The sequence below is a fragment of the Acinonyx jubatus genome, chromosome B1 (assembly GCF_027475565.1).
Source record: "Acinonyx jubatus isolate Ajub_Pintada_27869175 chromosome B1, VMU_Ajub_asm_v1.0, whole genome shotgun sequence".
Lineage (NCBI taxonomy): Eukaryota > Metazoa > Chordata > Mammalia > Carnivora > Felidae > Acinonyx > Acinonyx jubatus.
The window spans coordinates 134,671,571-134,815,749 of record NC_069382.1 but is presented as its reverse complement, the minus strand read 5'-3'; the positions used below and the strand labels follow the sequence as shown (position 1 = coordinate 134,815,749).

The 144,179-nt window shown below is 40.6% G+C and overlaps 2 protein-coding genes, 1 long non-coding RNA gene and 2 other non-coding genes across 45 annotated transcripts in view; all 5 read right to left on the bottom strand.

The window, feature by feature from the left end:
* Positions 1–51,401, bottom strand: part of SCD5 (stearoyl-CoA desaturase 5) — a 153,261-nt gene extending 101,860 nt beyond the window's left edge. Inside the window, exon 1 of the mRNA XM_027059458.2 lies at positions 50,941–51,401. Coding sequence (XP_026915259.1) covers positions 50,941–51,172 — 232 coding nt within the window. The 5' untranslated portion in view covers positions 51,173–51,401. The remainder of the gene's footprint in view (positions 1–50,940) is intronic.
* Positions 51,402–68,218: 16,817 nt separating this feature from the next.
* SEC31A (SEC31 homolog A, COPII coat complex component) lies at positions 68,219–139,452 on the bottom strand. 41 transcript variants are annotated; one of them, XM_015068082.3, is made up of 29 exons: positions 139,296–139,451; positions 127,599–127,681; positions 126,817–126,940; positions 124,752–124,950; positions 122,493–122,588; positions 121,422–121,562; positions 119,928–120,070; positions 116,047–116,146; positions 112,867–113,028; positions 112,524–112,676; positions 106,453–106,689; positions 105,372–105,446; positions 103,491–103,529; positions 102,906–102,983; positions 100,465–100,540; positions 99,664–99,842; positions 98,639–98,765; positions 97,538–97,683; positions 96,085–96,258; positions 93,342–93,515; positions 90,541–90,633; positions 89,738–89,864; positions 87,828–88,169; positions 81,246–81,284; positions 79,558–79,616; positions 78,041–78,304; positions 75,396–75,515; positions 69,871–69,942; positions 68,219–68,807 (listed from the first exon to the last, which is right to left on the bottom strand). In XM_015068082.3, the coding sequence occupies exons 2-29, from the start codon at positions 127,675–127,677 to the stop codon at positions 68,628–68,630; spliced, it is 3,798 nt and encodes a 1,265-aa protein (XP_014923568.1). In that variant the 5' UTR covers positions 127,678–127,681; positions 139,296–139,451; the 3' UTR covers positions 68,219–68,627. The 41 variants fall into 41 exon arrangements, with proteins under 41 accessions (XP_014923568.1, XP_014923577.1, XP_014923569.1 ...); XM_015068091.3 differs by having other exon boundaries at positions 87,873–88,169; XM_015068083.3 differs by having other exon boundaries at positions 127,599–127,678; positions 139,296–139,444.
* Positions 71,720–71,826, bottom strand: LOC113600863 (U6 spliceosomal RNA). Its single transcript, XR_003421958.1, has one exon. It is a non-coding gene; the product is annotated as a U6 spliceosomal RNA (small nuclear RNA).
* Positions 107,048–107,154, bottom strand: LOC113601030 (U6 spliceosomal RNA). Its single transcript, XR_003422161.1, has one exon. It is a non-coding gene; the product is annotated as a U6 spliceosomal RNA (small nuclear RNA).
* LOC128314519 (uncharacterized) lies at positions 107,369–112,517 on the bottom strand. The gene is made up of 2 exons (XR_008296258.1): positions 111,126–112,517; positions 107,369–111,011 (listed from the first exon to the last, which is right to left on the bottom strand). It is a non-coding gene; the product is annotated as an uncharacterized LOC128314519 (long non-coding RNA).
* Positions 139,453–144,179: the final 4,727 nt, after the last annotated feature.

Below are 144,179 nucleotides of genomic sequence, written 5' to 3'. Positions count from 1 at the left end.
TGTCCCTCAAAAATAAATAAACATCAAAAAAATTTAAAATTGTTCATTTTAGCCTCATGCTGATTTGGGAGTTACTCATCTAAAATGACTTTAGGCTTTAGACCTTCAGCATATTTTATGTTTATTTAGGAAGGCAACAAGTAGAGTGGCTTAAGAGTAAGGACTCCGGAATCAGATTTCCTGGGTTTGAATCCCAGTTCTACACTGACTAGCTGTGTAAGTGTGGCAAGTTACTTCACTCAGCCTTGGTTTCCTCATCTGTCAGTGGAATAACAATAGGATTTGCCTCATATAGCCATAGTGAGGATTCCATAAAATAGTCCACAAGGTACACAGCTCAGAGGATGGCACACAGCCCACAGAATCTTTCCTTTCGTTGTTATTGTCAACTGAGGTGGCTGAGAGCCAGAGCTGGTGCATGATGGACCCAGAAGGGGCCAGGGCCCTGCACAACCGTGGGCTCCCACACTGATACCTCTGAGCCCCACCTCCCCATTCTCGTGTTTAAAGGCAGGTGCGTGCACAGAGACAAGGAAGAGGCATGTAATAGTCTGAGGGAGTAACACATGAGGAAATATTATATCCAATACACCTGCTTAAAAATTACTGGTTCTGGGGTGCCTGGGTGGCTCAGTCAGTTGGCTCAGAGTCCAACTCTCGATTCTGGCTCAGGTCATTTGAGATCAAGCCCCACTCTGGGCTCCATGCTAAGCACAGAGCCTGCTTAAGATTCTCTCTCTCTCCCTCTCCCTCTGCCCCTCCTCTCCCTCAAGAAAAATTACTGGTTCATATACATAAAAGATAAAAAGAAATTTGGAATTGGAAGCAAATAAGCACACTTTGAGGATTGAGAATGTGATGGGCACAATGGGTGAGAGTATTCCCTGAAGCCAATAAAATTACCTCTAGAAAAATGTTGTTAAAGATCCAGGGAAGTCATGTAGGGCCCCCTGAGTCTCAGAGAATAGCTTTATTTCCACCCGCTGCCAGAGAACTGCTTGTAGCAAAGAAGTTGTGAAATCAAAAGGCTGTTAATTAAGTCTGTTTTAAGAAAAGTATTGCAGGCCAAGAAGAGGAAGCTCTGATAAAAAGGTCTGGGGGGTGGACGTTCAGAAGCCCGTATTACACACAGTGGTGATCTCATGTGTCAGGCCCAAGTGCTATTCTTGGCCGAGGGCTCTGTGGCCCGGGTTCTTCTAAAGCTCTGCAGCAAATATCAAAGAATATGCCTTCCTCAGAGGTGCCCAGCCGTGGCAAAACATGTGCGGACAGCAGGCCCGGGGCCAGGTCCGTGCCTCTGTTCGGTGCTCTCAGCTCTGTACTCTCCTCCTTCCACTGCATGCACTCATTCATCGCTGCCACTATTGGTCTCCCATGCCAGTCTTCAGACTTCAGGATGTCTGATGCTATGTTTTCCATAGCATCTTAACTGCTTAGCTAAGAGCTATGTAAGCATACCATAAAGCATATAATAAGCCTGCAACAAATACCTGCGGAATTAACGTATAAGCAGATGAGCAAATGTGTGAGCGAGAACAGTAGCTTGAGGACTGAACACCTGCATTCTGCTCTTTATGGGAATGTTTACAGGGCACCTGGGTGGCTCAGTCCATTAAGCGTGTGACTCTGGATTTCAGCTCAGGTCACGATCTCACGGCTTGGAAGATAGAGCCCCACGTGGGGCTCCACACTAACAGCACGGAGCCTGCTTGGGATTCTCTCTCTCCCTCTCTCTCCGACCCTCCCCTGTTCTCTCTCTCTCAAATAAACTTAAAACAATATTTTATGGGGATGTTTACATTGGGCCTGATTATTGGTATTGCTTTAAGTATTTCCATTATATCTCAACTAAATCTTTGGGTCTCAGAGGACTGAAGAAAATCAGATCCTATGAGCATCAGTCAGGGAGGTAACTTCTCTATATATACAATTTTCAAGTTACAAATGTCTGCCTCAGAGCACAAGGGTTAACCAGGTAAATCTTTTGAATTTCTACTTTCTAAAAGGACACCAATTAAATTGGCCAAAAAGTATCTTTCAAAACCATTTACTAGATCAAAATGTTTTAAACAATCTCATTAGCAAATGATCACTATTTATGCTTTTTACTATAATAAGGTTTATTGCTAATGGAAAAACCATAATAAAGTATGTGTGTCTAGGGGTGCCTGGGTGGTTCAGTCGGTTACGGTTACGTGTCCGACTTCGGCTCAGGTCATGATCTCACAGCTCGTGGGTTCGGGCCCCGCGTCGGGCTCTGTGCTGACCGCTCAGAGCCTGGAGCCTGCTTCAGATTCTGTGTCTCCCTCTCTCTCTGCCCCTCCCCTGCTCATGCTCTCTACCTCTCAAAAATGAATAAACATTAAACAATTAAAAAAGTAAAGTATGTGTGTATGTATATATGTATGTATATGTACACATATACATACACACATAGACACACACATATACATGTATACATACACAAACACACATATGCAGATTTCCCATTTCCTGGGGTTAGTCCCACCCAAGAAAACCCAGCCTATTGGCACATTCAGTTATAACTAAGCACCGTAATTCACCTACTGGCAGCTACTTTTATTGCTTACATCGTGTTTTCCACAGGGATGGCAAACACACAGACCACATGACCCCATGCCCCTGCTGTAAGTCCATGTAAAACATTGCTAATCCATGATGGCACTTTCTCTCTGAGTCTAGACACTGCCTCTGAATTGTTTTCAATACAGTATCCTAGCCAGCCACTACAAATCAATTAGTGTTGGAATACAAAATGAAATAGCTTTGCCTCCTCGGCCTACAAGTATATATTCTAAAGCACTGAATAAGGCATTCACATCAAGTACACAAAGTTTCACTAAATAACACTAGCCCGTATTTGTGTGATGTATTCTGACTTTCTCTTCTCTTCTATCTCATTTTTCAAAATGCCGCTGGCAACCTACTGATTTTATAATCTATATAAGAACTTTGCTATAAAGGACTACCTCTGTGACTTCCAAATTCTAAGGTCATGGCAAACAACATGAGGAAACTGTGTTAGCTTGGACCAAGTTAGTCGGTCCAGAGTTAGTTGGACAGAGCACTGGGCTCCTGTAACCATGAGCTTCTGCCCCACTGGGCCCTGCTAACTCTGAGGTCCTGAGCCATCAGTGAATGCCTAACTCTAGACAGTCATCTCAACAGGGCCCATCCTTGGCATGGGCAGGATGGGACAGGAGGAAAATCCCTTATTCTTTTGGAACAAATAATTTAGAATACCCATCCTTCCACAGTGGGTCAGGAAACCACTCATACCACATGAAAGACAATACTACCTGGGAGAAATCTCATTATTGATTGCTTGGTTCCCATAAAAACTACCCAAACTATCTTTAGCTTGCTGAAATCACGTGTTCTCTCACTACTGTGTTCTCTCTGCCGGGCTAATTCCCACTTATTTCTCTAGATTGGAAAATTGGAAAATGTCCTCATTAGAGAAACATTCTTCTTCCCTAAACCACAAGTTGGAGGAACCACTGAAAACAGGACAATGACAAAAACCTGGACTGTGTGGATTTTAGCAAGAAATACTCCTCTGTTAGAGACTTGTTCTAAAGCAAAAGAAATCCCCATAATTATGTGGGCAAGGGAATCACCACCGCAAAGTCTAAAGTATCAAATCTTAATTAAACATAATTTTAACCCAGAGAAATTTGCTCCTGTTTGGCAATTGGTAGCTCTATAAAAATTAGGAAAAAAACACCCCGAAAACAGAATGTAGGCAACATTCTCTGAGGCTGACTTTGACTTTAAAATATATAGGTAATCGTGCAGAAGTCAGGCAGAATCTTTTTTTAATTTTTTGTTTATTAATTTTGAGAGAAAGGGGGAGGGAGAGAGAGAGGAGGAAGGGAAGGAGAGAGAGAGAGAGAGAGAGAGAGAGAGAATCCCAAGCAGGCTCTGTACTATCAGGGCAGAGCTGACACGAGGCTTGAACCCACAAACTGAACGGTGAGATCATGACCTGAGCCAAAACCAAGAGTCTGACACTCAACCGACTAAGCCTCCCAGACGCCCCTGTCAGACAGAATCTTGCAACTCCAAGATGGCGTCTATAGCTCACAGGAAGGCTGGGGGAATGGGGAGGGGAAGGAGACAGCCTTTTAAAAGCAGCCAGCTGAAATGATCTGACCAAGAAAGGCAAACTTTTATTTCTGCTCCTAGGTTCAGATGATTTGAAGCCCAGCATAAACCAAAAGCTGTCACTATAAATCAAGAATAATTGGAGCAAATGGCTGCTTAGCACAGGAAAAAGACAGGGCTGGGGAAATGGAATCTTTGGGCTTTGAGTTCTGAAAAGCAAGAGCTTTACCTTGAATCCTAGCTGAATAAAACTGCCTCTTCTCATCTCTTCACCATAACTGGACTGGGAAAAGCTCACACATTTGTCGCCCTTTGATCTTCCCAACCCCTAAGATTCATTCAAGATGGAATATTCACCCTGTGAGCACCCCTACGTCTCTCTCTCTCTCTCTCTCTCTCTCTGACACACACACACACACACACACACACACACACACACACACACACACAAGCACACTGCCATCTCTGTCTTCCTTTTCCTCCCTAAATACACCTGCTCCAGTGTTCAAAATGGATATGGTTGAACTCTACCACCAAATACTGAGTCACATGTTCCCAAAGACCATGTCATTTTGCCCCAGTGACAAAAGGGAACTCTTCCCCACTACCATCAAAATGTCTCTTTCACTTATTCCCTGCCTTTTCTATACCACACACACACACACACACAAAAGAAACCCTATAGTATCAGAGCTGCAAAAACTTGAAGGACCACCCCCCACCCCCCGCCACCTGGCCTTTACCACCAGAGGGTGGATGGATGGGGCATGAGCACCAGCTGCCTCACCCGGGAGCCTGCTGGAGGGCCATACCCTCTGGCCCCACTGGAGCCTGCAGAATCGGAGTGTGCCTGCAACAAGATCCCACGTGACTCACAAGCACACTCCAGTGGGAAAGACGCTGGTCTAGGTGGCACTTCTCAGGCCTGGCTGCACATGAGAATCACCTAGGGAGCCTCAAAAGCTACCCAGTCGGCCCCCCTCACCTGAGAGCAAATTAATCAGCAATGTCAGGAGGCTGGTGTGGTTAAAGGCTCCCAGAGGTTCTGTCATGCAGCCAGGGCTGAGTGGCACTGTTCCTGTCCAAATCTCCCATTTTGCAGATGAAGACACAGAACTGAAGAGAGGCCAAGGTGACAGAGTAAGCTAGTAGTAGGGCTGAATTCAAATCTACCAAACCATGTGCCCTAGGGTTCCTCAAGAGGCTGGACTCCCACAGTGGGAGTGTCTCCTTTCTGTGCCCTCTGGAGTCTGGCTCTTCTTGGGCTGAGTGACGTGTGAAGAAGGCTACATTCATAGAGGGTCATCCAAATTACTCTTTTGAGCCGTCCTGTACTCTCAGAGAAATCATTCACTCTGGCTTGGAGTATAGCCATAGAAAACCACATGACCATTACATTTCTGTCTGACCCACCACATGTGTGTGTGAAACAACCATATTTGCCCACCTCCCTCCTAGCTGGCTCACTCTTTTCCCCCACTCTGGCAAAGCAGCCAGTACACAACACCCTGACAAAAATCTCTGAGAAAACCCAGCTCAGGGGAATTAAAAGGCAAGACAGGGCATACTCCATTTCCTCGAAGCCCTGGGGAAAAGCTTCCATTGGAGGATGACTGGGGCCTGCCATCTTTAATTCAAAAAGCAGTGGGACTACTACCTGTAGGTGGAGGGCAAAAAAGTTGGTCATGAGATTTTGCCAGGGCACTGCAGAGATGGCATATGGAAAGCCCAAATGTCCCTGCTCCTTAGGATCCTCTCACAGAGAATGCAGTTCCTTATCAAGCACAGACCAGCCTGAAAAATGAGACCTAAGAATAGGGGCAGGCGTGAGGAAATCTATTCAAAGACTCAGACTCTCCGAGGCTGGGGGGTTTTCATGTGGAGGAAAGGCTTATCTCCCTGTTTCCTGGCAGTTAGAAGGGCAAAATGGACGAAGGCAAAAGGACTTACATGGAAAAATCAGCATAGAAGGAGGAGGAGGAGGAGGAGAGAGAACAAGAATTCAGGGGGAGAGAAATGTGTAGTTATTAAAAATAAATCACAAAGGCCCTGCTTTTCACTTTCTGAATTTCGATACCCGAGAAAAACGGCTGAACCTTCTGAGATAGCTCAAATGCAAGGACTAGGAACGATTTGGAGGCATTCCACTGGAAGGCCTGGTGACATGGCTGCGGCTCAGGAAGCCTCCTGGGTGGTCGGTCCATGGAGGGAGCGGGCTCCTCGCCGGGCTCCACTGCAGACCCACTTTCACAGAAACTGGGACTGAAGCAGCCAGCACTCCTCCCCTCACCACAGGAAGGAGACAGGCTCAGTGCTGCTACCTACGACTTCCATTCAGGCCATTGTCACATTTTGGAATGGAGTCGGCTAAAGGAGAGAATTTCAGCTCCTTGTCTATTTTCCGGTTCCCTCTTCAACGGAGGGTAGTGTCAACTAAGCTCCAAGAGGTAATTTAGAAGTGGAGGTGGTGGGAAGACAGGAACCCCCGCCAACCTACAAACCCGCAGAGCCTAGGGATGAAGCTTTTATTTTTAACACCGGGCTCCGTGAGGCTGACCTATATTTCACTTCTTATACTGACAGACATGACAAGCCTCGAAGGCCAGGACACAGATCCAAGCAGATGCCCTCTGAAGGCTTTGCACAGAGGAGCAGTAGGGGTAAGACACCAAAACTCCACCACGGACAGAGACTGGGACTAAAACAAGGATCCGGCAGGTCTGAGTAAGGGGTGCAGTCAGGTAGACTGGAGGGAAAGAACCAGATCTTAGCTTTAACTTCACAGCTTGGAAAGTAGTCCATAGCCAGCCCGAACCATGCAGCTAACAAGAAAAATGGGGGGAGGGGTGGAGTTTGCACAGATCAAATGCTCAGGAAAGGAGAAAATTAGGATGTGAAAGAGATGAAAAGGAGTGGTCAGGATGGGGATAGAGGGGTCAACTGAATTTCCAGATTTCAGGAGGAGAACCTGTCCAACACATCGTAGTCCCTTGGTTAAATAGGCAATAAAGGAGGCAATTTTTTTAAAGTTTATTTATTTATTTTGAGAGAGAGGAAGCGAGAGCAGAGGAGGGGCAGAGAGAGAGAGACAGAGAGAGAGAGAGAGAGAGAATCCCAAGCAGGCTCCACACTGTAAGCTCAGAGCCCGATGCAGGGCTCAAACTCACAAACCGAGAGATCATGACCTGAGCCAAAATCAAGAGTTGGATGCTTAACAGACTGAGCCACCCAGGTGCCCCAATAAGAGAGACAATCTTAAACAATGTGATAAAAGGACTGCTTAACACCATCAGATATGTTTTTTTAATGTGTCATCTCTACAATTAATTTATTTCATATTTTATTTCTCCTATTCATTTCTCAAAACCTAACCCTCTAAATCATATTTGTCTGGCCAGCCTTATGATGACAAGTCTTCAAATGCGTAATGCAATGTTAAATGTAATTTTATGCCTGACACACTGAAGGTTGGCACGGCTAAATCATTTTTTTGTCAAACCTTCACATTTTAATCTGCCATCCTGTCAGTAGACTGGAAACAGAGAGAAATCACATTAGATTATGAGAGATTTTAGGACCTGAAGCGCCGAATTATTTTTTTCTTATCAGCCTGTCATCTAAATGTAAAGCAGAATAACGACTTAAGCCCCATAGCTCAGTGACGAGAGCTCCTGGAGGAAGAGCCTAAGCTAGATTCCTCCATTGGGAGCTCCACAGGCACCTCACAACAGACACGCGTAGCATGGAGTCCAGTGTCTTTCTCTGCTCCCATCTGGAGTCTTTGGTCAATGGCACCACCATCCATTTGGTCATGTGGAGGCGATGGCGGTGGTGGCAGTGGCCTGTCATCCAGATGCCTTTCCCTACCCCCAGGGCTCACTCAGGAGTGCTGCAGCATGGTGATGAAGAGAGCAGGTGACAGAACCAGAATACCAACCCCAGCCCCAGTTTGTTCCTTGCTGGTCATGACAGTGCCCTCGGGCCAAGTACTGAGCCTCCTTGTATGTCATCTTCATCGTCTATAAACCCTCTAAAGTTGTAGTGGGTGTAAGTGAGTTAAAATATGTCATACATTTAGAACCATATTTTACACATACTAAACACTCGGTGGTGACTAAGACTTCCTGCTCCTCTAGCCCATATCCACTCAACATGCACGATCTGTCAAATTCAGAATCCTCCCCACCCCCACACTCTTTCCTACTTGAAACCCTTACCACCTCTCACCTGGATTCATACAACACCTTCCTCCTGGTCTCTTATCTATACTTGTCTGTACTCTTGCTCCCTCCAACCATCCTCCACAGAGCCACTTCATTGATCTTTCTACAACATGAAATCGAACACTTCACTCTTGTTCTCAAAACCCTTCAATGGCACCTCGACCTCCACATGGGGGAAATCCAAATTTCTTACACTGTCATGTTAACCACCTTCCCCATCCTGCTCCTCCCCACTTTCCCTCCCATCCCCTTGCCTTCCAAACCAGTTACACTGAACTGATTCTCAGCCCCAATCTCGACGTCTCAAGTCTTTATGCCTTAGTCTGGGTGAATCCTCTCTGGGAAAGTCCTATAGGTCCCTGTTTAGTCATCATTTCCTTCAGACAGGCTTTCCAGAACCCAACCCTGGGAAAGCTCCTCATTCTGGGTTCCCAAAGCCTGGTGCGTTTCTCCTGCAGTCCACCCACCAAGTCATACTAAAATTTTCCGGAGCGTGAGGGCAGGACTCATCCCAAGCACCCTTATGCCCCCTGCACAACCATCCAAACCCAAAGTGCTTATTTTGATGTGTGGTGGTTAAAAGCATGGGCTCTGGTGGGGCGCCTGGGTGGCTCAGTTGGTTGGGCAACCAAATTCACTCAGGTCATGATCTCACAGATCGTGAGTTCGAGCCCCGCATCGGGCTCTGTGCTGACAACTCAGAGCCTGCAGCCTGCAGCCTGCTTCGGATTCTGTGTCTCCCTCTCTCTCTGCCCCTCCGCCACTCACTTTCTATCTCTCTCTTTCAAGGGTAAATAAACATTTTTTAAAAATTAAAAAAAAAAAAAAAAAAAGCATGGACTCTGGAGCCAGAGTGCTGGGCATATATCCTGGCACCATCATGTACTGGCTAATTTGGCCGAGCCACTTACCTTGTAGAATCTCATCTACAAAATGGGGATGTGGTACTACCTCCTTCACAGAGATATTATGAAGAATGGACACAATTAACACATAGTCCTTACTTCGGTACCTTGCACATCCTAAGCACACATATTGCAAGGGTTAAATTGTAGTATAAGGCTACACTGTAGCTTGAAAAATAACAGCTTTGTTCTGACACTGAAGGTCAAGAGATAACAGCCTTGCTTTACTCTTGTAAATTACGCTTCATATTCTTGTAAATCAGGCTTCACCAATGAAGGAAACAAAGCTCAAAGAAAAGAGCATCAGAGGCAAGGTCAAGGAGATCCACTGGTTGCAACTTAGCGGCAGAAAGTCTAAAATAATCACCTCATCCGGCAACTGTTTCTAACTCATCTGGGAACTGTTTCTCTGTTCTGTTCCCAGGTGATGATAAAACGATGTGATCGGCCATAAAAACTCTGTACCCCGGCTGTTCGAGGTCGCACTCTTATCAAGAGTGTTGGTCCCGATCGGTCGGCCTTGCCTCTCATTGCAATAAACTTTGTTGTGACTGTCACTGGTGCCCGTAGCATTCTGTTTCAGGAGTTGTGTGGATGCAACAATATAAACTTCAGGGCAACAAAGTCCTGACAAATAAAAAATAGCAATAGGATACAAAAAAAAAAAAAAAAAAAAAAGGGATGGCCACCAGCTTCAAACACTTTTGCAGTGCAGAATTCTTTAACGGATAATGCCAAGAAAATCTTGGATATGATGTTCATCTGGCTGCTTCTGAGACTTCAAAAAAAAAAAAAACCCAAGAGAACATAGTAAACAAGAGAAGACAGTTGAGTCAGCAGGTAGAGTCCCATTCCCAAGAGGGTTAGTGACAGCAGTCCTGTGAGGAGCAAGTGGAGACATTCTGGAGGATTCTGGAGGATAACAGTGAATCTGGAGCAAGTTGCTCACCCGCTGCAGAAGCCAGAGAGCGGGGGGGGGGGGGGGGGGGGGGGGACACAGTCAACAGAACCCTGGACCCACCTGCCAGTCTCTACAGGAGATCAACTTGTCAGAGCCAGGCTTTGCCAAACTCTTTCAAACAACAGGTTATTGATCTGCACTTTGCCCAGAAGACCTGCTTAACTAATCTCTGTTTCCATGACTTCCCTGTACCTCAGCCTCAGCACAGACAGCTGCTGCTGATGGTAATCGGAGATGATTCTCTGCCCTTCATGCCAGGAATTTAAGTGAAAACCCTCACGGCTCACTAAACGCTATATCCCCTTGTAAATCCCATGAACCCGTACTGAATTTTTGTTTTTTTAACTGACCTCCTCACAAATCTAACACTTGTCTGGCGGAGCGTATCCTGAGGTTCTACCACTTTCAGTAATAAGAATCCTCCAAAAAGGAAAGAGCTGGGAAAGGGGGACACACAGATGTTGACCAATTCTCTGAAGGAGCTGAGGTCCAGTCAGTCACAACTAAACTTTCTGAGCGAGACTCTCAGTGACCATACTGAAAACACCGATTTCAACGACATCAGGGAAGGGACCTCACAGACTGTGACGGTGGCATGGTCAGCAGTGGGAACAGGCCCCACAGGCTCCTGGTCTGAAAGACTTCATAGTTACTGACCCTCTGTATTCATTTGCAAGGGCTGCCTTCCAAGCACCCAGACTGGGGGGGCTTCGCCAACAGAAACTTACAGTCTCAGTTCTGCAGGCCAGACACCCGAAATGAAGGCATGGACAGGACTGGTCCCACTGAGGGCGCTGAGGGAGACTGTGTGCCGTGACTCTCCCCTAGCTCCTGGTGGCTTGCCGGCAATCTGTGGTGTTCACTAGCATATACAGAAGCGTCCTCCTCCCCCTCTGCCTTCATCTTTATATCGTGTTCTCCCTGTGTGTGTGACTGTGTCCAAATTTCCTCCTTGTATAAGGACACTGATGATACTTGATGAGGGTCCACCATAATGGCTTCGTTTTAATTTGATGACCTTGTAAAGACCCACACTCCCCCCCCCCCCCCCCGCTCAAATAAAGTCACATTCTGAGGCACCGGGGGTTAAGATTTCAACATATGAATTTATGGGGAAGCAATTCAACCCATCAGACCCCCACTCTCTCTCCAGGGACCATTCCATATCACCAGTAAATATGCCTTGGGATCAGTGTGACAGGATCTAGTTTCCATCAGCATCCGAGTAAACACAGTGAGACGAACCGGCACTTCTAGAGCCCCAGGCTCCGCTGAGAGGGGTCCTGGTGGGCACAGAACACACAGGGCTGCCCATGCCTGGCTTCAGCCGCCACAGTTACAAAGATGCCCCCACTGTGAAACAGCAAGCACATCACCTCACAATCACGAGGCACACACGGATGTCTGCACTCCTTCCGCAGTCTGACCTGACCCTTGCTCCCGACCGACGACGTCTACATCTCCAACAGCTGTGTGATGAGACTGCCATTCACCTCTCCCTTCCCGACAGCACACGCCTCTCGGCGATGGCCCCAGCAGAACCCTGCTCTTTTCCTCTACACTTTCCTTGAACCTGTCTTTCACTACTTAGCCTAATTCTGCTGGCTTTTTGAGTAAGTTCTTTTTTTTATTTCTTATTTTTATTTTATTTTTTTCCAGAGAGTGCGCGAGTGAGGGAGAGGGGCAGAGGGAAAGAGAGAATCCCAAGCAGGCTCCACACGCAGTGCAGAGCCTGACTCGGGGCTCGATCCCATGACCCTGGGATCATGAGCTGAGCCGAAAATCAAGAGTCGGATGCTCATGGACTGAGCCACCCAGGTTCACCTTTTTGAGTAAGTTCTTAACAGTGAGGAGGGGGAATTTAGTCCATTCTGTTCCCTTCTGCATTTCCAGCACCCACGGTAGCACCTGGTGAGTAGAAGGGTCTCAACACATGAAATCTGAATGTTGGAATGAATGGTCTTTTTTTTTTTTTAACTTTTTAAAAATGTTTATTTATTTAAAAAATTATTTTCTGGTTAATGTTTGTTTATTTTTTAGAGAAAGAGAGACAGAGCATGAATCAGGTAGGGAGAGAGGGAGAGGGAGACACAGATACAGGCTCTGAGCTGTGAGCACAGAGCCTGAGCTGGGGCTCAAACCCATGAACCGTGAGATCCGACCTGAGCTGAAGTTGGACGCTTAACCAACCGAGCCACCCAGATGCCCCTGGAATGAACAGTTTTTTCCCCTACTAGATGAACACTTTCTCGAGACAGGGAGACAGCCTTATTCGCCTCTTTTTTCCTAGAGTTCCTGCCTTGGGGCCACCTCCTGTGGAGGTCCCTCCATAAGAAGGAATGAGTGAATGGATGCTTCCCACTTACGCGTTCTGCTTCCCCTCAAAATAAACTCTGAAGTCAAATATAATGTATACTTCTTCCTCAAACTCCCCCCACAACATTCAGCTCAAGACCCTCTCTGGTGAAGACATTCCTGTCCTTCCTCCTCCCCAGAACTAACCAGTCCTTCCTGTGAGCCCCTCAATGAACTTCGTACACACTTTTATCCTGGACCCCCTAATCACACTCATCTTTTCCAACTAGGGTGTGAGCTACTTAAGGGCAAGAATTTTCCTCTTACCTTTTTGATTAACACAGGGCTTGGTGAGCATCATTTCGTTTCAAGGTGTAAACTCCTTTCCTACTCAGACTTAAACCTCACACTCTCCTCTGCCTCCTTTGCTGCATCCTGTCAGTGAGAAGCTATTCTTTCTCAGTATCTCTGGGGTCCATCCATGCCTCCACTCATTTCTTCCATTCCCACAACCTCTATCCTAACCCCTGAAGCAGTTTCCCATCCAATCTTTCTGCCTCTTCCTTCCCTCCTTCAAACCATCCTATACAGGGCTCCCAGATTAAGAATCCTGCAACGTTACTTTGCAAAAAACAACACCCCCCTTGCTCTAAAACCTTTGACAATCCCTCACTGCCTACATGATAAAGTCTATCTGCTATCTCTGCCATGCCCCCTCAGAATCCTGACAACCTGAGCCCCCGACTCTCCCTTGTCAATTTTATTTTCACTGTCCTCACAGAAGTCTGCCGCTTTCCCTGAACAACCATCCACTTTCACTCCTGTCTCAGTACTGGGCGCTCCCACCACTGTCCTCACTCATTTGTTTTCAAGATCCTCCCTGTGACCCCAGCCCTGCCCTTCATTCCAGCCCAGATCAAGTCCCTGAGCCTGTCCCTGATCACCCCAGCCCCGGAAGAAAGGCTGCCCTTTTGAGTTCCTATGGAGCTTTTTGACTGCACCAGTGATCTGAAGCCCATGCCACCTTGCATTACCATTTATTCTTGTCATGCCAATGTTCATCCTTCCATTTGGACCACAAGCCTCCCAAAGCACAGGACCTTTGCCTGGTTTCACTCCTTTTCCTAATTTCAAAACCTAACACAGTGCTCTAAGCACAGCACACATACCACAAGAGTGTGGGTGAAAAGAAGCAAGTGGCCCTTTGGAGGATTTGAAGTATTAGCCTTTATTTGCTGCAGATCTACCCCAGGAAATGTAAGCAATCAGCATTCACTGTGGCAGGCGTGCATTTCACCAGCGTGATGGATGCTTTTGGTAGAATTCAATGCTAGGTAATCTATAAATATTTTATCAAATGAATGAATTACAGCCTCTGGTTATCAAAGCCTGGAGGCAGGAGGGGAGCTGCCATGGTCTTTCTAACCAAAGAGCTGCTGCCACGATTCCCACAAAGATCAGGAGAGCAGGTGACCGCTGAAATCCCCCCTAGTGACGTGAGGCCTGACTCTCAGGAGAATCTTCCTTAATAGCTAACCCAGATTTTGTGTTCTCCCTTCTAAGTTTAGTCCAATTTATTCTGCCCTGGGTCCCCTCCCTCCAACTGACACCAAGATTCTGTCCACACAGAGAGAACACTGTATAGTAACCGACAGAGTCAGCTGAGAGGTTGCCATGGAAACAAAATGGTGATTTCAGGAAAACCATCTGGTTTTAAATTGTTCTATAGACTTGCTCTAACTTCTTTTACAGATCATGGAGCTCAGGGCCCCTGGAGCCTTCTCTCCCACAAAAGCTTTCTGCGGCCTCTTTCCTCTCCTTCAAATTTCAAACCTCACCTAGAAACCTTGCACCTTTGGGGCTGAATTTGATGAACTAGCTCCAGTCTCCTAACATATAACGAAGTGAAGCCAGAACTATCATCTCCACACTAGCGGAGAATGAATGTTGTCATGGCAACAGGAGGCAGCCTGCCACAGATGGGAGAGTTGGTGGGCTTATGGAAGATCAGCATTTTCATTGGTTCTTCTTCTGCACATCAGAAGAAACAGTGTTTGCTTGAAGCCTTCCTTTCATTAATTGAGAAGGAGAAAATATATGGTAATCTTATCAACAACAACAACAACAAAAGTATCTCAGAGGCACAGTTTGTTGTTAGAAGGTTCAAGAGAAACGAGAGGCAGCACAAGATTTTGGGTAGACCCGACTCCCTTCCTCTTCATTTTTGCGTCCTCCGTGACTCTCTTGAGAGGTGAACCATAGCCCCACAACTTTGGCCCCTTCTCTCTTGGGTTGATTCTTGCCTCGTAGTCATCATAAGGCCAGGAGGGCACTGTCTTCTCCAGATAATTATACCACACCATGAAAGCCCAAAGATACTGTGCTTGTAAGGACATTTACGATAAGCAATGTTCTTGGCTGATATAGGCTGAATTGTGTCCCCATCCAAATAATTTATATGTTGAAGTTCTAACCCCGGTACTTTAGAATATGATCGTATTTGGAGATGGGGTCTTTAAAGTGCTGAGTAAGTTAAATGAGGTTGTTAAGGTGGGCCCTAATACAATCCATCTGATGTCCTTATAAGAGGAGGAAATTTGGACATACAGAGAGACCCCGGGGGGGCATGTACATAGAAGGTTGACCATGTGAAGAGGCAGCAAAAGAGTGGCCATCTGCAAGCTAAAGAGAGAAGCCTCAAGAGAAACCAAGCTTGCTGGCACCCAGAACTTGGACTTCTGCCTCCAGAACTGTGCGAAAATTAATTTGTCATTGAAACCACCCAGTCTGTGGTATTTTGTTATGGAAGCTCTAGAAAATTGGGGCACCTGGGTGGCTCAGTCGGTTAAGCGTCTGACCTCGGCTCAGGTCATGATCTCACAGTCTGGGTTCAAGTCCCGTGTCAGGCTCTGTGCTAACAGCTCAGAGCCTGGAGCCTGCTTCCAGTTCTGTGTCTCCCTCTCTCTCTGCCCCTTCCCCACTCATGCTCTCTCTCTGTCTCTCAAAAATAAAATAAACAGTAAAAAAAAGAAGCTCTAGCAAACTAATACATTTTTTCCTCAGCTGCTCCCACAGCAACAACATAATACTAAGGATCACTAAAATTTTTGTCTTCAGAGAGGTTATGTCTTCTTGATATCCACTATGATATTATAAATCAACCTTTATTGGTTGATGTTTGCATGATATATCTTTTTCCATCCTCTTACTTTTAAACTATTTGTCTTCATATTTTAAGGTTTCTTTTGCCAGCACATGACTGGGCTTTGCTTTTTAGCCAATCTGACAATGTCTGCCTTTTCACTGAGGTATTTAGAACTGTGCTGTCTGATAGGCCACTAACCACATGTGGATATTTTAAGTTAATTAAAATTTAATAAAATTTAAAATTCAGTTCATGAGCCATATTTTAAGTGCTCAATAGCCACGTGACCAGGTATCAGAGAGCATAGATAAAGAACATTCCATCATTACAGGAAGTTCTATTGGACAGCCCGCTTTAGACCATTCACATCTGGTGCTATTATTAATACGGCTGGTTAAATCTGCCATTTTGTTATTTATTTTCTATTTATGCAGCTGCTTTTTGTTCTCTCATTAATCTTTTTCTACCCACTTTGAATTAATTGAACATTTTTCCTGATTCCATTTTATCTTCTTTGTTAACTTATTAGTAATAACTCTTTGATTTTTTCTTTCAATGTTCATAGTATACATCTCTAGCTTATCCTCATCTACCCTTAAATAATATTAACATCACATATTATAGAAGAATCTTTAAACAGTCTATTGCATTGCCTCTTCTTGGCCTTTGTGTAATTACTTCTACATATGTTGAAAACTCCAGAAACATTGTGATTATTTTTACTTTCAAAAGTCATTATCTTTTAAAAATATTTTTGAAATAAGGGACGCCAGAATGGTTCAGTCGGTTGAGTGTCTGACTTCAGCTCAGGTCATGATCCCACGGTTCATGGTTTGAGCCCTGCATCAGGCTCTGTGCTGACAGCTCAGAGCCTGGAGCCTCCTTCAGATTCTGTGTCTCCCTCTATTTCTGCCCCTCCCCTGCTTGCACTCTTTCTCTATCAAAAATAAAAAAAACATTTAAAATTTTTTTTAAATATTTTTGAAATAAGGAAAAAGGTGGTGCTCAGTCACTTGAGCAGTCGACTCTTGATTTTGGCTCAGATCATAATCCCACAGACTGTGAGACTGAGCCCTGCATGGGGCTCTGTGTTGACAGCATGGAGCCTGCTTGGGATTCTCTCCCTCCCTCCCTCTCTCTGCCCCTCTCCTGCTTGTTCTCTCTCTCTCTCAAAATAAATAAATAAACATTAAAAAAATAAAAGAAGAAAAATGGCTTCTATATTTACCCATATATTTAGCATACCTGATATTGTATTCCTTTATATTGATCCAGATTTCACACTGGTAGATTGTTCATCTAACTGAAGAACTTCCATTAACATTTCCTGTAGTGCAGGTCTGCTGGAAATACATTCCCTAGGTTTTTATATGTCTATAAAAGTACTTTATCCTTGTGTTTGAAAGATATTTTTTTTCAGATATAGCATTCTCAATTGATAGGTTTTTTTTTTTTTCTTTCAGAACTTTAAAGACGCTCCACCATATTTGGTCTTGCATAGTTTCCAACAAGAAGTCTGCTGTCCTTCTTGTCTTTGTTCCTAGGTATGTGATACATTTTCACTGGATACCGTTAAGATTTTTGCATTGTTATGGTTTTTAAATTTTTCACTTTGATGTTTATACAGGATTTTTTTCATATTTCTTGAGCTTGTGTTAAACTTGAATCAGTGGGGTTTTCGTTTTGATCAAATTTGAAAATCTGACTAGTATTTCTTCAAATATTTTTCTTTTCCATTCCCACTTGGTGGATTCCAATTATACTCATATTAGGCCACCTGACACTGTCTCACAGCTCACTGCTGCTGTTCTTTTTTCCTTTCAGTTTATATTCTTTCAATAGTTTCTATTCTATGTTCTTAGATTCACAGATTTTCTTCTCCAGTATCTACTCTGACATAAATCCCACCTCATGTATTTTTCATCTCAGATACTGTATGTTTTATCTCTAGAAATTTGAGTCTTTTAAAAAATATCTTCCATGTCTCTACATTTCATGCTCAATCTTTCTTCTATCTTCTTTAACACATATGATGTAGTTTTAATGTTCCTGTCTAATAATTCTACCAGAAGGGTCATTTGGAGTCTGTTTCTTTTTATTATCTTTTCTCCTCATTATGGGTTTTATTTTCCTTCTTATTGTATGCCCCATAATTTTGTATTGGATGTCAGACATTTCAAATATTGCCTGTTGGACACTAGATACTTTCATGGTCCTATAAGTATTCTTGAGTTACTTGAAACAGTTTCGTCCTAGTGGGCTAGTTTCATGTGGGCTAGTTTACTTTTAATTTTAGTGAAATACACATAACATAAAACTTACCATCTTAACAACAGTTTAGTAGTTTTACATTTTTTTGACATTTATTTATATTGAGAGACAGAGAGAGACAGAGCATGAGCCTGTGGGGGAGAGCAGTGCAGAGAGAGGGGGAGACACAGAATCCAAAGCAGGCTCCAGGCTCCAAGCTGTCAGCACAGAGCCCATCGTGGGGCTCAAACTCACAAACTGTGAGATCATGACCTGAGCTGAAGTCGGTCACTTAACTGACTGAACCACCCAGGCACCCCTGGTTTAGTAGTTTTAAATATATGTACAGTGTTATGCAACCAATCTCCAGAACTCTTTTCATTTTGCAAAACTGAAACTCTATACTTGAAGTCTTACTTTTTTTTTTTTTTTGAAGCTTTGGTAGGTGGCAATACCTCTGAGCAATCTACCCAATGACCCATGATTTATGTGGCTTCCCACTGCGGCTGGTGGGAACACAAACTATTCCCAGCCCTGTGCGAGCTCTGGGGATTGTTCCTTCTGCTCCCTTTGGGGTGGTCTTTCTCTGACCTCAAGCAGTTTCCTCACATGCATGCACTAATCAGTACTTACTTAGAACATTTGGAGAAGACTTTCTAACATCTCTAGAGCTCATCTTCCCTCTGTGGAACTCTTCTCCCTGGTACTTTTCTCTGTGAACTCTGGCCACACTGGCCTCCCTGAATTCCTAGCTTCATATCCTCAGCTCAAAGAGATGGCTAGGCTAGATTCCCTACTCCCTACCCCACAGCCTGAAAATTCTCTCTAGAAGTAGGGCCCACCTCATTTGTGTATCTTTTTCAGGGACCTCTGTCCTGTGCCACCTGATGTCCAATTGCTGAAAATTGCCCTTTCATATATTTTGTCTGGTTTTGTAGTTGTTTCTGTCAGGTGGGTAAATCCAGTTCCTCTTACTCCATCTTGACTGAAAGTAGAAGTCTTACTACGTTCGTTCTCTCCAGAGATTTGCTGGGTAGAGTGTTTCTACATATTTTGGTCTTGTCTCTGGCTTCTGTCTTTTTCCCTTACTTCTCTCTGTTCTTGTGAAAATAGTCCTTGATACATTATTTTTTCCTCTTCATTCTTTGGTGGGTACTAAAAACTAATGACACGTGGATGACAGATTCACTCTGAAATCCCACAGCACAAGATAATGATGGAATTTACCAAAAGGAATGTCAGCAGCAACAATCAGTCTGTAAACTCCACATGCATGGCTAGAGAGGACCCTCTAGTTCCATCAGTTACCCACAGCATGCTGCATAAACATTCTCCCATAGGTCCACTTTTTGAAAGAAAAATAATTCTAGTATATGATATGACTCAAGTGCCAACCTTACAAAGAAAAAGAGCCCCATACTTTAAAGATTAGACTTTTCTCATTTATTTGGCTAAATGAGATTAACCAAAAATTGCTCCTATATAAAAATAATAACTAGTGAGGGGTGCCTCAGTGGCTCAGTCAGTTGAGCATCCAACTCTTGATTTCAGCGTAGGTCATGATCCCAGGGTCATGGAACTGAGCCCGGCAACAGGTTCCGTGCTGAGCATTGAGCCTGCTTGAGATTCTCTCTCTCTCTCTCTCTCTCTCTCTTTCTCTCTCTCTCTGCCCCTCTCCCTTGCTTGCACACATGCTCTCTCTCTCTCTAAAAGATAAATAAATAAATAACTAGTGAATACATATCATTACATTATAGATACTCATTACATACCATATCTGGTTATACATTATTACATTACATTACATTACATTACATTACATTACATTACATTACATATCTACATGGTAAATCTGTGAATCTGAAATCTGTTTGACACTAAGGCCCATTCTATATGGCAGTGCTGTGGCAAACTGGAAACACTATTGCTTGATGGAGGAAAATTAACATTGGCATAAAATAACTATTAGAATAACATTTCAAATAAGGAATGGTATTCTCTAGTAGATAGAAAACTCTGACCAATAATCAGGAAGAGTACAGTAATAAAAAAATAAGATGTCATCTTTTATAAAGCTATTTGGTGGAAGCTAAAGGCAAGGCTTCCAAAGGTTGGTGGTTTTGGCATTATAAATCAGAGCAGTAGTTATGTGAATTATCTGTAATGAAGTGTATTTTTTATGAAGACACTGTGATAATCTGGGAAGAGTAAGATTAGCATTCTGACTCAAGAAGCATATCATGGGATTCTTGGTAAGTGCAAGAATAAAGGTACATTTGGAAGAAGAATAAATGGTAGGGAGAGGGCTTTGGATACATGAAGTCATAGTTTGATAAGATGAATCCTTTTTTTTTTTTTAAATATTTATTTATTTTTGAGACAGAGAAAGACAGAGCGTCAGAGAGAGGGAGACACAGAATCCGAAGCAGGCTCCAGGCTCCAAGCTGTCAGCACAGAGCCCAACGCGGGGCTCAAACTCATGGAGTGTGAGATCATGACCTGAGCTGAAGTCGGATGCTTAACTGACTGAGCCACCCAGATGCCCCAAAACCTTTTTTTAAATGAGTTTTGCCCCTAGCTTCACCAAGGCAATGGTTTTGCTTTTGAAAATTAGAGGTCAAGCAAGATTAATGAGAGGAGGCTGTGTGATGTGGAGATAGAGCTGAACTTGTACTGGACAGAGGTAGAAGGCTCAGACTCTCACCCCAACTCTTAATCAACTTGCTGGGTAATAATGAGTCCATGTTTAAACTTCACTAGGCCTATGTATTTTAAGTAGTAATGTCCTTCACAGAAAATCTTATGCAGAACCTCAATGCATGAAACAGAGGAGAAATCCAGGATGTCTGATGGAAGCTGGAGGCTGAGCGCTGGGTCTCATGCTTCCTGCTTACCATACACCCTCTCGATCCTGATTGGTTCCAAAGAGCCCAATGGCTCCCCTCACTCACACTAGACTGATACTATCTGAAGGGCCTTCCGAGTCTAGAGTGAGCATTCCTGGGTTCCACTACCAACCACCATCCTAAGGCTGTCATGGCAATGTCTTTCTGGTCCCTAGTTTGATTAACTGTAAAACGGAGTCAGAAGAATATCTAAGATACCTTCCGGCTCCAACCCCGTCTCTTACTAGGAATGTGATGGTTAATAAATTAATAAAATGCCATTGCATTGCAGCAGACTATTTCGGGGAAAGGATATTAACCAAGTAGGCAATGTTTTCCAAGACCCATAAATGTTTCACTACATTATAGAAGATTACAGAGCAAGGATGAGAATAAATATGAGAATTAAGAATATTCTTTCAGGGGAAAGGTAGCTGGCATGGTCGGAGCCCCCTTGGTTCTCACTATCCACAGAGGTGCCCGTGGCTTCTTACTGCAAACTCCTCTGATTTTTGACCCGAGCACTTTTCCCAGAGCAGAAAGCAGAACGGATGTGCCGGGTATTAATGTCTGTGAAAGTAGCCCTCAGCTGAAATGGACAGAGTTTGGAGGATAAATACCCTTCACTTCTTCTCCCTTCCAAGCATGTTCTAATCTGCACAACCTCCCAGCTCTCACCCGAGAGACTGAGCCCCAGTCTCCCACAGTGACAGCCAATTTATTAACATACCTCGCATTAACTCCTTTCTTATTCCTATCTCACTTACCTCCCTTCTTGGGTTCTCTTCCCAAATAAGCTACTTGGGCTCAACTCCTTCTTTCAGGTTCTGCTTCTGGGGGAATACACTGCAAGGCAGGTGACATTTCCAGAAGGAAAGAAAAGAAACTAAGTTTCACTGAGGTATAACATAGGTATAGGTATGTGTTAGATGCTATAGCTGTTATCTCATTTGACTTTCACAACCACCCCACAAGGAAAATACAATTATCCTGTTTTTGTAGATATTGGACTAGTGGCTCAGAAAAGTAAATATCTTGTACAAGATCACACAGGTTGGGGAGGCTGAGGAGGAGTTAGCTTTCAAACCTATGCCCATCAGATTGCATGGCTCTATGACTACCTCAACATCATGGTTCCTGAAGCTCTTCATTAATTGTCAGTCCTCTACTGGCCAACTTCCCCCAAGTCCCCCAGACACAAAAAGCTTTGAGTTCACTCTTCCTGGAGTCTGAGTAAGTCAATAAAAAAACAAAACAAAACAAAACAGAGAATTCAGTTCACACATGTGTTGCATGATCACTACCACATCCTGCCACATTCTATCCTCAGGAAGCTTCCAGTCCAGGGAGGCAGAAATGCCCATAATAAACAATGGCCATCTAAGGAGCTAAGATACAAGGCACAGGTATGCACTCAGGAAGATTATTTAGCTCAACCTGGGGTTTCAGAAAAGTTTCCTAGGAATCTAAGTCCAGCCTGGGTTGTGAAGAATGCAAGAATGTCCAGGGACACAACCAAAAGATATTCTGATGGTAAAATCAGCAGAATGTAGTGGCCAAAGGTGAAAGCTGAGGAAGCGAAAGAGTCTAGGATAATTCTCAGAGTTTGTCTTGATTGTCCAGGTGGATGGTGGTACCATTAACAAAGACTGAGAATACAAGAGAAAGAGCAGATTGGAAGATGCTGAAGCCTTTTCTGTTCATGCATCACTAGAATGGACAGCGGGAGGCATCCTTTGGGCCAGCCCGGCAAGCTTTCCCACAGTCCTTCTTTGGATTCAGAGCACAGTTTCTTGGCCATTGGGGTGGGCTCTTGAGCTGCCCAACTGTAGCACCCCACACCTTTGTCAATAATGCTTGAGCAGGTACCTCACCTGTATTAGTTAGCTTTGACTGCTGAACAGACTATCCTCCCCAAAACTCAACCACTTAAAGCAACAACCATTTATCATTTCTCACAATTCTGGGGGTTGTCTGGGTGGGTCTTCTGGTCTAGGATGGTCTAGGATGGCGTCACTTGTGTCTGGGGCCTCCACTGGGATGTCTAGGTCTCTCCCCATGTGATCTCTCATATTCTGACAGGCTGGGCTATGTCTCCTCACATGGAGGCAGAAAGGTTCCCAATAGCAAAAGCCTACTTCCGATGCACAAGCACTTTTCAAGCCTCTACTTGTGTCATATTACCAATTGGCCAAAGCAAGTCACATGGCCATGCCCAGATTCAAGAGATAGAGAAATAGGGCAAGTGCAACATGTGGCCTTTTTTTTTTTTTTTTCATTTTACCACATGACCCTAAAATGGCAGTCAGAGCCCTTCCCTGGGAATGAAACATAAGTTCTGAGAAAATGATTTCTCTTTCTGCTTAGGTTAATACGCTGAGAAAGTGCAACTCGGGGCCATCCTTCCCACCCCACGGAGAGTACCTGTCTGCAGGATGAAATCAGGCAGGAACAACCAAACCTGAGAAGGGGCTTGGTGACCAGGGTCTCAAATCTTGGTTCCTGAAGTTCTTCTATCTCTCCCATGAGACCTTCCCAGCTACTTGACCTAATACTACCTTTCTCTGAAATTGATTTGTTTTGGTTTCTGTTATGCCCCATGGAAACAGACTAATTCAACCACCTTCCTTCAGCTGCTTCTGATGAAGGGAAGTATCTTCCCCAACCCTTCCTCCCAAAGGCTGTTTTCCTGAGGCAAGCCCTTCATGACACCATCTCAGGGCTCCTGGTATTCCTCTTAGAGCACTTGTCAAATGAGGCCCGGTGAAGGTAGACAGGAGGTCTAGACACAGACTTGATAAAAAAAATCACATTACAGATCTTGGCTTCAGACTGTAAAGTCGAATGATCCCATAGTTCTTGGATGGAGCAGGACATGTGAGGGGCCAGAAGGCTAATCTCTCTTCCTCCCTGATGGTAACTCCCATACCATGCCAGGCAGCCCCGTGCAGGCAAGCCACTCTGGAAGACCAGTAACACTGGGCAACATGTCCTGCTCTGAGGGCAGCCCAGCCTCTGTCATCTAAGGTGCATTTTCTGGTTTTGGAGCAGGCAGTGTCAGTGGGTGACAGCTCCTGCCATCACCAAGGCCACTTACCCCAAATTCTCTGACCTCAAGGGGATTTGTTGGGCCTCTTTTGTGAGGTTTGTTCAATTTTGCCAGCAATACCCTCAGGGCAGGATGTCTCAAAGGCACCTTCCACTTAGGTTGAAAATAACATCCTCACACTTCAAAACTCAAGTCTCCACTCCAGAGCTTTTCCTTCTCCTCCATTTCACTTCTCAGTTCATGGCACAACAATCCTCCAACTTCCTCAACCGAGAACCTCAGATCCATCCTCTTTTCTTCTATCAATTCTGCACAGGCAGAACAAACAGGACTAAAGAATGATCAGTAGAGAGATGAAGGGTGCTGGAGCCAATCTGTCATGTTGAACCCTAGGCAACTTTTGCAACCTCTCTGGGTCTCAATTTCCTTATCTGTAAAATAGGGCTGACAAATAGAAACCAACCCAAAGGCATTTTGTAAAGGTTAATGAGTTAATATGTAAAACACTTAATACAGTATCCTGTATCTGGTAGGGGTTCAGCAAAAGGAAGTTGTAATTTTCAAGTCTTTTCCTCGTCTCCACTCCCATTACTGTTACAATTCCTCCGGCTCTATTGATCTCCTACTTGGATCACTGAATCAGACTTGTCGGTCAGTCAGTGTCCAAGCAGGAAACACATGGTGCACTTAAAAGGGGTGACTAAGAAGACAAAGGTGTGGGCAGGGCCAAGAGAGCCAACAAGGGTGCTGAAGCACCATAAGGACTAGCAAGGTGGGAAGCCACTGCAGCCTAATCGTGAAAGGCATAGGCCACCGTAGCCCAGGAGAGGAGCTGCCTGCTGGGAGCTGTAGCCTTACAAGAAGGGCCCACAGCCTCGGCCATACTGCAGTACAGGAGAGTGGGAGTCATCAGAATAAATACCTGACCTCTCTCTCTTCCCTCTGTGTCTTTGAAATTGCATGGACCTAGCCAGAAGCCCACAGGCAAAGGAACCATTGCTGCAGTCCATCCAAGTCAGTCTCCAGGGCTTAAACTAGGGTGAGGAAGAATTGAGAATGGGTTTAAATGGACAAACTCCTAGCTAGTCTTCCTTCTTCCCACTTTCCATCCAATATAGTCCATCTTCCACATTACCACCATACCTATCTTTGTAAATCTGATCATATGGTTCCACTGCTTAGACTTCTTCAATGGTTCCCATTCTTCATGACATCAATGATCCCATTCTTCAGATCCAAACACTTGGGCATGATATGCTCTTCATGGTCTCGCACCTGCCTTTTTTTCTGGTTTCACTTTACACCACAAACCTTCCCTGGAACCATACCAAATCCCTCACCACTGCTTAAACACCTCCATACCTCCATACCTTTGCTCATGCCATTCCTCATATCTGGAATGCTGGTCCCTCCTTCATGAACTCATCCTTCAGGGGCTCCCTATGGCTTTCCTTCACTGTCCTAGAAATGATTTGCTCAACATGCGTCTAGAGACTGCCCACATTGGTCTTGTTCACTGCTCTGTCCTCAGGACTTAGCATAGGGGCTGATGCAAAGTAGATGTTCAATAAGTACCCATTGAATGACTTCTTGGTCTATACCATCCATGAATGTATCACTAATTCCCTCCCTGAGTTTTTTACAGTACCTTAGTAGTCACTCAACTATTGCACTTACTACCTTCTATTAGAGACATTTCTGTGTCTGTCTCTCTCCCCGGATAGTCATCTTCTCAAGGGCAAGGACCTATCTTGACTGCCTCTAGTTCCCAGGTCCTATCATGAACAAAGTTGGTTGAATTAAGAAATGAATGGATGACAAAGCTGGATGTCACTGAATATCTACTGTGTTCTAGGCACTGTTCTAGAACTCAATAGTGAACAAAAGAGAGAGGAACTCTTGCCCTCATGGAGCCTACATTCTTAGGGGTGGAGGTAGTAAGACAAGCAATAAACAAAATATGTTCACTGGTAAAAAGTATTATGGACAAAAATAAAGAAATGATGGGTGATAAGGGGTGCCAGGGTGCAGACTGGGGTACAGTTTTAAGTACTTTGGTTATAACAGTTTCCTATTGTTGCCACAAACATAGTGGTTTAAAACAACACAAATTTATTATCTTATATTTCTAGAGGTTAGAGGATCAACCTGATTTCACTGAGTTACAGTCAATGTGCTGGCAGGACTGAGTTCCTCCCAGAGGCTCTAGGGGAGAATCATTCCCTTGCCTTTTCCAGCTTCTAGAGGTTGCCCATAGTCCTTCCTCCACTTAAAAGCCAGCAGCAGTTTGAGTCCTTCTCACACGGAATCTCTTGGACTCTGACTCTCCTGTCTCTCTCTTTCACTTATAAGGACCTATGTAATCACATTGAGCCCACCCACACAACCCAGGAGAGAGAGTCTTTTCATTTCAAGATCCTCAACTTAGCCACATCTGCAAAGTCCCTTTGGCTCTGTAAGGGAATATATTCACAGGTTCCAGGGATTAGGATAGGGACTTGGTAGCAGGGGGCATTTTTCTGCCTACCTCCACGGTCTTCCAGAAAGACCTCACTGAGAAGGTGACAGGGAGTCAAGACTTCAAAGTGGGAAGCCTTGTCGCTACCTGGGAGAGGAGTGTTCCAGGCAGAGGGAACAGGGTCTAGTGGACTGTACCTAGTGTGCCTGTAATGCCTGTAAGACTGCAGCAAGCCCAGTGGGATGAGGCAGAACTGAGCTCTGAGAGGTCACAGGCAGGGAAGGGCATCGTGTAGGACTATGAGTGAGTGGGACTGAGTGAGATGGGAGGAGTAGGAGGGTTCCGAGCAGAGAAGAGACAGGATCAGAGCTACATTGTAACAGGACAACTCTAGGTGTTGTGTGGAGAATGGACTAAAAGGGTCAAGGGCAGCAGCTAGGAGACTTTGTGAGAGAATCAATCATCCAGGGGGCCTTGGACCAGGGTGGCAGCTGTAAAAGGGTTTGCTGTTATTATTCAACTCACTTTTCTATATGATGGAAATATTCATAATGATAAAAAGATGAGTGAGAAAGACCTTGATTTTTGAAAGCATATTCCACCTGCATTCCTTCAGGGAGAACCACATTGTAATGGCCTTGGGGAGGCCAGAACATTTTGTGTTTTCAAAGAGTTCCAGACAAAAGTCTATATTGCTCTGCTTTTGGCAAACTCCCAATAGGTCCTTCAGTTCTTGACTTAGACATTAATTCTTATGAGAAGTTTCCCTGACATCAGTCCCTTCCACCACTTCTCACACCCCCATTAGATGGGGTGCTCCCACTCTGTGTTCCCACCACAGCACCTGTAGGTCCCTCTTCATAGCATTTATACTGCTCGGTGCATTGTTAGAGGTTCTATGCTCCATGAGGGCAAGGACTGTGTCTATTTTATTCATTGCCTCTCATGGCACCTGCCTTTGTAAGTACTTGGTAAGTATTTGTATTATGAATGAATGATTGTAAGACTTTCCAAAGATGAATAAATGAAGTAGCCTGTTTCAATCAAAGGCATTTACCTGAGAAAGAGACTTCATAGATAGGGCAACATTTCAGAACTCACAGCACTGTGATATGTGGTGTGGGGAGCACGGATGTTTTTCATCTGGTGGGGTGGGCCCTGGCCAGTGCCCCGGAACACAGGACTTCACACTCTCTATGCCACTCCAAGAGAGACAAGAGAGGCTTTCTGAGCTGCTCCCTCCTCCTGCACTCTGCAAAGGCATGTGTTCTCCCTGCCTGGGTCTTCAGTGCCCGGAACTAGCCTTCAGGTCCCCAAAGAGCTGCGCACAATCCTCTTTTCATTGCAACAAGGAGTGCATTGTCCAGCACTGCACCACCCCCATTCCCATTCCTTCCCTCTCGGCTTCTCTTTCTGTTCTACACCTCCTCCCAAGGCATCTTGCCCTCCTTTCTCTCCTGGATGCAAGGACAGGCTCCAAGTGGCTCACATTAGTTATTTCCTACTCCAAAACAGCTTGAGTATTCAATTCCTTTTCCAAGTGAAAGACAGGATGGGTTGGGTTGGCTTTGGTTGAGCTCCAATTAAACTGAATACCTAGACCTCATTTTCCTCTGAGACTTAGATGTTCCAGCACCATATTACCAAGAATAAAAATATCTCTGTGTGTGTGTGTGTGCGTGCGTGCATGATGGAGGATTATTAAGCCATGACAAAGAAGGAAATTCTGTTGTTTGAGACAACTTGGATGGACCTCGAGGCCATGATGCTAAGTGAAGTAAGTCAGAGCTCAGAGAGACAGTAAAGTGGTAGCTACCAGGGGCTGGGGGGAGTGGTTGGGGGAGGATATTGGTCAAAGGGTACAAATTTCCAGTTATAACAGTAACAAGTTCTGGGGATCTAATGTACAGCATAGTGATTAGAGACAAAAATACTCTCAATATATTTGAAAGTTGCTAAGAGTGAATCTTCAATGTCCTCACCACACAAAAGAAATGGTAACTAGGTGACAGGATGAAGGTGTTAACTAATGCTATGGTGATAAGCATTCTGCAGTATATAAATGTATCAAATTAACACACTGTCCACCTTGAACTTATACAATATTATGTATCAATTGTAGCTCAATAAAGCTGGGAGAAAATATCCATGTGTCTAAAGCAAAGTTTCCCAATCCTGGTGCTAACTAACATTTTGGACTTGACAGTTGGAGAGGCTGTCCAATAATTGTGGTACCCCATCTCCACCCACTAGATGCTAGTGGCAACTTCCCCTCTGTCTGTGACATCCAACAATGTCTCTAGACATTGCCAAATGTCCCCTGTGAGAGAGGGGTCACCTTGGTTGAGAACTCTTGGTCTACAGCTTTAAAAATGGATCTAGAAATGTATCCTATGGAAATCTATCTAGGACTTTATTCTGAGGAAACAATTGGGGATGTACATGGAGTTTGTTAAGAGGAACAGCTTCAACAAGAGAATCACCTAAATTTCCAACAATAGGGGATAAGTACATCCAAACTCCAGAATACTGTATGCCATTTAAAATAATCTGTGATCCCCATCTGCGGACATGAAATATGTCTATGACACGTCAACAAGTGAAAGAAAGTCATGACAAAACAGGGTTATGGTATAATTGCTGAGAGTGAGACTACAGCTCTGTATAGAGAAAAAAGTCTAGAAGGATATGGCCCCAAATGTTCACATCTCTACATTGGGGAAGGGGGATACAGGCAATTTTTTTTTCTTTTGCATGCTTGTATTTTCTAGGCTGCCTCCAATGAACGTGTATTGCTTTATTTATTAGATGTAAAATAAAATGCTTCAGAAACAGGGGTCTCAGGCACTCCCTTGCTTCTCCCAGTAAATAAAAGAAATTTTATTGCCTGAGGCAACTGTTAACTAGACCCAGTCTTCGTATTCTGCTTCTCTCCTACCCTGCCTACTTCTCTATCCACTCTGTCCTCCCAGGATTCCAATTAAAAATGAGCATATCAGGGGTGCCTGGGTGGCTCAGTCACTTGAGCATCTGACCCTTGATCTCAGCTCAGGTCTTGATCTCACAGTTGTGAGTTCAAGCCCTGCATTGGGCTCCGTGCTGGGTGTGAAGCCTACTTATAAAAAAAAAAAAGAGAGAGAGGATATCAGCTTTGAGAAGAGAAGAACTTGTCAGCTTCAGAGGTGGCAAGTGGGATGGGGAGGTCACTAAAGCCATGTGCCCTGACCACCCCTGGCGCAGCCTGGCTGCCTGAACCCCCCATAGGCCAGCTCTCTGCAGCAGCCAGTATTTCCTTTGGCACATTCCAAATTCTCTAGGCCAAAGGGTTTGGACCCTTGGCTCCTTCCTTCCCTCCCACAGCCTGCCTCTTGACTGGCCATTAGCACCTCAGGCTGAGCTGGGGCAGGGCAGGCAGAAGAGATAGAGACAGAGCCATGGCGTCTGCCTCTTGTCAGTACTGCCTGGGTAACCTGACTGCTGGAAAAGGGGTGGCAAGCACTGACTGGGGTGAGTTTGTGGCCATCCCCTGAATTCACTGGACCACAGTTGCCTGTTTTTCCTCCCACATGGCTTCCCTCCCCCGTCCCCTCCTTGTCTCCCTGGGGCTGGGTTGGGAGCTGCCTGTAGGCATGGATTCTGGGTGGGCAGGTGCTTGCAAGCTCAGGCGTCTGGCTCAGCAGCTCTTGGGTCCTGCAGAGGAAAGCGCATCCACAGGTATAGGTGTGGGTATCCGTGTGCTGAGGGCACGGAAGGGAAAGCTGGGGAACCAGAGTATCTAGTTAACCATACTGAACCAGGTTGGTGCTCAGCTGCTGTGCCCTGGCTCTTCTACAGACCTCTCGACCATTAGTTCTGGCCAGAGACCTGTTTGATGAGCAGAAGTCTGGAGGGTCCTCCTTGTAACCCCTCGATGCCAGGCACAGTCCTGGAATATCTCTCAGAGCACCTTAAGCAATAAGCCTCACGATGTCACTTTGGAGTCAGGAAGGTGATCACGACTCTACAGATGAAGAACTGAGATGGGGAAGATCTAAGTTGCTGGTCCCACAGCCAGGAAAGGAAGGCTCTGGGTTCCAAGTTTCTCCTCCTCAGCCCCCTCTCCCTTCCTGCCCCTGAAACGGGAGCTCTCCCCAAAATGGAACCTTTCAAAAGCACCAAATAAATATCCAGTTCAATCAAGACAAGTTGTGTGATAAGAAAGTGAGGTCTCAGCGCCAAGGCCCATGGTCCTGGTGGTTCCCTGGGAGACAGGCTTCGGATACCATTCGTGATATCAGAGTGCCAAGGACATCCATAGGGTATGTTATTTCCTGACAGGGGCATGGCCAGTGCAAGAACACAAGGCCTCACACTTACATGGGTCTCATGCTTGGTTAAACACTTAGCTGTCACCATCTTAAAATCCTTAACAAGTGTTGCACGTGGGCCCTGTATTTTCATTTTGCACAGGGCCCTGCAAATTATGTAGCTGGTCCTGCTTCCAGGAAAGCTTCCTGGCCACTTCTCCCTATCTTCCCATATCCCCACCTCACTGCCTCATGCAGGGCCACGACTCCACAGTCACAGTGAAGGATGCTTTCCCAACAAGTGTTTGAAACCCAACGGAACCAAAACAAAAGCCTTAAATCCACGGAATTAGCCAGTAATATCTCCTCATCAAGACAAAGCCGCTCCCCCCAAGCTGATACTGCCCCCTTGAGACAGATCCCTTTTCTCTCTCAAGGTCTTACTTACTATCATTTTTATGTGACTCATGAGTAAATTACCAGGGGCTCTTTTCCCCCCTCTGTATTTTCTTGCATAATTTTGCAACTATTTCTGTTGCTATTGTCATTGCTAGTTGTTCTGTTTTCCCATCTCTATCCTCTCATGCCTGCTAACAAACTGTGCACAAAATCATAAGGGATATTCCAGGCAGGCCAAGAATGTCTCCCAAGCCCCATCCCCAATTAAAAAAAAAAAAAATGATGGTTTTAATACCCTAAGCTGGCTCCAGCCAACTTTTACTGACATATGTCACCCCAGGGACTGGTCGGAGGTGGATGGTCAAATATTAGCGTTGGCAGATGTCCTCCGGAAGGTCCCTAGGAGGGCTACATGCTCTGGGAGCTGTTTGTAGCAAGTGGGCCATAATCTGTGAGATGGCCAGGCCATCTGCAGGCCATCTGAGGATAAGGAGGGAACTTGCAACTTCAATGACCCTTTGATATGCCCATCACAAGGACGAGCTCTCCTAGGGGCGCCTGGGTGGCTCAGTTGGTTAAGTGTCTGATTTCAGCTCAGGTCATGATCTCACATTTCATGAGTTTGAGTCCTGTGTCAGGTTCTGCACTGACAGCTCAGAGCCTGGAGCCTGCATCAGATTGTGTCTCCCTCTCTCTCTGCCCCTCCCCTGCTCACAATGTGTTTCTCTTTCTCTCTCTCAAAAATAAATAAACTTTAAAATATTAAAAATAAAAACTCACCTGATTAGCAACTTTAATTCCATCTGCAACCTTACTTCCCTTTTGCTATGTAATGTAACATATTCACAGGTACCAGGGACTAGGACAGGGATATCCCTGGGGACATCTTTGGGAGGCCATTAGTCTGCCTATCACACCCAGACACCAAAGAAAACTAATCTGCATTCGTTCTTCTGGTTATTATAGGTACCACCTGGACAGAAATGTTCAGTTATATTTGACCTTCCTTTGAGGAGAGCTTGTCCTTTTTTTTAAAAAAAATTTTTTAATGTTTAATTTTGAGAGAGAGAGAGACAGAGCAAGAGTGGGGGAGAGGCAGAGGGAGAAGGAGACACAGAACCCGAAGCAGACAGCACAGAGGCCGACACAGGGCTCAAACTCATGAAATGTGAGATCATGACCTGAGCCAAGGTCAGGTGCTTAACTGACTGAGCCACCCAGACGCCCTTCCCATACAGCCTTCTGAAAGCAGCTCTGTTGACTTCTTTACCTTAGCCCAGTGAGACCTGGGTTAGACTGCTAATCGATAGAACTGTACAACAGTAAATTTGTATTGCTGTAAGTCATTAACTTTGTGATAATTTGTTACATAAAGAGTTAATGCACTGGGTCCCTAGGATTCTTATCACCAGAGTGTTTTTTTTTTATAATGTTTATTTATTTTTGAGACAGAGAGAGACAGAGCATGAACAGAGGAGGGTCAGAGAGAGAGAGAGAGACACAGAAGGTGAAACAGGCTCCAGGCTCTGAGCTGTCAGCACAGAGCCTGACATGGGGCTCGAACTCATGGACTAAGAGATCGTGACCTGAGCCAAAGTCGGATGCCTAACCAACTGAGCCACCCAGGCGCCCCATCACCAGAGTGTTTTTAACAAACAGAGCTAAGTAGAGGCAGGGAAAGGCCCTCAGGAGTACCATCGCTGCTCCCCTCACAATGAGGACACCATGGCAAAAGTGTGAATTAAGTGAAAAGATGAAAAACACCCTTTGTTCTTTGTCCTTGGGTTGTCCCACAATCCAAGTAGATCCCTCATTTGGGAGGGACTCCATTAAGACCTACCCCGTAAAGACCTACTAAAGCCAGAAGCTCCCAAGTTTTCCCTTCATCCTATCAAAGCTTAATGATTCTATGTATTAGATATAGCACGAAAGTGATTATATTGACTACAGATACAAAGAGGAATAATGGATGATAATATATAAACACATACTATTTATCCTTTTAGGAAATGCTGGCATGTTTAATGTGGCTCGCTCTAGAACCAGCAGCACTTAACCTTTTTAAAGTCACAGGCTCCGTTGGGAATCCAACATGCACAAAATCTATTTCAGCTCGTGAAGCCCCTGAAGCATCCAGCCCCAGGCCGGAACCCCCGCTCCAATTGCTAGGCCAGCTGAGGAAGGCAATCTGAGGGCCGCTTCAGGCCTGTGTCCTAAAATCACTTCTCACCATGGGCTACCTACTTCTGCCGCACATTAGGCAGACCCTGGCTCCGACCTACAAAACTCCAGAATCACTTCTAAGTACCTGTACCTCCTTCCCACTGGTCCAAGAGACCTTTAGGGTCATAGACCAGAAGCCAGTGATGGGAATAAGATGAGAGACGAATGAGGAATTGGGGAAAGGAGACATGAGAAATGAGCAGGGGGTGGCTTCTGGAGAAGGCGATAGCAGCCCTGCCGGCAGAGAGACACAAAAGCATCATGCCCTGTTATGTAGTGCCTGACTACCACCGGAGTGAGGGTGGCTGAGCCCCGGCCAAGGGGAGAGATGGAAGCCCATATCCCCGTCACTGTCACCCAGAGGACAGATCTCTGCCACCAGGCATGTGCCTGTGGGCACTGCTATCCTCACCCACCCCCGCTCCAGAGATGTGCCCACGTCCGGCGCCCAAATCTCTGCTGTGTAGGAAGTCAGTGTCTCTCAAGATAGTGTCACCTGGGGGTGCCCAGCAGGGCTCGGCAGTCAGAAGAACCTTCGCACAAGCCCTTACCACCCCTTGCCAATTCTGTGATCTTGGGCAAATGAGTCCTCCCTGCATTCTGCTTCCTCAAATCCAAAATACAGATGATACCAGGACAAGTGGACAGTCTCTTAGCAAAGCCCTAGGGTCAGACGTGCGTCAAAATTCAGAATTTTTCAGATTTTAGAAAAGTAATAGAGCACAAAGGCATATAATGAGTCTGTCATCAAACACAAGAACGTGAGTATTCAGACTACATAGTTTAGGTCACATTTTGCTACCAAATGAGTTCATTGGATCAAGTTATCCCTCCACATCAGTTGTGAGAGAACTTTGTTTTCAAAATGTTATTGTTGTTCTTCAGAACTGCAGTTAAGACATCATGGCCCTGGTGTGCCTGGGTGGCTCAGTCCATTAAGTGTCCGGCTTAGGCTTGGATCATGATTTTGTGGTTCACAAGTTCCAGCCCCACATCGGGCTCTGCGCTGACAGGGCAGAGCCTGCTTCGGATCCTCTGACCCCCCTCCCTGCTCCTCCTCCACTTGCACTCTCTCTCTCAAAAACAAATAAATTAAAAAAACAAAAACAAAAACAAAAACAACTCCCTAGGGTTCTGCTGTGTGAACTAAGAGTTACAGCACCCCCTAGTACAGCTCATCCCTGCATCCCAGCCTGTTTCCGTCCTGGCATTCATCTCTCTGAATCTTAGCTGGCCTAGGTCTTCTCCCTTTCTAGATCCCCAACATCCGTGGGTAGGAAGGACCGCTTGCTAACCTTTGTGTTCCGAGCACCTCGCCAGCCCTAGGCCCATGTCCCCACATGTGTGGGAAATGGAATTTAATTAGACATCGAAATCTCCCAGCCCACTGTCTCCAAGCAGGTGCAGAAAAGGGCATCTCAGAAGTGTTCCCGCATTGTTCCTGAACTTGAGCAAAGATAAAAACGCTAATGTACATATTTAGCATCCTCACAAGGGTGCCTGGAGAACCTCTTTTGCACTTCAAAATACATTTTTTTCAAAAACCCAATTGTTATCCACTAGGAATGGCGCTGGCCAGGGAGACTTGGGAGATCAGCCCTTCAGCTAAAATTTATTTTATTTGAGTCCAAAATCTTCCCTCCAACCTGTAGACTAAAGAAGCACCTGGCAGACCCAGGAGGTCTGGGAGGCCAGCGTGGGCCTCCACTTCCCCAGCGACCGCTGCCATACGTCAGGTGCACTCTGGGCAGAGGGCCAAGGGGAGATTTGCATTTAGTGCTTTACAGTTCTTCCCTAGGAAGACTCAGTCCTGAGAAGCCAGCCTGGCTGAGTTCGGAAGCTCCTGCCTGCCTCTTTGCGCTGGCATCACTGAATGAGAGAAACTGGTGGGGCGCTCATGGAAGGCTGAGTGAGCCCTGACATCTAAACCAGCACCGGCTTCCTGAGAAGCACTCACGCTAAAAGAAAAAGGGATTTGGAAAGCACATCTCCTTTCCAAGAGAAAGGAAGGGGAAGATCCAACAGCAGGAGGAACTGAAATATCCATTTGGATTATGGTCCTCGGTCCTCGGTGAGAAAGGTCACAGGCCCTTGCTGCCCGCCCCCCACCCCCACCCCCAGTAAGACCACCTAAGTCACGCAGCCACATTTACAGGATGTAGGTTAGGATTAACCCATCGGCCCCCCCTCAGGTGCACTGTTAACATCGAGAGCCCAGTGTCTTTCCCCCTCATTCTCATTTGTTGGTGGGTCTGAAACCTTTACCAAGGGCCTTGTATCTCAGGCAGCAGAGGAGCCTGGGTCCAGGATGTCCACTAAAACGTGTCTTGCCCCAGGACAGCTGCACCGTGTCTCCAACCGCCAAGAAGCAGGGGCATGACAGACCTGAGAAGTGTGTGCTCTTCCGGAAATGATGATGGTAAAGCTGCCGACCCTCAGAGATGAAAGGGGTCTTATTGCGGGGCTCCTGTGGCCTCTGTATGAGGAATGAACAAGCATGCTCGACCCAGACATATCTGTACAGTGGACTCACAGCCCCAACGTGCTTGTTGGTTCTGGGAGTGATGGCGGCCGGTGCCTGGGGTGGGGGTGGGGCTGCAGGGGCCCTGATGCTGGGCAGGCCGCTGCTGCACCTAATTGAGTACTCACAGGAGTCCCCACAAAAGGAGGCTTGGGGCACTCCCGGGCAGGTGAAGGTGTCTGCCTAAGGCTGTTTGGGTCTTTCTCCAGGGGTTTTCTTCACCTCTTCCAAACAGCTCTTCCCCCAGGCACCTAAGGCAGGATCCAAGCACCTGTCCTCACCCCGGCCCACAACACAAGCCTGCTCCACCCCACCAAGCCTTCCAGGTACGATATCCTCTATATCCGCCTTCCTTCCTCTCTAGGCTCCCAGTGGAGAAACCCAGCTCTCCTAGGCGGTCTGACCCATGTTACACGTGTTCTGAAAGCAATTCACAGGAACGTGTGGATTCCTAGGGGAAGCTGTCTGCAAGCTATTCACATTCCTAAAATGCTGCCTCTTATCAACCCTAAGGAATCTTGGGCTAGTGGAATTTCAAGCAATACAATAGGGAGGCCACACGACAACTCTGAGGCAGGGGGATGCGATGTTAAAGTGCGTTACCCCCAGGCCACCTGCCCCTGGGACAGCACCTCCAATCCACAGGGTGTAAGGGCTACCTGTGGTGCCTGTTAAATGCAGACCCCTGGGTCCAGCTCCCAGAGGTCCTGGTTCTGCAGGTCTGGTAAAGCCCCCAAATCTGCACATTCAGTGAGCAACTCACAGGACTCCAATGCAGACAGTCTGCAGACCACACAGAGAGTACTGAAAGGCCCATCTCCTATGCCTGTGTCTCACTTTCTACCCCTTTCTGCTTTTGAAAACAGCCTCTCAAAGCTGTCTTCCCCCAGAGAGCTGGGGCAGTAGGTAGGGGAAGAGTAGCCCCCTCGGTTTTCCATGTGGATGATGTAGTCAGAATTACCCCAACTGATACTCAATACTCTGATATTTATACATACAAGTGTCTGAAATTCGCTTCAATCTAATCCGAAGGAAAAAAGAAAGTTACAAAGAACATTACTAGGACCTAATGACATTTGTCTATCCATCGTGGGTGAGATAATGCTAAGGTTAAATTCCTCATTTTGGTAGCTGTACTGTGGTTATATTTCTTATGCGTAGGAAATACGTGCTGAGGCAGTTAGAGATAAAAGGGCATGATGCCTCCAAAGTCTTCTCAAATGGCTCCGAGAAATAACACACACATATATGTGGACACAAACACATATGGAAAATGATAAAGAAGAGACAAGACATAAATTGTTGAGTCTGGGTGGAGTATACAGAGTTCCCTGCACTGTTCTTAGAACTCTTCAGTGTGTCTGACATCACATATGAAAGCAAAAAGTTACATGGAAAAAAAAAATCCCAGGCCAGTAGGGGGTGTCAGCGAGTAGGAGAGGAGTCAATTCCCTGTACCTTGTCCCAGGTATGGCTTGAGGGGCACCAGCAGGCTAGCCTGAGAGCCCAACATTGTGGGCAGTGAGGCATGAGCTGGGAGGTGCCCCCTGGGTTTGTGGTGCCGCCCTGCATGTCTCGTCCTGCCAACCCCCAGCACTGGAAGGAAATGACTCCACAATCTGAGTTTGGCAATGTTATTTTTTTCTGATGGTACAATTAATATTTTTTAGGGGAGAAATCTTACAAAGAAGCAGTTATAAAATAAAAGAAAAATCGCCTTTCAGACACACATTGCCCTCATTACGAAAGGAGGGTTTTTTCTAATTTTTGTTTATTTTTTGAGGGGGGCGGGAGAGAATATGAGTGGGGGAGGGGCAGAGAGGGAGACACAGAATCTGAAGCAGGCTCCAGGCTCTCAGCACAGAGCCTGACATGAGGCCTGAACTCACAAACTGTGAGATCATGACCTGGGCTGAAGTCTGACGCTTAAGGGACTGAACCACCCAGGAGCCCCCGAAAGGAGTTTTTTATTAGGAAAGGTGAGTTACTTAAAACTTCAGAATTTACATTGGGCTTGAACGCCTGTCCTTACTTACATGGTTTGGGGGATATAAATTTAAACCATAGAGACAGACTGATTTTTCTAAAGTTCTCATTCAGTTAGAATAGAATTGTGAGAGGGGCGCCTGGGTGGCTCAGTCGGTTAAGCGGCCGACTTCAGCTCAGGTCACGATCTCGCGGTCCGTGAGTTCGAGCCCTGCGTCGGGCTCTGGGCTGATGGCTCAGAGCCTGGAGCCTGCTTCTGATTCTGTGTCTCCCTCTCTCTCTGCCCCTCCCCCGTTCATGCTCTGTCTCTGTCTCAAAAATAAATAAAACGTTAAAAAAAAATTTAAAAAAAAAGAATAGAATTGTGAGACAGAAGCGAGAGATTATATAGATCATGTGATCTATAACAAGAGGATGCACATGCAGAGGTAATATTGAAAATATTGGGCAGGCCACATGGCACCAACCAGCCCAACCAATCAGAACGGGCAGAGATTTTCAGCCCTGCAGCTGGGCCAGGCATTGACCCTTAAGCTCCTGGATTGTTGGGAGTTCCAGGAGTACCACAAAAGGCACCAGTACTCAGTATAGTATACACTTATTGAATACCAACTGAATACCAACTGAAGGAATTTGAGCTCTAATAACTGTGGTTTATTCCAATCTTCATGGGGGTATTCTAAATTTGGGTTCATATCCAGTCTATACTCAGAGGGTAGTGACTTAACTCTTCCCAGAGAGTCAGATGGAGTCAAGACACTGGAGTAATTGGAGTATAGCTCAAAAATGTTAAATGACTCACCCACTTCTCAAGAACTACTGAGCCCCACACAGTGGATTTGGGGGTGGGAGATAGAGAGGGGAGACATGTGGGCATTGTTCACACTTGCTAATAAACATCTTCTTTTGCTTATAGAGCCTTCAGGGCAAAACAAATGCTTTCGGGGACACTCAAGTGAGTCATAGGCTGAGAATAGGGATGAGCTATGGTGTAACCATCTGCGAAGGCTTCTCATGAACATATTTATTAGAGGAGTGAATGACAAGCTACTCCATGAAACAGTTAAATTTTAGAAATTTATTTGTAGTTTCATGCATGGGCCTTTTAAAGAAGTAACAGTATTTTCCATTATATACCCAAGCTGAGAGAACATTAAGTTGGTTACTGTACTGGGAAAAGTCACAGCTGTTCCTTTGAATTATAAAAGGTATGAGGGTAGAAACTTAGTTTTTGTTTGTTTTGGTTTGTTTTGGTTTACACAGTGCCTGGTTCAAGACCATAAGTAATTAGCCGCTTGCTTGATAAATGCTTTTTGATGATGAGGTGGAGAATGCTAAGGAGGTGACCTTCCCATCTGGGTCACAGGTCGCTTTTTTTTTTTTTCCTGTAGCAAATATTTTTACTTAATGTAAGACAGCTGTCTTTTCCTAGCAGGTGAACATAATGGCAGACCTCATGTAGTATTTACTTATTTTTCCCAGATGGGTGCCTGCGGCAGGGTGTTCAGCCCCTGTACAGGGGTTATGCCCCTCCCAGTAAGGGTTTGTGCCAGTCACAGGTCGCACTTACAAGCCATTGTCTCTTCAGGGAACCAAGCTAAAATCAACACAATCAAATTGCAAGTGTTGGATGACAGGAAGAAAATAAATTTAAACCTGAGTTCTAAAGTCTTTTCTTGTCCCATTTCATTTCCAAGTGCATTGGTATTGGATTTTTCCCCCCGCTTTAAGGGCAATCTCAGAAAACGTCCACAATCCCACAAGACCTTGATTACCACATCAGCGTCACCTACGTGTATGGAGAGTAATGACCAGCCAGCCTCTAACACAGCTTCTAAGACATCCAAAAACCACCCGCAGACCATCGATTGAGCACTTACCTTAAGTAGGCACTTCACATGCAGTGTTCGGCGGGTTTTATACAATGGCTACACTGCATCCCTGCTCTAGACATTCTCCCCAGGAGCACTTTAAAACATGGTTTTCCAAAATCTCTAGCCAAAAGCTATGGCTTTGTTTCCTTGATCCCACAGTGAGCAATTTCTCCTTAAGTGTAAGATAGTTCTTTCTAGGTTGTTTGTGCAAATACAAAGTACCTGCTGGGTGAGGTTAAGTGGACTTTTAAAGGCCCTTTTAAGTAAAATCTGAAGCAAGAGAACAGAAATCTGGACATGACTTCATCACTGAGGTTCTGTGTCACCTGAAAGATGATGAAAATAACCAACCAAGAAAACTGCTTTTCAGGGAAAAGTATGTCACCATGGAAAACCTTGGTTAAAAAACATTCTATGGGCGCCTGGGTGGCTCAGTTGGTTGAGGGTCCGACTCTTAATTTCAGCTCAGGTCAAGATCCCAGAGTCCTGGGATCAAGCCCTGCATCAGGCCCCACCTAAGATTTTTCTTTCTCTCTCCCCCTCTCTCTCCCCTGCTCATGATCTCTCTCTCTCTCTCTCTCTCTCTCTCTCTCTCTCTCTCTCTCTCTCAAATTAAAACAAACAACAAACAAAAAAACATTCTAAATCATTCATTTTCCATCTTCTTTTCAATTCAGTTCTCTCACGGGGGATTTAACAATTCCATGCCCAGAGAAAATCTCCCCAGCCCCACCTCACCCCCCATAAAAATCCAGCACAGCAACAGAGAGCTCTGCGAGTTCCTAGTGAGGTCTGGGTGACTCACTGCACGGACACACGTACAGGGGGACAGGCTGACCTCTGGGGCATTGAGAGAGGCTTCTTGCTTCACAATCCTTACCCCCAAATCACATGGAAAGTTCTCTAACAAGGGAAAAAGCATTTTTTTGAAAAGTTTGTTTATTTAGAGAACACATGTGCACACGCGCGTGTGAGCACACAAGCGGGGGAGGGGCAGAGAGGGAGGGGGTGGGGAGAGAATCCCAAGCAGGCTTCACGCTGTCAGCGCAGAGCCTGAGGCAGGGTTCAAACTCACAAACTGTGAGATCATGACCTGAGCCGAAATCAAGAGTCCGATGCTCAACTGATTGAGCCACCCAGGCGCCAAGAGGAAAAAACACGTATTTTTATTTATTTATTTTGAGAGAAAGAGAGCAGAAGCAGGGAGGGGCAGAGAGAGGGGGAGAGAGAAAATCCCAAGCAGGCTCTGCACTGTCAGCGCAGAGCCAAATGCAGGGCTCAAACCCACGAACCATGAGATCAAGACCTGAACCAAAATCAAGAGTCGGACACTTAACCGACTGAGCCACCCAGGCGCCCCTGGGGAAAAAGACATTTTTTAAGTTAAAGGATAAAACTTTATCTTCTGTTAGAAGAAAAGGCTACACAGTGCTTAAACTCCTTCATTTATTCCTTCATCCATTCACCCAACACTGATATGTGAGCAGAGGCTGTGTGCTTGGTCCTGGGGAGGCAGGGGTGTCATGGAAGAGGTCAAAGCCTCACGGAAAAGGCAGACTTTTACAAATCACTGTAATGACAGCAGGATTTGAGAAAAGTTCAGGGGGTGGGAAACAGAGGAGAGAGAAAAGGCTACCATATGAAACCAGAGCCTTTCCAGGGAATGGAGGTGACACCAAAGAGGGAAAGTCAAGACAAAAGGTGAAGGAAGTCCCTGGAGTAAAGGTGTTGGCTGTCCGAGCAGCCAAGCCATCTTCTTCCTTCGAGCAGGGCCTGGATCTTGCTTGCCTCTTAATCCCCACTCCTTCCACCCCTACCACATGTGGCTTGGTGGCCAACCTTGAGTAATCCTCTGCCAATGACTGGCTTAACAAGGGACTTGGGACACAATCCTGCAAGTGAGACTGGAGGAGACATCAGGTGTGAGGTGCCCAGGAAAGATCTCTCTGTTGAAACATCAGGAAGGGACATCCTCTTTCTTTTTCTGTAGGACATTGTAACTCCATGTGCTGCCTGGCACTCTGGCAGCCATATTGTAACCACGAGGAAAACTAAATTTGACATGGCCACCATGGCAGAAATAAAACCTGCCATTTGATGACAGGAGTGCCCTACCTCAGAAGTACCCTACCTGAGGATTTATTATCAGTTGAAATTAGAAATTTTCCTTACCATTTAAGCCACTTAAGCTTGAGTTTTGTGCTGTGGCCAAAAGCATCCTAACTGATCTGATTTACTTCATAATTTTGTGGAAGACAGCCCTCCCCTGAGGCCTCTTCACCTTTACCAGTTCATCTGTTAAATAGACAAGCTGAATCCCCAAGGGCTGTGCACAGAGCCTTCCTGTTATTTTTCCCCAGTTCTATTCATGAAAATAAAATTAATTTTCTAGCCCATGAATTAAACATTGCTTCTGCCGGCTGAAAGATTTTAGCAACAGCCTTTTGTTGGCAAGAGAAGCAGGATCCTGACATGTTCTAAAATAAGCTACAAGGAGGCAGAAGGGGAGGAGGAGAGGGTGAGGGGAGGAGGCCATTAAGAGGAAGAAGGAAGAGCTGGCAAATCCCACTCACGTCCATCCGGCTCCTCTGGACATTCAGCCTGTGGCTGCACTTAAGGGCTCACTTCTCTAACTGTAGCGTGGAGATGAATCACCTGGACATCTATTAAGAGGCAGGTCTTGGGGCACCTGAGTGGTTCAGTCAGTCCGACTTTAGCTCAGGTCATGATCTCACGGTTCATGGGTTCGAGCCCTATGTCAGGCTCTGTGCTGACAGCCGAGAGCCTGGAGCCTGCTTCCGATTCTGTGTCTCCTTCTCTCTCTGCCCCTCCCCACTTGTGTTCTCTCTCTCTCTCTCTCAAAAATAAATAAACATTAAAAAAAATTAAAAAGAAAAAGAGGCAGGTCCTGACTCAGTAGGTCCAGAATGGGGTCTGAACAGCTGTCTTTCTTTCTTTTTTTGAGAGTGAGGATATAAGTGAGTGAGGGACAGAGAGACAGAGAATGCCACGAAGGGCAGGGGGTGGTGGAGAGAAGCAGGGCTCACCCGACACAGGGCTCAGATTCACAAACCATGAGATCATGACCTGAGCCGAAGTCAGATGCTTAACCGACTGAACCATCAGGGGCCCCAAAGACTTTATTTCTAACAAGCCCCTGGTGACCCTGCTGCTGGCCCACAGAGCCCTCTAACCTATCCTAGTAAGCTGTGAAATGGGGAGCAGAATGTCGGAAAGAGGACTAACCTGAAATGAGGGCTAATGAGAACCAGCCGTTTAAACTCACCTTCAAGGGAGAAAGTGAGGCAAGGACACCGTCCCCCATCCCCATACATATGCACCTTCCAGAAACAAGGAAGAGTAGAGAACAGGGAGGGGAGTGGAGGACGGCACGCTGGGTCTGGTTTGCCTGTACTCTTGTACTCAGGCGTTTTCGTAAACGAGTCTCGGAACAGTACCTTTGAGTCTGAAATCAGATGCCCAGCCGAGATGTTATTCCTTGCCTCCCCTCAGCTCTGGACAGCCTGAGGGCCAGCCGTGCTCCACTGCCCACCTGCTCTAGGCGGCTGCCCCAGGGTCTTTCCTGGAAAACTTCAGACTCACTTATCCCACCGGCAAGTGTCTGGCCTAAAAATTTCACTCCAGACCATTCGATCATAGCAGGAATTGTTGGTGCGTGTGATGGGCTGAGAGAAGGCGAAAGTCAGGGAGAGGTTGAGGGCAGCCTCTCCACATGCCCCATCCTGCTAGTCCCCAGGAATCTTCCTTGCCCTGCATCTGGCCCCTGACCACCTCCAGCCTCACTGGACATTCAGGTCCTTGAACCGGCCTTCTCTGTCTCTCCTCACCGCCCCCCCCCCCCAATGCCATCTCACCCAAACCCCTCCACCAGCCAGCCCCAGCCTCGGGCCTCCTGCCAGGCTCAGTGCAGCCATCTCTTCCTGCGGGGAGCCTCCCCAGCTTCCCCAGGCCAGCACTCTGTAACTAATGCTGCCTTGGCATACGGTGCACCTGTCCGTCTCTCCAGTTGGCCTCTAAGTGCCATGAAGTCAGGGATAGAGCCAAAGCCTGGTAGGTAATGGGTGAGTCATAAACATTATCCAACAAGGGAATTAAATAATGGTTCTCAGCCCGGCTGTGCATCAGAAATATCCAAATGGAAAAGAAGAGAAGGGAAGGGAAGGGGAGGGGAGGGGAGGGGAGGGGAGGGGAGGGGAGGGGAGGAGAGGGGAGGGGAGGGGACGGGAGGAGAGGAAGAAGCCAGGGCATCACTCCTAGAGATTCCAATTCTGGGTGAGGGCTGAGGCTTCCAAAAATTGCAAAGGATCCCCAAGTGATTCTGACGGGCAGCCTGTTTTGACAATCACTGGAATGGAAAAAAATGAATGAATTTGTGGATGGATGAGTATGTGACTGCATGTACAACTGTGAGGACCTCTCTCGTGGCCACTGGCACACATAATGAACGAAGGATGGGCATTTCTGGGGGGGACACAGCCGGTACCTGTTGTGGGGCCACCACCCCATTGTCTGACAAAATAAAATCAGAGGCAACAGCCTTGACCCCATGACCAAGGCTTTCTGACAATGAGGGTGCAGGAACAAGGCCCAGCCTCCAAAGGATGAACTAAACAGAGGGAAGCAGATAAGGGAATGTGGACCCAGGCACAGGGATAACATTTCCTCTGTGCTGCTTGCAGGCCAAGTTCTTTTTTTCTTTTTCTTTTTCTTTTTGTTTTTTTAACTCCAGTAGTTAATATACAACGTTATATTAGTTTCAGGTATACAATATAGTGATTCAACACTTTCTTTTTTAAAAATTTTTAATGTTTATCTATTTTTGAGAGAGAGAGAGAGAGAGAGAGAGGGAGGGAGGGAGGGGCAGAGAGAGAAGGGGACAGAGGATCCAAAGCAGGCTCCAGACTCCAAGCTATCAGCTAGCGTGACATGGGGCTCAAACCCACAAACTGTGAGATCATGACAGGCACCCCTGATTCAACACTTTCACACATCACCCTGTGCTCATCACAGGTCAGGCCAAGTTCTTTACTGCATTGTTTCATTTCCCTCCAGCTGCAATACTGTTGTCCTAGTAATTAACCTCACTGCACACCTGGGGACACTAAGGTTCGGGAAGGTAGTCATCTGCCCAAGGCTGAACTTGGGAGGCTTTTTTCTTTAAGTTTATTTATTTATGTTTAGGGCTGGTAGGAGCAGAGAGAGAGAGGGAAAGAGAGAATCCCAAGCAGGCTCTGCACTGTCAGCGCAGAGCACAATGCAGGGCTTGAACCCACAAACTGTGAGATCATGAGCTGAGCACAAACTAAAAGTCAGACACTCAACCATCTGAGCCATCCAGGTGCCCCTGGGGGCTGGGTTTTGATCCCAGACCCTCACTCCAAAGCCCATACTCTTAACCTCAGGGCTAAGAAACCATACATGAGACAGCAGGGACAGGTAGACTGCATGCCAGAAACTAAAGAATGTCAAAATACACACTCATTGAGAATAATGTCACCCAAAGACATCACTGTGTTTTGCAAAATCCTAACCATGGCTATGTCATCCTTTTATAAATCGATCAATGGCTTTTCCAGGCAATTATTATAATTTTATATCATACACAAAACTAGACAAGGCAAGAACAAAAATGTTACAGCAAGGTCATGATGGAACATTTGGATTTAAAGGCTGTGCCTTGGAGCGCTTGGGTGGCTCAGTGGGTTAAGCGTCCCACTTCAGCTTAGGTCATGATCTCGCGGTTCATGGGTTTGAGCCCCGCGTTGGACTCTGTGCTAACAGCTCGGAGCCTGGAGCCTGCTTTGGAATCTATGTCTCCCTCTCTCTCTGCTCCTCCCCTCCTTGTGCTCTCTCTCTCTCTCTCAAAAATAAACATTAAAACAAATTTAAAATAAATAAATAAAGGATGTGCTTTTTACATTTGAGCCCCAAGTGCTCCAAGTCCCAGACAGACGATGAAGCCAGTGCAGATTTCATGACACTGGCCCCCATCGTGGGAGGTAATAACAGCAGGCAGCACTGAGTGTCTACTCTCTGGCAGGCACTTTCCTATGTGCCCCAGTTCTGAAAACAACTTTCAGCTCAGTATCACCGCCCCCCTTTCACAGACAAGGAAGCCGAGGCTCACAAACTGGAAGGGGACATGTATGAGGCTGAACTAGGGGCAGCACATTCATTCCAGCCCTGGTTTCTACTCTGTAGCACTCTTTCTCATTTCTAGATCACAGTACAGTCTGCAGGGACCTTGACCAGCTTTAGAAAAAACTGAGTTAATAATGTTAACCTCAAACCTATATTTATACTTGGCGGGACTATTAAGCCAGCAAAAGCAGACTCTCTTCTCTCCTGTTTTGCTGCACGCCAGCCTTGGGTAAGGCTCTTAGAGCTTGCCCATTTATTAAAAATGCAACAGTTGCAACAATGGGCTGGGAATTACAGATTTTAAAAAAGGAAGACTCTTTTTCATTTTTCGTTTTTTTAGTAGTTTAATTGAGCATTAAAGTTTTTTTTTTTTTTTTAACATGACTCAAGAAGACCGGGATGGGAGGAAAAAAAAAACACAAGTCAAAACTGAGACTTGTTAGAGATTTAGAAATGATTGGGCTGTGCTCAAAAAACCCTAAAGAAAACGCCAAAGACCAGGTGAGTTGTCAGCTAAACAAAAAGATTCTTATCTACAGAATAGTGACCTTTTGGAGGAAAATAGAAGGAAGACAGAATCAAAGAGAAGGGGATGGGGGAGGGAGGAAAGACTAGAAGGGATGTGTTCATTTCTCTTTGGGAATTTTGAGAAAGAACCTTTGTTTCCAAAGCCAAAGCACTCTTTTCCATACAAGAGAGGCAACAAAGCCAAGTTCTGTGCCAGCATTGCAGAATTCACTGTGCCGTAGGAGGACCTTTTTCCCTTCTATTAAAGAAAAAGAGCCAATATCAGGACCAATAATAATGGCAGCTAATAATTATTGAACACCAACAGCAAGGTACCATGCTATGATTTACACGCCTCTCAAATTTAGAGCAAGAGGTATTAATATACCCATTTTACAGGTGCGAAAACTGGAGTTTAGAGATGTTAATTTGTCCAAGGTCATGTAGCTGGTAAGTAGGAAAGCAAGGATTCTTGCTCAGATAGGTCTCTCTCTCCTGAGACACACTCCCCCTAGAAAATACGGAGGCAAGCCAGAAGTCTGAAGTCACACCTTCTTGGGGCTCTGTGACAACTGTAGGGACTTGATAGAAAAAGAAGCACAACCCAACAAAGACATCAAGAGGATCCCAAGTCGTGGAGTGAGTTTACTCAATGCCTGACAGAAGACAGCTCATCTTTGGGCAACTCTCGGAATTGCACAGAATTTGATTGGTGGACCAGCACTCTCCAAACCCCAGCCTCTCCCAATGCTCCCTTCGGCCCCCCCCCCAAGTGCTTTGTTAATCCCTGCCCCCTCCCAGCTTCCCCCCCATAAGCTAGCTTCCTCCCCATAGGCTAAACCCCACTTCAGAGAGTCCAGAAGCTCCAGCAAGGGCACCAGGGAATCCGGAATAGCCTCAATGGTTTGCCCCAGGACTGGATGGAGGAAGGGAGCAGGGTTACAGGGCTAATTACTGTTCACATGCCTCATACTTCCACTGAAGTTGTCCCAAGAGGACACAAAAGCTATGATGTCACCATGAAACACACTTAGGGGACTCAGTGACACTTAGAGAGAAACCAGAAAACTCCCTGACATTTCTGGAAACCAACAGCAGAATGCCCGGAGACAGGCGAAGCCAAAGCCTTCTGGAAAGGAGCCCAGGACTCTTAATACCATGACTCCTGCCACTCACTCTTCTGTCCCACTCATGTTGGGACTCAGGGCATGGACTAACTGCGCCTTTGGCCAAAAACTGTCAAAGCAGGCACTTTTGTGAGCTCAGGCCTGCAGGTGAAGATTTTTCTCCAACTCAGTTGGAGTTTGTGTTCTGTCCTTCAATCAACTTGTTAACTCATCCCTCAGGACCTGTGGCACCAAGAGCATTCTGTTCTGGTAGGCTGCCCACTTAGGAAACTGCAAGGGGAAGAAGGGAAACAACTCGCTCTGGTCCCAAGGAGAGTCATAAAAGGGTAGGGGGTTAGGCAACAGAGGAGGCTGGGCAGGATAACTGGATGGACCTTTCATGGAGGACATTCTCCCACTCCACAAATCACACTGCACACCTAACACACAGTCCCTGCTGGGTGCATTGCATCAATGCCTCTTGTTCCCAGGGCAACCTCACCTGGGATGAAGGGTGGCAAGCAATGGAAGGGCTAAGCCAATTTCCTTGACAACTTAGGTCCCTGAAGCAGATGAGCAGCCTGTTAGCGCATGAACTCAGTCCTAAAGCTGGATAGAGCCAGTAGCAGAAGTGGGTGAAACAGGGTATCCAGTGGGGGATATTTGTGGCTCAAGACCCCCGGGCTTTCACTGAAAATAACCCTATCTATCATAGTGATCAGCACAACAAATCTTAGCTCATCTCTGTCTCTCCTTCTTCTCTCACAAAATGTCCATCAGATAAGATTCATTTGTTTAGAATGTTTCTAAGTCAAAATTTTGGACTGTGAAACCACAACAGCCACCACTACATGCTCTTTTTTTCTTTTCTTTCTCTCTCCCCCCCATCCTTCTCTCTCCCTCACTCCCTCCTTCTCTCTTTCTCTCTCTGTTTCTCCCTCCCTCTCTTTTTCTTTCTTTCTTTCTTTCTTTCTTTCTTTCTTTCTTTCTTTCTTTCTTTTCTTTCTTTCTTTCTTTTTCTTTCTTTCTCTCTCTCTCTCTCTCTCTCTCTCTCTCTCTCTCTCTGTCTCTCTCTCTCTCTCTTTCTAGTGATGCAATGAAGCACAGGTAGGGAGAGAATCAAGATTCAGAGAACCGAGCTGATGAAAGGTAGCTAAGGCAGAAGACAATGCAGGAAGGTACAAGAGTGGGGTTGGCAACATCACCCACAGAGGGAAACCAGATTCCTGCAGTGTGTTGGCTTTTCTGGGGAAGCTGAAGGAGTTTGGGGCTGAGGGAGGCATCTTCCGGCCAAGGTCGTTCAGAAACAAAGATTCTGTCTTCACTACAGAGAAGAGCCTAGAAAAGGCAGAAGTGACTTGGCAAGCCTGGAGAGGAGGCCATGTCCTTGTGGCTCCTGGTGGGGTGCCAGGGTCAGCAGGCCTTGGGGGCTATAGGGGGTGGAGCCTGTGGGTCCTCCAGAGCTCCGGGTATGTAAGGAAATGTTTTAAGTGCTCACCTCTCTCTGAGCTCTCTCTGACACTGCAGCTATTAAGACTAAGCTTTAATCCCCTGGAGGCAGGTGGACTCTGAAGTCCAATGGCACAATCTGAACCCCTGGAAAGGGAGAGAGGAGCTCCACAGAGGCTCTGGGGCTGTAAGGGCTTTAAATGGCAGTGTGGGGGGGTATGTTCACGAAGCAATGGCTGAGCATCTTACAATCTAGTCACTTGGAGATAAGGGATGAAGGAGGATACAGAATTAAACCAATACATGATCACAAAGACGATGGTAGAAAGGACACAGAATTGAGGAGGTGCAGGGTGCCTGGGTGGCTCAGTTGGTTAAGCATCCAATTCTTATTTCAGCTCAGGTCATGATCTCACGGGGTTGAGATCTAACCCCCGGTCCAGCTGAGCATGGCGCCTGCTTGTGATTCCCTCTCTCCCTCTCTCTTCTGCCCTTCCCCTGCTTGCTCACTCTCTCTTGAAAGAAAGAAAGAAAGAAAGAAAGAAAGAAAGAAAGAAAGAAAGAAAGAAAGAAAGAAAGAAAAGAAAGAACTGAGGAGGTGCACTGACTGGGGAAGGCATGAGCAGGGGGTTGCCAAGGGCTTTTGCGGAACTTCAAAAGGCTTCATGGAGCATCTGGCTGGCTCAGTTGGTGGAGTAAGTGGCTCTTGACCCCTGGTAGTGAGTTTGAGGGCATGCATTGGGTGTGGAGCTTACTTAAAGGGGGGAGAAAAGGCTCCATGGATTCCCAAAGACTCCCCTCTCACCATCCCTCTCTCAGTCACACCCCCTAAGAGTTACACCATTCTAGACGCGTTCGCTTCCAACAGGGGCTATAGGGTTTCAAGGGAAGGCTTGCAACCAGAGTGGCCCTTTATCAACCTCGGCATCTGAAGCTGGCACTGTACCAAATAAGCTTTGCAGAAAGAAGTCTTCTTATTATCTTCCTTCCTTTTCCCCTCTGGAAATAAAAGCAGGTTGTGCTTCTCCTGCCCCTGATCCTTGGAGATGCCCGAAATGGGAGCTGAAAGGGCTTCTTGGATAACTTCATCAAGTTCTCAGCCTGGGATATCAATGCCTGCACCTTCTGTCCTGGCTATTGCCTCTGAGGTGATTGAAGTCAAAACCCATTACTGGGGCCAGGGGGGTTCTGCGAGGTGGTTCAGAGGCCAGCAACTTGGGTCGTGTAAGGCAGGCACTGAGTTTCAGGCGCCCAGGAGATCAAGGAGTGGGTGGGTGCCCTGGTCCACTCTTGGGCTCCCTCCCCTGCCAACAAGGACGGGGGGGGGGGGGGGTTGGCTAGGAAGAACGGCGGTGGGAGAGTCACAGATGCGGCGACAGCCCCGCACCTGCCAGAATAAGACAGGGCCTGGAGGAGGCTCTCCCCAGCCACAGATAGAGCTCTGTGCTGGCGACAGAGCGATCTCGCCAAGGTCTCGGTTTGCTCGCCAAGAAACTTCTGGGACCGTGTAAGTGCAACTGGACATAGCAGATCACGGAGGGGGCAGAGGCAGGAGCCTTGCGGGGACAGGAGGGAAACTGGTTTCATCCATCTCACGCGCGAGAATCAAGACCGTTCCTATGCCGGGTCTCTCCACCTTCCTCCACTCCCTTTCTTGTCCTTAACTCGGCCCCAAGGTCCGCGGCCCGCGGAGGACACTGAGAACCTGAAAGGCGGCAGATAGGAGGACCCCAGGGACCAGCACGGACGACACAACAATCCCGCCCGTCTTCCCTCCCCGGAAGCCTCGGCCAGCCGGCGCCCAGCACGTCCCTCGGCGCGCCTCTGCACCCAGCGGTGGACCGACCGGACTCCGGGTCCCTCCCGCTCTCCAACCAAGAGTCGGCAAATGCGCCCACTTAGCCAGACAGCGGAGAAGGGAGAAGTTGCAAAGACCTGGACTGAGATAGCAGCCCGTCCCAAGGGCCGACCACTGCAGGGCAAAGGGGCCGGGCGCGTGGGGGAAGCGAGCGGAGTGCGGACAGGGCTCCCCGCACCACCGGCAGCGGAGCGGCGGCCGGCGACTCCGCGCGCCCCGCCGTGGCCTCGCCACGGCGCCCGGGGCACAGGGGGCGCCGGCGGGACTTACCCCAGAGCAGGGTGAGCAGCTTGGCTTTGGGGATAAGGACCAGGGAGTACACGGCCCCCAAGTGGAGCAGGCTCATCAGGACGACGTTTCTCCAGACGACGATCTGCCGCTGCCCGCGTCCGCCCAGTCTCTGCGGGTCGCCGCCGCCTTCCGAGACTTCGATCCTCGCACGGATCTCCTCCTTGGCGTTGCGGAAGGGGACCTGCCTCCCGTCGGCGGCCGGGCCGGGCATGGCTGGGGAGAGGTGGGCGCCCGAGGCAGCGGCAGCAGGCAGGCGCTTGGCCGGCGCGGAGCTCTCCGGTGGGGGGCGGGGGCTTCTGCCTTTTGGGGTTGGGGAGGGGTGGTCTCTGCACTCCCGTCCCCGCCTTCCAGGCCCTTCTCTGGTTCCTGCCCTCTTCTTCGGGCGCTCAGCGGGGACTAAGGATGCCAATCTGGGCGCCCGGCATCTGTTGCTGGCGAATCACCGCGGCGGCTGCTGGGGCCAAACTCCGCTGCGAGGAAGAGGAGGCGAGCGCAGGGGGCGGGAGGGGGCGCGGAGTTGGGGGAGGGCGCGCGGAGAGGGAGCGGGAGGGAGCCCTCGGAGGGAGTCCGGGAAGGAAGACCTGCATAGCTACAGCCAATCAGGACGGCTTATGGGGCTCTTAAAGAGGAAGGCGCCCTCCTGGCCTCCGCTGCCCCGGGCTGCCTTGAGCGCGACGGGCGGGCGCGCGGGGCAGGCGCTTGGCCCCTCCGCCCGAGGGTGGGGGCATGTGGCTCCCCCGCCAGGGAGCCTGCAGCGCGGCTCACGGCACTTTTGTCGTTTTTGTGTGCTTCTCCAGTTCCAAAAAATACCTTTCCCTTTTGAAAATACCTTTTTTTTTTTTTGAAGCCACAGTTCACTGGTGTTGGCGGATTTAAAATACTTGCCTGGGGTCGCAACACAGGTTAAGGCCATATCCGAGATGAGAATCAGAAGCGCATGCGTCTGCAGGTTCAACTGGCTCCTTGGGCCAGTGGAGGGATGGAGGCAGCTGCTCAACTTTTAACAGGCAGCCGCAACCAGACACACAGTAGGTGCTCAATTAGTGCCTTTTAGATGATACGTGATTTAGTAGCCACCAGTGCCCTGTCCTCCGCGCAGCCCATCCGCGGCGGAGCTCTGCTTACGGGTAACTCTGGACTAATCAGCGCCCTTCCGGACTCCGCTGATGGAACAGTACCGTAAAGTCAGCACCGTTGTGAACGGGGCTTTAGAAAAATCACCCAGAACGTTCCAAGGAAAATTACCCCGTGAAAAACTTGTGTTTGTTCATTCCCCTCTCGCAGACAATTCAGAGCTGTTCAGAGGGAGCCCTAATTGCACAGAAATGCTGACGGGGTGAGCTGGTCGTGTTCTAAGCAGGTGAGACTGCACGTGTGGTAGCCGAAGAAAAAGCGCTCAGGACTGGAAATCAGGGGCTCTGAGTTCTAGTTCTGAGTCGTGTGACCCGTCTTGGCTTTCCAGACACAAATTTTCTTACCCGGGAAACAGAACTAATGTTTACGCTTTCTTCCAGCTTGCAATTCTATGAATGTGAGTTTGAAGGAGTACCATTATGTTGACAAATAAGGCTGATTTTTGGGTTACACATCCTTTCCAAGATTCCAGGAGAGGGGGAAAAATTACAAAGAACTGGCTGCATGAAAGGGCCATACAAGAGCATCTTACTGTTAGCAGACCTGAAACAGTCCAATCAGCCAGGTTACAATAACGTCTGATTTATGGGGCGGCTGGGTGGCTCAGTCGGTTGAGCGTCAGACTTTGGCTCAGGTCATGATCTCATCACGGTTGATGAGTTCGAGCCCCACGTTGGGCTCTGTGCTGACAGCTCAGAGCCTCGAGCCTGCTTTGGATCTGTGTCTCCTTCTCTCTGCCCCTCCCCACTCACGCTCTGTCTCTCTCTCAAAAATAAACATTAAAAAAATGCCATCTGATTTAAAACTGTATGTGGCAGTGGAATTGGGGCCCCTGAGGGGTGTTACGGTGGCGCTTCAGATGGAGCTGATACTTTAGAATGAAAGGAAATTAGCCTGGAAACTGGATAAATGTTGACATTATATAATGACTAGTGAGACAATAGAACATGAAACTAGAGGGTATAGACCTCATTATTCCTCTCAACCTGGGCTTTTTTTTTTTATTTAAAAAAAAATTTTTTTTTAACGTTTATTTATTTTTGAGACAGAGAGAGACAGAGCATGAACGGGGGGAGAGTCAGAGAGAGGGAGACACAGAATCTGAAACAGGCTCCAGGCTCTGAGGTGTCAGCACAGAGCCTGACGCGGGGCTTGAACTCACGGACCACGAGATCATGACCTGAGCTGAAGTCGGCCGCTTAATCGACTGAGCCACCCAGGTGCCCCCAACCTGGGCTTTATAATGAACCACTTTTCTTCACATGTGCCTGCTCCTCCCCACTCCCATTAGACCCATATACTCCCTGCAGGTCTCTAATTCAGACTGTCCTTTCTCTCAGGGATGGACTAGTTGCTTGCCCAAAAATCTCTGGGTTATTGTAATGACTCACCCCACACACGCTCTGACCATTCGATCATTTGTGTGGGATTTATTGGGCACCTGCTACGTGCTGGGACTAGTGGACGCTGGGGATACAAGGATGAATAAGCTGTCCCTGCTCTAAAGGAGCTCCTCATCTAGGGGGGAAGACAGAGCAAACAAATGTAACCTCTTGGCTATGACCTTCAAAGGGCAGGAAGATCCAGCCCATTATCTGGAAAAAAAGTTATTTTATATCAAGCATACACAACAAGAGTCTGGGGGGGGGGGGTAGGCAGCAAAACAGTTATTTACTTAACCCCTGGGTACATTATCTGTTAGCTAAGCTACTCTATCTTGAATCTGTCTTGAATGAACATCTTCCTCTCTTCCCTCCAAAGGTTTAGCCTGGGTTGGGCCACTCCTTTCAGCAGATTGGACTCAGGATGGAGAAGGGAATGTTTGTATGTGTTGGGGGGAGGGGCAAGTGCCCATGAGGTCTTTCAGACCTCAGAAGGATGACTGAAGAAAAATGGTTCTTCCCTATCTAATTTCAGAGTGAAACCTCTACAGATATAAGATATACTCTTGCTAATAACAACTTTCCCCTGTAGCATATTATGCTATCAGGGCTAGTGTCTCTTTTCTTAGCTTCTGGTCAAGATCCCAGACATGGATGAGTGTTCATTTCATCCCTTAATGGGGGCAAATGGGATAGTAACCTTTATCCTGTCAAACAAATAATTACCAAAAAGTGTGGTAAGAGCCCTAATAGTGGTATATATATAAGGCAAAGTGGAGGTACAAAGGAAAGAAGAGGTAGGGGGAGAGGAGAAAGGGTGGGATCTTGAGTAAGGATTTTTTTAACTTGGATTTTTAAAGTTTTTTTTTTAATTGTGGTCAAATATGCATAAATCCCAGCATTTTTAAATGTTCAGTTCAGTAGTGTTAAATATATAATAAAATAAATATATACATCTCTAGACCTTTTTCAACTTTGCAAAACTGAAAGTCTATGCACATGAAAACAATTCCCCATTTCTCCCTCTCCCTAGCCCAGCAATCATCATTGGATTTTGTGTTTCTATAAGTTTGACTACCCTAGATACCTCATATAAGTGGAATCATATAGTGTTTGACTTTTTGTGTGACTGGCTTATTTCCCTTAGCACCATGTCTTTAAGGTTCATCCATGTTGTAAAATGTGTCAGAATTCCCTTCCTTTTCAAGGCCAGATAATATACCATTGTATGTATTTACCACATTTTGCTTATCCATTCGTCTATGATGGGCACTTGGGGTTGCTTCCACCTTTTGGCTCTTGTGAATAATGCTACTACGAACATAGGTGTGCAACTATCTCTTTGAAACTCTGCTTTCAATGCTTTTGGATCTATATCCAGAAGTAGTATTGGTGGATTTAATGGTAATTTTATTTTCAATTTTGGGGGGAACTCCATACTGTTTCCCATAACAGCAGCACCATTTACATTCCCACCAACAATGTGCAAGAGTTTTCATTTCTCCCCTCTTCACTGATGCTTGTCATTTTTGTTGGGTTTCCTTTGTTTTTTGGATTTTTTTTTTTTTTTTAGATTACAGCCATTATTCTAATGGATTTGAGTTGACATATCATTGTAGTTTTGATTTGCATTTCCCTAATAGTGATGTTGAGCATCTTTTCATGGGCTTGTTGGCCATTTGTATGGCATCTTTGGAGAAACGTCTATTCTAATCCTTTGCCCATTTTTTAATCAGGTTTTTTGTTGTCGTTCAGTTACGGGAGTTCTTTTTACACTCTGGATATTAACCCCTTATTAGATAAATGGTTTGGAAATATTTTCTCCCATTCCATAGGTTGCCTTTTCACTGTCGATTGTGTCCTTTGATGCACAGAAGTTTTAAATTTTGATGTAGTCCAATGAGCCATTTTTACTTTTGTTACCTGTGCTCTTGGTATCGTATCTAAGAAATCATTGCCAAATCCAATGTCATGAAGCTTTGCCCCTGTTTTCTTCAAAGACTTTTTTAGTTACTTAATACATTTAGGTCTTTGATCCATTTGGAGTTAATTTTTGTATCTAGTATAAGATAAGGGTTCAACTTCATTCTTTTGCATGTAGATATTCAGTTTTCTAAACACCGTGTGTTAAAGGGACTCTCCTTTTCTTTCCCTGAATGGTCTTGGCACCCTTACGGAAGAACATTTGACCATACACTTGAGGGTTTATTTCTGGACTCTATTCTATTCCACTGGTCTGCATGTGTGTCTTTATGCCAGTACCACATTGTTTTGATTACTATAGCTTTATAATACATTTTGAAATCAAGAAGCATAAAACTGCCAACTTTTTTCTTCTGTTTCAAGATTCTTTTGGACATTTTGGATCTGTTAAGATTCCATATAAATTTAGGATGGATTTTTCTATTTCTGCAAAAAATTCCACTGGGATTTTCAACGTTTATTTATTTTTGGGACAGAGAGAGACAGAGCATGAACGGGGGAGGGGCAGAGAGAGAGGGAGACACAGAATCGGAAACAGGCTCCAGGCTCTGAGCCATCAGCCCAGAGCCCGACGCGGGGCTCGAACTCACGGACCGCGAGATCGGGACCCGGCTGAAGTCGGACGCTTAACCAACTGCGCCACCCAGGCGCCCCTCCACTGGGATTTTGATAGAGATTGCAATATATCTGAAGATCACTTTGGTTAGTATTGACGCCTTAACAGTATTAAGTCTCTAATCCAAAAACTTGAGATCTCTTTCTATGTGTCTTCTTTAATTTCTCTCAGCAACATTTTGTAGTTTTCAGTATATAAGTCTTTTGCCCCCTTAGTTAAATTTGCCAAGGAAGGATCTTCAAGGAGTGCTCTCTAATAGAAATATAATACACACCACAAATTCCAGCCACATGTATAAATTTAAATTTTCTAGTAGCCACATTAAAAAAGTAGAAAAAATAAATTTTAGTAGTTTGTTTAACCCAATCTATCCAAAATATTATCTTTTCATTGTGTAGTCTATATAAAATTATTAAGACTTTTATACTTTTTCCCACACTGTACCTTCAAAATCCATTGTTTATTATTATGGCAGATGTTATTATAACATGTTAATTCGGGTTACCACATATCAAGTGCTTAATAGCCATGTGTGGCTCCTGGCTACCATCTCATAGAGCACAGTTTTGAAGGATAAGTAGTTCATCAGACAAATAAATGGCAGAGGACATTCCAGGTAGAGAAAATGGTGCAAGCGAAAGCTTTTGCATTTGGCATTTAGGGACGTGTCTGAAATATCTGAGGTGAAAGTAGGAAACAGTAGGAGATGAAGTTGAAATGCCATGCAGTGGGCAGCACATGAAGGTAGGTAGGTTTCATGAATGTCATGCCAAAAGAGCTATGTGGTAGGTGAGGGGAGACATGGGAAAGCTTTATGAAGCATAATAATGTGATCAAATTTGTATTATAGAAAGACCACTCTAGAAGAGGTGTGGAGAATGACGTGATTGGAGGTAGAGAGAGGTAGGGCTGAAGGCAAGGGGACCGGTTAGGGCACTGTTTTAAGAGTCTGGTCAAGTGATGATGAGGGTCTGAAGTAAGGCAAAGGCACAGATTCTGGAGAAGAGGTTATGGAGAGGAGGGATAAATCCAAAGAAACTAAAATGGAAGAGCCAGCAGGCTTCATGCTTGATTGAACATGAAGGGGAGGAATAAAAAATACTGGATCCTTTTTGGCTCTCTGGATTTGGTATTCAAGTGAAAGACAGGGTCACTTATTGAGATATTAAATCTGTGCTTATATTTTTGTAAAATAATATACTTAATAATACTTAATACTTAATAATACTTAATAATAATACCTACTTTATAGTATTCTTGTGGCAACTAAAGGTTAGAACAGAGCCTGGCAGGTAGTAAGGAATCCATAAATATTAATCATCATCATCACCATAATCATCCTAATCATTTTTTGAGATTGGGACTGAAGAAGCAGGAGCAAGTTAAAAAAAGAAAAAAAAGGTCCTGTGTTGTCAGACATCCAAATAGAATGTTCAGTAGGTTGTTGAATACATAGGCCTGGAGCCCAGCGAAGATGTAGGCTGGAGAGAACATCTTAGTCATAACTGAATAGAGTAAAATCTAGACGTGGAAGCAGTTGCCCTGGGAAGGTAGGAAGGATTCTGGGTAGAATTCTAGTGAAGTGCTATTCATGAGAATGGCAAAGAAAAGGAAGCCTGTGGCATGGATTGAGAAGATGGAAGAGTTAGGAGAATCAGCAAAATGTGGGAGAGGATTCACAAAATCGCATGTTATAGAGAAGCTACTAAGGAGGTAGAATGAGGAGCCCACTGCATACAAAGGTCATGGCTGACCTGTGCCGAGGCCTTTTCAGCAAGTTATGGGAAAAGACCTTACACAGAAGTTTAAGGATGAGGAAGAGGAGACAAGCATAGCATATATATGGAAATCAATTTTTCAAGAAGCTTGAAGTGAAGGGTAAAGAAACGAAACTGAGTGTGTGTCTGAGTGTTCAGACAAGAGGGATTTGAGCACACTTATTGGCTAGCAGAAATATGATGAAAGGTCAAAGGTCAAAACCATGAGGAAGGGAATGCTCGATGGAGCTAGTTTCCTAGCGTTGGGGAGGGGGTTAGGCAGGATGGGATGGAGTGATCAGATGGTTGAACTTTGAGCAGAGGGACAGCTTGTTCTTGGAGACTGAAAAGAAATGAGGATGAGGGCAGATAGAGCTTTTAGAGCCAGTAAAGTGAAGGAGGGTGCCATGACAGCCTGTTTCTTCTGAAGGGAAAGGTCAGATCATCTGCTGGGTAAGCAGAGTGGGAATTTGGTAGAGAGCTGCAGAAAGGTGATGCAGGCTTACAAGAGCTATTGAGCAGAATGAAAGAGGAAGCTGACCAAGAAATGCTTAAAAGATTGTTGAGCCAAATTAAAAGGGCCCAACCAAGAATGGATGCTCTAAGCTTAAAATGGCATCATGATGTCTGCACAGTAACGGTTACACAGCCTAACTCAGCAGTCTGATGGAATATCCCAATTGAAGTAGGGATGGGGATTTAAAAAAAAATTTTTTTATGTTTATTTTTGAGAGAGAGAGTGGGGGTGGGGGAGGAGCAGAGTCCTCCCCACCCCCCCATGTGGGCTCAAACTCCAGAGTGAGATTATGACCTGAGCCCAAGTTGTACACTTAACCAATTGAACCACCCAGGTGCCCTAGGGTTGGGGTGAGGACAGGAGAGTCAGGTAACTGAGGTGCTGGTGATAGACAAGTTTGTATGGAGTCCAGGCTGGAGAAAGGAGAAGGAAATGTGATCAGAAGGAAGCTAAGAACTCATATATAGTAGAGAAATCAAAGGCACCAAGGTTTTGAAAACAGTTGAAGAGCCGATTTCTGTTGGGGAATGAGAATAAAGGGAGTCATGGGCACTGTGCTCCAAGAGTGGGATTTGGGACTTAAGACCTATAGTGGTAGAAGCGTTTCCACTGCTTTTCCAATGATCAGTTCCAAGGTGAGGCCACAGGATTATAGTGGAGGTGGCTGTCCCTGGGATGAGCAGGTCAAAGGTAGACTGGTGCTGAGGAAGTTGAGGTTTACTGGACAGGACCTTCACAGGAGTTTGAAATCACACAGAGTGGTTGTCCAGATTTAGCTGAAGAAGATTGTGAGCCAGGTGCTCAGTGGTTTGGGTCACAGGGGGCTTCCTAAACAAGGACAAGGCACAGCTCTCAATTGTCAGTGAACGCTTCCAAGATTATGTGGGTATTTCATTATTTTTTAATCACCTAGAGAGATGGACTTGATGCAGTTATGAAACCTGCCTGACCTGGAAGCCAGGGTGTGTTTGAGGGTTCCAGACTGGGTGGGTTGGAGGGATTCAGGCCTTCAAAGAACAAATTCTAGCCACACCAGGCAACTGTGAAATAAAATCACAGTTTTATTTACCACAGTATCAGAGGTAATCATGCAAGGCAACTCCCTTGGCCTAAGGAAGGGATGCACCCTGCAGCTCTTGTGGAATTAAAGGAGGGGGGGCGAGCCGCCTTTTGGATGAGAGGCATGGACAACAATTTCACATGTAAACAATCTTTGTGCACCTAGGGGTGAGGAAACCATTCCCAGGCTTTAGGTTAGAATAATTTCAGGGGAACATAAAGTTGGGAAGTTTGCCTCCAAGATGACCAGAAGAGTGGCTTTGAGATACAGCAACACCATGGGCTTAGTATAAAATTAGTCTTCTCAGCTTCCTCCAGTCACAGAAGGGTTGGCTTCCCCTTTTCTGTATTAAATGGATTGGAAATTTTTCTTATTGAGATTTTATAGCAGTGGATGAGGGGGGACCTGTTCCTAAAAAATGAATGATTCTATTGCTTTGGATATGAAGGGAATGAGGGGTTTTCTTTTAACAAAGCCCAGCCTTGTTGCTTAAGACCCTTCCCATATTTCCTGACCACTCTTAACAAAGCGCTACCGGGGCACCTGGGTGGCTCAGTCGGTTAAGTGTCCGACTTTGGCTCAGGTCGTGATCTCACGGTCTGGGAGTTTGAGCCCCACGTCGGGCTCTGTGCTGACACCTCGGAGCCTAGAGCCTGCTTCGGACTCTGTGTCTCCCTCTCTCTCTGCCCCTCCCCTGCTCATGCTCTGTCTCTCTCTGTCTCAAAAATAAATAAAAACATTAAAAGATTAAAAAAAAAAACCAACAAAGTGCTACCATTTGGCAGCAGGAACCTAGGCAGGGGAGATGGCTGGATTTGAAGGCCTTTACTTCCTAATTCTTAGAGAAGAGCATCTACTTAATGAGAAACTGGAGTACCGAAACCAACCCAAACCTGTCTCTTCTGTCGGTGATATACTGTCCTTTGCATCTTTCCAAGTTATCTTCAGTTGGAATGAAATTAACATTTTCATTCAACATCTATTTATTTGAGCCTCTTGTAGAAGCCAAGCATAAGTTCAGCTCCATGGACAGGAGTATATGGCTGTGCTCATGGAACTCAAGGTCCAGCCGGGCAGCCAGAAGGCAATCAAATCCTCACTATGAGAAGAATATACCACAAACTCTAACAAATGCTATGGAAGAATCACTAAGCATCTTTTAAGAGCCAGTGATGGCAAGTTAACATTTGTGAAAACCTACACCACACCCCGCTTTGACCAACATCTGGGTAAAACAAGGTGTACAAACCAAACCAAGCTCCTCCCCACTGTCTCTCTCTCCCTGCTCCCAAATCCCAGCTCTCTGAAATAAATGAACAATACCTATTATTGTGACAGAAGAAAGACAGTATTGAAACGTTTTCACCCACAACTCTTCCAGCTCTCCAGTTCCCCGCCCCGCCCCAATTTCTTTTAGGATAGTTATTTTGGTTTCCAAGGGCAGATAAACAAGCTTTTATTTTTCTCAGTATTAGCTGCAGTTATTGTTTCTGTTTCAATGACCTCTTTCTCTCCCTGCTGTGTCAATTACCACAGGCTGCTCTTAAAAGGCAAAGGCCCCTGCTGTTCTTTAGTGGGGAGGGGGCATTTGTAAATAGACTTCAGGAATGTCAAAAGAGTGACCCAGATTTTGCAGCACCAGAGAAAAAGCTAGTTAATTGTTGACTATCTATGTAATCAAATGTGGCCTATTCTTGATGTGGGAAACAGGTGTCTAGAAAGGTTAATTTCATGGAACTATATATCATTACAGAGGGGAACTCACCCCTAAGGACCTCAATGCCAAGCAAATATATTTATCTCAAATCCTCAAATTAGAAACTGTTTTAACGCCTGCCCACTTATTTCCAACCAAGGAAAGCCTAGCATTGATTTTTCTCCAGATTAGACATAAAATTAATTCTACAAAAGAAAGAAAGGTATCCAAATATAAATAGGCCTGAGTTGTTTGTCATTTTTCTTCAAAGCTTCGGTGCTTATCCTAATTTGTTTTCCATTCCTTTTGAAGATTTGTAGTTAATACACAAAGACGCTGTAGGAAAGGTAGGTGGATAACAGACTTCCAGAGCTGGGAAGTGAAATGAGAGTTTTCTTGTCCTACCCTCTCATTTTACAAACAGGGATCTGGAGGCAAAAAGCGGCAACATTTGACTGACAGTAAGTGGCGGAGAAGATGCCGAAATCCAGTTCCTGGACACTCGGGAGGTGCTCTTTTACACCGTCTCTCCGTGAAATTTTGCACTGGGACCACCCAGGGCTTCTCTCCAGTAGGTAAGGGATTGTTTTGGCCTACTCTTTCCCCCACTCTTCTCTAAATTGCACCCCTTCCTATGGGGAAACCATTCCATGGGCTTCTTGGTGGGGCTTACAAATCACTGTGTTCATACATAGGCACACTATGTGGGCCAGCAGATTCTAGTATCCTACTTCTCTGGGCACAGAACTCAGTTAGGGAGTGGGCACGAGACCCAAACAGAAGCAATTGGAGTTGTCTTTGTGAGCAGTATTTGGGTATTGTGAGAGGTTTCCTCTCCCCTTTGTATATCCCAAGCAGTGGAGGCGTATGCGGGTTTTGGGTTGCCAGGGGCCATCTTTCCCAGCACATAAAGAGAACCTGCCTAAAAAGAAGCCAACACATAATGCTCAGTAAGTTGATCCATTTATAATAACCATATGCCTCATTTGTGGGAAATGCCAGGTCTCTGTAGACTAAGAGGGAAAATAGCAAACTCAAAAAGCATAATGTGTTTTCGTTGTAGTAGCAGTTATTCTTACTTTGGGAAAACTGGTTTTGTGAAAGGAACATGCTCACCAGGCTGAGATCTGGGTTTGAATACAGATTTTACCGCTTTACTAGCCGCTTCGGGCAACTGAGCTAATAGCTTAGCTTCCTGGGCTGATGTGATGAGGACTGAGAGAGAGAGCTAAGTACCTCTTTCAGTGCCCAGCTCAAGGAAAGGTTAGGTCCCTTCAAGGTGTCCAAGCAGTACCTTCCAGCAGAAAACTCTTTGTGGACTTGATTTTTACCTGTTAAAACTGACTTGTTCTCTCCCAAAGATTCCTTCAAGCAAAAAAGGTGGTCAGGGAAGGTCATCGGTTATATGGAGATAGCTAGAGGGATAGGTAGTTACTTTTAGGTCACTTTTAGGAGATGGTTGCTTTCCCTCTTTACTACTGAAGCCTGTTTTTCATATTCAATTCCACCACGTACTCTAGTTCTCCTAGAGTAGCGAACTCCTTTATTGGACAAAGTACAAGAAGAAATGATGTCTCATAATTTTTTTTTTAATAGTTAGGGTCATTGATTTTTTTTATGTTTATTTTTTTGCAAGCGTGAGCAGGGGAGGAACAGAGAGGGGGACAGAGGATCTGAAGAGGGCTGTGTGCTGACAGGCTGACAGCAGCAAGCCTGCTGTGGGGCTCAAACTCACGAACCATGAGATCATGACCCGAGCCAAAGTTGGACACTTAACTGACTGAGCCACCCACGCCCCCCTGATTTCTCATCATTAGCCAACTCATACTTATTGGCTGCCTTAATGGTTCCCTTAAATTATATATTATACTCACTACTCTTTTACTTACCAGAAAAAAAGGTTTGAAACTTTCCTCTTCTAATCAAATTTGAATCCATTCTGTTCCTGTGATAGGCTCCCTCCTGGTTCATTTTACATCAACTACTGGAAACACATCTGTTTGGAAATGAAGTCTCTACTGAACTGCATGAAGCCATTTACAAATATTAATTACTGAAGTAAAGAAACCAAGTTAATAATGCTAAAATGCTATGCTCTAGACCTGAGAAGTGTAAAAGCCTCTAAAGATATAAAAGAGATAATTGTAGATGTTTGAGACACCAATTTCATTAGAATTTACCTCACATAGGCTAAAGTCCAACAAGTCTTGTATCTTTTTGAAACAGAAATGTTTCGGGGCTCCTGGGTGGTTCAGTCGGTTGGGCGTCTGACTCTTGATCTCAGCTCAGGTCATGATCTCTCGGTTTTGTGAGTTCAGGCCCCACGTTGGGCTCTGTTTTGACACTGTGGAGCCTGCCTGGGATTCTCTCTCTCCTCTCTCTGCTCCTTCCTCCCTTGTGCTGTGCCCGCCCCCCAAAGTAAGTAAACATTAAAAAAAAAAAAAGGAAATAGAAATATTTCCTCTATTTCATAAGGCTTCTGAAGCCATCTCTCCCTCCCCCCTCCCCGCTTGCACATTAACCCATTGATACATAAAAGGTGGTTTAGAAAGGTCATGGACCAGGAAATTATAAGACAGCAATAAAAGCAGGAACAGGCTTACCTGATGAACAATAACAATAGCCTTCTAAGTCTATGGAATATCAGCCAAAAATTGAATTCAAATTCTACAAGGAGTACAACTCCATTAAAATGAAGATCTTAGACATTATGGAGTAATGATGTTTGTACAAAGTCATTCTAGGTGTTTCAGACTAACAACATTAACATTGTTTGCTAAATAAATACTTTAGCAGATCTCTGGAAGCATGAATCCAGAATGCAAAGAACAGGTACCAGAGTTTTATCAAAGTCTAGTTCCCTTTGCTGGATTTTACTAGCTTTTTCTAGATCTACACCAACCACCTTAAAATCCACACATCCCATTCCTCCAAGAGGGGGTAAAAAGGCAAACAACTGGACAAAAAAATGATACAATTTGACTTCAGTCAGGCTTAGATGCGCACTATGCAACCTGGTTCATAGTTCATAAATGACTGGTTCAGTTACGACAGCACTGATGCTACAGAAATGTAGATGAAACAAGTAGTATACTGGGGAAAGTGGAAATACAGAGCTAATTTGATTGCTTTTTCTTTGTAATCTAGTTTGGTTGAAAGATTTGGGGTATTCATCCATAAGACCAAATAGTTAAGATTTTCTGTGCATACATGAAAAGATGCTCAACGTCACTCCTCATCAGGGAAATACAAATCAAAACCATACTGAGATACTACCTCACGTTGGTCAGACTGGCTACAATGAACAAATCAGGAGACTATAGTGCTAGAGGATGTGGAGAAACGGGAACCTTCTTGCACTGTTGGTGGAATGCAAACTGGGGCAGCTGCTCTGGAAAACAGTGTGGAGGTTCCTCAAAAAATTAAAAATAGACCTACCCTATGACCCAGCAATAGCACTACTAGGAACTTATCCAAGGGATACAGGAGTGCTGATGCATAGGGTCACTTGTACTCCAATGTTTATAAGCAGCACTTTCAACAATAGCCAAATTATGGAAAGAGCCTAAATATCCATCAACTGACGAATGGATAAAAAAGATGTGGTTTATATATACAATGGAATACTACTTGGCAGTGAGAAAGAATGAAATCTGGCCATTTGTAGCAATGTGGATGGAACTGGAGTGTGTTATGCTAAGTGAAATAAAGTTAGGCAGAGAAAGACAGATACCATATGTTTTCACTCATGTGGATCCCGAGAAACTTAACAGAAGACCAGGGGGGAGGGGAAGGGGGAAAAAAAAGTTACAGAGAGGGAAGGAGATAAACCATAAGAGACTCTTAAATACTGAGAACAAATTGAGGGTTGATAGGGGGGTGGGGGAGAGGGGAAAATGAGTGATGGGCATTGAGGAGGGCACCTGTCAGGATGAGCACTGGGTGTTGTATGGAAACCAATTTGACAAGAAGTTATAATTAAAAAAAAAAAGATTTTCTGTGCATAGACAGTCCCTTTTACTCATAGAGTAATTTGAGATGCTACTTGTGACATCTTTAGCATTTGATGAACACCCACAGATTTGTCAGGGTTCTATCTGGGAATGCTGCCATCACAGCAGGGGAACAAAATAAAGAGGGGAGCACACATACTTATGTACGCATGCATACACGGATGTGAACACGCTATTTGCTCAATCTTCATGACAGTTCCAAACGAAGTCTCCACCACAGCAGAAGAGTCAACAGTTGGCCTTGCAGTCGCTCTTAGGTGAACACAATTCTGGCTCAGGAGACAAGTGGTTATCAGTGTTAACCAGTCATCATCCCTCCCTTTACCTTTTAGGCAGGTGTTAATCAAGGTACATCTGGTTGCCCGGAACTCCATTGTATTTTTGTCCTCCAGAATACATAGGAGTTTTCTGAGTCCAGAGGAATATATATAGGCTCACTGGGCTCCCAACAGTCAAGCATAGAGCAAGGTGTTCCCAACTTTTCCCTGCTGCCACACTATTCAAATAAACAACTACCTCCATCAGCTATGTATGCCATTACATATAAAGATTCTCAAATGAGGCCTAAGAATACATCCACCCCACCAAGCACAAAGGGCCGTATGAAGAATGAAGAGCAGGTGCAATATTAAAAAGCACCTCCAGGGGCTCCTGGGTGGCTCAGTTGGTTGGGCCTCTGACTTTGGCTCAGGTCATGATCTCACAGCTTGTGAGTTCAGGCCCCCGCACTGGGCGCTGTGCTGACAGTTCAGAGCCTGGAGCCTGCTTCAGATTCTGTATCTCCCTCTCTCTATGCCCCTCCACTCATGCTCTGTCTCTCTCCTTCAAAAATAAATAAACATTAAACAAACAAACAAAAAAAGCACCTCCCAAGGGTGCCTGGGTGGCTCAGTTGGCTAAGCTTCCGACTTCAACTCAGGTCATCTTACAGTTTGTGAGTTCGAGCCCCGCGTCAGGCTCTGTGCTGACAGCTAGGAGCCTGGAACCTGTTCGGATTCTGTATCTCCCTCTCTCTCTTCCCTACCCCTGCTTGTGCTCTGTCTCTCAAAGATGAATAAACGTTTAAAAATTTTAAAAAAAAGGAAAGCACCTCCCAGAGGTCTGATACATCTCCTGGCCACACCCAGCCCCACCTACCAGTTTCCCTCACACCCCTTTCCTTGTTTTAAAATTAAGTAGGTTCAAAAAAATATAAAGCACACCAACAAAGGGGCAAAACTGAAGGAATTTGGTATTAGGATGAATTGATTCATCACTATACACAAAATAATCTCAAGGGTACAGCTAGAACTTTCCCAAACTAAGTAACACATCCACCACATCATCGTGTAAGAGTAACTTTATACAGAGGTGCCTGAATCGTGCAGGAATACAGGGCAGTGTCACTGGAGTTGAAAATGTTAAAAACAGGCTCATTTACAAAATCAAGTTGAAGTTTTTTTCTCTACTTTTATAAAAAGAAAACTTTTTGAAGTTGTTCTGCTTTTCTTCAAGAAAACAAAGTGTGCTCTTTCCATAATCTCCTAATATCTTCATACTTCACACAACACAGTATTTTGGGTTCAGCTCTTCTTACCACCATCCATTTATGTGAAAATTCTCCAAGGTTATAAGCCACGTGAAAAAATGCCTCCACTGTGGGAAAAAAATTATCATAATGATGTATTGAGAAAGGAGAGATAATGGCTGCTCAGATGTCAGTGGCAAATAGTTTTTTACCCTCTACTTGTAAAATCTTTGGGGTTGGCCAGGACTCCACTGCCACGTACTTTTCTTTCTCTTTTGGGAATTTATTTTTTTCTAAAATGCTGCCAATGATGCTATTATCCTATCAGGGTAAATGTGCAGCCATAACACAAATTGTAATGTAAGGGCAATAGATGAAAAAAATTACTAGAAGCCAACCTGCTGTTCCGATGGAGTCTGGGACTGACACTGCAGTTGGGGACCAGGTCCAGAAGGTCAAGCTGTGACGTCAGTGAGTCACAGAACTGACTCAGTCTACTCAACTCCCAGGAGACTGAAGGGTAGGTGCCCCAGTATATCACCCTAGTCCTGAGGCTCCAATGCTCACACATACTATCAAGGTCCTCCTTTTTAGTTATAAAACTATTCTGAGCTAAACAATGAGTGGTTAATTTTTTTTTTTAATTTTTTTTTCAACGTTTATTTATTTTTGGGACAGAGAGAGACAGAGCATGAACGGGGGAGGGGCAGAGAGAGAGGGAGACACAGAATCGGAAACAGGCTCCAGGCTCTGAGCCATCAGCCCAGAGCCTGACGTGGGGCTCGAAACTCCCGGACCGCGAGATCGTGAACTGGCTGAAGTCGGACGCTTAACCGACTGCGCCACCCAGGCGCCCCAAGTGGTTAATTTTTAAAAGAGGGGTTTAATTTGGCAAGTAGGGAATCCCAGCAAAAGAAAACGAGAGGTTCTTGCAAACTATTTCACTCAGGACATACAAAGCCTGATGAACTACTCTTACTGGAGCTACTCTTAATCCTTGAAACAGCAACTCTATCTCCATAGTAGTCACAGTATTTATTTTCTAGTTTTCCAATATACTTAGGTAAAATTACATAATGTAACAATGAAGAATTGTTAGTATTTAATTCTCAAGATTCTATGGGGACCATTATCTTTTATTAATCGCACTCTTCTTAAGACAAAATTATAATAAAATCACTTGACAGAAAAACTGGCTGATAAATGTTTTCCTTTGATTCAGGAGGCTGATAGAAATTAAAGTTTTCTTTCTAAACTTAAACCTCAGAATTCTGGGTGACTTTTAAAAAAATGGATGAACGAATTTCTAAATATAAAATGGAGATAATTCAATCTTAAAACTCAATACTGAAAACATTTATTAATAGAAGAAAGTCCAATGAATTCTACAGAATGAAAATGCTCAGTCTTTTCCAATAGATACTTAAAGCTAGTGATCCCACTTTTCATTAATATTTGCTAAAATCTATGTAACAGCTTCTAGATTTAGTTATTTGTTCAGGACTGGAATGAAGCCAAAGACACAAAAAAACAGGGATTAAACTAACCTGTGAGCAGCTGTTTTAAAAAAAAAAGACTACGCACACATAAAATAGGATTACACACTTTAATCTGATTGACATGGAGGAAGTAGGGAGGATGTGAAAGAAATTTAGTTTTAGCTCTGCTTTATGCATAACCAGATGCTTCTTTCCCAAAAAGTATACTGAGGTTTTAAAAACCACATTTGATCAGAATACTTCAGGAAAACATACTAGTGTAATCCAGGAAATACACTATTTGCAGAATAGGAAAATTGTCATGGGCAATAAAAGATTAAAACAAAAGAAAGCACCTGGGTTTTGAGCAGTTCTAAGGTGAGTATATCTGCAGGAATAGTGTAAATGCTCTTGACTGGCTGCTATGGAAACATGCTAATGAGGATTGGTCCATATCTTAACATTTTTTAAAATATGCTTCTTTGGAAGAATGGCAATATGGGCTGGGAATAAAGATGTCCTTTCAGACACCCAGCTTATTGGCCTGGGTGAGAACGACTTTGAGAACTGGCATGAAAGCTGAGGTCTCACTGAAGTTGCTGGTGCTAACTATGTGGGTGTGGATGGTCAATCCTTCTGAGTAGTTTCGAGTTTCAATGCTCCTCGCAATGTTGTGTAAACCATTGATGATCGTGGGTGAAAGCTGAAATAAAGGTAGAATCAAGAGAAAAAATTAAATTAAGGAAGAATTTCCCATAAACACTGATATTTAAAAGGAACTTAAAATAAATATTATAAAAAAGCAAATAAACCATTTAGCATTTCTAGAAATAGTTTCTTGGACCAAGCAACTCTTTAAGTTATAAAGTAGAACCATGACAAAATGATTTATGTAAGGAAACTATTATGAATTATGAACATGTATAAGCCAGGTTTTTGTTTTGTTTTTTTTTTTATAGAAATGAAGCCAGATTTCCACCCCGAGCTGAAATGCTAACATCTTCCTCCACTTAAGAGCTTTACTTCTTCAATTATTTTAGATATAGCCTCATACCTTTTAAAAATTTTCCCATGTATATGAAGGAGTTTAAAAATTCTTAATCACTGTATCTCAGAGTAAGGACCCTATTTATTCTCAAACCTTGTCTATAATAGAGATCTTGAACTTGTGGCCTACCTGCATGTGTAGGACAATAGTTCTTACCAGGTACTCAATTTATCAATTTTCAACGGTTTTTTGTAATCCTACCATCTCTTAAAACCATAAAATCTATAGTTTCTGTCCCCCATTATTTGCCCTACATGCCCATACTTTTGAGGGAAGAATTTATTTTGGATCAGTCCATGGACCACACCACTTCTACTGTTACATCAACTTCCTTTGGTTTGGTTCTTGTGAAATAAGTGATGGGACTGATGTGAGGGTAGGGAAGAGAATGCTGAAATGGAAACAATACAGGACATATATAATGAACGGAAGACCAGTTACCCCAGGGCCACTACAAGTCAGTCTGTATTTCTACTCTTTGTTACAAGAGGAGTTAAAACTATACCCCTGCCTGACAAACACATACTCTCTCTCTCCCCACTACCCTCCCATCCCCAATAAATGACATTTAAGACTCTAGCTAGAGAAAGCCCATTCTATAACTGTCACCACAATTTTATCCCCAAATACATTACATACGTGTGCTGGTGAAATGCTCATTTACTAGCTACTAAGAAAAAATGATTATCATAGATCCTTCTTTTTCCCACAAACTTACTGTCTGTTCCCTAAGTTTATCATATAGAAACTCCAAGCGTTTGCTGGCATCATCTAGCTTCCTCTTGGTTTGCTGCAGGAGAGGAAAAACAGATGATGTTATATTTGAACGTTAACTTTAATCCAAAGACTTTGCCTTAACTCATTTCACTAACCCTGACACTCATCATGCTGAACAGCTTCATTTAAAAAAAAAAATTTTTTTTTAACATTTATTCATTTTTGAGAGACAGAGAGAGACAGAGAGCAAGCAGAGGAGGGTCAGAGAGAGAGGGAGACACAGAATCCCAAGCAGGCTCCAGGCTCTGAGCTGTCAGCACAGAGCCCGATGCGGGGCTCAAACTCACAAACTGTGAGATCATGACTTGAGCCAAAGTCACACACTTAACCCACTGAGCCACTCAGGCGCCCAGCTTTATTTTACAAAGAAACAGAGGCAACTATGAACCAGAAACCTGAAAGACCATTACTGAAAGACAGAGTTCAGTAACCTATTAACGGGAGGGTCGGGGGAGAAAGGTAAAAGGATAAGGGGCTTCTTTCTGGAGTGCAAGATGGAGTAGTGGTGGATTTCACGTGGACTGCAAGCTCATCTGACAAGGTGTGTGCACGTATAACTGCACTATTCACAAAAGCAGGAAGGGCCATCTGGAGGAGCAATGCATCATTGTACACCAGAAAAGAAGATCTAAGGACAGTTATTGTAAATTATGGGTGCTAGCAGGCTTACACAGAGGTGAACTGGAATCTTATTTTGACCTTTCTACTTTAATATTACTTGTACACTTAGTCCATTTGATAGTTAATTCTGCTTCTTTCTGAGCTGTTAGAACACCAAGAAAAAAAGAAAATTATCTTCTGGTGGCTTAAGATTACTAACACGGAAGTAGTAAAATGAGTTCTTAAATTAAGGAGTCTTCCTACCTCCCAATCCACGTACTAGAAGTCCAGTGAAAGAAAACTATTCTAAAGCTAAAATTACCGGCTTCAATTACAATGTGATTAACTTAATGACCTACATTATGCAGTAACCTTAGAGGTGACACTGGTCTTCAATATATATATATATATTTATTTATTTATTTTTAATTTTTTTTTTTTAACATTTATTTATTTTTGAGACAGAGAGAGACAGAGCATGAACAGGGGAGGGGCAGAGAGAGAGGGAGACACAGAATCTGAAACAGGCTCCAGGCTCTCAGCGGTCAGCACAGAGCCCCATGCGCAGCTCGAACTCAACGGACCGCGAGATCGTGACCTGAGCCGAAGTCGGACACTTAACCGACTGAGCCACCCAGGCGCCCCTTCAATACTTATTGAGTGCCTATTATTTGCCATGCTTATGTCTCATGGAGCTCGGATTCTATTGGGTGGGGAAAAAGATACTAAATAAATAATATGTTGTACATGAGATGGTGATGAGTGCCAGGAAGGAAAGCTAACAGTGTGAAGGGCTAGAAGCGCTGGAGTGCGGGCGGTAAAGAAAGGTTGGAAAGCTACTGGGACACGGGAGCAGAAGCCTGGAGCAAGTGTGCAGTAAGCAATGCAGCCACATGGGGGCAGCATTCCAGGCAGAGGAGTGCTGACGCGCGCTGGGTATGCTGCAGGACAGTGTCAGCGTGTCACAAGAAGAGTAAGGAAAAGCTCGGAGCTTTTCCCCATCGTGTATGTTAGTTGTGGGTTTTTCATACATGGCCTTTATTATGTTGAGGTACGTTCCCTCTACATCTACTTTGTTGAGGGTTTTTATCATGAATGGATTTTGTACTTTGTCAAATGCTTTTTCTGCATCTACTAAAATGATCAGATGGTTCTTATCCTTTCTCTTGTGGATGTGATGCATCACATCAATTCATCTGTGAATATTCACGGAACTGCATGTCATCCTCAGGCAGGGGCCATGCTGATCTTCTCTGTACTGGTCCAATTTTAGTATCTGTGCTGCCGAAGCGAGCAAAGTTTTATCTATGAATACTGAACCACCTTGCATGCCAGGAATAAATTCCACTTGATTGTGCTGAATGATTTTTTTAATGTATTAAAATCCCAACAGCATTTTTCACAGAACTAAAACAAATAATCCTAAAGTTTATATGGAACCACAAAAGACCCCAAATAGACAAAGCAGTCTTGAAAAACAAAAGCAAAGCTGAAAGTATCACAATTCTGAGCAAAGCTGTAGTATGGTACTGGCACAAAAACAGACACATAGATCAATGGAACAGAAGAGAAAACCCAGAAATAAACCCACAATTGTATGGCCAATCCATCTTCGACAAAGGAGGCAAGAATATGCAACCGGAAAAAGATGGTCTCTTCAACAAATAGTGTTGGGAAAACTGTAGGGCAACATGCAAAAGAATGAAACTGGACCACTTTCTTACACCATACACAAAAATAAACTCAAAATGAATTAATTAAAGACCTAAATGTGAAACCCAAAGCTATAAAAGTCCTAAAGAGCACAGGCAGTAACTTATCTGACATCAGCCATAACATTTCTCTAGATATGTCTCCTGAAGCACAGGAAACAAAAGCAAAAATGAACTATTGGGATTACATCAAAATAAAAAGCTTTTGCACAGTGAAGGAAACGTTCAACAGTTAAAACTAAAATGCAACATACTGAATGGGAAAAGATATTTGCAAATAACCTATCTGATAAAGGGTTAGTATTCAAAATCTATAAAGAATTGATACAAACCCCAAAAACAAATAATCCAATTAAAAAATGGGCAGAAAACATGAACAGACATTTCTCCAAAGAAGGCACACAGATGGCCAACAGAAACATGAAAAGATGCTCACCACCACTCATCACCAGGAAAATGCAAATCAAAACCACAATGACATATCACCTCATACCTATCAGAAAGGCTAAAATAAAAAACACAAGAAACAACATAGTGTTGGTAAGGATGTAGGAAAAAAGGAACCTTCTTGCACTGTTAGTGGGAATGTAAACTGGTGCAGCACCTGTGGAAAACAGTATGAACGGTCCTCAAAAAGTTAAAAATAGAACTACCCTACAATCCAGTAATTGCACTAGTGGGTATTTACCCCCAAAATACAAAAACACTAATTCAAAGGGATACATGCATCCCTATGTTTATTGCAGCATTATTTATAATACCCAAATTATGGAAGCAACCCAAGTGTCCATCAATAGATGAATGGATAAAGAAGGGGTGGTATGTACATGTATATAGACATACACACACATACACAACGGAGTATTACTCAGTAATAAAAAGAATGAAATCTTTGCTATTTCCAATAACATGGATAGAGCTAGAGGGTGTTATGCTAAGTGAAATACGTCAGTCAGAGAAAGACAAATATCATATATTTCACTCAGATGTGAAATTTAAGAAACAAAACAAACTAGGGGTGCCTGGGTGGCTCAGTCGGTTAAGCGTCCAACTTTGGCTCAAGTCATGATCTCACAGCTCGTAAATTCAAACCCCATGTCAGGCTCTGTGCTCACAGCTCAGAACCTAGGGCCTGCTTCAGATTCTGGGTCACTGTCTCTCTCTGCCCCTCCCCTTCTCGCACTCTGTCTCTCTCTCTCTCTCAAAAATAAACACACACAAAAAAGAAAAAAAACAAAAAACAGAACAAACTACCAAAGGGGGGGGGAAAAAGCGAGACAAACCAAGAAACAGACTCTTCACTATAGAGAACAAACTAATGATACCAGAGGGGAGACGGGGTGGGGGGATGGGTGAAATACGTGATGGGGATTAAAGAGTACACTTATCATGAGCATTGAAAAATGTATAGAATTGTTGAATCACTATATGGTACACCTGAAACTAATTAAAAGAAAAAAAAAATAAAGAAGAGGGCAGAGGAAGAGATGAAGCTATTAAGGATAACATTAGAAACTAAGTCATGTGGCAAAATTGCTCTGTTATATGAACATAACTAAAGTGAAAATAGGAATACAACTATACTGTAAAAATGATTCCAGCTATTTGTGAGGAGGGGACCTCTTACAGTCCCTGCTCAAAGCTAGTATCATCTAGCTACCAGTAGGATCCCTGCCCCAATGTGGCGGAGTCACCTGGATGGGATAGCATATTAGGGCCTCTCCCCTAACTAGGTACAGGAATTACAGAAACAGTTTGTCTTTTGTGGTTCTCATCTGGCCCAGGCCTCCTGTGGACCCAGAACGAAGATAAGATGTTGACCTAGAGGAGTTTAAAGTCAACAAAAATTTATTGAGTTGGGCTGGGTACCATGTGCCTTCTCAACCTCTCTATACTGATTCATGCCTGAAGGAGGGCTGGAGTCTTCCTTCATTTTTAGTTTTGAATGACTGTGTTCTATTTAGAGGTATGCACAGGGGACAGCGTATACTAGGCCATCTGCTTCATCTGCTCTCTGTTCCTAGCTCAGTCTTTCCATCACTTCCAGAATGCTAGGCATGAAGATTTATGATAACCTTTCCTTGCTTCTGCTTTCCTGACACTTTTAGTACAGGGAACTGCCTTCCAAAAGACCGGAAGAAAGTTGCACATATTAATACTCAATGTTTGATGAAACAACAAATTCCAGGAGCTGTTTTTCAAGCAGACAAGTGGCCAGTGGCTAAATAAACATATTCAATGTTTGCTGGCAGAAACTGAGATTTCATCTAAAACAAGAGAGCTTTGTGGAACTTTTGTTGTTGCCAATACACAGGCATCCTCTAGGTAAACTAAGTAAAATCAGTTGCTTTAACTATGAATATGACTCTAGTATCGAAAACAACTATTTTTAAGATCTTTGCAAAGTTACATATAAGATTATCTACCTACTTTTAAAAGCTTTGAGTAAGCTCAGAAAGAAGTCTCTAACCTGAATTTTTTATATACCACCATTCTGTTCTATTTATGTGCCAAACATGAGGTCTACTGATGAAAGGCAATGCGGCACAGTGGTTGAGAGCATAAATTCTGGAGCCAGACTGGGTTTGAATTCTGACTCTGACCTTGGGTGTTACTTAACTGCTTTTTGTCTTAACTTAGTCATCTGTAAAATACAGATGACAGATCTACCTACCCTGGGGTTGTTGTAAGGATTAAATAAATTTATATATAAAAGAAATTAATTATATTTTTATATGTAAAGCAAAGTACACAAGTGCTAATTTTATTACTATTGTACAAACTTTTGCAGTATATTGTAGGACTTCATACAATTACAGAAGAGCTTTATAAATGATTATTAAAAAAAATTTTTTTAATGTTTATTTTTTTTAAGAGAGAGATACAGAGCATGAGTGGGGGAGGGGAGGGGGGAGAGGGGGAGGGAGAGAGAGGGAGAGGGAGAGAGGGAGAGAGGGAGAGAGGGAGAGACAGAGACACAGAATCCGAAGCAGGCTCCAGGCTCCAAGCTGTCAGCACAAAGCCCGATGCAGGGCTTGAACCCACAAACTGTGAGATTATGACCTGAGCTGAAGTCAGATGCCAAACCAACCAAGCCACTCAGGTGCCCTGAAGATTATTTTAATTAAGCAAAATATGAGAAAAAAATACATACAGGATCTGTGGCTGAGGAGAGGCAGCGCTGAATAAGATCCTCAAATGTGGTCTTTAGAATGAGGTGCTCATCTGGAATAGGTTTCTTGGTAATTTTTTCTGTTGGCAAAGACTGCACATGCTGGAAGAAATAATAGCACAAATGACCAGAAATGACCAAAAGCTACCTATATGCAAAGCCCTGAAACTGTGATAAAGAGAAACCAGCTAACTACCTTGTAGACAGGCTGTGGCAAATTAACATGTGAAATCCCTTGGGAGAAGTAGAAATGAAAATCAAATATTCAGTAGAAGGTACAGACACTCCTCCTACAGCTTTGATTTTGAAAAACAGAATTGGATATAAAGAGTTTGATGAACTACAGAACATATGTTGATCACTATTGTATATACCTGATGGGAAGGAGACTGTAGACCTATGCTGGTAGGAAATAAAAGGGCAGTTAAGGGCAGTTACAAAGCTGGCTACTTAGAGTGGCTGCTTGCTCTGCTTGTTGGCTCATTTTTGTTTATCTTTCCATTCTTATGTTCTTTGATTTATTCTTGGAGGTTGGTAACTGGGCTATTATCAAACTGCAAGATTAAGTCAAAAGTTAGGATAGAAGAGACCATGATGTTACTGAACGTACAGATGGAAAAACAAAGAAGGTATGTTTAAGTGTTTAGGGTTCTGATTTATTAGTACATTCATTCAAAAAATATTCGGCAATTATGTTCTAGGCACTGGCTATGTATTTGTGAGCCAATTCAGAAAAGATCTCAGCTCTCTGGCAGTTTTTAGCTAGAGGAAGGAAAAAGAAGTTTTAAAATGTCATACAAAAAGCAAGTTTACAAATACTTACATTTTAATGAAAGATGTTACTTGAACAAAAAGTAAAATAATAAAATGCCATAAATACATGTAAAATAGCAACTGCATTGCTATTTTATAGCTAATAAATTAACATTAATGGAACCAACAGGCAATATAACTGGAATTTAACTGAGGGGAAAGTTCTCTTCAGGAAATTCTATTAGAAAGACAAGTAGGAGTTAACTGGTGAAATGGGGAAGTTAGAGTGTCAGAGAAAGAATGTGTACAAAGGAAGGACCATGATACAAGAGGACTAAAAGGAGGCCAGTGTGGCTGAAGCAGAGAGACAGCAAGGAGGAATATGAAGCTGAAGGGCTTCCAGACAATGTGAAATAATTTGGTCTTTATCCTGAGAACAATGTTTTAAACAAAGAGGAGACAAGACCAGATACAATGATCAAAGTCAATGCTTGTAGACCAGTTAGAGGCTCCTGCACTGCCAGAGACTGGAAATGAAGGCAGCATGGGCCAGATTAGAAGTGTATGCGGATAAAGGATTTGAGAGAGATTTTAAAATAATATCAGCAAGATTTGGGGATAGATTTGAAAGAGGGATTAAAGGAAAAAAAGTATAAAGATGATTCCCAGGTTTTTGGCTAGATTGAATATGGATTATGATGCCATTTTACTGAAATAGGAAACACCAAAAAAAGATCAGGTTTGGGAGGAAGACTATGAATAAGGTTGTAGAAATGCTGAGTGTGAGGTGCCTTGGAGACATCTAGGTGGGCAGGTAGCTGGCTATTATGGCCTGGCTGAACATATACATCTGTGCAAGCTCTCCCTTTCGATGGTAACTGAGGTTCTGGTCTGGGTGAGTATTGCATGAGCACCTAAAGTCTAAACAAAAGTGAATGGCTGGGTAGCTTCCCAAACTAACATAGACTTGTAATCAGAAAAGAAAAGAAAAGAAAAGAAAAGAAAAGAAAAGAAAAGAAAAGAAAAGAAATTAACAATGCATCTTTGTAATTTATATTCCTATGGAAAGAAACAACTCCTCCCACCTCCATCAAAACACTGGTTTTTAGAACGCCACTTTTAATATTTAGAAGTTCCTTAGACAGAACTATCTCTTAATAGTAAAGCACACTCTTGTGATAGAGATACAACCTTTATAAATTTGACTTCAATGAACCAAAGACAAAAACAGAACCAATTTTATACTTTGTGCAGGGATTTGTTTCACCTTCACATGCTGAACTTTGACCCAAACTCTTTACTTTTCACAAACTGATCAAAATGTTCATCTTTGTATGTTTAAGTCGGTTGTATCTGACTTTTCATCGTCTAGAACCCTGTGCCAACTAGCTGTTTATATGTGAATAGCAACTACAAATTTATATCTCCAGCTGAAGATAAAGCTGTATATTAGTAGCTCTTATACATACACAAGAAATGATATAACTCATTACATTTTTATTTTAGATTTTAAAAGGAAAACCCTTTGGAAATAGCTTCTGCTTAGCAAGCTTGGCTGAAAATACAGATTCAACTAATCTTAAATTGTGGGTACTGATTAGGTCAAATGAAATATAATTGTCAAGTTAGTGTAAACATACACTAGCAATTATAAAAGCCTCTTCTAGAAAGTTTATGGCATGTAATTGAAAAATAATATCCATCCATGATCAATCTTAAAAAAGGGGGTTACTATTTTTTACTTAGGTTGTCTTAATTGAAACCAAAGTTAGATGCTCATTAATAAAGGTGTAAACATAAAAGTTAACACATTAAAAAGAAAAAATGAACTGAAATAGAGCCATCTCCTCATTCCATTAACACAGATTTGTTACCTGGATGGTATTTCCAATAGGAGCCCCTGGGGCACCTTCAATATTGGGCTTTGAGAAAGATGGTGGCATGCCTGGTTGACCAAGAGGTTGCTGTATGCCATGGAAGGTCTGGCCACCTGGAAGATGTGGCTGTGGAAATGAAGCTTGGCTTGACAGAGGTAAAGGAGCTGAAGGTTGTTGCTGCAGCATCTGTGACTGGGGGTCACCCAAAGGGTTCATGATTGGTGATGTGATGGGAACAGGAGGCATAAAGTTTTCAGGTATCTTTTAAAAGACAGAAATAAAAGACACTAAGCATAAGAAAAAAAGGTACAATTTCCTCACCTTTAAATAAGGTTTAAAAAAATTTTTTTAATAGTAGAATATTTTTTCAAATGAAATTTTATGCAGAATTCTACAGTAAAACGTAAAAGTAGAGCTAATCTGGCTCAGAGGGGTGGGGAACTCAAAACTGGACCTCTCAGTTTCCCCTTTGCCTTCCACACTTACCCTCGTATGGGGAGCCAACACCTGGTGTTTTTGAAAGAGGATCTCAAAGTCTAGAGAATTATATCTAGCAATAGTGGAATCAGATAATGTGTGTTTATATTTAATGTGACCAAGATGTAATACCCTTTTCCTAGATCACTAAATAGACATTAACTATCAATTCAATCATATTAAAAGTAGTAGATTAAATTCAATCTCTGATTATTATTAACCTAAATTTGGGGGTTTTTTTTGTTTTTTTTGTTTTTTTGCTCATTTAGTGTCTCCCAATTTTATTGTTATGACCTCTCCCTACTATATTTGAGAAAAGGACATCACGGTGAGTAAAAAAGAAAAAAAAGTAGAAATGTTTGGGGAGAAAGAAGAAGAATCTTAACTTCTGCTTTAATGGCTGTCAACAGTTACTGACATTTAAACAACGCTCAGCTACAAGGTGATTTCTTCATTCATACTATATGTGATAAACAAAAATAGTCCAAAATATAATTACCAAATTCCTGACTACTGTTGGAACCCCTAAAAGACATAAAAATCACTGGAAAATTTGTTTCCTATTCTTTGAAAGAAACCTGTTAGAAATTTACATCTTATCTTCTTTTTAATGTTTACTTATATATTTTTGAAAGAGAAAGACAGAGAGAGAGAGAGCACGAACAGGGGAGGGGCAGAGAGAGAGGGAGACACAGAATCTGAAGCAGGCGCTCCGAGCTGTCAGCGCAGAGCCTGACATGGGGCTTGAATTCACAAACTGCGAGATCATCACCTGAGCCGAGGTCAGACGTTTAAATGACTGAGCCACCCAGGCGCCCCTACATCTTCTCTTCTAAAGGAAGTTAAATTCACACCACTGTACTGTTTTTAACTTTCTTTCCTTCCCTTCATGGAGAAGATGCAAGCTGAAATGCACTTTAAACCTATCAGTCAGTAAGCTTTGCCTTCAAAAGGATCAGTGAAAGGTAGTATGTTCCAGGTGGCTACATGATTAAAGAACATCTGTAGGCAACTGGATGGACATCTTTTTCTGGTACCTTCTTCTTCTTGGGTACTCTGTTCAAAGCTGGAGGATCATTCCAACCATTCTGAGGACCTATAACAGATAATAAAGAGCATTTTCCTTTAGAATTCTGAAAAGAGGACAACTAAATTGTATCCATCGCATAGTACCTTCAAATTCTGCCTTAACTAACCTGAGGATAACCATCACAAAGGTTTTACCAGCTCAGGTGTGGGGATCACTCTGTAGCCCTGGATTCACAAACTCATTCCCTCAAATATTCACAAGGTCTTGGCTTAGGAGGCAAGATAACTTGACATTATTTCCATTGAAAGTGAAAGAGCTGTACTAAATTTAGGGATGGTGAAGTGTTTATGTCTATATTGGTATATAACTTTCAAATCAGTTAAGAATTCTCTTGTAATAAAGAAAAAATAAATCACCTGAATCTGCTAAAAAAACAAAAACCTTGATGTATTCAGCATACTAAAAAATAAAATAAAAGTAACAATCTCCTACTTCCCAAGAGAGTAATTTAATATAAGCAATTGAACATAAGCAAACTATCCACATGGTAGAAACAGTGTCAAAAAAAAAAAAAAAAAAAAACCAAACTGGGTCCCAATTACACAACACCAGCAATTTCATCATCCTTCCCTTAAGAGTTACTTATAAAGTATAAAAAAGCATTCAGGTATCTGTGATAAGATTTTTTTTAATGCCACACAAAAAAAATTCCAGATTGGCAGCAAATATAAAATTAAACTACTGTCAACGTTAGTAAATTTCCTCTACACGCACCCCCTGCCCCCAAATCTTCATCTCAAAGTGAAAAACAGACATCAGTAGCAGAATTCATTAAGTATCTTAATGCCAGTATGTTTAAAGAAAACGTGCCAGAAATAAAGATAATTTCAAAATCAAAATATAATCATTTTACATTTCATTGAATTTTGTGTATGTTGTATATTTAAAGACCAAAAATTACTCCTCTTTTAACAAATTAAACATTCTTTCAGTATTTTACCTTTTACTTATTCTACTGATATCCATGATATGAAATCACAACAAAATTGCTTAGACAAAAGAACCTGTGATCCATACATAATGTCATAGAAACTTTTTAAAAAATAAGATCTTCTAACCAGCATGTACTCATTTCCCTTGATTTTTTAAAAAGTTTATTTATTTTTAAAATTTGTTTTACCCAATGTGTGGCTCAAACTCACGACCCCTGAGCCAGCCAGCCAGGCATCCCTCATTTGCCTTGATTCTAAAAATGGAATTAATTTTCTACAAGTTTACCAGGAAACAGAATTCCAAAAGAGCCTCAAAACATTGAAGAGCTAATTACAAAACATTAAACTACATGCTGCTATCTGCTTAACAAATTCTTAAAGTTCTGGGCTTGCACAGAGAATCATTCAAATCTCTCTCATCACCTTCTAATCTTACTCATAGCTAAGACAATCTTGATATGGTCATGGTCTTTATGATTATATAAAATAGACGACTTTAATGATTTAAAGCTACTGGTGTCACCATGTTAATTCAATCAACTCTAAGATTTGATTTGATTAAGAACCCAAATTAAAAAATGATACTGATCACATTCCGAACATCATCAACTTTGAGGTTCACATGCATTATTGTGAATGTCCATTCATTAACTATATTAAATGATTGAAAAATTTCCAGAGGTATATTTTATAACTAATTCACCTTCCAACATAGGTGTCTGGTCTTGCATAGACTGATTTTCTGCAGACAAAATGTAAAAGTCACTTAAACAGTATTATCATGAAAAACATTCTAAACTCATTTTGTAATTGCTTCTTCTCCCTCCATCAAGCCAAAAAAGAAAAAACTAATTTTATAAAGGAAAGAAACTTTTTAGTCAAGTCATGTGAAATGTCTTTTATCTAATTAAGAAAGTAATCAGCTTTTGGGTAAATTGAATTCATCTAGGTTATGCCAGATCCAATTAACTCTTAAACATTACTTTTTTTCTCTTCCTGCGCTACATGTCTCTTTTAAGAAAAAAATTTTCCTGCCTACTTGAAATATTTCCCTGTTTGCATGGAATTTTTTTCTACTACTTGATCAGTAATATCACTGTGTGTGGGGGGAGAGCATTTGGTACTATTTAAAGCTGTGAATCAAAATCAGCTGAGAGATCGATCTTGTTAAACTGCAGATTCTAATTCATACTAAGTACAGGGAAAGGCCTGAGATTCTATTGTTCCAGCTAGCTCCCAGGTAATGCCAATGCTGCTGGCCAAAGCACTCTTTTAGTGGGGACTTAATGAAAAATGGGAGGCTTTAGCAAGGTGGTGCCACTTTACTGCTAGATTTAGGAGGCAACAGGGGCCTGCACCCTGATGAAACTGTAATTTCATGTAATTCATGTCACACCATGAATAGAAACATGAATGAGAACAGGCCCAATAAATATGTAACCATCCAATATGGTCTTTTCTGTAAGAATATATGGATTTGTAGACTGTGGAGCACAGGTCTTTCAGAAACAACTACATCTCTTAAGGGAACTGAAGTTTCTGGCAGTGGACATGAAAAGAAAAGGGTGAAAACTAACATAGCAATGCCAAAATTATCAGATATTATTATCAGATATTCAGGGTCAGGCCAGGCCCAGCCTCAAATCAAAAGTATGCAGCGGAGGTATATTATATGCATATGTAACTTACGAAAATTGAACTATCTTCCTTTGGGGATAGAAGAACCAAGAGAGTATAGCAATTAATGAGTTCAATTCGGTTTGAGTTCTACTCAAGAGGCACGTGCCTCAGAGAAATTGTGAGGTGGAGAGGTAACCCCATAGCTTGCAGTTTTCCCTCTAATCTCTCATAGCAGTGACTTAAGCCCTGGGTATTAAAGCCTGGGAGGGTATCCGGAAATTTCAAAAACTGTAAGCACAAAAAGTTTGTGGAGCAAACTTTTGTTTGGGGTCATACAACCCTTTTGTAAAATGATTCCAAATTTATGATGAAATCAAATCAAATTCAAAATTAGGAATGACAATCCAAATTAGAAACAAAAAGACTTGCAGCAGGAGTACATAGCCAGTGGGGTAGCTCACATAACTTGAGGGTGGAGAATGTCTTGTTGAATAGAAAGTAACAATTGTACAATAATCAAAGTTCTCCCCCAAATATATGCCTAACTGACTCCTCCCAATGTCCAACCATGCAATATATTTAGCCATTTTTATTTCAGCCCAGATAATCCTTGTTCAAATCTCTTATCAATTTAATGCAGTTTTGTCTCAGCTATAATTCGCTTTTGAATTTTTTCACTTTCATGTCTTTAAATTGACTGTTTAAATATGACTTTTTAAAAACACAGCTAAACTGACCTCTGTAAATACGCCTTAATAGCAACCTTAGGTAAAGCAAACTACATGAACAAAATAAATATCTCTAGGAAACAGCATTACGGAGGTTCATTATAGATATGCAAAATGTTACTCCTGGTCAACATTTTTAAAAAATCAACATAGAACAGTCATTGAAAATAAATCAATACAGCATAATCTAATCTTAGACATAATTCTCCCATAAAACTATAAAGAGAATCTTTTTACTCTTTCAAAAAACTATAAAATGAAGATAAATCTCTCTTTTTAAAACATGACATGACTTTAAAGGCATGAAAAATATGGTTCATGGTGTAATATTAAGAAAAAATGTAAGATGTAAAATTGTGTGTGTATATATGTGTATTATGATCTCAATTCTTTAAAAATAGGGGCACCTGGGTGGCTGAGTCGGTTAAGCACCTGACTTCAGCTCAGGTTATGATCTCACAGTTCATGAGTTCGAGCCCCACATCAGGCTCTGTGCTGACATCCCAGAGCCTGGAACTTGCTTCAGATACTGTGTCTCTCCCTCTCTCTGCCCCTTTCCTGCTCACACTCTCTCAACAATAAAGAAATGTTAAAAAAAAAAAAAAAAAAATACATGCACACAATGAGATACTACCCATTAGAATGGCTAGAATTAAGAAAGAAAAAAACCAAACAAACAGAAAACAAGTGTGGTGTAGATGTGGAAAACAGTATAATGCTTCCTCAAAAATTTAAATACTGAATATTGAATTTGATCCAGCAATTCCATTTCTGGGTATATATCCTAAAGAACTGGAAGCAAAGACTTGAACAGATATGTGTATACCTGTGTTCAAAGAGCATTATTCACAATAGTTCAAATGCCCACATGCAGATAAATGGATAAACAAAATGTGCAATATAATACAGTGAAATATTATTCAGCCTTAAGTAGTAAAGAAATTCTGATACATGAATATTGGAGAGCGTGAAATAAGCCAGTCAAAACAGGACAAATATTGTATGATTCCACTTATATGAGGTACCTAGAGTAGTCAAATACAGAGAGAGAGTAGAACAGTGGTTACCTGGGGCTGGGGGAAACAAGGAGTTATTTAATGAGTACATAGTTTCAGTGTGGGATGATGAAAACTTCTGGAGACAGATAAGTGGCAATGGTTCTTCAGCAATGTAAACGTACTTAATGTCACTGAACTATACACATAAAAATGGTTAAAATGGTAAATTTTATGTTAGTATATTTACCACATTAAAAATATTTTTAATAGATGCATATAGACATACATAGATATATGTATATATGTGTACGAAAAGAATAAATAAACCTATATTATCACTGGTAATATTTGGGCGGTAGAATTATAGATCATTTAAATTTTATTCTTTATAATATTTTGAGTCTTTAAAAATCCTACAGTGAAAAATTAATAAAAATCAAGGGAAAATTAATTTAAAAATTGAATATGGCATGTTACTGGAGATCTTTATCCACTTTAGTGTAAGGTTTAGTTCTCCAGTATCTTTGGGGAAGGAAGAAGGAACCACATGGTCCCACATATACAGGAGTGCAGCTGAGTACCATCTTTACTTGAATCCCACTTCTCACTCGGAACGTTCTTAGGTATTCCAGCAGAAGCAAAATGTGCTATATGCACTGGCTAAGATACTTTTCGGTGGATTCTTTATTAGTGCAGTGATATGAAGAATTTTGGCTAACAGACAATTTGAGAAAGAACAGAGCATCCTTCTTAACCTCCCATTTCCCCTATAAGCCTAGCATGTCACATTAAAAACAAGAGGGTCATGAAATTAAAAATTAAAGTTTAGAAAGACATGAATCCTTGAGGTCATTTTCCAATGACACAAGATAAAACAGGTACTTATAATTTGAGTAAGGAATATTTACGAAAATTAAAAAAAAATTTTCAGAACACTGTTCTATGAAAATATGTAACATTATGCCCCTTCAAGACTTCTATGTGACAAAGTATGAGACTATATACCTAAATTAAATTTTCCATGGTTTAATAAAATCAATAATGTTTACTCAAAGACAGCTTCATGACAGCCTGAAGGTCATTTTATCAGAAAATAATTTTTTGAGTAAAATTCTAAGGCCTTCATATTTGAAAGTGCTCTCCTTTAGTAATAATAAGCACAGATTAAATCAGGACAGGGAAAAAGTCATAGACAGTATCCTAATTATCCTAGAGAGTAAAACCATGCCTTTCAGCAGTTCAAACTCCTTCGTGAACTTTCCTGCCTACTGTATGAACTATCAACTTCTTGCCCTGGCATAAAGCTTTCCAAAATTTGGGCCAAATATAAACGTTATGTTCCAACTTACAGCAAAGCTATGTGATGTTCACTAGAAATGTACTGTTCACTTCTGTCTCCCTACCTGTGCCTGGAATAATTCTGATTATAGACCAAACAAGTACCCATTAAGAATTAACTCAATGAATGTTCTGGTATTTGCAACATTAGTTTTTCTGAGCCTCAGGCATAATTTGGAGGCTCACGAACAGTTACAGGTCTTGCAAACCCTAGTGTCTGTCAAAATTATCCACTGGACAAACGGAATTCCCAAGTCCGATAGAGAACCATATGATATGAGACCCATAAAAAAGAAGAGAAAATTTTCATTCACAATTATTTGTACACTGTAAACAACATTTTTAGGAAATCAAAAAATAAAATATGGTAAAATACAGGGGACTATTAACAGGCAAGAGGTAACAAAGCAGCTGGCTTAGAACATGCTGAATACTGAAAAATGTTTGCTTCTTCTTCCTATTAGTCACTCTGTTTCTCAGCCAGGTTAGAACAATCTGTTACTTTGTATATAAGCAAAGACTTTATCTCAAGGCCAAATACACTTTTGCTTAAGAATACCCATGCAAATATTTAACTTAGATGATGAAGTAACAAAATACCTAAAACAGTGTTGTTGTAGGATTTTTGTAATTCTAACATTGATAACTACTTCTATGACTTATATCAGGACTAGACCATCTGGTAAAGAAGAATGAACTTATTAGGCTTTATAGACTGAGAGACCTGGGTTTGTATCTCAACTTGGAGACTATCATCATGCAACCATGAGTTTAACTCCTAGGAAACCAAGTTTCCTCATGTCAACTAAAAAAAACATTTCTATTTCTCATGGCTCTGATAATTAAATAAGAAAATATATGGCAAATGATGGTACATGTCCAGTGTATGTCCAGTAAATGATGACTCACCTCTCTATTTCCCTGCACCACTTTAAAGTGGGAATTTTCTGGAACTCATCTTTCAGTCAAGAACTCTATTACCCAACTATTCAGAATAGATACTATCTTCACTATTGAGGTTTCAGAAGGTAATTTTTGAACTCTACGACTGAATTAGCACTCCTCTCTAAAATATCAATCTACTGAACTATTTATATTGAAAGTTACAGAAATTTTATTTGTGCAGTGAAGGGTGATAGAGATATTTGTGTGTGTGTGTGTGTGTGTGTGTGTGTGTGCGCGCATGCACACATGTGCACGCATGTATGTGTGAGATTTTTGGTACTCTGGCCTTTATATATCAGAGAAGAAAGGTGATAGGTATATAATTCTGCATTCATGAGACTTTGTTAGAATAGAATATTTCTTCAATAGATCCTATTTTATAATTGTTTTCAGTAATTATAGCTACTGCTTAAAATATATATATATATACACACACACACACATACATACTGGACGCCCCAGAAGCAACTAAAGTATTAGGAGCAAAGCAAGATTCATTCATCTCTTTGTTCCTTTAGTTCAAAAACATCGGTTATAATCTAAAAGGGAAACTATTTTCAAATACTAAAAGGCACAGAGCTCTAATTTTGAGTCAGGTTTTGTGTAATCACAGCCAACTTTACAGTCACTATCCCCAAATGCTTTAATGTATTAATGCATTCAATGTTCTTCATGAGCTTATGAGCAGGTATTAATATTATTCTGAGGAAATGGAGGCTTGAAGAAGTTTAAGTAACTTAGCCAAAGCTGGGGTACAAACCCAGGAGATTGAATTCCAAAGCCTGCATTCTTAACCAGTATGGTTAGTGGTCCCTAACCCTGATTCATCGATCCCTTTTTATAACACATGCCTTTGAGGCCCCTTTTGGTAGGGGTCAAAATGAAAACCAGATAATAAAACCTCCCCATAAAAAATTAATGTAATGCTCTAATTATAAAATGAGATAAGAATTTAGAAAACGTGTATCTCATTATAATAATAATTTAAGATTATGGTTTTCATTAGAAAACTTCAGGCATGACTACACTGTTAGACTATCTATCGAATCCTTGAAATTCCCCTAAACTATCTGAGGGTGGTGCTGCCCTAATGAAGAATCGCTGCACTACTGTCCACAGACTTTCTACTCTTCTGCTGTCTCATTAGAGATCCTCCGTCAGAGTTGTGTTCTCTCACTCTTTTCCTTTAGATAAGCATATCCAGATCCCTCATCTTTATAAATAAACATAACTATAAAATTATATACAATCACCATGTTTAATCTCCATGAATGGGCTTAAGGCACAAATAATTTTAAAAATGCTAAACTTCTCAATAAGAACAGAGCAAAGTTTGGCTCTAAAGAAATTAGTGTCAATTAAACCTAGTTCCAAACACCACTTATCTTGCCAATTAATTTCTTACCACTTATTTTACATTTAGTGGCAGATTATATACTCTTACCCTTTTGAAGCTCTAAAGTTTTCCTCATTTAGCAACTAAAGTTCATTATGGGATGATCACACTTTTAGAAATAGTTTCAGAATTTGTGATAAAAACTCAACACCTCAGATTACTCAGTTTACAAAGAGTCAGACATAATTCCCCTCCATCCACCCACGTGTTCATGAAAAAATAAAGGAGGGAGCCAAACCAAATCCCTTTCAAGCGCAGACCTGTTCTTTGCGACGCAGGCAGCTCACTGGCAGCAGGCAGTGTACCTGTTGTTCCAGGAGGCAGTGCATAAGCTGAAGATGATGGTGGAGCTCCTGGTCCGCCATGCTGGAAGGATGCTCCAGAGGAAGGGGGAGGAGGGAAAGAAGCAGCAGAGCTGGAGGTAGGTGGAGAGGCCTGGGGCTGTGTTGCGTACAGCTGAGACTGCCCAGAATAGGAAGAAGCAGAAGATATGTAAGGGGTGTTAGGGTAAGCGTTTGAAGCAGAAGGAGCAACGGGCTGCTGAGGTCGATACATTGTTGACCCCCCTGTTCCGAAGGAATACTGCTGGGCTGGTTGATAAGCTACACCAAGGAGAAGAAACAGAAATTTTAATTAGTTATAAGTTTATTGACAGCAACAAAAAACCAGTTATCTCATTCTATGGAAATTATTTTTGTCATTATTATTAGAACAATAAGCTACAACCAAATATTAACCCTTATATGTTATGCTTTTGATGACTTGGATACCCTTAAATATACTAAAATATACCCATTGGATCAATATGGGAAATATGCCATCTCCAGACTGCTTCTGGCTATGAAAATCTTTCAATCATCAAACCCAAACACTGAAAGACCGACCCTTTTCTCAGACTTCCTGTGCCTGAGAAAAGACTGCAGTGACACTGACTAGCCACCAGATGGAACCATGCAGGAATTACACGTCCCAAGCACTCCCCGTTACAGTAAATTACAGGGACTTTGCTGGCGGCTCAACATCTCCTCCACCGGAAGAATTGTAGGGTGAGCACTATTGTTATGAATCAAATACCTTCTCCAACATCTAGTAAACTAATCAGCTACTCACATTGTGATTTTGAGCTTAGTTCCAGATTAACAGCCAACTCTTTAAGATCCCTGACAAAACAATTACTACATAGTATTTCATATACTATACACAGTTGGTTAGTAAGCATTCAGGCAGCCAACTAATGTTTTGATGCAAAGACCTGAGCCCAGATTAGAGAATATTACCACATTTTTCATGACCAGGGGTAGGTATGGACCTCTACAGAGTAAATCTACTAGAACTGTACTTGTTCTACTCTGAAGACAGCATTTTCATGAGTGAAAAATTGTGTCAAATCTGTATTCATGTTAAGTAAGAATATCCACTTTAGCATAGAACGTGCTTATTAAGATTAGTTCTTACTAGGCAGTGGCCTCTTGCTTTTGTAATAGTTGTTTAATCATATAATTTTCTCCTTGGAGATTTTTTTTTCTCTTCATGTAAATTTTAAAATAGTGGTGATATTTTACTTTATAAGTGCAAATATTTTCTAAAAAACAAAAGCCAATGGTGGGCACATGTTATTACCATACATTTGTCGAAATTCATAGAATGTTCAACACAAGAGAGAACACTAAAGTAAACTATGGACTTTGGGCGATAATGATGTGTCAATGCAGATTCACTACTATAACAAATGTTCTACTGGGGTGCAGGCTGTTGATAGTCAAGCAGGTTGTACATGGGGGCAGGGGAGATATTGGATATTGAAATGTCCCTTGGAACCATTTTTCCAAAAATGGTTTGTGTCATCTTGCTGAAAGGAAAGAATATATAACAAAATCATTTCAAAAATTCTGTTTTTTAATACAAAATCATGGGACAATTCACTGTTCTTAGTAATTGCTCAGGAACAGGAGCCAACTGTTCTGAATGGACTGACATAGGAGGCTGGTTCCAAGCATGCTAATTAGGGATGTCACCTAGGGAAACTGTGTTTCTCCCTCTCAAGTCCTACACAGTTCTTTCTTTACTTGTTAAAACTGATTTGATCATGGGTTTGGAGCTTTAAAGCAAAATGTTACTACATTAGGTAAGACATGCTGTTGTGCAAGGACTTCAGGGTCACACTACTTACGCTGTGGCTGTGGATAAGGTGGTACCTGGGTGTGCAAGTGACCTGGAGATGTGGGAAGCTGAGCTGTGGTCGCATTTGGATTAACATTTCCGTGCATTATGAAACCTGGAGGTGGAGGATTTTCTCCCTAGGAAATGAGAATATGATAAAAGGGAGGATTACATTTGGAACCAAAAATCTTACCAGATGGATTTATAATCTCTGAAACGGAACCGTTTATTTTTTTTTTTTAACTTTACTGTGTAAGAAACACTGCACTTTGCACATTCTGTCTTCTTTAGAACACATTTTCTGAGCAACACATTCTAAGTGATTTAAAGATCAGACAGGTCTAAAGTATTAATTGCAATAAATGGCAACAGATGCTAATAACTTCACAAAACAGTGTCAATGATATTTATAATAAGTCACCAGGATTTTCCATCTCTACTAAATTCCATCCACACTTTGGAAATATAAGTATAAATGCCACAAGGGAACTTTCGTTTCTCTTCAATTTCTGCAATGCTCAAAAACAAAGAAGAAAGAAAAAAGAAAATTTTCAGTGAAATCAGATTTAAACCATTGTTAGAACTTTAGTTGATATTTTTCTAGCTGAGGTCAATTTAGAACTGCAAAAGGAGAGGGAGAAGAAAATAAACTAATTGTCCAGAAACTTCTTGCATCCTAAAGCATTAAAATGCAATAAGCAGGCGGACAAATGGGGGAAGGGGAAATTAAGAAAAGGGGGGTAGAGAATATTTAACTATATATATATTTAAGTGAGCAGAGTTCTGCTCAAAGATGAATAATGAAGGATATACCTGTGTGTCAGAGGGAGAGGCTGCAGGTGGATGGCTGGGAAGGGCGGTAGGAGTTTTGTTACTCCAGGTAGTGACAGTAGGGGCAATTCTAACCTGAATTGAACAAAGAAATACCAATCACAGAAAATAAAAAATAAAAATGTTAAAAGAAGAAAAAAAAACACCCAGAAGGCATTAACAGCCAGATGCAAAGCAAAAAATAAGAGTAGCAAGATAGCATATGTTAGTCAGGCAATTGCTTTCAAGGTAGCTGGGATTCCAAAAGAAAAACACATTCACAACAAAACAGGGAGAGGGAGGCAGTAGAAAAATCAACATGAAAACCTAAATCAAAGCATAAAAAAAAGTAGCATTCAAGTGTCAAGAATAAGGGGAAAAGCTAGTTCCTGTAAGTAGGTAAAGAAAGAAGATATTGGAGGAAAAAAGATAATCGAGTAGAAAAGTGATTTTGAAGCATTAATAGTATTCATGCTACTATTAGATCTGTAAGCATATTGCTACAAGTTCCCTTTTCTGGATTTTATTAGAGCTGCAAAAATCGTATTAGTCCCATATCAGGCTTAGAAACATACAATCAAAGGATATTAGAGATCAATCAGTCTAATCCCCACCCATGACCACTGAGAAAACCAACACCTAGAGAAATGAAGGTGCTTCCTAAGGTCAATACAACTAGCTGGTGACAGACCTAGGACTGAATCCAGACCTCCTGATTTCCAGGCCAGTGTTTGCTATACTACACCATGTTGCTTACCCTGGAGTCCTAAGATTTTCAAAGCAAATTTTTTAAGCCACCAAAATCTTTCTGGTCAAGTAAATCTTCATAGAAATTCCAAGTGGAAGTGGAACTCCTACTAATCTGGCCTCCCTCTCACCCTTTTACCCCTTCCTGTAAACATTCCTTTAAAACCACAAGCTGCTGTCCTCATTTGGTACATGATAAGCTTTAATCAAGAAAATCAGTGCTTGGGGTGTCTGGGTGGCTCAGTGAGTTAAGTGTCTAACTGTCTAACTCTTGATTTTAGCTCAGGTCATGATCTCACAGTTGTAAGATCAAGCCCCATGTTGGGCTCTGCACCAGGCATGGCTTAGGATTCTCTCTCTCTCCCTTTCTCTTTTTGCCCCTTCCCTGCTCCCGTGTGCACACATACTCTCTCTCTCTCTCTCTCTCTCAAAATAAACAAAAAAACAAAAAAACAAAAAAAAAAAAAGAAAATCACTGCTTAGTTTCTGAATTTGTTTTTCTTTTGTTAAAGTATTAGACTGCTAAGTCAAAGTACAATGAAAGTCTTTCAGTGTTTTTATATCTTCCCAGAAAGACAGATAAACTCAAGAACATAGAGAGTAAATATTCTCTTTTCCCAAAGTAGAGGGTGTCTCACCTCAGTACCCTTCAAGATAGCACGATTGAACAAAAGATGCTTGGGAGTTCTAATATCAAGTTGGCCAGGCGATTTTAAGAAATTCAAGCTCTGTCTTAAAACTCTGGCTTGTCACTTGATGTCTGTGCCTCTTAGTTCTTCCAGTCACTGCCTGCTTTGCCCTACCTATGTCATAGACTTTTCTCAAACTAGTAAAGTCTTCATAATAGTGGGAAACTTAATCTGCTTTGTTTACCAATGTATCAACAGACAGAATAAAGACAGGCACTCATAGAAAAGCTCTCAATAAATTATCAAATAAAGGAAAAAAATAAAAAAACAGAGAATACTCTAGATAGTTACAGTTAAATCCAAATGTGATCTATTCCTGATTAAGTATTAATCAAAAGTGCAATAGACAAAAGAGCACTAATTGATCTTTTTTTTAGCTTTCCATGATTTTATATTTACTTTTGTTGCAACAAATTATAAAAAAGACCTTGTCGATTCTATCAGTAATCTGATGTATTTTAAAATGGGGAGAGGATCTGCTAACTTTGTTACCAATCAAGACCATTTATTACTTATGAAAATGTACTTTTCATTCAAGAACATGAAGGTTATCTGCGGGTCCGGAAATAAAAGTTTCTGTATGAAATAGTAAAAGACAGTAAAATGCCACATTTTATGCCACTAAATGTTTTAATTTACTTACTTACTTATTTAAAAATATCTAATCATCTTTATAATCTCCATGACCTACAATTTCATACACCTTTGGTTATTCACTAATATCCAAGTTATCCAAAAAAAGTATGTTCTGAATACTGTGTTGATACAAGAGACACAGTAAACCTGTAATAATGATTCAGAATAAAATACTCAAAATAAGAGTACCTTTTCTAAAAATATTTCATAGTATTAACCAAATCACCCACAAATTATTCCCACTACTTTACTTACAGCTTGTCAGATGAATCAAGTTGAAGCAGTTTCAAGAACAGATGTACATGTGTATGGGTAGTTTGAATGATGGGGAAATAAAAAAATCTCCCCAGAGAGCTTAAATTAATTTATATCTAAAATATAATCTGTTTGACCAGATTAAAGTGATAATTAAAAAAAAAAAAAAGCAGACCAGGGGCACCTGGCTGGCTCAATGGAAAGAGCATGTGATTCTAGATCTTGGAGTCGTGAGTTTGAGCCCCACCCACGTTTGGTGCAGAGATTACTTAAAAAAATAAATAAATAACTTAAAAAAATATAAAAATAAAAAGAACAGACCATCACTTTCAAGAATACAAAAAGAAAAACTATTAAAACATTATGTTGTCTAACTAGACAACTAGACTTATCATAGCAGATTAAGGTCTCTTACCCAACAAATTTTTGAACAGAAATATATAAATGTTCCTACTTAATCTGGACCATATCACTCACATGGGGATAATATTGTTGAGCTGGAACTCTTGACATCTGTGTGTGGCCAGCCATTGGTCCAGGCCTGCCCTTAGGCAGCTGCTGCCTCTCATAAGGAATTTTAGATGATTCCTGTCCTGGTACAGGCTGTCCTTGTGCTCTACAAAGTCTGTCACGAAGCTGCACAATATTTGGCTATAACAAGCAATGGAAGAAAATAAAGCAGAATGTTAGAACTCACTGAACTATATGACAGCATGTTGCTTTTCTTAAAGTAAGCTTGATCGGTCATATGCTCCTTGTTCATATGCTGTTTCCTATATAATAGATCCTAGCACAAGAGGGTTTAACATCATGGCTTCTAATACCCAAGACTGATACCAAAGTCCCATGATATATCATTTAACTGAGGCAAGGACTTGAATTATGCCCACCACACAGTAGTATGTAAGATCAATGCCACTCATCATCTCTGCTCTTTTGTATTTTCTTATAGTTGAGTAATTTTCACAAATCACAAAAGTAGTTAAAAAAAAATACAACTTCATTTCTTTATAGGGAAAAAAGGTCCCCAAAAGAATCAACTGCTGACGATGTGATGAAAGAAAACGGTGACCTAAGAAAGGAAGGAAAATTAATAAAAAAAAAAAAAAGAGAGAGAGAGAGAGATGTTGGAAATAAAAGATTAAGATGTCACACTCATGGTAGCTTACACAGATCTACAATTATACAGATCTACAATAAGTATGAGTTGACCACATACATGTTCCAGATATTAACAAACAACAACAAAAAGGTAATGTTAAAATATTTCAGCAAGAACTGATTTTAGTAACTTTAAAAAGTCATACAGGGGCGCCTGGGTGGCGCAGTCGGTTAAGCGTCCGACTTCATCCAGGTCACGATCTCGCGGTCCGTGAGCTCGAGCCCCGCGTCGGGCTCTGGGCTGATGGCTCAGAGCCTGGAGCCTGTTTCCGATTCTGTGTCTCCCTCTCTCTCTGCCCCTCCCCCATTCATGCTCTGTCTCTCTCTGTCCCCAAAATAAATAAACGTTGAAAAAAAAAAAAAAAAGTCATACATTACTATAAATTCACTAAAGGCTTAAAGCTGTCATTTAAACTGTTAGGTATACTATTAGGGAGGAAGGTTAGATACTATAATGATATCACAAAGGCTCAGGACATGTTCCCCAGAAAATACTAAGGGTCTACTGAAATATATAGAAGACAGCAACTTCAAAATTGTTTATTTTTACATAGAGAATGTTCTTTAAAAGTCCAAAGGAAACATGAAGAATAATATACAGAAAATGTATGTGGTTAGGGGTGCCTGGTCAGCTCAGTCGGTTAATCATCTGACTTCGGCTCAGGTCATGATCTCACAGTTTGTGAGTTTAAGCCTCGCGTCGGGCTCTACACTGACAGTGCCGAGCCTGCTTGGGATTTTCTCTCTCACTCTCTTTCTGCCCCTCTCCTGCTTGTGTGCATGCAGATACTCTCTCGCAAAATAAATAAACTTTAAAAAAAAGAAAAAAAAATGTATGTGGTTATAAATGGTATTGAAAATAAAGAGTTTAATACTGAGGCTACAAGATCTAAAGGTCTTAGATTAAGTTAGTCTTAAAGGGTCTTATAACTCACTATTAAAGGGGTGTTTAAAAAGTCATAAAATAATTATGCCAAGGTCATCATAAAGTCTGTTTCTATTCTACCTAATATTCTCACAGATAAAATCGAAAGATACAACCTGTAAATGTGTTTCAAAACCAACTAGAGTCAAACCTCCATAATGCTGGAACATAGACCTAAGTGTTTTTACTCAATGAAACCACTCAATGAAATATATTGGTATTTCCCTACAAGAGACAAAATACTGAAAACAATTAACTAAAAAAATCCATCAAAAACAAAATAAAGTTTATAATAAAAAGCATAGAAACAAGAAAATATCTTCAAGGCTCAAAATTAAGTTCTGTCACACACACAATATAGATACAAACATCCTACTTGTGGATAACTGTCCTCAAACCTCTCCCTGATTTCTACCCATGCTTCATTATTAAATTTAGGTTGCCCTCTTCTGTGATTCCACTGCACTACTACCTCTATCATAGTTATGTATCACTTTTGGAAAACTCCCTTAGGAAAAGAATCTTGGCAATCGTGTCCATCATTATACTGTCAGTCACTTACTTAATTCCATTGCATTGAAAAAGCCCAATTTAATGCATACCAAATAATAAATCAGAAATGTCATTCTCCCTGCCTTGAGTATTTTAAAAATATACTTGTCTGCAGACAGTATCAGACTGAAATAGTATACAGAATGAACGTCTTCACTAATATCTATGTCTATGTCTAGCATTTGTGGGAATTTTAAAACTACAACCCCAATTATTTAAGTATTAATATTCATAGCTTTCTAACACAGAAGATTCCTACAAAGAACCATGTACAAAGAATCAGCATTTGGCTCAAGAAATTAGAAGTTGGTCCTTTTCCATTTTTTCCCTCAAATACTATGCCCATCAGTACAAAGGGATCTATCGTACTACAAGAGCATCCTATCTCTCCAATACCGTCTGGGTACACCTAAAATGATCCTTGAATAATTGTCAGTAACATTCACTTATGGTCAGATGACAGAAATTCAATTGTTCCAAAACATTCTACTTACCAATATTCTTATGCTTAACACTACGTGCTACCCACTGGACTCACCTTATTCACACATTAAAAGAAGAGAAATGGTTAATTCTAATTACCTGGTTGGTGTTTTCGGGAAGAAAAGCCAAGGCTGCAGCAATACTGCCTTGCGCTGCCAACAAATTAGCATACTGACTCATCTTCTCAGCCAAAAGAACTCCTACAGTATTGGTGTCCATGGCTTGGGTGAGTTGTACAGCTTTTCGCAGGATGACAACTTTCTCAATAAGATCCTAAGTGAGGAAAAGAAGGGAGAGAGAAGGGCAAGCAAACAAAATTACCAAGATGTGTATGCAAGAGAGCAGGAATGAAGAGATACTAAGATTTCTAAAACCTCCTAAAAGTATATCTTATTATCCTCTCTCTTAAAAACTTCTGCAACAGCTGTCCACCATTCACATAAACTGAAAAAGTAAGGAGGAAGAAAGTACCTTATCATGGTTAGGGCATAGGTTATTTCCTTCTCCTAAATATCCTTAAACTGCCAGATACTTGTCTTGTGAGCTTAAAGTAGGCAAGCATCCAAAGTGAAAGTGATCAGCAGATAAATGTCCAAAGGCAGAAACTGGGTTCCAGCAGGTATACAAGAAACTGACTGAAAACATCATACTACCTATACTATAAAAACACTACTACTAAGAGGTGACCTCCAATGAGCTTACTATTTCAACCCCAAATTTTTCACATTGCTCTTCAATACCAATTATTTCAACAATGGGAAGCCTCAAGTATAAAGCACAAGAATATCCTATCTATCGGCCCTTCCAAAGTACACAGATCCAGAAGTGTGAAACAAGTGTGCTTTCTCTCAAAAGCACTTAGGAAAACAGTGATTTCCTACCAGATTTTCAGTTTTAATAAAGTGATCTTTAAAGTTATAACTGTACTGAGAAAATCTCTTTCCAGAGCGAAAAAGAAATACCTGAATGAAATATTATGAGACTCTGATTAAATGCTTAGAAAAAAAAATCTAAATACTGTATACAGTGCACTCCATGCCTGAAAATAGTCCCCATATTTTTTACTCCCCCTCTTGTCCAGGTTTTAGTGCTACATAGGATTCCATTTACTTCTTACTTTCATTTTCCCTTAATCATGACGATTAAGATTCTCTATTGGTACTGGGAAGGTCTCCCATTCCTTACCCCACATTGCCTCTTTCCTTGCCCAAGGCAGATAGGGTCACCAGAGGCAGGGAGAGAAGCATGGGGGAAAAGACGTACACTCTAGGACTGTTTTCATGCTCTTGCCACCTGCTTCTTCCAATAAACTACCAAATCACAACCTTGATTTCACAAGCAGTTGCAACTCCCATTTTACTATCCCATCATCTCATACTTTGCCCCGCCAAATATGCTACAAATACACATAAATTATCCAGCAAAAGAACTTCTAAAACATAGGTAACTAAGGTGAAAGCAATGAACTTCTGGAACAAGTCAATTTCTAGAATAGAAGTAGGGTGAAAGACAACACTAGAAAGTAAGCACCCCTTGTTTCAAAGATACTAACCTGAAGGGACAAAGGACTGCTTCCATCTTGAGCTTTAGTCCAACATGCAACTAGTTTCTCTACATTCCCTGCACAGATATAGCAGAGACATGCCTGAGTCTGCAGGAGGATATCACCTTCACTTTCAAGCCTGGTTCCCAAAAGATCTACCGATCAAGAGGAAAACAAAATAAGACTATACTCAAGGCAATCTGAACATGAAGTCGTAAGTAAGCCAATAATATTTTCAGAAGTATGAATTAAACTTCACAACCAATGAGTAGCAGATAGAAACAAAATCAGTTATGTAAATGCTCAGTAAGTATTTATTTATTAAATGAATGGAAGTGCGTGACAAATTGTATGTAAGGAATGACTTCTCAAGATTCTATATACCTAGTTGCAGAATGAATTTCCCTGAATTACATTAAAAAATAATAAATGGAAAGGACATTTGAACAGAAAAATCCTAATGAACATTTAACTCCATTTCAACACGTCAGACATTTGTGTAAATAGATGAAATATGGCACATTTGAAATGAACATCAATGGTAGGTAGGACTACGATAAATCACTTATGATAATAAAGTTAATATCTTATAACTTTCATATTCTCATAATACTTTCAAGGTAGCAAATGGTTGGTTGTTCTGATACTAGCACTCTGAAGCTTCTGTTCTTACAAGTAAGGAGTATCATTCCTTAGCCACCAGTCTAGTCACAGCCTTTAACAGTAATTTATAATTTCCAATCAAATGTTATAATTACTAATTTTATCAAGTTAATATTTATTAAGTGAAAGCTAATTATGTGTAATTTTACATATAATAGACTAAGGCTTAGAAAGTGATTTTTCCGAGGTCATACAACTAGTAAGTGGCAGAGGCAAGATTCTAGGTCCAGTCTGCTGGAAACCAAAACTGTTAAGAAATATTATTAAAAGTAATGACTAGATATGGAGAAGTAATGTTAATAATTCTAAGAAAAGTATCCAAATGGGAACTTCTTTTTCTTATCTATGATTAGCTGGTTTGCAAACATTTCTAATAATATGTTACTAATTTTATAGAAAATATACGATGCCATATACATTATATAAATATAAGGCTCATTTTCTTACCACAAAGGGCTGAAAACTCATCTGGTTTAGCATAAGTCAATACTGCAGCTAAAGCCTCTCTCCAATTTTTAAGGTCACAAGACTCAACAATTTCTTTCCAGTTCTTCATCACCACTGCAGTAATTAGCTTAAGAAAGGAAAATAAAGGAGAATTAAAAATCTCTGGTATATTAGTAAAAATTACCTCTGGCTAATCAATCATATCTTTTAAACCTACTATTCACAGTATTTCATGCAGAATAAAGCAGCAACAAAGTGAAGAATATTCCTGAACCAACAGACATAAAAAAGATGGTTATTATTTTTCCTCAAAAAAAAAAAAAAAAACAAACAAACCCCATCACACAAACATTTTTTGTAATGTAAATATGCTGAGAAGGAGGGGTGCCAAGCTGACTCAGTTGGAGGAGCATGTGATTCTTGATCTTGGCGTAGTGAGTTCAAACCCCATGTTCGGTGTAGAGATTACTTAAAAATAAATAAATAAACTTAAAAAAATATGCTGAGAAGGAAAAGTATAGGGTATTATCAAAACATTAACAGGAAGGCATGACCTGCTCTGATGGATCAGAAAAAATGCTTTGAGTACATGTGAGATATGAAGTCAGAATTAACTTCATCAAGGTCGAGAAAGAGGAAGATGGCAGCAGAGTAGGAAGACCCTAGGCTCACCTCGTCTCACAAATACAATTGGATAACTATCCAATCATCCTAAATACTCCAATTTGATGGAAGAATTAGAATTTAAAAATTAAAATATTTACCTTTAAATTTTTCTATGTTCTAACTTTTCTACAATAAAAATATGGAAAGTACTTTTCATTAAAAAATTATATACATAAAGTACAAAAAATAAAAATAACAACACCAAACTATCAATAATAACCATTTCTGGTTTAAGGAACTATGAGTGTTTTGTTTTGTTTTGTTTTTTTAACTGTTTTCTGCATATCAATTATCTATTCTAAGAATGTATTGCTTTTATACTCAGAACAGTGTTATAGTTTATTTTTAAAACAACATACCCTGGTAATTTTGCTTTGGGATTTTGCAAAGTATTTTTTCTGGGTTCGAGCCAAGAGTTCTTGTCCACCTGCTATGGCCAATATAATGGCATCAGCCATGCGGTTATCATGTAAACAAAGGTCAACAGCACTCTCAAAGTTACCCGTCAGCAAAGCCTGAGTAATTAAACCATCAATATCTGCAATAAGGAAATACACCCAAGTTAATAAAAGGTTTTGTTAAAAGAAAAAATCTTATACATATCAACTTTTACATGCACACACAAAGGAGAAAACAATGCTAATTTCTGAATATTACTAGCGGATCAATTTCTATGGAAATATATTGAGATGCATGTAAGTAAAATCAGGTAAAATAACACATTTTCAGATTGCTTAAACTGGAATAATAGAGATCATTACAGTTTTTATTACATTGATGTCAGAACATCTATCTCCAAGAGACTGATTACATATACTAATTTTTTTTTTTTAACTTTTATTTATTTTTGAGACAGAGAGAGACAGAGCATGAACGGGGGAGAGTCAGAGAGAGAGGGAGACACAGAATCTGAAACAGGCTCCAGGCTCTCCAGCACAGAGCTCGATGTGGGGCTTGAACTCACGGACCGCGAGATCATGACCTGAGCCTAAGTCAGATGCTTAACCGATGGAGCCACCCAGGTGCCCCCTGATTACATATACTAAATAACTGGGTTCTTCTTTTCAACCCTCTACCACTTGTCACAAAACATTTGTAACTTAAATTTAGGGACTATTTGTTTTCAAATAGGTAAAAATAAAAATGAAATAAGTACTTACCACCACTGACGGAGATGTTAAATGTTCTTCCTGCTGGTGGTAGAAATTCAGATTCTTGTTTTCCTTCTTTGATGCACTAAAAGATGGAAAGGGCAGCAATTTAGCCACAGTGAAACGGTGGAGAAATTTACTGGCAAAACAAAATTTATATATTTACTATATATATATATAATTCACCTACTGACTAGATGACATGAGCAGTTATTCCAGAAAAGTTCTCAGATCTAAGACTTTCCTAAGTATTAACTCCCATTATACAATCATAAATAAAATCCAAAGTCATCAGGAATAATGTTAAACAAACTATAAGTGTACATATCCATTACTGGTAGCTCAGAAATTATTGAAGAATGTTTGTTTTTACTTCAAATAAGAGGAGTTTGAAACAAGCAAAATACATGTGTTTTTAATTTTACCATATTTAGACTGTTAAAACAACTCTGCTTCTACACATCTAAAATTTTCTATGTCTAAAAACTTCTCTCCATTAGGTTTAGTTATAAGGTATTTTTGTTTTAATTGAATCAGTTATGAAAGAAAAACCACTTGGTGCCCTTATACAAATGCTATATAAAAGACTGTATGAATATACTCAAATTCAATTATAGACTTTGTATTCTCTTAAATTAGTCATACCTGCCATAGCAGGTTGGTCTGGTAAAAAGATACACACAGTTCTGTTATAAATTTCTGAAACTACTTATCAGTATATTTTCTTTCTTTAGAAGAAAAGAAACATAATGAAGGCATATTGCTGGCAAATAGTTTAAATGTTTTCTCTTCTATGCATAAAAAGTCACAAGAAGACAAAAATAAAATATATTAAAGAAATCACAGAGAAAAATTTAAAGAAAAAGATAGCTGTCTTGCAGGAGATAAAATAGCTATCTTCTGTGTGTGTTACCTATACATCTGAATGTAAACACCTAGTATTCAAAGTCAGGGGCATTTTTGGATTGGGGAATTTTAGTGCAGAGCACAGCATAGCATCATCAATGCTTAATTAGTTAATACTATTACAGAAGAATAGCTAAAACCTTAACTCTTTCCCTAATTACAGGGAAGCATTTTAGAACTTTAAAACAAAAACATTTTAGAGCTTAAATTATTCCTATTAATAAATAAATCAGATACTGATCTGATTATATTCACTAACTTACAAAAAAACCCTTTTTTTAACTCACAATTTTTCAAATTTGCCTTCTAAGAAAACAATAAAATCTACTTATTGACTTCTGAAATGTAAATAATCGTGAAAAAAGCAGCTGATTACATATTGAGTATTTTCAATGTGTAAACTACTATGTCTGATAAACACATAGCATCATCAAGGTAAAGGAGATGATCCTATCTCCTTAAACTTTTTTTGAATACTCTGAAAGTACACATTGGTGACTATCGTTTTGTTATGTGCATATTATTCTGATCTATTCATTCATAAGTGTATTTCCAAATGGCCTTCTATTTGATAATACATAGTTAGTCTAGTTGTACATAAATGAAAGTATATTTCTTCAAGGTATCCTACAATTCTGTATAGGTATTCCCAAAATTGGTTCAAAGTTTTACTAAGATTTTACACATATTCTTTATTTTCAGATTAAATAAATGTCAGAAGATCTACTTCTAAGGAAAGTTGTTTTTTTAACAATTTTCTTGTAAAAGTCTAAATTTACTGATGAATTACTCTTATAACTTAGCAAAGGATTGTAAGAGACATTCCAGTCAAGGTATCTCTATACCACAAAGAACAATGAAAAAGTCAAAGATGAGATGAGAAACAAGAACGTGTTGATTAATTAATTGTCCAAGATGAAATATAATTAGAAAGCAAGAAAAGTACAGAATTATTTAGTAGTGGTTAAAAAAAAAACCCAGAAAAACGAAAGGAAAAAAATTAATGATACAACTCTGTGTTCAAGGACTCTTTTTAACTGGTTATAAAAATTGTCGACTACAACTCATGACACGTTTATCATGTCAATCAAAAATCATGACAGTTCAAATTAGTGAAAATTTCTATACCTGGATTCAAAGTTCAAGACTAATCTAGAAGCCTTTGTTTCTCACTGATCGTAGGTCCTAAATATTAATGTGTCAAGAAAAAACATAAACTTTACATGCAATGCATTGTGGATTCTGAGCAACATCTCTTTTCATTGTGACATGCTGATATCCATCTGACCGAATTAAGTCAATCTCATGTCAACTGTTAATTTTAAGACATATAATCCAGAAGCTAGGTCAGAGGACTAAAGATTTCACTGATGACAGTTCTGTCAAACTAGTAAATAGACTCCTACCCCAAAAATCTCTAAGAAAACAATATCTCCCAATTTCATTCTAGCACAAGTAGTCAAGCAAATTTTCCATATTTCAATGTGAGATAAACAAATATAACATACTTTACCAATGTAATTAAAAAGGAAAAAAATAAGTACCTCTCCCAAGAGCTGCTCTTCAGCAGCAGGGCTCTCCTCCCCATCACTCTGTGCTACTTGGTCAGAATCTTTAAGAGCCTTTGGTACACAAAACAATTACAGAGGAAGTTGAAGGACGTAGCATTAAAAGAATATTAGTGAACAAGGAAGACAAAAGACCAAACCAACAAAATTCAGAGCTAGTTTAATCATAAGAAGCAACACTAAGTAAATTTATTTAAGAAACACTAATAGAGGAAAAGCAAAGAGCCATGACTGCTAAGACTTTCCTTTCTCCCTCTCCCCCCACCCCCCATCAAATGTCCCTTGGGAACAGAGATCTTAACCTTAAGTATCTGAGCAGCCACTGATATTGTTTGCCCTCTTCCGCAAAATTCAAATATTGTCAAGAGAAAGGAATGCTCTACTAGCTAAACTTATACTATTTTAAAATGATAGTTATTCACTTATTAAAGTATCTACAATCAGCATGTATTTTTACACTGTAAAGCAATAAAAAAGACACATGTCTTAAATTACATTTCCTTCTTTGTTATGACCTAAACCAAATTTTTGGAAGGTAGCTATTTTTAAAGGCCTTCTTACCACATCGGGTTCATCCACTTTGTTCAAGGCCAAAGCAATCTGAAATAAAAACAACAACTCACCTACTACATGGAATTCTATTTCAATGCATATAACAAATACTCACCTCTTTCTCCATTTTCATTGGCAAAATCCACAAAAATTCAGATCAAGGATGGTGTGTTTAAAAGAATAAAATCTGCTATTCGATGACAAACCTAACCTCAAAACAAGCATGTTTTCTTTTACTTTGTTTTAAATAACTATAATTAATTAAAAAAAATTTCTTCAGGCACTCACTATGGAAAGAACTGCTATTACAAGTATTTTGACAAACAGGTTCTATTTCTTCATTTTTGCTATTGGGCATTCAGCAAAACTTTTTTTTTTTTTTAATGTTTATTTATTTTTGACAGAGAGAGACAGAGAGACAGAGCATGAGCGGGGGAGAGGCAGAGAGAGAGGGAGACACAGAATCTGAAGCAGGCTCCAGGCTCTGAGCTGTCAGCACACAGCCCCACGTGGGGCTCGAACCCATAGACCGCGAGATCATGACCTGAGCCAAAGTCGGACACTCAACCAACTAAGCCACCCAGACGTCCCCAAAACTTTCATATTAATCTCTTACAAACCTACAAGTTATAGCACCAAGAAGTTCAGACTAATAATAAAATTAAATATAAAAAATATCTAAAGGATTGAGCAAAGACACACAGCCAATAAGCGGCAGAGCTGTGATGTGACATCGAAGGGTCACGAATCTTCATGGTGCTGAGCACTGCTCAGAGTGCGTAGTATCTAAGCTGTACCATATATGCAACAACTCTGCAATGCTACAGAGAACTTTAGACACTCTGAAAGAACAACAAAGGGCTAATACAAATTACACAAAGAATCTAAAATATTTCCTTCAAGGTTTTCAAAGTCAGAGTGTTTTTCATGCTGTTCATGTCAATATTGTGGGATGAATAATAATTAAGCCCCTCTTTGAGAAGAAGACTGAAAAACTGGAATAGGACTTTCTTTTTATTTATTTTATTTTCATTTATTTTTTTTAATGTTTTATTTTTAAGAGAGAGAGAGAGAGGGAGGGAGGGAGGGAGAGAGAGAGAGAGAGAGAGAGAGGGAGAGAGAGGATCCAAAGCAGCTTTGCACTGTCAGCACAGGGCCCGATGCGGGGCTCAAACTCATGAACTCACGAGATCATGACCTGAGCTGAAGTCAGACGTTTAATTGACTGAGCCACCCAGGTGCCCCAGGACTTTCTCTTTTTAAAAGGGAATCTTTTTATTAAGCAATTATTATTAAGCTGAATATTAAGCTAATCAATCAGACTTTTGTTTATTCAGGTTCAGTACAATAAATTGTCCTTGTTCCAAAATATTTACTACTTACTTGTCAGCTGGACCAACTCAATACAGAGTTTGGGAACGTGGGCTAAGGCATAAACAGTGAGGGTAGAAAATTGTGGTAACTTCAAACAGTACTCTATTCTTTATTACTTAAGCTGTAGTGAACATGGGGTGATCTCTAACAGTTTCCCCTTTTTCTCTTCCTCCAAGGCCACTGGTTACATACCCTCTTAAAATCTACGTGTTACTTCCAGTGTTTGAAGTTCAGAGCCTCTTATCTTCCAAGGCCCAATTCTACCCGATACAACACAGCTCATTAAATCAAGTTTGAATTATAGATGGTTCTGGCAGCTTTTAAATCCAGGTACAAGGTAAAGTTACACATTTAATAATATGTATTTAGAACTTTGGCAACCAAACACAAATTCTTATTAAATATATATTGAATGATTTGAGGTTATCTGTGTAGAAGTTTATAAAACAGAACACCTATGCTACATAAATATTTACTTTTATAAGCACAGCCTTTTAACCTTTCCCAGAAATTTACCTTCTTTCCTAGGTCTTCTTTTCTGTATCCTAGAAGTTCCAGGTATTTTCCCCGAGAATCATCCTCAAAGTTTACCTTTAAAAAGACATAGTCTTGAAATAAAGACCTGCATTTAAATTTTCAATTAACTGATCAAATTCCAAGTAGAATTATTAAAAATCATCAAAAATAAAGTCTACTGTATCAAGGAAAGTTTTCTATATCTACTATATAGAAGACTCACTGAAAGAATCTCCAAAATATTTTTTAAATATCAAGTATACCAGTAATTAATTATCCTTGTTGAATAAAGCTTACTTTTATTTTTTTAAGTAAACCCTATGCCTACTGTGGGGCTTGAACTCATGACCCCAAGATCAAGAGTCAAATGCTCTGCTGACAGAACCAGCCAGGCACTCCAAAGTTTAAACTATAATTTTTGTTAAGTACAAACTAAGTCACGTCCAATGGTTATATGCATGCAGAACCCAACACTATGGGGAACACTCAATGTCCTAAAACTCTCTCCCCAAATTCATAATTACAAGATATGAAATTCTATAATTTTAGAAGTTAACCTTGTTATATTCAAGATCTCTTTGGAAAATTCGGCATTAAGAAACAGACATTCAACTGGAGGCAAAATGACCAACCAAAAAACTCTATTTTCTATTGTCTTAAATGCAATGCAGTAAAAGGAATGAGAAATGCCTCCAACCTCTCTCCCCTGTAGCTTTTCCCTCTTTTCCCATTTTCCTTAACTGGATCTACTATAGAAATTATTCTATGTTTCTATTATACCTAACTCTATGTTATTAATTTTAAAATAGATCTGCTGAACGTTATGTCTCTCTCACTTAAATATAACTATTATGTCATTTTTTACTTATTAAAAGAAGTACTTCATATTAGGCTTTTCAAAGCAGAGAAGGAAGAACTCTTGACATAAAAATATGGTTGTGTGCTCTTCATGTTTCTTTAATTTCATCAAGAAGCTCCTGAAATCACAATCTTGTAATAATTTCTTTATTAAGACATATTTCAAATATAATGGGAATAGTTAAATTTGCAGATAATGAAATGGTTTTAATGACAACTTTACCTTCAAAAAGGACCATACGTTTTTTTCAAACTCAGTCTGAGAAGCATCAATTTTTTTCTGACAATAACTGACAAATCCTTGTGACTGCACAACCTGCTGAAGTTGGTCCGATCGGCTGAGGAATTCCTTTTCTGTTACAACCTGACTAATGAACACAGGGCGTGGCTGCTGCTGCTGCTCAGCTCCCTGCTGAGACTGCATTCTGACATTCTCAAAGGTAACCAGTTTGCCTCCAAACTAGAAAAGAACAAATGAACAAAGTCACTCTCAACAACAAGGATAAGGCCAAAACTTGCACTTACTGTAAAACCTGCTAACGGAAAGAACTATGGTCTTAAAATCTATCACTCTGGATAAAGTTAGCTGATACAGTATCCCATACTCCACTGTCTGACCTTGATCTTCAATTACTATTCTTATTACCTACTACCTTCTAGATAAAATGTACTATTTACTGTGCCCCATAATTTCTCACCTACTTGTTTACACCAACTTCTACATACTCAATGTTCCTTCTCTTCAAGGCCTGGGCAAATGTCACCTCTTCCACCTCAGATGTCCTCAATATATCATAGATCTTTTTTTTTTCTTCTTCCAAAAATGTGGAAGCTTCACGAATCTGTGTGTCATCCTTGCACAGGGGCCATGCTAATCTTCTCTGCATCGTTCCAATTTTATCATATGTGCTGCCCAAGCGAGCACTATAGACCTCTTTTGACTCAACTATTAGCTGTATGTATTTGCCTCACCTTCTGTCCTAGGCTCTAAGTTTTAAAGGGTGGCAGAATATGCCCCTCCAAAATATCCCATTTGGCATAAGGATTATTTGGAGCTAAAGACTACTTGAAAGACAGCAGGAAAGAAAGGCACCCTGACCTGCCTTTTTTTTTTTTTTTTAAATATTTATTTATTTTGAGAGAGAGAGAGAGAGAAAAAGAGAATGAGCTGGGGAGGGACAGAGAGAGAGAAAGAGAGAGAGAGACAGAGACAGAGACAGAGACAGAGATGGAGGGGGGGAGGAGAGAGAGGGACAGAGACAGGGAGAGGGAGAGGGAGAGGGAGAGGGAGAGGGAGAGAGAGAGAGGATCCCAAGCAGATTCTGCACTGTCAGCGTGGACCCTGACTCGGGGGTTGGAACTCACAAACCACAAGATCATGACTTGAGCTGATATCAAGAGTTGGACGCTTAACTGGCTGAGCCATCCAGGTGCCTCTGACTTCCTCTTTTCTTCCTAAAAGCAGGAGATGAAACTCCCATGTGAGAGTTGCCCTGTCTATTCCAGGGGGAAAGAAACATTCTTATCACCAGAGGTGGGAGTCAGGCTGAGAGAAATATATACAAAGAGACTTGTTAAATGATAATTATCTCCCTTTAGTCTCTCTAAATATTTTAGGTACAACTGCCATTTTTTGTTCAACCTAGTATATAAGCACTTAGGTTTTGCCATTTGTTTGCATCTTCATTTCCCAATGAGGGCCCAGGTATACATAAAAATTTGTATGCTTTTCTCCTGTTAATTTGTCTTGTCAATTTAATTCTCAGGCCCAGGTGAAAATCCTAGGAGGGTAGATGCAAAGTTCTGCCTCTCCTATACTTCCAAGGAAGGTTCTGTGGTTCTGTATCTACTGAGTCTTGTATCTCCTACAGTACCTACAATACCTTGTATATAGCAAATATACAGTTAATATCTGATTTATTTATACAAATAAATATAGGTAAGGAAGGAAGCACAGAACCAAACTTCATCCTTCATACTCAGTAATTTTTGTATAAGGATTATGGTTTTTACATAAACTTATTTTTTTTAATGTTTATATATTTTTGAGAGAGAGAGACAGAGTGAGAATGGGGTAGAGGCAGAGAGATAATAGGGGGACACAGAATCCGAGCAAGCTCCAGGCTCTGAGCTGTCAGCACAGAGCCTGATGCAGGGCTCGAACTCATGAATCACAAGGTCATGACCTGAGCTGAAGTCGGGCCCTTAACCAACTGAGCCACCCATGGTGCCCCCATAAGCTTATCTTTTTAAATGTTTACTATGTTCAAAGTTTTTGTTATGTCACGCACTCTAGGAAATACCAAGAAAACATAAACCACTATCTTTATGGAATTTAACATGAAAATACAACTGAAACAATAGGCACTTGTAGGTTCTAAATGTGGTGCAGGTAATACCACACAGGATATGGAACTTTACAGAAAGGCAAAACTGCTAGGTTTCCCCAAATTTTAGGGGAGTTGATGAAACTGCACCCTCCAAAACCAAGACCTAAACTGGGTTTCACAAGAGGATTTACCCATTTACTTGGTTCTATGTAATAATATAATGTCACTTAATTGCAATAATGGTAAGTGCTGCCTGTTAGTCATCATTTTTTCAAATCAACCAAAACAAATATGGATATTGAACACAATAAAAATATTTTTAAAGTCTTAACAATATAAAAATACTGTAATTTACCAAAATTGGTAGAAATAAGAAATTGGAAAAATTGGAAGGAAGTGTAAATGTACGAATTTAATACTGCACAGAAGAGTTTTAATTAATACCATATGAAGTTGATATATCAAGACATGGACATTTAGGTATATTATTTACACTTATAAAGATAATCACAAAAATAACCCTAACTTCTAAAACTTCAATGGCAACCTAAAGATATTTGAGGGGGACACTGAATTCTACCCCTCATGTCCACAGAGAGGGCATTTTTCTTGCATTCTGTAAGAGGAACTAGCAGAGGAAGAACACTTCCAGCCTCTTCTGTCCTTCGCACTCTCCTGGAAGAGAACTGACTGATTTTCTTCAGGAAAGAAATGCAACATGCTCACATCAGCTCTTCACGGCTTCTTTTTGTACCTTTCTTCATAAAGCAATAGTGCATATAGATAAGCTGCCAGCACCTTTAAAGAAAGCCCTCCAGTACTTGGACTTGCCTGTAACTAGGTTAGTAAGGCTGCCTAATGCACGGGTGAAGCTAAAAAAAAAAAAGTCATCAAATCAGAAACTGAAAATATAGAAGCAAACAAAACAGCACAGCTCTCACAGTCTATGTTCTAGTTTGTTAAAAGGTACATTATGGTTGAACACATCTAAACTATAGCCTCCAATCGAGCTTATGGCAGCACTAAAGCTGATATTTTGATTCTCCATCTCCCTTATTTGGTTTTAAACTCATATGGGGAAGAAAAGAGTGTTATTTATTGTCTTTATAATACTCCAATACTAGTAAGTAGAGGAGGGTGAATGGGGAGGAGGAAGACGTTCACTTCTCATTCCAAAGATAAATATATAGTGAACGCTTTCTATTTGTCAGGCACCATTCTAGGCACTAAAAACATACCTGGGAACTAGACAGTCTGTCCCCAAGAAGCTTATATTTGGGGGATCTTTTCTGAACAGGTGGTTTTCTTTTAAACCTTGTACATATACAATTTTAAAATAATAAATTATCAATTACTTAGGGAAGGAAGGAACTAACTAGATGAATGGTTGGGATTCAGTCAAGAAAGTGGAAAGTCATAAGGGAAAAAATTCAAAGGCAGGAGTACAGATGGTAGAGAAAACTAAACAGGAATGATGACACTAATTAAATCCAAAGAATGGATTTATGAGTGACATAATCAAAGGTCTATTTTAGGAAGATTAATCTAGAGTATGCAGTATAGATTGGAGGGGGAATAGATAAGCAATAGACATGCTATCATATAACAGCTCAGTGTGAAAGATGAAAAATTAGGCAGAGTAACCACAATGTAAAAAGAAGAATTAAATCCAAGAGATTTATCAAGAGAGCAATATCTGGACCTAAGGAATGAATACAAGAGGTCAAAGGAAAAGTTCCAAGCCTGATTAATAGAAGAATGATATCAAGAACTCAGTAGTAGCTGCAGAGATAATTCATTCAGTTTTGGTAAAAGTGAATATACAGAATTCTATGTTGTGTACAAATTCTGTTACAATGATGGGAAGTTGAATAATATGTTTATTTTTTTAAGTAATCTCTACCTGCAGTGTGGGACTTGAACTCATGACCCCAAGATCAAGAGTCTCATATTCTACCGACTAAGCCAGCCAGCCACCTCAAATAATGTAAGTTTACTATCTTAGTTTTAGGCATTATCACCAACAGACTCACTCTCATCATTATGCACAGGAGGCATCAGATTAGGTTGACAGTAGAATAGCTAAAATCTTTATATCTGTAAGATTAGACAAGTTCTTTAATTTCTCTGTGCTTCTCTTTATCTACAAAACAGAGGTAATAGTAATAGCTATTTTATAAGCAGTTCTGAGAATTAAATGTTACTATATGCAAAATGCTTAGAACAATGTCTGGCACACAGTACATAAATATACTTTAGCTATTAAAAAAATACACTTCAGCTATTAATATTACTACTAATGAAATTTTATTTTACCTGTAGGTTGTATGAAGAAAGTAACCCAACACTGGACAAATGGTCTGTTCTATACAAGACTTAAAAGCAGTAGTGAAATAAGAATATTTAGGAAAGGACTTTATTTCTTCTTTCTGATCTACCAGAGTTTTCTAAGCTGAAGTTTTTCTAAGCTGAAGTCATTAATTTGACAATGATATAGATGTAATACCAAAAGCACAGGCAACAAAAGCAAAAATAGACAAATGAGGCTTCTGTTCAGAAAGTAAACAATCAACAGAGTAAAAAAAGCTACCTACAGAATGGGAGAAAATATTTACAGATCATTTATCTGTTAACATTCAGAGTTAACATTTAGAATCCATAAAGAACTCCTATAACTCAGTGACCAAAAAAAACCCAAAAACAACCTGATTAAAAAATGAGCAAAGGACTTGAACAGACATTTCTCCAAAGATGACATACAGACGGCCAACAGATACATGAAAAGATGCTCCACATCACTAATCATTAGGAAAATGCAAATCAAACCACAATGAGATTATCATCTCCCACCCATTGACTATTATCTAAAAAACTTAAAAAACAGCATGTTAGTGAGGATGTGGAAAAATTAGAACCCATGTGCACTGTTGATGGGAATGTAAAATGGTACAGCCACTATGGGAAACAGTAGGGAGGCTCATTAAAAAATTAAAAATAGAATTACCATAAGATCCAGCAATCCTACTTCTGGGTATATATCCAAAAGAATTGAAAATAGGATCTCAAAGACATATCTGCACACGAATGTTCATTGCAGCATTATTCATAATAGCAAGAGGTGGAAGCAAACTAAATGTCCACAGATAAATTAATGGATAAAGAAAATGTGGACTATTTCTCAGCCTTTTAAAAATAGGAAATCTTGTCAGACACTGCAACACCTTGAGGACCTTATGCTATGTGAAACAAATCAATCACAAAAAGACAAATATTGCATGATTCCATTTATATGAGGTATTGATAGTTGTCAAACTCAGAGAAACAGAAAGTAAAATTTGATTACCAGGGGCTAGGGAAGGGGAAAACGAGCAGTTGCTGTTCAATAGTAAAAGAGTTTAAGTTTTACAAGATAAAAAAGTTCTGATGATCTGTTGTACAACAAACGTATTTAGTTAACATACTGTAATTTACACTTAAACATGATTATGATGGTAAATTTCGTTACATATTTTTACCATAAAAAAAAGAAAAGAAATTGGCAATTAAAAAAAGTTGCAAGGAATAAAGAGAAGGAAGGAGAACACACAGATACACTTTCCTCCAAATTAAAAAAAGAAGAAAATGAAGAAGAAAATTATGAAGGAAGGAGAGAGAGAGAAGGAAGGCAAGTTTAATAAGGGGATGGACAGTGTGATGGTTGTACTACGATGTAAATGTACTTAATGCCATTGAACTGTTATGTTTCTAAATGGCTAACATGGTAAATTTTATGTTATGTATATTTTACCACAATTTAAAGTAAAAAACAAAGTAGGTCCTATTTTTCCTGAGAAACCATTTTGAATAATGAAAAATCTACAGACATATTTCACACTCAATCTTCTTCCATCTGAGTGATCCTATAAGAACCCTTTACTAAAAGATGTCCTTTGTGCTTATGGACCATAAAAACAAATCCACCTACTGAAAAGGAAGCACCAACAGGCCTTCGGATCCACTTGGGTGGCTTCTTCAGAGGCAACACTATACTATGCTGAGCAGTTTGCTGAGGAATTTGTAATGGTGGAAGGGGCTGTCCTGTGCCAAAGGGATCAAGATTCCCAAAAGATGATGAGAGCTAAAAAAAATAATGCAAGTATAATTTATATGAGATTACATTACGTTTTCAAGTCATACTCAAGAAATATTTTTATCACAATTATTCAATTAATCCATAGCATTGATAGTAAAGTCATTTTCAAAATAATACCATGATAAGATGATATTTTTCAATTGTTACGATTTAAAATCTTAACGCTTTCTATTACCTTGTCAACTTGTTTCTGCCTTAAGCCATCTGCGCTCCCACCCATGATAGAGTAAACGCTGATTCGCCCATCAAAGGAAGCAGCTGATAAGACAGCAGGATTTCTGGGACACCACTGAATATCAAAGCACCACTGTGTGTTGGTGGGAAGTTCATATAACACCTAAGCAACAACAACAAAAAGTCAGAAAACAGTATAACCACTTTACAGCCAAAACACCTGTATTAATATGATTAACAAGTGCAGCTTAATTAAATAATTCCTTTTAGAAAGAGTCTTGAGCCAGGAAAAAAAATTATAAATACTTGTTTAAAATATTAGAAGCCCATTTTGATGACCTATTATGATAAAAATAATAATGCTTATTCAAAGTTTCAATCAAATTTAGAAGAAGTGCGTATTAAAAACTAAGGTTTTCCTGTTTTTATTGAAATGGTAGTAGTGGGTGCATCTGAAAGACCAGAAAAATCTATTATAGTAAGCTTGTTAAACTCAAAGATAATGGTCTTCTGCTCTTTTGCTTGCCAAGATCCAAACAACCATAATTAAACTATTTGAAGACCAAATTTAAAAAATAACCTCAAGGAGGAAGAATTCACTGAGAATTTGGCTTTTACTCAAGCAAAACCATGTATACAGCATTCTTATTACTGCAAAATAGAAACATATTTAGCATAAACAGTTTTCTTTAAAAGGAAACAATATGGAAAAACTATAAAAAATGGTTGATATAAAACATTTACAATGTAATAATTATTGCTAACTCAAAGTTAGTGTGATGCTAATTGATGCTTATAGGAACAAAAGTTTTATGGTTTTAAGAAGTCAAGGGGCGCCTGGGTGTCTAAGTCTTGGTTAAGTGTCCCACTTCAGCTCAGGTCATGATCTCACAGTTCGTGGGTTCCAGCCCCTCATGGGGCTCTGTGCTATCAGCTCGGAGCCGGGAGCCTGCTTCAGATTCTGTGTCTCCCTCTCTCTCTGCCCCTCCCCTGCTCATGCTCTCTGTCTCAAAAATAAATAAACATTAAAAAATTAAAAAAAAAAAAAAAAAAGAAGTCAAATTATCTTAAATTTGACTCAGACATTTTGAATGTTTTACTTTATAAGAAAACAACTAAGTGAAAGGCATTTAGCCTGCTCATCTTTTTTTTTAAATTTTTTTAATGTTTATTTTTTTATTTTTTATTTTTGAGAGAGAGAGAGAGAGAGAGAATGAAAGGAGACACAGAATCCAAAGCAGGCTCCAGGCTCTAAGCTGTTAGGACAGAGACTGACATGGGGCTCGAACCCATGAACCATGAGATCATGACCTGAGCTGACATCGGACAGTTAACCGCCTGAGCCACCCAGGCACCCCTAGCCTGCTTGTCTTTAAGGCTTAAGGTTGATAAGACTCATAGCTTCAAATGTGAATCACTGGTCTGTTCCTAATTTGCATCTGAATAAAAATCTACTAAAGTTTTTAGTTGCAGCACGTACTAAAAGTTTATTCCTTCAAATTCTAAGCACACACAACTAATCATATGCAAAAATTCATTTTATCAAATCATATAATTAAGAATATTAGAGTAATTTCCATGATTCTGAACTCACTTGGGAAGGCACAGTATAAAATGCAAGATTTTATTATTTGGTCTACAAATCACATGAGGCAAAACTTACTATTTTAATTTTTTTCTCCTATGTCCCCTAACTTTTAAAAAATTTTTTGAGAGAGAAAGAGTGCATGCTTGCTAGCAGGAAAGGGCAGAGAGAGAGGGAGAGAGAAAAATCTCAAGCAGGCTCTGTGCTGCCAGTGCAGAGCCTGACGTGGGCTCAAATTCACAAACTGTGAGATCATAACCTGAGCTGAAATCAAGAATCAGATGCTTAACTGACTGAGACACCTGGGTGCCCTATGTCCCCTAACTTTAATGTTTCTATATTCTTACAGATATCACTGCATCTGAAAATTTTAAACCACAAATCAAATAACAAAAGTGCTTGTTTCTATCTTAATATTATAGATTAAAACCTATTGAAGATATTCTTATATTTGCTAGCATTCCATCAGAGTAACTAGCAAAACACTTACAATAATCTATCATAATTATAGAAGGTAAAAGTTGAAAAGCTGTAAGTAATATCTATGGTCTTGATGGGTTAAATAGGTAATGGGGTAATAGGTAATAGGAGTGCACTTTGTGATGAGCACAGGGTGATGTATGAAAGTGTTGAGTTACCATATTGTACACTTGAAACTAATATAACACTGTATGTTAGCTAACTGGAGTGAAAATAAAAACTTAAAAAAAAAATCTATGATCTCTTCCCCAATACTGAAAAAGACGGAAGCCATTCATTCAACTAAGAAAAATAATTTTTAATAGTTAAGAGATTTTTTAGCCCATTAACTTAACCCAAAGCAATTAAAAGCAATTAAGTTATATTTATATGACATTTATATTTAATAAGGGGTAAAATTTCCTACATGTAAATTTCTATGGGTAGGACATATGACAAATATTATATTGTGATGTATTATATTCCTGCTGTATAGTTCAGAAGAGAGATTGAAAACATACATCTACTTGGGCTCCTGGGTGGCTCCAATTCTTGACATCGGCTCTGGTTGTGATCTCACAGTTGTGAGTTCAAACCCTGTGTCAGGCTCCATGCTGAGGATGGAGTCTGCTTGGGAATCTCTCTCTTTCCCTCTCTCTCTGCCACTCCCTTGTGTACGTTCTCTCTCTCTCAAAATAAATAAACATGAAAAAACAAAAAACAAACAAACCAACAAAAAAACCCATACATTTACTGATTTCCAAAAGTCAGGATCTTCAGAAATGGGAAAGCAGGAAAAAGACCCAAACTTTGAAGACACCGATTTCCAGAGATCACGTTAAATAAATCAAATGAAGTATTTCTGAGTGTAGGTAAACACAGTTTATTGGAAATGGGGAGTGGGAGATGGTTACTAATTTCAAATATACTATTTCAGTGGCTGATTTTCTTAGAAGAAACAGCTGAGCTTAGATAATGTTCCTGATAAAATCTCTGCTAGACTAACATCTCACACATACCTCCATCTCTTGTCTTTAATTATAATAATACACTAAAGAATCCTTATGGAAAATTACTTATTCATCTAGAGATAAAATTATACTGGCTGTAAGCTGGAGAAACATTTCCTCCCCATACCTCTCCTGTGTTTGGGTTGGAGCAGAGAATCTTAGCATCTTTTCCACAGCTCAGCAACAATTCAGGATCTGCCATGCTCCAAGCAATTGCCAAAATCCCCCTATAAAAAACACGAGGTGAAGAAATTTTTAATCTTGAGAAAACCAAGTCTCCAAATGATTCCTGCTTAGGCTTTGGAGAAACATACTGCTAATAGAAGTGTAATTTAATATAATCTTTCTGGAAAGCAATTTAGGAATGTGTATGTTCTTTGATCACTGAAAAGATATTCAATATCCTCTCATAATCAGGGAAATACAGTATAGGAAAAGAACTCAAATTGTTTAAGATTGGCTTTTGCTTCCAACATTATATTTTTAAAAAGTTAAAACTGGGGTGCCTGGGTGGCTCAGTCGGTTAAGCGTCCGACTTCAGCTCAGGTCATGATCTCGCGGTCCGTGAGTTCGAGCCCCGCGTCGGGCTCTGTGCTGACCGCTCAGAACCTGGAGCCTGTTTCGGATTCTGTGTCTCCCTCTCTCTCTGCCCCTCCCCCGTTCATGCTCTGTCTCTCTCTGTCTCAAAAATAAATAAACGTTAAAAAAAAATTTAAAAAAAAAAAAAAAAAGAGTCCGACTTCGCCTCCAGTCATGATCTCATGGTTCGTGAGTTTGAGCCCCGCATTGGGCTCTATGCTGACAGCTCAGAGCCTGAAGCCTGCTTCAGATTCTGTCTGTCTGTCTCTCTCTCTCTCTGACCCTCCCATGCTCATGCTCTCTCTTTGTCTCTCAAAAATAAATGTTAAAAAAAATTAAAAAGAAAAAGTTAAAATCTTTGTAAAAATTATAAGGACAGTAAGATGTACAGCCTTATATTCCTCACCCTGACTCACTGATTTGGCCACATTTACTTAATGTGTTTCTCTCCCTCTCTCTCTCTCTCTCTCTCCACATATACACTGACCACTTGAGAGTTAATTGCAGATACTATGACATGTCACCCCTACACTTATCTCTGAGGATATAAACATTCTTCTATGTAGCCATAATACAATTACATACTGAAAATATTTATTATTTATATGTAGCATTTAAAAATATATAGTCTGGGGGCGCCTGGGTGGCTCAGTTGGTTAAGTGTCCGACTTCGGCTCAGGTCATCATCTCGCGGTTTGTGGGTTTGAGCCCCACGTCAGGCTCTGTGCTGACAGTTCAGAGTCTGGAGCTTGCTTCAGATTCTGTGTTTCCCTCTCTCTCTGCCTCTCCCCCACTCATGCTCTGTCTACCCTTTCTCTCAAAAATAAACATCAAAAAAATTTTTTTAAATAAAAATATATAGTCTATATTCAAATTTCCACAATTGTATCAATAATATACTTTATAACAGTCCTCCCATTAGAATCTAATCATGCATGTCAAGAATTTCAAGGCATGTCAAGAATGACTCTGAAAAAAATCTGTACATATTTAATATCACATTTTAAAGATCATTTAGGAAGACAAAAATATCACAGAATTATAGAGCTGGAAGGGACCTTAAAGATCCTATAATGTAACTCTTGCATATATTAGAAGGAGAAAATTGAGAAACTAGAGAGTTGATTTGCTCCTAGCACTCAGTATGGTTTTCTGTCTTGCTAAATTATGATCACTCCTAAAACTGGCAGTACAATAAAGTGTTAAGAGCATGGATTCTGGGATCAGAAAGTTTGGGTCGGAAGTAAGCACTTGACTAGTTATGTGACATAGGCCAAGTTTACCTTGCTGAGCCTCAATTTCCAATTTGTAAAATGGGTTAATAGGATCTATACCACAGGTTTGTTATGAGAATTAATCAAGCTAACATTCAAAGTGTTTGTACATTTTACATGTTATATAAATGTTAGTTGTCCTCCCACCATAATGTAAGTTCCCCGAGGGCAGAGATTTTTGTCTGTTACATTACTGAATCTCAGTACAGTGCTTGGTACAGAGCACATGTTCAAGAAGTATGTGTTAAATGAATGAATAAAACCTTATCTAACAGAAAAATATTAAGACTTCTCAGAATCATCCTTTCTTTACTAAAAAGCTGATTGAAGCATAACATCTGAATAGGATTACATTTTTACTGCACTCTTCTCCTAAAGCTAAAGTAGAGGTCACAAACTTTAAGATTTCTCCCAGTGGGAGAAAAGGGATTTAAAGTTTTAGTGTATATATCCCTAAATAGGAAAGAAAGCCCCAAAGTACTTAGAAAATATTAGAGCTAGCAAGCTAACTAGCTAGCTAGCTAGTTAGCTTTGTTTGTTTGTTTGTTTGTTTCAGGGCCCCTGGGTGGCTCAGTTGGTTAGGCATCCAACTTCAGCTCAGGTCATGATCTCACAGTCTGTGGGTTCGAGCCCCGCATCAGGCTCTGTGCTGACAGCTCAGAGCCTGGAGCCTGCTTCGGATTCTGTGTCTCCTTCTCTCTCTGCCCCTCCCCCATTCGTGCTCTGTCTCTCTCTGTCTCAAAAATAAACAAACGTTAAAAAAAATTTTTTTTTAAAAGTTAATATTATAAATCTTCTAGGAGAAGCCACAGGAGAAACGTTTTGTTTGTGTCACTGAGTTAGATAAAGTGTTTTTTGATAGGTCACAAAAAACACAAATATTTTTTAAACTTATAAAATGGACATAATCAAATTTAAACTTTTACTTTTTGAAAGACCATGTTTAAGAAAACAAAAAGACTGGGGCGCCTTGGTGGCTCAGTCGGTTCAGTGTCCGACTTCAACTCAGGTCATGATCTCAAGGTTGACAAGTTTGAGCGCTGCGTAGGGTTCTGTGCTGACAGCTCAGAGCCTGGAGCCTGCTTCGGATTCTGTGTCTTCTTCTCTTGCTCCTCACCTACTCACACGCTGTCTCTCTCTCTCTCTCAAAAATAAACAAACATTAAAAAAAATTATAAAAAAAAAAAGACTTAATTTTTAAAAAATGTTTATTTACTTTAGAGAGACAGAGAGAGACACAGTGTGAGCTGTCTAGGGGCAGAGAGAGGAAGACACAGAATCCAAAGCAGGCGCCAGGCTCCGAGCTGTCAGCACAGAGCCCAATATGGGGCTTGAACTCAATGAACCATGAGATCATGACCGGAGCCAAAGTCGGACCGACTGAGCCACCCAGGTGCCCTAGAAAATACTACCATTAAAAGAGATTTGTTTCTTGTTTAAAACCATGAAAAAAATATGTATAAACCCCTGGACACCTGAATATCAATGACAGGAAATGTGCCAAATTACCAACTAAATTTAATGCTACCAGAATTCACATAAGTAATTTCTCATATCTTTTGATTTTTAAAATTTTTATTAATTTGTAAAGATTTTATTTCTTTAAAGTAATCTCTACACCCAAGGTGGGGCTCAAACTCCATAACCCCAAGACCAAGGGTTGCACGCTTTACCCCTCACATCTATGTAGAAAATCTGCACATTTATTAAAATTGAAAGCAGAATAACCCAGCTAATTTCTCAATAATGCTTTTAAACTAAAATAAAAACTTAGAAATAAAACAAACTTTTCAATTGTTGCTTGTCACTGAATGTTATGGAAGACTCTTCATAAGCATGATGACCCTAATAAAGATCAAATTGTATAATGTCATGAGTTGTCCCAAAGTGCTGTGATATACTGGAAATTTGATCTATTAATTATTACATGAAATAAGTAGCGGAAAATCCTTTAACACATTTTTGTACTGTTATGATATGAATTTTTGGGAACAGAAAATGAGATGACTACTGCTTCAAATAAAAACCATTTAACTTTTACAGGATAGAGACAAAGGAGATTCCTTAATTTAAAAATAATTATCTGATAATTCAAAGAAGTAAATATGTTTTTACAAATAAACAAATCAAGTTCCTTAGATGAGCAGCATGATACCTGGCATGATTTTCCAAGACACGGAGTGGAGAGGAAGCAAAGCGAAGATCCCACATCTGGACCACTGGTAATCTATCATCCTCAGAGGCAAGGACCATCTGAGTCGCAACATCAGGATGCCACGCCAACCCAGAGCAATGCATCTGCAGATAGTTAAGGCTCACACTGTATCAATCCTATTACTTTATGAAGAGCCAAAATGAGCTTGAGGAATATGCCTTTGTTGAAACAAACAGTAGAAAACATCAGCTCAGGCTTAGTTTCTTTAAAAAAAAAAAAAAACTCAAACTTAAAACTATTAAATTTTGAACCCTGACAGCTATCTTCACAGCCTGCATTTGGAGATGTCAAGCTATGATGCTTCTTGATTAAATGATTAAATAAAACGATTAAATTTTATTAAACAGTCTCAAAACAGTAGTTTTAAAGTAAAAGGTTGAATGTTTTCAATTCATCTCGCTATTCAATACACATCACCATTCTGGATCAGAATAATTCTGTACCAAAAATGAGTTTACCTGTCAAAATTGTAACTAGGAGGAAAGTTTTATATAAATTTAAATTTAATACTTTCAGAAAAATGAAAACAGATAAAAGATTATAATAACAAAAAAATCCACACCTTTCCTCTATTTTGCCAAAAAAATCAAGACAAAATATCTAAAGCAACAACTACCATTTAAATTTTCACATAGAATAAGTTAACATTACTATTGAGAATTACCTGGAAGTTTAGGTCCCACTAAATATTCCAGAAGATGACTGAAATGCTTACTGAAATGCTTTATTCAACTGAAACTTGTTTTAAATTCCTAATTCATTGGAAAACAATACCCTGATGAAATATTCTTCTAAATAGTTTTTTGCTGTTATAGTTAAATTATATATATATTCTCGGATTTAGGCAAACTTATTTCTAAAAATGTCAAACTAAATAATGTAATTAAAAACAAACAAAATAAGGCCCTATATTATGTCTAAATTATTTTATAGCACACTGTCACACAGTATTAAGGAATCTGTAAGGTCAAAACTTTAATGTGCTATACAGCTACATCTACTGGGCAAGTAGGAGAATATTAGCTCACTTTAGCAGTACTTAATGAGAGGAGATGAAGCCAGGAGTTTGGCAACTACAAGTTCATAGTCACACAATTACTAGCAGGAAAAATCTGTGTGTTCTAGAGAAAGCTAAAGATAAAATATTACTATAATACTTTGAAACAGCTAATAAAATAAAAACAATCAGTATATCAGGGAAGAAGCTATTTAATTAACAATCTCTCCCTTCATTATTAATAATATCCAGCATGGTTTATTGGAAACTTTATTATTTTCCCCAAGGAAAAATCTTCTCATTCCAACATGATTGGTCCATGAAAAGACAGGATTTGCCTTTATAAAAATCTGATTTGCTGTCAACACGGACAAACAATATAGAAATACCTACAGCAGAAACATAACATGTTTGTTATAAATCAATCATATACTTACCCTGTTACTATGGTCACTGACTTTGATGATAGGTTCATTTTTTCTAAGATCCCATACAGTGGCCCGGCCACTGGGACTGGCTGACGCTAAAATATGCTGGACTTGTCTGTTCCATGCAATGCAGCTGATATCTTCTGGAGGCTAAAAGGAATAAACTACTAAAAACCATTTCCCAATTACGGTCAAATTTAACTATAAAATCTGATCCTTCTTTTTAAAAAGGGATTAATTTAAATCTGACCTATTCATTCCACAAATTTTTTATATTCATAAGTTCTCAATATATACAATACATCTTAAAGCTCAGATATATGCCACTTCAAGTATATTACCTTGTTTAATATTGTCTCATTCACCAGGCATTTATTAAGCTCCTGCTATATATCAAGCACTTTTTCTTTACTTTGCAACTGCCACAAGGTAGATAATGAACTACAAAGTAGACGGTGATCAGTATGACAGACAACTAGGGAGAACAAAAGTTACAGCCTAGACCACTAGAAGAATATCTTTATAAATGGTAGATCTTATGCTACCATTACGCTACCTCTAAGATTGCCAAAATGCTGGGGTCCATTATAAGATAAACTTCAAGGAGGCAAGTGGAGGATTGTTCTCTCTTAACTTATTAGAAATACATAGGAAAGGGATGGAGTTGTTTTTTTAAAGATTTAGTTTCCTTTCTAGTCTATGATTTTTATTCTGTGGTTGGATACTGTCAAAATACTACACAATGCAATACTATACTATATATATACTATACTATATATAATACTATACTATATATAATACTATATCTGAAAAAACTACCAGAGACTTGTCTATTTTATTCACTACTGTATGTCAAGTACATCAAACAATATCTGGTGTTAGGCACTGAATAAATATTTGCTGTTGAGGACTCACTGATACCTTGAAGAAACACATTTACTAATACTGTACTTTACAATACCTAAGGAAAATCAATAACAACACTGATTTTAAACAAATATATTTTGTGTGGAAAAAAATGAAATAAGTGTTGAAGAACTGACTTTGGTTATTTTGATTACATTAAAATCAACACAATACCTGTGTTTTCGCTCCTGGTGTCATTGGAGTTGCAAAATTGTTGAGATCCCAAATGTAGATTTCAGATTCATTAGCACCAGAGGCTACCAGATTAGTCTGCAGTAAGAAATAATTAATAACTAAACAGCATTTAAGAATAATTAAGAGAACTCAGAATTAACTGTTCAGAGATGGAAAGATCTAGGAGTTTTAGGGCACACAACTTTTCTGTTTAATTAAAAAAAGCAGAACTCAAGAATTCCTAAATACTATGCATAATAATCTGAAACTGTGATAGTGTTTTATTTTTGTTTTTAATTAAAAAAAATTTTTTAACGTTTATTTATTTTTGAGAGAGAGATGGAGCACAAGCAGGAAAAGGGTAGAGAGAGAGAGAGACACAGAATCTGAAGCAGGCTCTAGGGTATGAGCTATCAGCACAGAGCCTGATGCGGGCTTGAACTCACGAACTAAGCTGAAGTCAGATGCCTAACTGACTAAGCCACCAAGGCACTCCATGAAACTGCAATGATGTTTTAGAGACGTGTATTATAAAATTCTACTTCATTCACAAGATAACATGTCTACTGACATGATAAGACATAAACAAAATAATTATATGGATAAATTCTTAAACAATCATGCAACCATATGGGGATTATCATTTCTGCATCCCTAGAAGGGGATCTGATTGTAAAAGGCAAAAACAGACAAAACCAATTATTGCTTTCAGACCAATAACTGAATCCTAAAATAACAGCATCTTAGATCTACAGATACCTCAAAGCCAGCTTCTGGAGCCAGACCAATACAGGGCTACAAAAATCTCGTCTTAAATCCTCATGTATTTCTAGTTCATTTACACTCAATTTTATTCTGGGTGGCAGTATTTCTAGGTTATCTCTGTTGCATACCTTAAGGATCAACAATACCCTAAAACTGTGATAGGAAGTACAGAAAGATAATGAGTTTCATATATTGACTTTCATCCCTTATTATTCATTCTTATTATAAATTCTTCCCTGATCGACCATCATGTAACTATGGAAATAGAGGAATTCTATGGTTGTAGTCACCTATAATACAACACACTAACCAATAATCAGCAGTTGTTTCATTAGCAAAAGAACTAGCTATCTAACCTAAAGAGTAGGTACCATAAACTATAGAAATGAAGTTTGGGTTTCTGTATTTCTGTATCCTAAGTACCTATTTATAATACAAGAAAAATAACTATTTTAAACTTTTTATTTGAGAGTGAGCATGAGCTGAGGAGAGGGGCAGAGAGAGGGGGAAAGAGAGAGAGAAAGAAAGAGAGAAAAAGTGAATCTTAAGCAGGCTCCACACGCAGTGTGGAGCCCAACTCAGGGCTCAACCCCACGACCCTGGGATCATGACCTGAGCTGAAATCAAGAATCAGAAGCTCACCCACTGAGCCACCCCAGTGGCCCCATTTTAAACTTTCTTAAGATAACATTTATGTTTTGGTTGTTATGCTCTACTATCCTATTAATTCAAGATCTTTACTAACCAATACATCTATATAGTTAATATTCAGTAATGTTTATGATGGCAACAGTAGACTAACTCTTTTCTACCCATTAGATTTGCACTGTATTTGTGTAATTTTCTAATTATTTGATAGAGCAGTAATCGCTGTCATGAATACAAAGTTTTTCAATTAATGAAATAGAGGATTAACCAGACACCACAGCACTAGCCTAATGCTGAACTAGCACAAACTTTTAAAAGTCATTGTTTCCAACCTCTGGAGCTCCTAATGTTTAATAAAAAATATCCTCAGATGGCATTACAGCTCCAGATTTGTAGAATTAAACCCATCAGACTTACCCCTCCATAGAATTATTATCATTTACCCTGATCCCAACTCTGAACCCTCCATTCTTTAAAAAAATATACTCACTCATCAACCTGCACAGGCACACATTTTTAGCTTTCAATTCCAAGACTGAGGCATAGTAGATTTATATTCTTTTCTTTTTTTTTAATGTTTATTTATTTTTGAGAGAGACAGAGAGAGACAGAGTGTGAGCAGGGGAGGGGCAGAGAGAGAGGGAGACACAGAATCTGAAGCAGGCTCCAGTCTCTGAGCTGTCAGCACAGAGCCTGACATGGGGTTCAAACTCATAAACCATGAGATCATGACCTGAGGTGAAGTCGGACGCTTAACTGACTGAGCCACACAGGCTCTCCTCATATTCTTATTTCAAATAAGCAGCACATATCTCAAGAATTATGAATAAATGTCAAAAGTCTAACCTGGAAAATATTCACATCCAAGGCTCTTACTGGGCCGGTATGCTTGTCATTTTGGGCAATCACAACTTCCTTGTCTCCAGCTATAATTTTAGAAGGATCATAAAGAATAATATTTCCATTTTCACCACCTGCAATCAGAACTCCAGAGACATTTCCTTTGGAATCCATCTTATAAGGCCCCCAAATCAAGTTGTGGTACCTTTAAGAGAAAATGAGTAAATGACTCATTTTTTAAGTCAAATGACTATAGAAAAGAACTTGAAATTACATATTTAATTCCTATGTTTTCATAAATAATCTAAAAATACTGCTTTTCCTCTATTCCTGGTAACTGTGCATGACTTGGTGAAATAGCATTTTAGTTTTTATTTGTATTCATATGTGCATATTTGATTTTATAATCTTAAAGAGTAAAACCTTTTTGGTAGAGGTAATATAGTATCACAAGGTATACCTGATTTGTGTGTCAAAATATATGGGCTTAAGAATGGTTTTACCATTTAGAAACTGTGAGACCCTGGGTGAGTTACTTAATCCTCCTAAGCTGCTTTTAGTTCACCTGTAAAATAGAGCTAATCAACCATTTCCCTTGATATTGTTTCATTACAGAAGTACTCACTGACAAGTGGTCTGTTAAATAGTAAAGGTGTTAAAGGAGTTATATGGAATTTTCTTTACGTATATGTGTGTGTGTGTGTGTGTGTGTGTGTGTGTGAATTTTTAAGTTTACTTATTTATTTAGAGAGAGAGATAGAGAGAGTACAAGCAGGGGAGGGGCAGGGAGAGAGGAAAGAGAGAATTCCAAGCAGGCTCTATGCTGTCAGTGCAGAGCCCGACACGGGGCTCAATCTCACAACCTGTTAGATCTGACCTGAGTCGAAATCAAGAGTCAGACACTTAACCAACTGAGTTACCCAGGCGCCCCTGAAATTTTCTAAGAAAAGTAATGTATTATGACAGTGGAAAAATGACATCAAAATTATGTCTATTATGACAAGTGCCCCCACTGGTGGAGAATAAAAGATTATAGTTTGAAAGGAGATGAAATATGAAGGTGGCATGAGGTATATAATGAAACAAATGGTGGTGAGTAGAAAACCTAATAGACAAAATGCATTTGAGGCTCCCATCACAGAGGAGGGCTCTGAAGATGAGAGGTCCATTGAGACTTAATGATTTGAGCTATGTGAAGTTACGTTAGCTAGGGTACAATCTCTTCACCAAAATCTGCCAAACTACTGAGACAATAAAGCATATTTTACTACTCAGATGAAAGGGTTCTTTTTCTGCATTACAATAGGGTGTTAAGTACTTGGAAAGGCGATCCAAATAACACTGTATCAAAAATCATGTCAATAAAAATCTCTGTGAAATGTTTTTAAATATAGATAAGTACAAGGAAAAAATAAAAATAACCTACCATTCAGAGATAATCCTATTAACATCTTAATATTATCTTAACAACATCTTAATATTATCCAACCACTCCTTTTTTTGACCATACTTATCCTTTTTTTGTAAACAGGTGAGATAAAGGAGGTAAAAGAAAGTATGTCTACTGTATCATGAGGAAAAAAACTACTGGAAAAGAGCCTTTCCCTCCTATCCCACACATCAGTCAGAAATAAAAAAGTCTTTTACTTCCACAGAAATTCACTCATATAGGGAGGGAGACAGGCAAACCATAAAAGACTCGTAAATACAGAGAACAAACTGAGGGTGGATGTGGGGGTGGGGGAGAGGGGAAAATGGGTGATGCACATTGAGGGCACTTGTTGAGATGATGAACACTGGGTGTTGTGTGTAAGAAATGAACCACGGGAATCTACCCCAAAAACCAAGAGCACACTTTATACACTCTATGTTAGCCCATTTTAGAATAAATTATATTAAAAAAAAAAAAATAGAAATCGACTCATATACTTTTTCACAAAATATTTCATGTAATTGATGGTATTCCTTGCAGTTTCTAATAATACCCTATTTATAGATAAATTAGGCATCAACCACAACATAATAATCACAACCATAAATAATGTGAATTTAAGATTAATCAACCTCATACCTGTGAGAAGAAGAGAAAGTGGCACAAGATTTCATATCCAAGGATGGATCAGAAAGGTCTAATTCAAATATCTCAAGGGAAGCATTGGTACTAAATGTGGCATCCAACTGCTGAGCAGATGTTCCTATAGAAAATACATTTATGGTGAGTACACATGCAAAAATAAAAGACTTGGAGAAAACCATACAAAACAGAAATTAAATGCATGTTTTTCAATTATCTCACTCATGAATGCTGCTTATGACTAAAATCTCAGGATATGTGCCATTGAACAGATGCTTAAATTACTACAGCAATGAGATTCTGACACAAGGCTTAGAGATAATGCTTCTAAGAGTGGGTAGTGAAGATAATTTTTTAAACATGTAGATGTTTATTATTTACAATGTCCGCTTATAGCTACAAATGATGTAACTCTTCATATAAAAATGCTAGCATCAAAACTGTTATTCATTCAAATCAATACTTAGCTTTTTTTTTTAACATGTTATCTATCGTGCTTAACACTGGAGGAATAATGATGAAAGAACTCTTATGAAGTGGGGAACACACTATAAATGTAACATATCATGATTAATGCTATAATGAACAAGGTGCTAAGGCAACAGAGGAAGGTCACTGAACGCAGTTCACAAGGAGGATGGAGGTATCCTGCTAGGGAAGGAGAGGCTTTCTAGAGGAGATGAAGCTTAATATGAATCTCAAAAGGACAGGCACGGATAGGCCAAATGTGGAAAAGAAGAAATAAGTGACTCCTACTATGTTCTCTCTGTTGAACTTACCTGTAGCTAGGTAAATGGGATGATTCTGGGCAGGGCTCCAGGCCTGCATGGCTGTACGGTCTACTTCCTTTAACTTCATCCTGCTAAAGAGAATACTTTATATAGAAATAAACTGAACATGTCAAAACATAGAGGGGCGCCTGGGTGGCTCAGTCGGTTAAGTGTCCGACTTTGGCACAGGTCATGATCTCACGGCTCGTGAGTTCGAGCCCCGCGTCAGGCTCTGTGCTGACAGCTCAGAGCCTGGAGCCTGTTTCAGATTCTGTGTCTCCCTCTCTCTCTCTCTGACCCTCCCCCATTCATGCTCTGTCTCTCTCTGTCTCAAAAGTAAATAAACGTTAAAAAAAAAAACACAAGACATTTTTTTACATAGAAATACACTTAACTAATGACTACATCATTAGAATGTTCAAATGCCAATAAATCAAACTGGTTTCGGTATCATTTGTCAGGAATGTTCAATATTAGAAAGAAGAAAAACTTGTTAAATTTTATTGAGACAAATATAGGGCTTTTCGAATTGTTTACAAATTACAGTCCTTCAACTGAAAAATCAGTCTGAAAAAAAAAAAAAAAGAAAACAATACAGGGTGAGGGACTAACTTTGCTACACAATATACTTCTCAGGTAAGGACAGGTGGCGGTACATCAGGGGCCAGAGAAGGCACGCAATAAACAAGGTACATTTTCTGAAAGCAGGATTACTAAATTGCAACAGCAGTTTTAGAAATTAATTTTAAATTAAAACAGGCTAATTTCAGAGAAGAATGTAGTAACATCACAGATTTTAAAGATAAATTTAGCAGAAATTTTAAATAGCCGGTCACTCCAAGCTACGGTTCCATATACCACTAGTTTATGTATTTTCTGTTAAAGTTACTTTGGTAGAAAAATACTGTGCTGTAGTTTAAAAAAAAAATTGTTATTATACATAAATATATCACATGGCACAGTATTCCACTGTAAGATGTACCATAATTTACTCACTTCGTCCACTACTGGTGAACACTGGAGTTGTTTTTAATCTTTTGCTATTTTTACAAACAATGCTGAAATAAATAGCCATATGTACATGTTATTCCATTCATGGGCCAGGATAGCTATAAATTTCCAGAAGCAAAACTGCTGGGTTAAAGATAACGGAATTCTGGGGCACCTGGATGGTTCAGCCAGTTAACCGGCAGACTCTGGATTGTGGTGCAGGTAATGATCTCGCAGTTCATGGGTTTGTGAGTTCAAGCCCCGCAGTGGGCTCTGCACCTGCTTGGGATTCCCCCCTTCTCTCTCTGCCCCTTCCCCACTCATGCTCACTTTCTCTCCCTCTCAAAAATAAGATTTAAAACCTTAAAAAGAAAGATAAATGCAATTGTAACATTGATGGTTATTGTCAAGTTGCTCTCCATAATCACTATACTGTTTCACACCCTCTACCACCTTACAAGAGGAACACTTTTAGATTTTTACCAGATAGATGAACAATGTTTACTCTTAAGTAGTTACAATTTGCATTTCTGATACCATAATGTTGAGCATCTTTTTATAAGGTTATGGGCCATCCATAATACACCTTTTCTGTCTATCCTTGTCTATACTTCTTGCCTATTTTTCTACTGAGTTGTCTGTCAGACTTTATTTTTTTATTTTGGTTACGATATTTTTCTTACCTTTCACAAGATTTTGATTCTTTTTCTTAATGTTTATTTATTTTGAGAGAGAGAGAGAGAGAGAGAGAGCGCATGAGCAGGGGAAGGGCAGGTCAGAGAGAGAGGGAGATAGAGAGAATCCCTCGGACCTTGAACTGTGAGATCATGATCCCAGCCGAAATCGAGTTGTACACTTAACCAACTGAGCCACCCAGGCGCCCCAAGATTTTGACTTTAAAAAAAAATAGATTTATCAGAGCTGTTTCAGGTTCACAGAAAAACTGAGTGAAAAGTATAGAGTTCTCACATACCTCTCTACCTTCTCCCCCATCCCCCTCCCCTCACCCCACCCCAGCCTTTCCCACCATAAAACTGTCCTGTACCACAGTAGTGTATTTGTTACAACCAACCTATGTTGGTGTATTACTATCAAGCAAAGTCCACGGTTTACTTTAGGGTATACTCTTTGGGTTTTGACAAATGAATAATGACACATATCCACCTACCCACAGTTATAGTATCATTCAGAAGTTTTCCTGCCCTAAAAATTCTGTGTTCCACCTTTATCCCCCTCCTCTCCCCATCCCTCCTCCTCCTTCCTGCCAACCACTGATCTCTTTCCTCTCCTCATACTTTTGCCTTTTCTAGAATGTCATTTAGTTATAATTAGATAGTATGTAGCCTTTTGAGATTGGCTTCTTTCACTTAGCAACAGGCATTTAAAATTCTTCCCTGTCTTTTTGTGACTTGATAATTCATTTCTTTTTATCATGGAAAAATATTCCATTGTATGGAGGTACCATGAATTAGTAGTCACATTTATCATTTTTTAAAAAATGGTTTCTGAATTTTGATTAACTACAAAGGCCTTTTGCATGCCAAGGTTATAAAGAAATTCACCCATATTTTTCTTCTAGGTAAATTCATTTGTGGCTTTTCTTTTAAATTTTGACTCAGGTCCTGGTATACAATGTATGTTCATAGTTTATTTTTTTATTACAACAAAACTATTGAAAAGTCTATCTTTTTCCTACTAATTTTAAGATAATCACTTTTATCATGTACTAAGTTCCTATATTTAGGTTTATATTCCTATAGGTATTATGATGTAGATTAGGATTTATATTCCTGTATATATTTAGGTTTATTTCTGGATTTCCATTCCTTATGTCCATCTGCTATTTATTTACATGCTAGCACTCCACTGTTTTAAATACTAAGGCTTTACAGAAGTATGATTCCAATAACCTCTATCCATTGCTTTTCTCCCACCCTATTTTTTTTTTTTTGCTATTATTACTGTTTATTTTACTACATAAACTTCAGAATAGTTCTTGTCTAATTCCAGAAAAAAAGAGAATGTTAATATGTTTCCTGAATCTGCATCAAATTAATAAACTTATGGTCAGGGGTGCCTGGGTAGCTCAGTCCGTTAAGCATCTGACTTCAACTCAGGTCCCGCCCTTGTGGTTCGTGAGTTCAAGGCCCACACTGGGCTCTGTGCTGACAGCTCAAAGCCTGGAGCCTACTTTGGATTCTGTGTCTCCTTTTCTCTGTGCCCCTTCCCCACTCATGATCTCTCTCTCTCTCTCTCAAATACAAACATTTAAAAAAATTAAAAAATAATAATAAATTTATGGAGAAACTGACATAATGCAGAATCTTCCCAATAAGACCATGTTGCGTTTTAAGTCTTCTTTTTTTATCTTTCAGTATTATTTTAAGCTTTTTGACATATTGGGTTTGTTTATTCCCAAGTATTTTATGTTTTGGTTTGTTTGTAAATGTGGCTCACCCCTAATCCACCCCTATTACATAGACTGTCTTCTTGTTATTGTTATACAAAGGCTAGTAGTATTTGTTCTACCATATTAAAGAGTAGCAATAACAGTGGGATTTCTTGTTCCTTTCTTTAGTGGAAAAGCCTACTATATCACCATGGAGCATGACTTTAGGATTTGAAATACACATACATATGCACATATAGATATAAATACATATAATGTAAGGAAATTAGCCATCGATTACTGTTTTATTCAATGCTATTTATAAAGACCAGGTATTAAATTCTGTCAAACGCTTTTTATTAGGTAATCAGAATGAACAGATTCTTCTTCTTAGGTCTATCACTGAAACAAATTATATTAACAGATTTCTTAATATGGACCATCTTTTTGTACCTTGAATAAACTTCTCATGATGTATTTCTACTAACGTGTTGCTAGATTCCATTTGTTTAACAGAATTTTGCTTCTAGAGTTGTGAGACTGAGTCTATTCTTCTTTTGTGCAATCTTGTCACGTTTTGATACCAATGTTATAACACTTGAGTCATAAAAAAAGTTTTCCTTCTTTTTCTATGCTCTAAAACACTTCAATAACAGAATTGGAATTATTGGTTCTTCAAAGATTTAGCAGAACTCTCTCATGAAACATGTGGGCTGGGTACTTTTGAAGGTCTTTTATGGAAATTGATCTATTTGAATTTCCTTTATACAAAGTCATTTTTGTAAATTATATTTTCCTATGATAATCCTTTAATTTTTTTTCTTTACGGATTTTCTCATTATTTCAGACTTGAACAACATAGACTCACGATTCTTTTAATTTATGCTATTTATGTTTATTAGTCTTTATTACACATATTTGTGTTTTGCTTCCCCCTACCCTCCTCTTAGTAATTGATCAGCTTAGCTAGTGACTTATTTTCAAACAGCCAATTTAGTAGTTTAGTAGTCCTTTTTGTTTTCTAATTCATCAATTTCTTTTATTTGTATTAATTCCTTCCTTCTACTCTCTTTTCATTTACTTAGATCTTTTCCTAACTTTCTAAGTTAAATGCTTAACCCACTCATTTTTGTTACTTATTTTTTGTAAGTATTTAAGGCTTTGAATTTTCTCTGAGTAATGCTTTAGCTAGATCTTGTATTTTCATCACTATGGTCATCTACATATTTTGCGATTTCCATTTGTAGTCTCCATTGATCCAAGAGTTGACTGAATTTAATATGCAAGTGGAAGGGTCTTTTACTGCATTGTGATTTTTTTTTATAGTATCTCTCCTTTCTAAAATTTATTGAAGTTTTCTTTGCGGCCTATATAGAAGGTTTTGTAAATGTTTCATGAGATCTAAAAAGAACAGGTACTCTGTTTTCAGGATCAAGATCAATATATATTAATCGAATCTACTCTATTGACTTAATTGTTTAGGTTGTCTACAGCCTTACTGTTTTTCCATTTGATCTGTCCCGGACCAAGAACAGTGAATTAAAGGTCACTACTACTAATGTATTTGTGCTTATTTTTCCTGTTATCTCCCGAAAGTTGCTTTGTTATTTAACACATAGTTATTTGGTTGACAGGTATTCATAATATTAAATGTTCACTGTCAAATACATATTTATAGCTTTGTATAGTATTGCTCTTCATTTTAAATAAGGCTTTGGGTCTGAATTCCACTTTATCTCATATTAAGACCCATATCAGGGGTACCTGGGTGGCTCAGTCAGTCAAGCATTCGGCTCTTGATTTCAACTCAGGTCATGATCTCGCACTTTGTGGGACTGAGCCCAGCAATGGGCTCTGTGCTGACAGTGAGGAACCTCCTCGGGATTCTCTCTCTCTCTCTCTCTCTCTCTCTCTCTGCCCCTCTCCTGCTCATGTTTCACACTGTCTCTCAAAACTAAATAAATAAAGAGGGGCGCCTGGGTGGCTCAATCGGTTAAGCACCCGACTTCGGCTCAGGTCATGATCTCGCTGTCTGTGAGTTTGAGCCCTGTGTCGGGCTCTATGCTGACAGCTCAGGGCCTGGAGCCTTCTTCAGATTCTGTGTCCCCCTCTCTCTCTGCCCTTCCCCTGCTCACACTCTGTCTCTCTCTCTCTCAAAAATGAATAAACATTAAAAAAATTTTTTTAAATAAAGAGAGCTTGTGTGGGAGTGAGGAGAGGGGCGGGGGGTGGAGTGGAGAAGAGGGAGAGGAGAGAGAGAGAGAGAGAGAGAGAGCGAGCGGAGCCCCACACAGGGCTTGATCCCCCATGACCCTAGAATCATGACCTGAGCCCAATCAAGAGTCAGATGCTCAACCGAGTCTTCTAGGTGCCTCTGCCCTTTTCAATTTTGAGCCACTTTGTTTTCACTGGCTGTCTTCAATACAGAAAAAAAAGAAAAATTTCAGATTTTGCTTAGTGATCCAATTTGAACATTTTTCAATAGATTAGCTAATAAGGCCATATAAAAGTTACTGATATAAGTCTTTTCTTCCTGATTTGACAGGTATGATTGCTTAGTTCTATATTATTTTGCTATGTTTGGTTTTATAATTTAGAAATGTACTTTCCCTGTTGTCCATATTTGCGTATTTATCATTTTTCTGATAATTAGTATGACTTGTATTTTTGTTCTCATAAGTACTTCTGGTTCTATCTTAATAATTTAAAACAATATTATTTAGGGGCATCTGGGTTGCTCAGTCAGGTAAGTGTCCGACTTCAGCTCAGGTCATGATCTCGTGGTTTGTGAGTTCGAGCCCTGCATTGGGCCCTGTACTGACAGCTCAGAGCCTGGAGCCTGCTTCAGATTCTGTGACTCCCTCTCTCTCTGCCCGTCCCCACTTGCTCTCTGTCCTGTCTCTCTCAGAAATATATAAGCATAAAAAAAACCAGTATTATTTAGTACCATTAATCCTCTATTTCTTTACACCGTAATTACTGTGAGCACTAATGAAATCAGTTTTCATAATCTTACTGCCCCTCTTGTACTCCACAGTTATTATAGTCAATAGTATTATCTTTCTCGGTGTTTACCTTTGTACTGTTAAATATGCTTATACCTCCACTAACTGACTTGTCAGCTTTAAATAATGTCCTTTGACTCCCAGCTATTACAGATGAGGCAACCCATTAACTTATTCTACCTCCAATTTTTTTTCTTACTTCCCACTTCTCTTAATTTTTTAGATTTATAATGAATTCCTACATTATCAGATATTGAACATATACACTTTATTCTTTCTTCCTTATTCCCACCTTTGTTTTAGTCTCGGGTTTACAGTTAAATATATTCAATGCTCTCCAAGAGTACTTTTGCCAGCTTTCTCATTCATTTCTAGAGAATAAAGTTCATCCTCCAGTAGTTTCCTTACGAGGGCCTAAGACTAACAATATGCCCTGGGTCTTACATGTTCAAATTGTTTATACATGAAGAGTATTTTACAGATGATAAAAATGAAGGCACAGAAAGATTAAATAATTTGTACGTGCTAGCAAGGGACACAGCCAAAACTGGAACTCAGAAGTTTACTTCCAGAGTCCGAGCTCTTACTTGTTACCTTAACAAATTCAGGTATTCGATTTTAATCATAGAAGGCATACTAACATTTAGAAGAAATACTGACAAAACAACTAAGATGCAGGAGGACATTGAGAGAAGGAACGTATTTTAGAAACTGTGCTAGGTTAGGCAAGAGTGGATTAGGAGGTTGCATCACGTGGTTAAAAGTAGTAGAGCCTTTGGAGTCAACACTGGATTTGACTGTTGGCTGTGCTACTTATGATACTTTGGACACACTGTTTAACCTCTCTGAGCCCCACTTGTAAAATAGGGACAAAAGAGACTACTTCATGGGATGTTGTGAAACTTAAATGAGATGATATATTTGAAATATGAGGCCAAACACAGTGCCCAGCACATAGGTTAACATGAGTTTTAATACGCTAACTACTTTTTAAAATTATTCCTATCATGAGATTAACCAAGAAAACCATACATCTAGTTTCCTAAGACTATTCTGAAAAAAAGGGCAAAATCTCAATTTTCTAAGAAGTGAAAAAGAGGCCTATTTTCTATATATGAAATGTCCTCTTCCTCTGAGCCAACTGTCTTTAATAACAAGTTCAAGTCCCAGTTCCTTCATAAGTACCCTAATGATCCAATACACAATTATCTAAATAATCTCTTAACTGTTTATACCACTTTAAACATATTATAAAAGTATCTTATTCTATCTTAAAACTTTATAACACTCTATTAGTACCTATTGTTACATCTTTTTCCACTGCCTTTTCACCAACTGTTTTATATGGCATCTTGTCTCACTAACTAGACAAATAGTATCTTTTTTCAATAAAAAATTACAACTTTTACCCTTTCTGGACTCAAAATTGCTTAGCACAGGGTGAAGTAGATACAAAGTTTTGCTTGTTCAATTTTAAATGTTTATTAGGGAAATACAAAAAGACTGATGAGCTAGAAAGATTACTTTCAGGTAAAACATTTAATTTTTAAATTCTTAAGTGTTTAAAAGAAAAAATAACTTTAATAACTTTAACTTTTCTTATTTAAAAACTAGGTAGGGGCACCTGGGTAGCTCAGTCAGTTAAGGGTCAGACTTGGGCTCAGGTCATGATCTCATGGTCCATGAGTTTGAGCCCCGTGTTGGGCTCTGTGCTGGCTGCTTTGAATTCTGTGTTTCCCTCTCTCTGCCCTTCCTCTGCTCTCGCATTCTCTCTCTCTCAAAAATAAATAAACATTAAAAAAAAACACTTTTTTTTAATAGGGAAAAATACTATTAGGGTAAAAAGAGGTTTTTTAAAAGGGTAAAAAAGTTTGTTTTAAAAAAAGATTTTATAAAGTGTCTTAGAATAATTTCTAAAAGTGAAAACACAACCATGTATATTAAAAAAAAACAACCAACTAAACTGAACTACAGTATGTCTAAGAGCAAAGGTACAACAGAGGATACCTGATTCATGAACACTTAGTTAATGTGTAACATTTACTGAAAGAGAAAGAGACAAATTCATAAGCACATAAAATGGTTAAGTGGAAATTCAAAACATTTATAAAAGTCTACTTCTTGTCCTTAGCACTCAATGTTCCACTAGATACAGTTCCACTTATTAACTTGTACTGAACACAAGGCTTTAATACCAGCTACTTTTTTCAACCCCCCCAATCACTACAACAATAGCCTGGAACTACCTTATGTGGTCTGAATCTAATTAAATAAGAATACCATAATCTACCCACTGCAATCATTCTTAAAACACTAAGACTGCTATGAAAATACAACTTGCATATTTCCTTTTCTTAGAAATGACCATTTAGTTGTAACTAATTTCCTTAAAAATCTGAAGAAGGCTTAGATTAAACCAAGTGTACTTCCCAAGTGAAGACTTGCTTTAAAAGCTTTGTGCAAATTTTTTTTCAGTATCAAATGTGATAAGAATTCACACTATGCATACTTATTTCATTCAAGACTATTTTACACAGAACAAAATCATTCTTATAATACAAAAAGAAAAGTGTGAGGACAGTGGCTTGTTCACATATGACATCTGTAAGACAATATCTACGGCATAACAGTTTAGGGTATGGAGTCCAGAGCCAAACCCTCAGTTTAAATCCCAGCTCCATCATGTCCTAGGCTCTGGCTTTAGGCATGTACCTTTACCTGTTGTGTGCCTTGGCTACCCATTTGGTAAAATAAGTATAATAAAAGTATGTATAAGAAGGGTTGTTGTGAGAATTAAATAAAGCTTTACACAGAGGCCTTAGAACAGTGCCTGGCACATAGTAAATGCATGCCTGTAAATGTCAGCTACTGCAAAAGTCACAATTTAAAATGCGTATCCCAAAGAATACACCTGAAGAATAATTTATGTTTCACACTAGAACTCTTATTTTTTTGTCCAAGTTTCTCCCTACAACATGCACGTAGTTAAATGCATGCAATTTAGTGGAAGCTTTTTTCTTTCTGCTCATTTTCTAGTTGCTAATTTTGTAAAGCAATACTAAACTCCAACAGTACTATTTTCTCAAACATACCAATCTTACAATGCTCCATACAGAGATGACCCATTCTTCAGAAAGTAAAAAGTAGAAGAGTTTATGGAAATGGAAATTCTGACTCTCAAACCAGGAATACAATCTCTAGTTGGGACTGCCTTATTAAAAATCCATCTTGTGTGGGCAAATATCTCACCATGGATGGACAAATTTGTTCTAGAGGATTTATTGTTATCGATGTTCTAAGGCTCATTTCACTCAACCAAAATCACATCAAAGTGCCAACTGTGCACTGAACTAAATGGTGTCATACTTATCTAGAATCTAATAAATAAAACATTTTGAACTAAAATTAACCGAAGAATGACAACATTTCTGGGGCGCCTGGGTGATCCAGTCGGTTAAGTGACTGACTTCAGCTCAGGTCATGATCTTAACCGTGTGTGGGTTCGAGCGCCACATCGGGGTCTGTGCTGACAGCTCGGAGCCTGGAGCCTGCTTCAGATTCTGTGTCTCCCTCTCTCTCTCCCTGCCTCTCCCCGGCTTGTCCTCTGTCGGTCTGTCTATCTCTCTCTCTCTCAAAAATAAATAAAACATGGGGCGCCTGGGTGGCGCAGTCGGTTGGGCGTCCGACTTCAGCTCAGGTCACGATCTCGCGATCCGTGAGTTCGAGCCCTGCGTCGGGCTCTGGGCTGATGGCTCGGAGCCTGGAGCCTGTTTCCGATTCTGTGTCTCCCTCTCTCTCTGCCCCTCCCCCGCTCATGCTCTGTCTCTCTCTGTCTCAAAAATAAAATAAAAAACATTTAAAAATAAATAAATAAATAAATAAACATTAAAAAAATTTTAAAGAATATTTCTAAAAATACTGTAAAAATCAATTTAATAATACCACTTGACAAGAATTTCTAAACTTCATGAAATTACATACAAAATTCTGTGTGTATTTTTTAAAGTAGGCTTCTTTAAGTACCCCCACACAGGGCTAGAACTCACCACCCTGAGATCAAGACCTGCTGAGATAGACCCTCAACCAACTGACCAACCAATAAGCCCCTGTGCAGTGCATTTTTCTAGGAAGGTGATCCAATGCTTTCCTCAGGTCCTCAAAAGGGACTGTAATTCCAAAAAATTAAGAATCACTGCTCTTTACAGTTACAAATTTCTTTCTTTTCTTACGTTATTAGTTTCAAAAAGAACCTATGTATCTAAAATTAGGCAATATAATTCTTAATCCATTCCAATGTCACATTTCCCAAACAACCCTGGATGTGTGTAACATTAATTCACAACTACAAAAACACTTCAGGTTATCCAAAAGTTCTTAGAGTCTACAAACCTTCCCCAGGTCTATTTAATCAAGAGAAAGAGCACAGAAGAACCACTAAAAAACGATGAGTAAACTTCAGCCAATCCCAGAACAATCAGTATGTACAGAAAACGTAGGACGGTACGATAGAAGAGCAAGGCTCTGATTATTGATTGAATACAGTTACAATTAGCGACAAACACAATCACATTTCAGTTTTCTGTAGTTAGAAAGCAGTTTTGGAGAAAGGACTTATCACAGACCATCACTGCAACTTCAGAAAGACTAAATAAAATTAGTTGCTTATGCTCACATAAAAGTTCATAATGCCCACAAGCCCACGCAATATTTTGATTTATTTTTCACCTGCCCTGTAACTTGATCTCTCATCATAATAACTTATTAGCAAAAACATACAACACTTTTTGACATTTCCTTCGAGGAATAGACGGCAACTGGTAACTATCCTTAAAATAATCCAATCCTGGTTCAATGACAGTAGCTTCCAGTTAAAAACCTATGAACCTTTAAATCTGGCAACAGTTCAAATACAAACAAAAAAAATCATAACCAAACTAAAATGAACCAAAGTGATCCTGAGGTTTGCTTCCTTCCCTCGCCCTTGGGGCCCGCACCTCTTTGTGCACAAGGGTGTGAGTGCCTCTGACCTCAGACCCCCGTTACCGGACCTGGCACGACACCCTGTCGCAAGCCTCAGGGGAGCTCCTGCTCAGCAGTGGAAACGTTGGCGGATGTGGATCGGCGCGATCCCCGAAGCAGCCGTGACGCCAGGCGTTATCCAGACGGGCCCCAAACGAAGATCAGGGACGCGCCGCTACCACAGACCGGGCCGCAGGCTGACGGGGACCAGCGGAGGCGATGCCACGGTCGTAGCTTTCGCCTGTGCTCCACCTCAAGGCCCGAGGGCCGGCGAAGAAGATACGGAGGAATAGGCAGACACACCTTGTGGGGACCCTCGGCGACCGGTTCCTGCGTTAGCGCGACGCACGTCGGACTCTCCCAGCATTCGCCGCCGCCCCTCCTCCCGCCCCAAAGCCACCTCCACGTTCCGCTTCAACGTGGCAGCCACAGCCCCTCCCGGGCGGCCCGCGGACGCTTCCGGGAGCGACGCCTCGCCCCGCCCACTTCGGCGCGCTCCCCTGCACGGCACTTCCGGGAGGGGTGGCAGGCGGGCGTGAGGAGCGTGTAGGTGGCGCGCGCTTGTGAGGTTGGGGGGAGACCCGTACTGAAGGGCGGCGTACAGGTTGAGGATGCGGTGACCCGGCCTACGCGAAAAGAAAAAAAACAGCTCCTGCTGTGCTGGGTGTAGCTATCTGTTCGAAGAACGGCCGAGGCCTGCAAGAATGCCACGTAGATTTAGTCCTGCGAGACATCGGCAGCCTCCGCGACACTGCCAACACCGGACAAATCACTTGGAAATGGGACTGCACGGCCCTAATTGCAGAAACTAATTTGTGATTGGGTTGGTTAAAAGTTGGTTCTACAGTATTGCTTTTGAGGACTTCAAAACCAAGTGATCTGACTATACCCGATGTCTGTTGTGGACGGTGTTGTTACTCCAGAGGCATAGTGGAGCCAAGTAGTTCAGTTAGCATCATATGGCACTATTTAAGATGCACTAGGGTTTGCCCTTAGTCACTGGGCTTCGCCAGACCCTGGCTTCGAATTAGTGTATTGTCTGGATGTCATTTTTAGTTTAGGAATTGTTTTACAGCAAAGTAAAACCAGAGGTAAAGTACTTATAAACAACTAGAACCTGGATTCAACCCAGGTCTCCTAACTTCTAGGCCAGTTCTCTTCCCATTAACACCGAAGAGTCAACCATCTCTTTCAAGTTTTTTCTTAAATTTTCTTTTTTACATTTATTTTTGAGAAACAGAGTAAGACAAAGCGTGAGCGGGGGAAGGGCAGAGAGAAGAGACAGAGCCAAAGCAGCCTCCAGGCTCTGAGCAAGTGGTCAACACAGAGCCTCATGCTGGGCTTGAACCCACGAACCATGAGATCATGACCTGAGCCAAAGTCGGACGCTCAACCAACTGAGCCACCCAGGTGCCCCTCAAGTTTTTTCTGAAGTGCCTTCACTTCTAGGTATCAGAGTAGGCACATTTTTGCGCTCCCACTGCACGCTTTCATACACCCTTTTAGTGTCTTATACTTACAGTTCAATTTGAAAAGAAAGTTTATTTCTCTAGTACAGAAATAGAACAAACGGATTACTTAGGCTACAGCAGCAAATTTCTAGTGTCCTACAAATCCATTTTTACTTACAGCTGCAAGGACTAGTTTACCTACAGATGCCAATGAAAAATCCGACTTAGAAGTGGGCCCATCACTTGAATCAACCGAAAACTCAACTCCCTACTGCCCCAACCCCAGAAGACCCCCGACTACCTGTAAATGTACATCAGTATGGAGAAAGGGCTCATTAGAACAACTTACCAAAAAACTCAAATGATTCAAGCAGTGGTTACATTCTTTGGTATCATTTAATGTACTATATGTTCCTATTGCAGAAGTCAAACTACAAACTTCCCTGCTTCCCACCACCCCCTTTTGTAGACTGTGAGGTATGAACAGTATTTCATGACTGGAACACAGCCACTTTCAATGGTCTCTGTATTGCCTATGGCTGTTTTTGTGCTACATGGACAAAACTGAGTAGTTGCTAGAGACCATTAAAGAGTCTGCAAAGCCTGTTCACTGTATGGCTGTATTTATAAAAGAAGTTTGCCAATCCCTATCTATTAGGATTTGCCTACAAGTCGAAGTATGAGACATACAGTTGTGTATAAATTTTTATTTCAAAGCCTTGTTATAGTAGCATGCATACAAAGACAGTATGAAAACTGTCATAATATAACTGGTAATCTAAGGGAAAAGTGTATTTGTTTCTAGACTTGATATATCTGGTTAAATATAAAGAGTTCCTAGTTTGTTTTAAATGCAGGGAGTTCTCAGTTGGACTATGAAAGCTGAAACCTCTCAAAGAACAATCTGATTTGTTCTATAACCTTAAAATTTGTCCAAACATTAGAAACTGATTTTGGTTGAAATATAAAAAATAAAATATTCAAAACATTAGAAACATTGAAAATTAGAATGTTTTATTTCTTTATAAACAAGTCTTGAGTAGTTTGAACAGTGCTTGCTTTCTCATATAACTTACAATATGGAGCAAGCATCTTTCCTATGCCTTGGCAAATTGTCATCCTCTTTTCTGAGTTTGATCTGTTTCTAACGTTTAATGCTTTGCACAGTGTCATGAAACATCTGAGAGTTCCTTTAATGTGGTTTTTCACCTGAATCACTTCCTCCAAATGTATTCATCCTTCACAACACACAACTGCTTTCCTCATTTATAACTATGTTCACCTTCACTAAATTCTTCTGGCTGTATATCCACTTTTAGTGTACGTGCTGCTGAAGCAGAACCTTCTGGCTGTATATCCAGAACTATTTCCTGAATGGCAGCAGTGTAAACATTCCCACAGTCATACCTTCTGGAACTCCATTTACATTCCAGCCAAATCCTATGAAGTTTTTGCACAGTAGTCTCATACCACTGTGCAAAGCAAGGACTGCCTGTGATTCTTGGAACATGGGTGCAAATTTCCCAGTAGCATCCTTATCTGAACATGCAGCTTCACCAGTGGAACATTATTCCATTCACGCCGACCTCCAAACGATGCTTAACCTTAACCGACTGAGCCACGCAGGCGCTCCAGACTTCTGAACGATGAAACCAGCCTTTCCCAACAAAAAAATGTTCTTTTTTAGTCTCCTGGTAATTACCATTTTCCTTCAGCGCAGCAACTAACCTCAACACTCTGGCCTGAATGCTAGCCAAACTGATTAGGATTTTTTATTACAGTCCTCCATCCAAAGTAGAAGCAAGCACTCCATTTCAACTGTAAGTGGCTTTCTGTTCCTAGTGTAATTTAAACTAAAAAATGTTGAAGCAACTTTACTTTGCTTTTATATTCCTCGAACTTTTAAACCACAGTTTCTACTGCAGCTTTATGTAGGCCTGGGTCTCGTCTCGTCTTCAATATGCTGTCGCCATTTTCAAATCCAATTTCACTTCCAGTGTTAAAAATCACTTGTTTCTTTGCTGCCCTGCCAATTCCCTCTTCTGATTATCCAGTTTTGTACAATGTTGCATGGGTTTATTACTGGGAAACAAGTAAGCAATACAACTACATGCTTTACTCCGTGAACTAATAGATGTTTAGTGATCAATCACCAAGAGACTTTGAAAGATGTGATGTAACTGGTTACTGACCATGATGCACATCTTTTATAATGCATAATCAGTTGTGGAATAAAGAGCTAGCAACAAAACTTATGCAACAATTCAGTTACTATTGTAACTGAAATTACAACTGTGTTGTAGGAGGATTAGTGTTATTTAACTAAACTGTGAAAACTGATCTTCATGTATAATGGAACGGTGCAAAGTAAGGACCACCTGTATCTAAAGAGAAAAACTTGTATTAGTTCACAAAATAATCAACTTTTAATCCAATTTAGTTAACTACTAGCCAAACTTAACCATAGATCAAAATAGAAACTGAAGATTTTCTCAAAGGAATGTTAGTTCCAGAGTGAATTCCCACTGGAGATGGAAAAATGTTTGGAGACAATGCAATACAGAATTCTTCAAATTAGCATTTGCAGACAGTCCAAAGACATCCTTTTGAGAACTTAGGCCCCTTCCCTCATTTCAACAATTTTGAGGTCTGCAAAAGAATAAAGTTCTGGACAACTCTACTGTTGTCCTGATTGTAAAGCTTTATAATCATCACAAAGCACAAGACTGTATGTATTTACAACTTATTCCACACCAGCCAGTACCATGTTTTCTCCTGTGTAACAGTAGCATCCATCCCATTAATGTTTTAGTTTTGTCTTTGAATGCACTTATTTTGTAAATCTTTTGATTAAGGCCCGTCAACAAAATTTATATCAACTTTTATGTTTGTAGAAATTTATGAAATAGAAAATAAACTTAAATCAATACTGAGTATTTGCAAGAATTTTTCCTCTTTATATTCCTCAAATTTGAAACACCCCAAGACAACATGCCTAATTAGTGACAGATTAATCTGGTATTAAATTTGAGATTCCCAGCTTCTAACCACCTACTTATCTACTGTTCTTGAATAAAGATTAAGTTATAGGATGGTCATTCAGTGGCATATCAAAGAGTCATTTATAGGACATACAAAAGTTCAGCAAATTTAAACCCTGGAATATATGATCTCTAAGAATCTCAGAGGCTGAATTACACCATTATTTTTGAGAAAAGATAATCATCAAGGTTAAAAGTCCTGACCCCAGCCACCCAATTGCCTATCCTGCATCAAATCTATTGATTCAGAAAATTATCTTTGAAATTATATTCTTGTTATCTTTGAAAAATGAAAAAATAAGGAAAAAAATTTAATTGAGTACAATGTCCACATTATGCTCAAATATCAATTTTTTGCTCAAATCTGATTGTCCATTCTTTTGTCAAAACTAGCAAATTTATAAACTACTTACCTTACTATATAAATGTTCAAATTCTTTATCAGATAAATCTGACAAAAACACCCTTCAATTTCATTCCTAAAACAGGAACACATTTACAAGTAAATCAATATACAAAAAAATTACATCATATCTATAATTTTTTTCTCCCACTAGGATTTTCTTTTTCCATTATGTCCTCATCCACATACATTAATCACAACAGATCATGATGTGAACAGCAGTGGAAAAAGTTTAATCATTGGACATTTATATTTTCTTCCTATTTTCAACTTGAGCTTTAGTCATAAGTTT

Coding starts and splice junctions, on each gene's coding strand:
- SEC31A (XM_015068082.3), bottom strand. CDS start 127,677: ATGAAGTTAAAGGAAGTAGACCGTACAGCCATGCAGGCCTGGAGCCCT. Junction 120,071..121,421: donor TCAGTGACCATAGTAACAGG/GTAAGTATATGA, acceptor AACTATCTGCAG/ATGCATTGCTCTGGGTTGGC. Junction 102,984..103,490: donor AAGTGGATGAACCCGATGTG/GTAAGAAGGCCT, acceptor TGTGTACCAAAG/GCTCTTAAAGATTCTGACCA.